Raw genomic sequence first — 114,510 nt, forward strand, 5'->3', positions numbered from 1 at the left:
GATCCTTTGCTTTCTTTTAATGTGTTATGACTTATTTACGAAATTCAGCATGAAGTATGAAAATCTTCAAAGACGGGCAGCCATTTGTGCAATTTCTAACACCTTTTCAACCTTTCAGTCTATTAATAAAAACAAACCTCAAACAAACAAAAATAACAATGCCAAAACAAAGCATTTATCAGTTAGATTTAGATTTTTCGGCTCTACTTTATGAAATTTGCAAGTACAGTTTCGTTTGTCAGCACAAAATGTGCAGATCATCGCCATTATGATAGTTACTTTTCTGGTCATTGTTAAATGATCTGAACCAATCTGGACAACACATTTAAAGGATCCCATCCCAAATCTCACAATAATATAATAAATTTATACTTAATACACATTATGTGACATATTTGGTGTTTGTTGAGGTTCCATGCAGAGTACTGAATCAAAATTAACTAACCCAATACTGCGAATTCTGTTTCTTGAAGTTATAATAACTTGTTTTCAGAATAATTACACAACTAGTGATTACTGAGGTACCATTATACTGTAACAAAATTAGCTAAATGTCTAAGAAATTAAATTAATGTCTTGAGTTTTATTTGTCAGATAGTTTAAAGATACTATTCTATACTATTTTGAACAGTCATGAGTGCTTCGCAAGGCTGGTTGAACGGGTCCATGACAAATTAATGGTTATCTGGGAAACATTACCCATGTCAGCATGCTTCACAGTGTCTTATTGTGACATGGTATACAGTACAACCGCTTGAAATCTGTACTCACAGAGAAAATGTACCTTTTTGCAAGCATTCACCCCAAAACTGGCTACAATGTACATTCAAGTTATTAAATGCAAAACCCCAGAAAACAGCATATGCTATTTTTCACAATTTCTTTTTGTAAAGACAGTTTTTTTTAAAATCCTAATTTAGATACAAACCCCTGATCTCACTTCCTGCATATTAATACTTGCACTATTGAATTACAAGGGTTTAGGTTTAGGAATATCACAACAGTGGAAAATATCTAGAGGGTCCAAGATAAATTCAGCACCTGTGCAGAGACCATTCTGTCAGAAATAAGAAATTACTTCAAGTTAGTGATGACTAAGTTATTTGAACAGAGGGTCTGCTCTTGTCCAATCAATAAACTTGCACTGAATTAACTACTAATGGAAATTATATCTCCTAAGTATAAAACTTTTATCACATTGCAATAATTATTGCCTCTAAGTTAATAATAATATTTGTTTTCTTGGACTAGAGACAATATCCCTAGAAGACATAATACTAATGAAGATATAATTATTTTAAGAGATTAACAAACCACTGAACTTATTAGATTTTTTAAAAATAATACATTCCATGTATGCTCCAAAAATACTGGTGTAAACAAACTTCTTCAGTCAACTTCCTCAAAATCTGGTTAATTATCTTCTATAAAGTATTGCATCAAATCTGCCTAAAACACATTTTAATACTTATCCTAGTTATTAAAGAAAACCAACTGAGAAGTATCTAATTCATTCTGTTAGAGACCTGAATAATGCTTGTCCAGGGTGTGACAAAAATGTAGCCTTTTTGACTGAATTTTTTAAAATTACCTGGTAAGTTTAAAGTTAAATATTTGTTTTGTGTGTGTTATCAGTCTCATGATAAACATATTATTTATATTGAAAGATGTCTTAAAGCAAGAGCCAACAAACTAAGTTCATATCAAGTAGTTATAAACCATTTTAGTCTTTGTATGCCAAGTCATTCATTTAAATCATATTAATCTGAAACCTCCTCAATTAAATACTTGATAGGAATAATTATAACTTCAGTTTCAACCAGATATGCAAATATGGGCTATGCTAATACGTTGATAAAATACAGTGCTCACATAATAATATAACTCTTGTTTTTGCATGGAAACCACCCAAACATGTGATGTACAGCACAAGATGACAGTCAAAAGTAGCAATCATGACTTACCAAACTTTGTAGACAGAACTGTTGCAGCTCATCATGACACATGCTTGCTTGTTAACTCGGAATTGTTGCCATTTATGGCGAAATACCTAAGTTTAATGACAATGACATGTTGTGTCCAGTATGTTGTATGCTTTTCATAAGACTCTCACCCCTTTTTTCCCGACAGCTCTTGACCTGGTGATAAGGTTCCCTTTGAACTTCGACATCTGGGCCCCTCCTCGCCAAGTGGGTGTCTTAGGGATTCAGTAATTTTATATCATTGTAAACCTGAAATTGTGTGTCTTGTGTTTCGTGTGTGTACCTAATTAACCATTGCATCTGTTACAAACATCTCTTACCAATAATATAAACAGTAATATCTATGTGGAGTAATAACCATATGTCTTAAAGACTTATATTCTCCTAACATCCTGACTACGACTAGTTACTCAATCCATTTGGAACTGCTTACCGCCTTTCTCTACTTTTACCTTCTGTCACTCTCAACATGTCCTTATCTCCCTCCCTGTCAGCGTCCTACTGGGAGATACATGACCATCCTAGAGCCCCTGTCAGAGCTGCCCGTCCCTCCCACCTCTATCCCCAACCCTGCTTCTCTCTCTACCCCCGTCCTGTGTGATGCCCCTCACTTCGTCGATATTAACCTCGATGATGACGACACCCCGATCCAGTCCCCAGTTCGACTCTTCTTGACACGTGTGTCTGGGTTCTTGAGGAGAGTGTTCCGAGTCAAGATGGACGCTTAGAGTGACATCTTTCTGTCTTTTGATTCTTGAGGAGTGTGTTTGTGTCAAGATGGACGCTTAGAGTGCCATCTTTCAGTCTTTTGATTCTTGAGGAGTGTGTTTGTGACAAGATGAACGCTTAGAGTGACATCTTTCTGTCTTTTGATTCTTGAGGAGTGTGTTTGTGTCAAGATGAACGCTTAGAGTGACATCTTTCTGCCATTTGATTCTTGAAGAGTGTGTTTGTGACAAGATGAACGCTTAGAGTGACATCTTGCTATCGTTTGATTCTTGAGGAGTGTGTTTGTGACAAGATGAACGCTTAGAGTGACATCTTTCTGCCGTTTGATTCTTGAAGAGTGTGTGTCAAGATGGACGCTTAGAGTGACATCTTTCTGCCGTTTGAGTCATGAGAGGGAATGTTTGTGTCAAGATGGACGCTTAGAGTGACATCTTTCTGCCGTTTGATTCTTGAAGAGTGTGTTTGTGACAAGATGAACGCTTAGAGTGACATCTTCCTGCCGTTTGATTCTTGAGGAGTGTGTTTGTGACAAGATGAACGCTTAGAGTGACATCTTGCTGCCGTTTGATTCTTGAGGAGTTTGTTTGTGTCAAGATGGACGCTTAGAGTGACATCTTTCTGCCGTTTGAGTCATGAGGAGGAATGTTTGTGTCAAGATGGACGCTTAGAGTGACACATCGTTTGATTCTTGAGGAGTGTGTTTGTGTCAAGATCGCTTTGACATCTTGCTATCGTTTGATTCTTGAGGAGTGTGTTTGTGTCAAGATGGACGCTTAGAGTGACATCTACTTTTTGGACGTTGTGTCTTGTAATATTTACTTTTTTTTACCTTTCGGACGTTTTTATACTTTTCGGATTTTTTGTGGTTTGGGACTTTTCGGAAATGTAGGCTGTGAGTTTTATACGTTTTGGCTTTATTTTTCGGACAAGATTTAACTTCAATTTTACCTTAAATTGATAATGACTAATAATTAAAATTGTCTTGATTTTCTAAGTATTTGTGTTTTCTTTTGTTATGCAGCGCATGACTTAAGTTTGTGAGGTGAGGTGAAATTGTGTTTAACGTCGTGCTGGAGAATATTTCTCTCATATGACGACGTGCACGCGTGTGTATGTGTATGTGCGGCTGCTTGTACTAGCCCAGACTGAAGCTGGTTATATAGTGCTAGCCCACTGAGATACCCCACTCAGACACATTATACTGACTCCGAGCCGACCAGTCCTTGTTCTACCCATTAATGCCGAGCACCAGGCAGGGACCAACAAGTATCATAATTGAAATTCTTTTTGGTATGACGCGGTCGGGGATCGAACCCGCGACCTTCCGCTCTCCGGGTGGACGCTCTAACCACTACACCACGGAGGTGGTCCTTAAGTTTGTTATCAGACCTCTTGAAAAAGATGTACAGAAATAACTTGATGTTTTAACCATTACCCAAGGTTCATTTATACTCTACACAACCGAGAATTGTCACCGTGGATTCTAATTGCATATGATCGGGAACAAAGCCCACTTGCAGACAGTCATATTCTTTCACATATACTAATATGTTTGTGCTTACAGTCTCAGGATAATGTACTCACTACTGAATATCAATTTTGAAGTTACATTTCCCCAATTCACTCCGAGATAAGTTCTAAGCTAGTACAGATGAACATGATTATATTAAGTGCGTATAGAAAGGACAAACATTGTTTAAAGACCACAAGAGTACCTCCTTTGGTCGTCACATGACGTGATTAACGCCGCTTACTGTAAAGGGGAAGTCCTGAGTCGTCGACCTTTACCATTTCTGGTGCCCATGAGCACCAGCAAGGGTATGGCCCATCTATCTGGAACACCAACTGTGATACTACGTCTACGTAAAGTAGGCCGACACTCAATTCAATATATATCTTCTTTCAGTCAAGATATCTTTAAAAAATTAAGATATCAGTAATTTGTGAATAAATGTAAAACCGGCTTGCCATAAATCCACGTCACCTCTAGTAATAGTGATTCCTGAACACATGCTTATATTAGGGTCAAGATCGTATAATGGACGATCTCTTTGTGATTTCTCATGATGATGTTTCCTTCTGTTTACGGGTAGAATATACGTGTCTCTCCTCTCGCTACAGATGCATCAGAGCAGCCATGGTCGAAGAGAACCTCTCCAGCTGACGTGTAACGCGCCTGTTATTTAGATGTAACAGTGGAAATATTGTAATAAAATTATATACTGTGAAAGCTGACCTAGTGTGTATTTCTTTATAGCTCAGTTCAAAACACTTGGGTGTTCATGAGTGAGTGAGTGAGTTTTACGCCGCAGTCAGCAATATTCCAGCTGTATGGAAGCGGTCTGTAAATAATCGAGTCGGGACCAGACAATCCAGTGATTATCAGTATGAGCATCGATCTACACGTAATTGGGGTGCGACGACATGTGTCAAGCAAGTCAGCGAGCCTGACCACCCGATCCCGTTAGTCGCCTCACACGACAAGCATGGGTTGCAGATCAATTCTAACCCAGATCTTCACGGGTACACGAGTGAGTGAATTGGATCTAATCCGCTTTCAACCGCAGTGAGAGTGATGCAGTTATTGACACGACACTGACAACCTAATCACTCAGGCGACTCTGAGAGTCCGGCACGTCGAAGGTTCACTAAGGCATGTGGGCGCGTTGTATCCTTGGTGATTTTATATTTACCAGAGGAAAGAAGGTGCCTGCAATCTTTTCCACCCCTTCATCGCGCTTCATACATAACCTTCGAGTGACCTGTTCACCAAATGGCAGATACGTGAGATAGATGAAACTTGTGATGGCTGCCGACCGATAGCTCATGTCGATTGATAACCGTGTGGTTAATGTTCAAGTCAGCACCGATGTGGCCACATCACTGTGTCATGCATGTCAGGCGCGTAGCAAGCCAATTGTTTTCGTGTAAGCCCGATAGGTTGTAAAGCTTTATATTTAGATAGTATTGAGGCTTGCCCAACCTTTTAGCAACGATCACGTGTAAGCCCGGGCTTTTTTCTATAATGGTAGCTACGCCCCTGCATGTGAAGAACTTGCCATCGTGTATTTTCTGAAAGTCTATGTATTGCCATGTCAAGAAAAGTTACTTTTAGTACTGTCATATTTGAAGCAGTGCATAAAACTGTTGTGTAGTTTACGCTATTTCTCAATAAAACGGTACATTGATATTACAGTAAGGAGAAAAAATAAATTTCGCAGACATGTTAAAATTCTAGTTCCCTGAAAGCTACAACAGGCAGAGAACAACTTCTAAGAATTGTTTCAAGTTAACTAAAACAGTGAAAAATTAAAGGGACATTTATTCAACTTCGTCTGATCTGATTTTTCAGGCCTTGTAACATATACGTTGTTTCCATGTTCTATAGGTGTCAATGTATCTATTTTGATATCAACTTGGAAATAGAAAATACGTTATGTTATGTGTAGGTATCTTCAGTAAAATTAGTAAACGATATACGTTGGTTAGCGTGTTATCTTAAACATTGTTACTAACTGCATACCAAAAGGCCTCCATCTTGAGAAATCTAAATGAACGATATTTTCGTGGATTGCAATGAAACCATTTCTTGTTAACTAAGCTCGGTAAAGAGAAAGGACTTGCGATACCATAATAGTTAGCTTATTTACCATGGTGAAAACTGGACAACATGTTACAAAGATCATTCTTTTCACGTCAGAGTGGTAGCTATAATTATGAGGGGTATGATGTAACGTATGTTAACATATTTTTCATATTTCAAAAGAACACTGAAAAATTACTTAAAAATATGAGGATGGCCCCATGGATTAATTTATTCACCGTTTGTTTTCAAGAATTATAGTCGATTTAGTAAACCGACAATGTATGCAGAGCACATTTTTTATCATTTTAATGATCAACCTACCAATGTTTTGCTATACTTAAACACACAAACAGGAAATATGCGGGGGGACGTGTGCTTAGGGTAGATTTTACATCACTAAGCTTATGAGTTAATGAACTTTTGTATGTTCAGTATGAACATCTTGGTAGCCTAATGTTTGCAACAAATGGCAATGGTTAATTCAGTATTTGTTTATTTTAAACCGACCGACCCAACAATAGATCACTGTGGCTACGTGAAACACATAAAAATGTTATTGGAAGCGCCTAGCGCAAAGGTTTGCCCAATGGCAGCCATGTATTTTGCCGTTTTCCTGTACATTTTGTTTGCCCTACAGCTTGGAGATTCACCACAGATCTTCAGCATCGTGCTTGCATTTACTTCGGATGGTGCCTACTACTTTTGGAACCAATTTGCTTCGCGTTCACCTTAAAAAGACAGTATTTTGATGTATTTATATCCTGATTATTTTAAACAATAGTTTTATGATTATCATTATCAATGTTATATATTGATGCTTTATGACAAAAATAACAGGAGAACTGCATATGATGCAAAACAAATTTTCCAAAGAAATTATCTTTTCTTATCTTGCCTTATAACGAAGGTCGAGTGTTACAGGAGACTAAAGCGATTATTTCGAATTAATTTGCTGTGTTACAAACATTTTCAAAATCATATTATAGTGGTGACTGTTTGCTCCACGATCTTGATGCTTTATTTTCTTGTCTGGCATGAAGACATTCTTTCTACAATCCACGATCTCTCTTTTCAAATGAACCTCGCTACAACAAGAAACAAGACTGGGATCCTGACTTGCGTAGAAACACGAAGAAACCAGTCATACTGTTAACGTCACGCGAGGTTCTGACGATCCCCCGAGATTTATGACGTCGCCATGACGACAATTTCACTGCTGATACCGCCATTTTGTCGCTATCATACATTGCTGTTATACTGCCAGTTTTTTCCACCTGTTTGCCTCACAGTTTGCTTATTTCCAGTTGATATCACCATGACGTCGTACACTCAAGGTATTTCGTTATACCTACCTAAGTTAGGGTTGATCCTTTGCTTTCTGTTAATGTGTTATGACTTATTTACGAAATTCAGGGTGAAGTAATCTGAAAATCTTCAAAGACGGACAGCCATTTGTGCAATTTCTAACACCTTTTCAACCCTTCAGTCTATTAATAAGAAAAACCCTCAAACAAACTAAAATAACAATGCCAAAACAAAGCATTTATCAGTTAGATTTTGATTTTTCGGATCTACTTTATGAAATTTGCAAGTACAGTTTCGTTTGTCAACACAAAATGTGCAGATCATCGCCATTTTGATACAGTTACTTTTCTGGTCATTGTTAAATGATCTGAACCAATCTGGACAACACATTTAAAGGATCCCATCCCAAATCTCACAATGATATAATAAATTGGCCCAATAAATTGGCCCAATAAATTTACTTAGAAAAGCTTAATGCACATATTTGGTGTTTGTTGAGGTTCCATGCAGAGTACTGAACCAAAATTAACTAACCCAATACTGCCGATTCTGTTTCTCGCAGTTATAATAACTTGTTTTCAGAATAATTACACAACTAGAGGTACCAATATACTGTAACAAAATTAGCTGAATGTCTAATAAATTAAATTAATGTCTTGAGTCTTAATGTCAGATAGTTTACAGATACTATTCTATACTATTTTGAATAGTCATCAAATGCTCTGAAACCCTGTATTCCAGCTGTTTCAGCTTCTGGACAGTGGTCACATGATGCTTTACGATTGCTACGCTAGGCTGGTTGAACGGGTCCATGAAAAATTAATGGTTATCTGGGAAACATTACTCATGTCAGCATGCTTCACAGTGTCTTATTTTGACATGGTATACAGTACAACCGCTTGAAATCTGTACTCAGAGAAAATGTACCTTTTTGCAAGCATTCACCCCAAAACTGGCTACAATGTACATTCAAGTTATTAAACCATTAAATGCAAAACCCCAGAAAACAGCATATGCTATTTTTCACAATTTCTTTTTGTAAAGACAGTTTTTTTAAAAATCCTTATTTAGATACAAACCCCTGATCTCACTTCCTGCATATTAAGACTTACACTATTGAATTACAAGGGTTTAGGTTTAGGAATATCACAACAGTGGAAAATATCTAGAGGGTCCAAGATAAATTCAGCACCTGTGCAGAGACCATTCTGTCAGAAATAGGAAATTCCATCAAATTAGTGATGACTAAGTTATTTGAACATAGGGTCTGCTCTTGTCAAATCAATAAACTTAACTACTAATGGAAATTATATCTCCTAAGTGTAAAACTTTTATCACCTTGGAATAATTATTGCCTCTAAGTTAATAATAATATTTGTTTCTTGGACCAGAGACAGTATCCCTAGAAGACATAATACTAATGAAGATATAATTATTTTAAGAGATTAACAAACCACTGAACTCATTAGATTTAAAAAAAATAATACATTCCATGTATGCTCCAAAAATACTGGTATAAACAAACTTCTTCAGTCAACTTCCTCAAAATCTGGTTAATCATCTTCTATAAAGTATTGCATCAAATCTGCCTTTAAACACATTTTAATACTTATCCTAGTTATATAGAAAACGAACTGAGAAGTATCTAATTCATTCTGTTCGAGACCTGAATAATGCTTGTCCAGGGTGTGACAAAAATGTAGCCTTTGGTTGTCTTTACAAATTATCTGGTAAGTTTAAAGTTAAATATTTGTTTTGTGTGTGTTATCAGTCTCATGATTCTGGCAATCACTTTTTGCACTATCTTTTAAATAACATATTATTTATATTGAAAGATGTCTTAAAGCAAGAGCCAACAAACTAAGTTCATATCAAGTAGTTATTGTACCATAAACCATTTAGTCTTTGTATGCCAAGTCATTCATTTAAATCATATTAATCTGAAACCTCCTTAATTAAATACTTGATAGGAATTATTATAACTTCAGTTTCAACCAGATATGCAAATATGGGCTAGGCTAATCCGTTGATAAAATACAGTGCTCACATAATAATATAACTCTTGTTTTGCATGGAAACCACCCAAACATATGATGTGCAGCACAAGATGACAGTCAAAAGTTGCAATCATGACTTACCAAACTTTGTAGACAGAACTGTTGCAGCTTATCATGACACATGCTTGCTTGTTAACTCGGAATTGTTGCCATTTATGGCGAACTAACCAATTTAATGACATGCTTGTTAATGACAATGACATGTTGTGTCCAGTATGTTGTATGTTTTTCATAAGACTCTCACTCCTTTTTTCCCGACAGCTCTTGACCTGGTGATAAGGTTCCCTTTGAACTTCGACATCTGGGCCCCTCCTCGCCAAGTGGGTGTCTTAGGGATTCAATAATTTTATATCATTGTAAACCTGAAATTGTGTGTCTTGTGTTTCGTGTGTGTACCTAATTAACCATTGTATCTGTTACAAACATCACTCTTACCAATAATATAAACAGTAATATCTATGTGGAGTAATAACCATATGTCTTAAAGACTTATATTCTTCTAATATCCTGATTGCGACTAGTTACTCAATCCATTTGGAACAGCTTACCGCCTTTCTCTACTTTTACCTTCTGTCACTCTCAACATGTCCTTATCTCCCTCCCTGTCAGCGTCCTACTGGGAGATACATGACCATCCTAGAGCCCCTGTCAGAGCTGCCCGTCCCTCCCACCTCTATCCCCAACCCTGCTACTCTCTCTACCCCCGTCCTGCGTGATGCCCCTCACTTCGTCGATATTAACCTCGATGATGACGATACCCCGATCCAGTCCCCAGTTCGACTGTTCTTAACACGTGTGTCTGGGTTCTTGAGGAGAGTGTTCCGAGTCAAGATGGACGCTTAGAGTGACATCTTTCTGTCTTTTGATTCTTGAGGAGTGTGTTTGTGTCAAGATGGACGCTTAGAGTGACATCTTTCTGTCTTTTGATTCTTGAGGAGTGTGTTTGTGTCAAGATGAACGCTTAGAGTGACATCTTTCTGTCTTTTGATTCTTGAGGAGTGTGTTTGTGACAAGATGAACGCTTAGAGTGACATCTTGCTATCGTTTGGATTCTTGAGAGTGTTTGTGTCAAGGTGGACGCTTAGAGTGACATCTTGCAATCGTTTGGATTCTTGAGGAGTGTGTTTGTGTCAAGATGGACGCTTAGAGTGACATCTTGCTATCGTTTGATTCTTGAGGAGTGTGTTTGTGTCAAGATGGACGCTTAGAGTGACATCTACTTTTTGGACGTTGTGTCTTGTAATATTTACTTTTTTTTACCTTTCGGACGTTTTTATACTTTTCGGACTTTTTGTGGTTTGGGACTTTTCGGAAATCTAGGCTGTGAGTTTTGGCTTTTTTTTTCGGACAAGATTTAACTTCAATTTTAACTTAAATTGATAATGACTAATAATTAAAATTGTCTTGATTTTCTAAGTATTTGTGTTTTCTTTTGTTATGCAGCGCATGACCTAAGTTTGTGAGGTGAGGTGAAATTGTGTTTAACGTCGTGCTGGAGAATATTTCTCTCATATGACGACGTGCACGCGTGTGTATGTGTATGTGCGGCTGCTTGTACTAGCCCAGACTGAAGCTGGTTTTATAGTGCTAGCCCACTGAGATACCCCACTCAGACACATTATACTGACTCCGTGCCGACCAGTCCTTGTTGTACCCATTAATGCCGAGCACCAGGCAGGGACCAACAAGTATCATATTTGAACGTCTTTTGGTATGACGCGGTCGGGGATCGAACCCGCGACCTTCTGCTCTCCGGGCGAACGCTCTAACCACTACACATCACGGAGGTGGTCCTTAAGTTTGTTATCAGACCTCTTGAAAAAGATGTACAGAAATAACTTGATGTTTTAACCATTACCAAAGATTCATTTATACTCAACACAACCGAGAATTGTCGCCGTGGATTCTAAGTGCATATGATCGGGAACAAAGCCCACTTGCAGACAGTCATATTCTTTCACATATACTAATATGTCTGTGCTTACAGTCTCAGGATAATGTACTCACTACTGAATATCAATTTTGAAGTTACATTACTCCAATTCACTCCGAGATAAGTTCTAAGCTAGTACAGATGAACATGATTATATTAAGTGCGTATTGAAAGGACAAGCATTGTTTAAGACCACAAGAGTACCTCCTTTGGTCGTCACATGACGTGATTAACGCCGCTTACTGTAAAGGGGAAGTCCTGAGTCGTCGACCTTTACCATTTCTGGTGCCCATGAGCATCTATCTGGAACACCAACTGTGATACTACGTCTACGTGAAGTAGGCCGACACTCAATTCAATATATATCTTCTTTCAGTCAAGATATCTTTAAAAAATTAAGATATCAGTAATTTGTGAATAAATGTAAAACCGGCTTGCCATAAATCCACGTCACCTCTAGTAATAGTGATTCCTGAACACATGCTTATATTAGGGTCAAGATCGTATAATGGACGATCTCTTTGTGATTTCTCATGATGATGTTTCCTTCTGTTTACGGGTAGAATATACGTGTCTCTCCTCTCGCTACAGATGCATCAGAGCAGCCATGGTCGAAGAGAACCTCTCCAGCTGACGTGTAACGCGCCTGTTATTTAGATGTAACCGTGGAAATATTGTAATAAAATTATACTGTGAAAGCTGACCTAGTGTGTATTTCTTTATAGCTCAGTTCAAAACACTTGGGTGTTCATATGAGTGAGTGAGTGAGTTTTACGCCGCAGTCAGCAATATTCCAGCTGTATGGAAGCGGTCTGTAAATAATCGAGTCGGGACCAGACAATCCAGTGATTATCAGTATGAGCATCGATCTACACGTAATTGGGGTGCGACGACATGTGTCAAGCAAGTCAGCGAGCCTGACCACCCGATCCCGTTAGTCGCCTCACACGACAAGCATGGGTTGCAGATCAATTCTAACCCAGATCTTCACGGGTACACGAGTGAGTGAATTGGATCTAATCCGCTTTCAACCGCAGTGAGAGTGATGCAGTTATTGACACGACACTGACAACCTAATCACTCAGGCGACTCTGAGAGTCCGGCACGTCGAAGGTTCACTAAGGCATGTGGGCGCGTTGTATCCTTGGTGATTTTATATTTACCAGTGGAAAGAAGGTGCCTGCAATCTTTTCCACCCCTTCATCGCGCTTCATACATAACCTTCGAGTGACCTGTTCACCAAATGGCAGATACGTGAGATAGATGAAACTTGTGATGGCTGCCGACCGATAGCTCATGTCGATTGATAACCGTGTGGTTAATGTTCAAGTCAGCACCGATGTGGCCACATCACTGTGTCATGCATGTCAGGCGCGTAGCAAGCCAATTGTTTTCGTGTAAGCCCGATAGGTTGTAAAGCTTTATATTTAGATAGTATTGAGGCTTGCCCAACCTTTTTAGCAACGATCACGTGTAAGCCCGGGCTTTTTTCTATAATGGTAGCTACGCCCCTGCATGTGAAGAACTTGCCATCGTGTATTTTCTGAAAGTCTATGTATTGCCATGTCAAGAAAAGTTACTTTTAGTACTGTCATTTTTGAAGCAGTGCATAAAACTGTTGTGTAGTTTACGCTATTTCTCAATAAAACGGTACATTGATATTACAGTAAGGAGAAAAAATAAATTTCGCAGACATGTTAAAATTCTAGTTCCCTGAAAGCTACAACATGCAGAGAACAACTTCTAAGAATTGTTTCAAGTTAACTAAAACAGTGAAAAATTAAAGGGACATTTATTCAACTTAGTCTGATCTGATTTTTCAGGCCTTGTAACATATACGTTGTTTCCATGTTCTATAGGTGTCAATGTATCTATTTTGATATCAACTTGGAAATAGAAAATACGTTATGTTATGTGTAGGTATCTTCAGTAAAGTTAGTAAACGATATACGTTGGTTAGCGTGTTATCTTAAACATTGTTACTAACTGCATACCAAAAGGCCTTCATCTTAAGAAATCTAAATGAACGATATTTTCGTGGATTGCAATGAAACCATTTCTTGTTAAACTAAACTCGGTAAAGAGAAAGGACTTGCGATACCATAATAGTTAGCTTATTTACCATGGTGAAAACTGGACAACATTTTACAAAGATCATTCTTTTCACGTCAGAGTGGTAGCTATAATTATGAGGGGTGTGATGTAACGTATGTTAACATATTTTTCATATTTCAAAAGAACACTGAAAAATTACTTAAAAATATGAGGATGGCCCCATGGATTAATTTATTCACCGTTTGTTTTCAAGAATTATAGTCGATTTAGTAAACCGACAATGTATGCAGAGCACATTTTTTATCATTTTAATGATCAACCTACCAATGTTTTGCTATACTTAAACACACAAACAGGAAATATGCGGGGGACGTGTGCTTAGGGTAGATTTTACATCACTAAGCTTATGAGTTAATGAACTTTTGTATGTTCAGTATGAGCATCTTGGTAGCCTAATGTTTGCAACAAATGGCAATGGTTAATAAGATCTTCGTTTTATAAGTATGGGGCAGTAACGAATGTTTCATTCTTAACCATAACGTTTACAAAATTAAACATGGAACACATTTGACCAACGTTGACGTTCATTTCTATTAGGAGTATTTTGTTTATGAAACAAATTACAAACCTGATTACAAAGTTAGCATCATTTTCATATGGTTTTATCTCTTGATTACACACTTATGCTACAAGTAACATACTGGGTAGGTATGTTTTACTGACATTTACAATTTTGGCGACAACCAAACAACTATTGATTACAGAAGATTTCAGCAATGTTTCACTGGGTTGTGCAATGAAATACACAGACGAGCTTAGGAGTCAGGTATTTTTTCGAACTTCTTATAGATTTCCTTTTGACAAGCTATTGATATTAATTCTAAAACCATCAGAGGCTTTACGAGCGACAGTAACGTGTGTTTCAGTTTGATATATGTTTAATATTTGTTTTAGAAAAGTGAAATGTTTTTATATGTTTTCTTCTATACCTTGTTTCTGCCAGTCAGATCAAGGACAGCAATGGCACGAACATTGATAACAATGCTGTGTTGCCTGTGGCAGACAATTTCGACCAATATGTACAGTTTATAATATTGAGAAAGTCCGTATTTAGTGTGAAGCATTTGCTTGACATTCTAGAATTTTAGGCCATGATCGCCTGTTCGGACCAAAATCATAAAAATTGCCCTTGGATTCAGGTGATACTTAAACAATGCTCGTCTGTATATTTGTATAAATCCCCTTCAGGCGAAACAAAAACATTAATAGAAGTCACGTTTTCTTGAAACAAAAACTTTTCTCGTTTCACCTAAGCCCAGTTCACCGTATGAATTAAAGTGTAGAACAATTGAGAGAAATACAGAAACGGTTGAAAGTTTGGCAAGAGACATCAATTTCATCCAGTGACTTTATGACTAATGTTTCGGAAATGTCTGTTGAAAGTGATGTCCAGCCTACTGATATAATTGAATATCAAGATTATTATACAATGTATATGATTGAAGAAAGACAAGATATGAACTGCATAAACCATGATCTATTATACACTCTGAGCATACAACAAAAACAAGTGTATATATACTACAATATTTATATATGAAAATATGCATTAAGGGTATATAGAAATAATTGGCATATATATGATATATGCAATACATATAAAGTAAAAATTACCTGTATATAAAGTATGTATCACTGGTCTATGGAACGTATACAATAATTTTGGATGGAAGTATACTAGCCACACAAAGAAACTGTACATTGTCAAAATATTATCCCAGTTGATAAGTACGATAACAATGTCAAAGGTACATATAAACTTTAATGGAGGGATCATGAGACCATAACAAGTCGGGAGAATTTCAATTGAAAAGTCAATCACAATGACGTCACGAGTCCACAAGCGGGACAGGGGTCAAACGACCATGTCACAAGTTCAATAACGGGTATGTCCACCATCGGCATTGAGAACAGCAGTGCATCGACGACGCATAGAGCCTATCAAACGTGCAAGGAAGGCTTGTGGGATGTCACGCCAGATTTCTGATGCAAGGTCAAGGACGTTATCTGGCGGATGAGGAAGACGTTGTAGACGTCGATCCATCTCGTCCCAAACATGCTCTATCGGGGAGAGATCCGGTGAATTTGCAGGCCAAGGCAGTAAGTCAACGTTGTGGTGTTGCAAGAAATCCATAGCAACCCTTGCCGTATGAGGGCGGGCATTGTCCTTTTGGAATGTTAACCCAGGGCCATGACGTTGAAGAAAAGGAATTGCCACAGGTCGAAGAATCTGATCCCTGTAGCCCACACCAGTTAAGTTGCCCTGAACAATCACCAAAGGAGTTCTTTGGCGTGCTGTTATTCCGCCCCAAATCATCACGGAACCACCACCAAAGCGATTCCTCTCCAAGACACAGGCCTGTGCATAACGTTCTCCCACGCGTCTATAGGCACGTTGACGTCCATCACTATGGGAAATGTTAAACCTGGACTCATCTGTAAAAACAACATTTCTCCACCAAAAACAAGGGTCTGCGGACATGATTACGGCACCACATTCGGCGAGCTTGTCGATGACGTTGTGTCAGGATAGGCCGTATGGCGGGACGTCGTGGTCTGATCCCGTGATGACGTAAACGTTGTCGAACTGTGTTGGGGCTGATACGGCGAAGTCCTGGGATGGTTCGGGCAGTCATCACTGCAGTCTGAAACCTGTGGCGAAGAAGGGTCACCCTTATCCATCTGTCCTGTCTTGGCGTTGTTACACGTGGACGTCCAGAACGTGGCCGATCGATGACGTCATTTGTGTTCTGGTAGCGTCTCACCAGTGCAGAAATGGTGTTCCGGTGGCAGTGGAAATGTGCAGCCACTTGTCGTTGAGACATTCCCCCACGGACCATCCCAATGTGTAGACGTGAGCCTTGGCATGCTATGCGTTTCAATAGCCGTTTAATTTTTTGAACGATCGCAAGGGCAGGGGTTGAGCTTTCCAAAGTGACAGTATTGTGTGGCATTCATTTGCTCTGTTTCTCTTTCCCGGAATGCACGTGCAACAACGTATTGCACGTCTCAAGGACGAACCCACTGACGTCACGGAACGTGGCACGTGCATGCATGTTGGATACATGTCACTAATCTCTGAGCTTAAATCCTTATGTGTCTACACAGGATTGATAAATTTAGATTTTAAATTTTTGTATGCACAGTTTTGTATGCACAGCCAGGTGTGCGAGAAACACGTGCACAAGTGCCCACCAAGTTATTGCTTCATTAGCCTGTGCTGTGCCGTCTCCATCCTTTCTCGCACACCTGGCTGTCCCTTTCTCTGCACTCCTCCCTCGTAACAAATAGTGAACTGTGATAGTGATAGTTTCTTAAAGAACTGTTTTGGTGGAGTCCGGAAAATTTTCAAATATAAGAAAGCTGTTGGGTATTAGTAAATGATAAACATGTGTACTATTTATATTTATGTGGCACTTTTGTACAATGATAAAATTTGCAATTCATCGGTCCGTTTCTGACTCAAACGGACTGTAGTCGTTGATCTAACATCAGAGTGAGTGAGTTTGGTTTTACGCCGCTTTTAGCAATATTCCAGCAACATCACGGCGGGGACCACCAGAAATAGGCTTCACACATTGTACCCATGTGGGGATTCGAACCCGGGTCTTCGGCGTGACGAGCCAACGCTTTAACCACTAGGCTACCCCACCGCCCCTCTAACAACAGAAACTACAGGAGTCTGGAAGCATAAAATAGATTTAAATGTGATTGAGTATGAGGCATATGTCAACAAGTTGCTGATTTGATTTTTGGAACATTTGGAACGTGTACATCAACAAAAGCACCTCGGTGTCATCTTTTCAGACAATACAATCATGTATTTGCTGTAATAGAAACGGCCTAAAAAATTGTTTCCTCATTACGGACGCTAAAGTACGTATTACCTAGATATATCCTTTCTAGTAGTCCGCCTCCGTGGCGTAGTGGTTAGAGCGTCCGCCCGGAGAGCGGAAGGTCGCGGGTTCGATCCCTGACCGCGTTATACCAAAAGACGTTAAAATATGGTACTTGTTGGTCCCTGCCTGGCGCTCGGCATTAATGGGTACAACAAGGACTGGTCGGCTCGGAGTCAGTATAATGTGTCTGAGTGGGGTATTCATGCTTCACTGCGGCATGGTATCTCAGTGGGCTAGCACTATAAAACCAGCTTCAGTCTGGGCTAGTACAAGCAGCCGCACGCATGCACGTCGTCATATGCGCGAAATATTCGCCAGCGTTAAACCCAATTTCACATCACCTTTCTAGTATGTATATGAAATGTATAATAGGCCTATTTTAGAATATGCATCTGAGGTCTGGGATAATAGCCCTAACTTTATTTGTGATAAACTTGAAATGTTAGAACTTGAAGCCTAACTTCGCTTCAAGATATAGTTTATACAGTGAAAATTGTTGCAAGCTCCTGATTACCTCATAGATTTACTTCCACCTTTTACTAAAACCATTTCCGGATACAACCTGTGTAACAAATTAGATTTGGCTATTACCAAATTTCGCACCTCAATTCTCCAAAAGTCATGTATTTATGCACATGTCTAAAGATACTCATTAATAGTATTTGGCAGAGCAGGGTTGTCGTAAAGAATGGTATCAATGTCTAAGTGAACTTTCGATAGTTCAAAGTCTTGCTTCAGATCAAAACGGCAGCTGACACATTTTTGGACATTTTAAAAAGAAATGGTTAGGATCTTCCACCGGATCACCACATACTGCAAGCTTTACTCTCTGATAGATTAACACGAAAAAGATCTGCATGTAATGAACTACACGAATGTCTTAACTTCGTGTGTAGTATATTTGTCTTTCTTCCACCAAATAGAAAATTCAGATAACTTTGATTTAAACGATGAATTTGTACATTTTGTTGTAGAGGAGAGAGCATTCCATAAACTTCATTACGTCCGTTGATTATTATTTATGTTTCTGATGGGAGCTGTAATAAGTTACATAACGTTTGCCCAATCCCTTTCAACATTGAATAAAATATGTTTAAACAAACAAGCATATATGCATTTATCCGTTCAGGATGAAACGACCATTCACATCGCCATGTCATAAGTAAGTGCTAACGTGTGGCAAGTATGATAGCAATATTTCAGGTATATGGTTGCGGTCTGTAAATAATCGAATCTGGACCAGACAATCCGGTGATCAACTGCACGAGCATCGATCTGTGCATTTGGGATACGATGACATGTGTTAAACAAATCAGCGAGCTTGACCACCCGATCCCGTTAGTCTCTTACGACAAGCATGGGTTGCTGAAGACCAATTCTCACCCGGATCTTCACGGGTTTGTTTGAACGTATGGCTATCATCCCATTGGAAAAGTTTTAGAATTGTGAGAATGTTACAGATCAACTAAGCAGAGGAGGTATCAGCAGGTTCCCGAATCCCCACACAGTGTCATTTATAACATATATCATATATTATAGTTCAGGGCAGGACTGGGCTGGACATAGTACAATATCAAAGATGAAGAGTGCAAGTCGTACATCAATGTTTACTGCGCCACATCTGTTACCAGGTCACGTTTTCTGATACAGCTACCAGGGCCCCGTCTTCATGTAACACGAAGAGACGTGATCCCACATGCATCGCGACGGCTTAAAAAGCGGTGACCCATTTACTTCCACTTACGCCAGTAAACTATATTATTCTCAATTCTACTGCGCAGAAAGAATACTTAAAGGTCACATGCAACCAAAAATTCAAACATAATTAAAACCCAATTATCACTTATTCATGACATATAGTATACATTGCTGATTATGAAAAAACATATAAACGAAATTATAAGTGTACAATCGCAAATCAAAAGTGCAATATTTTGTACTTGGGTTTACTTCCCTAGAAACGAAGCAGCCGGGATACCGAACCCAGTCAGACCGGGTGGGTGTGCACTCAAGTGTAACGGCTGGTTCATTTGCCGATGCCCTCACAGCTCATTGTGTGTGTATATTTAGAGATGTTGGGTTTTGTAAATACATGCTCATTTTTTTGTGTATAACATTTTGCAATCAACAGACATCATAACATGTCATGTGTACAAGTATCACACCTGCCTGTCTGTGTAATTACATAACGTGACAGAGACCGAACTCGGTCCATAAATCAATGCGTTTTGTTTATGGTGTATAGCCTGATAGGTGTTAAGTTCAAATTGCATGTGGTCAGTGATCGAAGTTGTGTATTGAATATTGTCATTAGCAGACGGGCAGGCAGACACATAGGTGTCAATAAAACAGACATTGAGTTTTGTCTGTGACAACGACATATCTATATCACAGTTAGAAATTCTGTCAACGCTAAATAATGACATTGCTTTTAAGTATCGAACTGAGAAAGTGACTCGGTAAGAAGAACGTGTGGTGAAATAGACAAATGAAATTATATAAACAGTTAAATCGGTAATCTACTGTCATAACATATAAAAAGCTCGCGCCTGTGAAATATCAACAAAACATTAGAAAAATAGCTCACATCAAAGCCTTCACCGAGTATTCACCGGACAAACCGCTTCCAAGCTGCGCGAACCTATTTCACTGCGCATGTGCTATGAGCGCAGCCCAGCTGTTGAAACCACTTCAATTCCCCCAAGCGCTGGGGGAAAATTAGTGAATCGTTTGAACTCCGATTTCGCGCGGTTTTTTCATCGCGTTATTTTTCAACTTTATAAGTTGAATTTGCATTTTTGATGATTTGTTTCGGTAAGTCCATACCGAAAGGTGTCAGAATCTGCAAAGTTGTGTTTTACGTTGCATGTGACCTTTAACATAATTGGGATACGATGACATGTGTCAACCAAGTCAGCGAGCCTGACCATCCGATCCCGTTAGTCTTACGACAAGCATGGGTTACTGAAGATCAATTCTAACCCGGATGTTCTCGGGTATACAAGATGGCTGCCAAGAGAAGATGCAACAGAACAGTCAGATCTATTGCTGAATCTAACACATAACTATAAGAGAGTGAAAAGAGTTTATTGCATGGCAAAACTAGAATTGTACCTTCTATTAAAAATATCGACAAAAAACGTTCAAAATATGACGTAAAACCTTAAGCAGAAATTGTGATTGGTTCTAGAGTACTTAGATGAACAATCTGAAGTTAAATTTATTTCCCTGACGCATATAATGCATATATACATAATACGATCAAAATTAGTTAACTATATTCATTTAAGCGCTCATAATCATGATTGAATGACTATCTTTAAAATTGGTTTTAAGATGACTTCTTTTGGTGTGACTGAAGTACCGCACTCCTGGGGTTCTGTGGATATTGACAATTCAGGGCTATCTACGTATGGCGCAAATCAGTTTACATGTGCTAATGTTGGTCAACAATGGTTATTGGTTAACCTAGGTTTTGCAATGGTCAACACGTGTTCACCAACAGCTTTAACCATCCACATATAATATAACACAGGTGTAGATGGTAAATCCATAAATAAAACAACCACATGAAATTTTTATTTGAGTAACGACATTGGACCATTAAGTTCACAACGCTATGATGAATCTGCAATTATAGCGATTATAATAGTGGTACTTATTTATGACAGGAACGGTAGTATACTATAACCGCAGTCGTGAACAATGCACGGTCACTCAACGTTTTACAAGATAACGTGATAACTGTGTATGGTGTAGGATTCAGAATGGTACGTACAATCTTTGCATGTAGTTCACAGAAACTATCTTTTAATAGCTTGTGGTGGTGTGTCGCACAACTGTTCTTGTGCACTCACGGCGGCTGCGTGTGATTGACTGAGACGTTGCTCGTTCGGTATCACATGGAGCCGTGCTCACGACCCTACACTGATAGGGTGAAGTGACATTCGTGTGACACACTTCGAGCTGCATTGTACACGATTCAACTCACTGAAACCAGTAGTTGAAATTTCAGTTACATTAAGTGTATGGTGGTATCCCCATATGTATTTCTGTAACAATAATCTGTGTGCACAATGTGAGATATGATAATACATGTACTACATGCTTTCTAATATACAGTGAGTGAGTGAGTGAATGAACATGGTTTTACGCCGCTTTTAGCAATATTCCAGCAATATGGGGGCGCGGTGGGCGAACTGGCTAAAGCGCCAGGCTAGTGATCAAGCGAGGTTGAGGTGACGGGATCGAGCCCACCTGTGACCGGGTGTAAAACCTTGGAGTCAACTTTGTGTGCAGACTCTTTCAGTGTTGTCACAACCCCTAGTGTACAGTACACAACCCTGTGCACTTTAAAGAACCCACGAATCCGTTGGTATATGACCAGATGGTGGCCACATGAATACGTGCAAACACCCAGTTGCGGGTTACAGCAACGTGCAGTAAACTTGGACAAAGTACTGTGACAACGTGTCCCAGTCCACCCAGCTGTGAATGGGTACCTGGTAAGGATGGGAATGCCACAATAACTCGGTGCGCCTAGTGGCTGCAAGAGTTGTATGCTCCCCAGGGAGTTGAGATTGACAATACGATGTGCCGTTGAGATTGACATCCAGTGAACGAGGGAAAATCAAAGCGCCTTTGAGCAGCTGAGCTGAGCTGGATATCGGCGCTATACAAATGTTAGTATGTATGTATGTATGTATGTATGTATGTATGTATGTATGTATGTATGTATGTATGTATGTATGTATGTATGTATGTATGTATGTATGTATGTATGTATGTATGTATGTATGTATGTATGTATGTATGTATGTATGTATGTATGTATATGTATGTATGTATGTATGTATGTATGTATGTATGTATGTATGTATGTATGTATGTATGTATGTATGTATGTATGTATGTATGTATGTATGTATGTATGTATGTATGTATGTATGTATGTATGTATGTATGTATGTATGTATGTATGTATGTATGTATGTATGTATGTATGTATGTATGTATGTATGTATGTATGTATCACGTCGGGGGACGCCAGAAATGGGCTCTTATATACATACAAGGTATGTACATTGTATAGGGAGAATTCTTTGATCATGGGTTTCATTTTCATTCTAGGTTTGTCAGCACCATTGTCAATGATTCATCTGATTGGTAGGCGCCTGTGTTTTGCATCGCTTTTAGCAATATTTCAGGAATATCACGGTGGGGGACACCAAAAGTGGGCTTCACAGATTGTGCCCATGTGGGGAATCGAACCCGGGTCTTCGACGTGACGAGCGAACGCTTTAATCACTAGGCTACCCTACCACCCCTGATATGTCTAAGACACACACATATGACTCAAGGCCACAGGGACCCTGTGATCTGAAGCGCTGCAATTCACTGTGCAGAGTTGTGTCCCTTGGACATGCCAGAAACCTATGTTCTTAGGTTTGAATCCCAGTTCGCCCTGATTATGTTTCTAGGTTTGTCAGCACCAGACCTGAGCTCGTGCATGTCACGTGCTAAACATCTGAGACCTGCATATCACTTTCCGCTTCCTCCGATGTCAAGTAGACATCATACCTGACCACCCGATCCCATTAGTTGCCTCTTACGACAAGCATGGGTTGCTGTAGACCAGTTCTAACCCGCAACTTCACGGGTTCATATGAAGCAGACGTGCCGTGATAGATCGGGAATACTGTTAAAAGTGGAGTTAAACCTGACTGGGTCACATGCTCCTGTGACCCAAATACAATCCAGAACGGTTTCAATCCTAAACTTTTTCAATTTTTCAGGTTTGTTGCATGTGTTCCCGATCGGTCCAAATATTGTCCCGACAACTGAAACTTTCCCAGCTCCGTGTATTTCACATCACAAACAAAGATGCAGTCCCTCCTAAAGCATCGGGCGTCCGCAGCGTCAGCAGTTTCCTCTTTGACAAGGCTTTTGTTGATGGGCAGTGGGTCACAGCTAAGTCAGGCTCGGTGTACCAAAGTAAGATCATTCTTATCAAGTTATCGTTGGTAATAGTAAAGGACAAGGCGTTGCAGTGATCCTTCCCCCCTTCCCCCTCAGATGTCTATTATTCAAGAATTTAGCAAAATGTGTTGGAAAAATATTAATCAGATGTGTTAATGTGAATAAAAAGTTGGCTTTGGTCTTGTTATTCGTTTATCTAGAAGCACATCAATACATTTAAATTTTTTCAGGAAGTGTTTATCTAACCTTTGAACACAAGCAAGTCCTTAACCCAATGTGATTTTGTGGAATGTAGGTGAAGAAATACCTTTTGTTAGGTACACAAAAGTATAACATAATACTTCAAAAGGGACTGGTAAGGACAAACGTCCTCACAATACTCAGTGCAATGCTTTCATGATACTATTGCTGATTGTCTATAACCTGTAATTGACATTTCCTCTTGTCCATGAAATGTTGACTTTGAGACAGCAAGTTGCAGAGCTTCATCCCTTTAAAGACATGAAAGGATCCTGTGATTGTGGGCTTGAACCTGACTTTTGTCCAATTACAATTTTTGATTTGTCCACAAAACACCGATGTCGGTGGATTTCAAGAACTTCATAAACATGAAAACAGGCATCACCGATGTCTCTCTAATATTCCACCCCCTGTTTCCCTCCAGTCACCAACCCGTCAACAGGCAAGACGATTGGTTCTGTCCCTGACATGAATGCAGATGACACACAACAGGCCATAGAGAAAGCTAATGCTGCATTCCTCAGGTGGAGGGAGACCACAGCAAAGGTAGGTACCATGTGCAGATGGTAAAGAAAAATATCCTGAAATCATTCATATCTGCCTGTGGGTTAAATTGGTCAAGTTTTCTAAGTATTTGGCAGTTTTCACATGGTTTCTGCTTGTAAGAACATATTTCTCGATTTGGAGAAGATAACAGACTCAATATATGTTACCGAAACTTTACTTTGGAATATATTTTGCAGGAACGGAGCTTGATTCTCAGGAAGTGGTTTGATCTGACCAATCAGAACAAGCTGGAGTTGGCTAAACTACTGACCACTGAAAACGTGAGCAAATATAACTCCTTTGGATGCTTTGTTGGATATGACACACCGGTGTGCAGAATGTGTGGATAATACATGGAGCTTGGGGCATTGACAACTTAAGAGCCGAAAATATCTTCCAAATTTAAACAAAGTCAGCGTTTAAAAACTACTTATATACCAGTAAGTTTGACTGTGGCATGATTGACATCATAATGGCATAGGTAATATGTGCCTAGTGCTGATTTTATACAAATATACCTTGTAATGTTTTAATTGGAAACCAGATGTGATAAAGTGTAAAAAGAACATTCAAGCACACTTATTACAGTAGGTGGGTGAATTAAACCTGCGGATTCAGACTTTGAAAAAAGTTTTAGTCTTTTAAACAAGAAAGCGGTAAACATTTTAAATTTCAACAGATTATTACTCGATCAAGAAGTATACACCAAGTCCAAAGATGTTCCAAAACAATTATTCTTGTCGGTACACTTGAATAGCAATTAAAGGGTACACCTTTACATCTTTATGAATGCCCAGTGGCACCATTGAAAAACAATTCTTTCCCTGAATGCAGGATCTCTGACCTATGATGTTCACATGTACAGTTAAAGGTATCAGGTGAAAGTATTGTCTTTGATAATAAATTCTGCAATGATCAATGATACTGCCAGTATCAAAATACCTTTAATAGTTCCTATTCTACAGGGCAAACCTTTGAAAGACGCCTTGTTTGAGATCAACAACGCTGGTGAGTTTATCGAGTGGTATTCGGAGGAAGCCCGGCGCGTGTATGGTGACGTCATTCCATCAACAGCTGCCAGCAAGAGGATGCTGGTCTTGAAACAACCCATTGGTGTTGCCGGCATGATCACTCCTGTAAGTCAGACATGACAGTGGATTCTACCAAGATTGTCTCATATGAGTGAGCATGGTGTGATCCACAACTAAGGTCTTTCTTGAAACCAAAGAGCTAGCGTATGATGGATTTGAACCCACAAATGAACTTATTTCACACAAAGTATATGTGGACGTCCTATTTCAGCCTGGTTCCCTGGGTCTGTTGCCTCAAGTCAGAATATCCTTTCGCGAATCTTGAGTGAGTGAGTGAGTGGAGTGGAGTTTACGCCGCTTTTAGCAATATTCCAGCACACTCGCGGCGGGGGACACCAGAAATAGGCTTCACACACTACCCATGTGGTGAATCGAACCCGGTTCTTCGGCGTGACGAGCGAACGCTTTAACCATTTGGCCACCGCCGCCTTGATTGACTAACGGCAGGTTGAGATTTGCCAATCAGAAAACAGCGTTCTTTTACTTAATGACACTTGTTTCAAAATGACGATTTTTGTTTCAGACTACTCTTTGAAAAAAAATTTGTAATTGTTTTCTGTTAATTTGTCAAAATTTTTCAGTTAATTTGAAAACTGGACACTTTGAAGTGTAAACGCATTCTGGAATGTCTTATAGATGGGCAAACTTGTGTGGCAGTACTTTCACTTTTGGTATCTCATGTGCGAATCTGATTGGTCAGATTAAAGGTTTTTCTGACATGACGTGTAATCTAAAGTCTTCAGATGTATGCATAGTGGAAGCTATCCCTGTGATTTGTTCTTATTGAGATTAATAACAATGATCTGTAAACCCCAAAATCTTAACTTCATAAAACAGTTTCTGAATTGACGAATGCTAACAATACACAGCTCGGCATTGAATATATTTGTGTTCTAGTGGAACTTCCCCAGTGCAATGCTCACAAGGAAGGCATGTGCGGCCATTGCTGCCGGCTGTTCCGTTGTCTTGAAACCAGCAGAAGACACCCCGTTCTCAGCTCTGGCCATGTGTCAGGTTAGTAGCGGGTAACAAGGACACTTTCTGTTCTCCCGGGAAAATACGGAGGAGCGCTCTGAACAGATTGTTCCGTTTGTTGATGTTTGAACTTACTTTGAGTGCACATTCTTGTCATATTTCATTTTGTCATTTTTCAACTGTAATTCCGTCCAACTGAATCCCCTCTTCCACACAACTTACAAACGTCACATTAGAGCAAAGTAAATACGAATGTGAAGATATTCATGTTGAACAATTTTCAATGCCTTCACTATCGTAATACGTTACAGGTTAATATAAACTGCAACTTGATTTACAAAAAAGGAGATGCTCACAGTAGCAAGAAAATGTTGATATTCAGACGTTGGCCTCTATTTGAAACCTAAGTCCGGTATTGTTTGGTTAAGTAAGTTCAACTAATGAAAGCCCTACACTACATTCCTCTGAAAATGATCCTTTGTGCCATGTTCGCGATGGTAGTATCAAAACGTTTTGACACAGAATCTAACCTCTTAATAGTTCATTATCTCTACCATGTAAAAAGTTGCAGCAATTAAATTATTCAATAAGATGACAATTATTCAGTAGCCTCTCTCCTTCTCCCAGCTGGCGAAGGAGGCAGGACTTCCGGACGGAGTGTTGAATGTGGTGACCAGTTCACGGGACAATGCGCCCTCTGTTGGCAACACACTGTGCACCAGCCCCATCATCAAGAAGATATCGTTCACAGGCTCCACGGCAACAGGGAAGGTGAGAGAAGTCCTTGAAAGGCATTTAGAAGTTGGACAAACATCAGTACATGACAAGTTGTGTGGATAACAAATTCTGTTTACTCTTTATGGGACGTTTCAGAACTAATTCTACATTCAGTTGATGGAGGAGCAAGAATTAGCCCTGAAACGTTGGGATACTGTGCAATTTTGCAACTTTGCTTGTCTGGACCTTGTTTATGGGTGCTTCTATGCTAATTAGTTTAGAGGTATTTACAAACATTCACATGACATCAAACCGTAACAATAATATTTTTCCGGGAAATATTTTATCGTGGAAAATTTTACAGCGCTTTCCATATTAATTAAATTTCATTGTATTCATGCTGCTCTTGTTGAGACCGTTCCCATGGTTACATGCGCTGATATATGCATATATACGGTCGACTGCACCCAAGTTCCTGAAACATTTGTAATTTGTATGTTTGGACAGTGGGAATAACGCTAATGTGGTTTGTGTTTTTAAATAAAATTACTGCCAGAAGCAAATTTCTTATATAGGCAGTGACGATGAATGCTAATGTCACCAAATTGCCCCATCATTTGGGAACAGTTGTGTCAGTACTCAAATAAAAAAAAACCCGCAAATGTTGAATAATATACGCATTAATTATTATGTTTACACTTTATTTACTAGCATAAATGAGCACAGCCGATCTAAAAGATTCCTTTGGCAGTTCATATCAAACGTTTTATACACGAAAGAATCGTGTGTAATTATGATCTCAGTGGCGTAGCGAAATCGGATCAAGCGCGCTATGGGGTAACCCAGTGATAGAACGCTCGTCGCGCCGAAGACCCGGGTTCGATTCCCCACATGAGTACAATGTGTGAAGCCCATTTCTGGTGTCCCCCGCCGTGACTTTGCTGGAATATTGCTAAAAGCGGCGTAAAGCCCAACTCACTCACTCTGTTAAATGATGGTGCATTAATAAACAGGCTCCAAGACGAAAATTCTTTTACACTGTAGCTTGAATTTGTTTTAAACAGATGTGGTTACAAATACATTCAAATGAAGACCGACGAAACATTCAGCTGGCTAGGATGGAGAGTCAGAGTAATGTTCTGAATTATTCAACAGTTGACTGGTGAAAGATATTGACGACATTATCCAGGATTGCTGTGTGTCGGAATATATTGTCACTCAAACTGTAGATGATTGTCTTTGTTTGTTTGTTGTTTGACTGTCTTTGTTTGTTGTATAACGTCGCAATCAGCAACATTACAGCTATATGGCGAGGTTGGACCAGACAATCGTTTTACGCAACAGGGATACAATGACAAGTGTCAACCAAGTCAGCAAGCCTGACCACCTGGTCCTGTCAGTCACCTTATCTGACAAGCATGGGTGGCTGAAGACCAATCCTAACCTGGATCTATATCGATCTTTATTACGGCTATAATAGCTGGAAAGGCAAATATCCGTGACTAATGACTAATTTTGTAATGCTTGTCTGTCGGTAATCGGTAATGAAAATAATGACATCTACCTGAAATTGGAAATACTCAGTTAAATTGAAAACCAAGGATATAATATGGACTCATGTGTGTAGTTCTATGCATGTGTGTGTATAGTAATTTTGTTTGTCATCTAACACTGAACTCAGCAATATACCAGCTGTGTAATCCAATCCAACATCAGCAACAACCCATGGTGTTGTGGGAACACTGGGGTAGCCAAGTGGTTAAAATATTTGCTCGTTACGCTGAAGGCCTGGGTTCAGTTCTCCAGGCGGATGCCATGTGTTTCTTTTTTTGCCTCTTCAGTCCTTCCCCGCCATGCAGTTCATAGACCACACGTGGCATTACCGTAGCTAAGTGACTTTGTTCATAATATGCCTCTGTTCACACAGCAGTGAATGGGTACCCGGTGGGATGAGATTGTTATATGATTATTAACTTTCTAGCTCCTAACGGGCAGCTTGGGTTGTAGCCGATCCACTGACCGGAGTAATAATGCTTTTTAAGTATTGTTTATTAATGTGTTCAGACCATTTCTGGTGCTGCCTGCCGCGCTATTGCTGGAATATTGCAAACTCGTCGTAAACCATACTCTCTCAAACATGCAAGTGTAATAAAATGTAATAAACCACCTCGCCGAGCCTGACCACCTGATACATTTGGCCGAATGTCTTACCCTGCATTGCCAAGGATGGTATTAATGAGATCTTCACTAAGAGTTGTCTCCCATTACAGATTCTCCTCCAGCAGTCAGCTTCTACAGTGAAGAAAGTCTCCCTGGAGCTGGGCGGCAACGCGCCGTTCATTGTGTTCGACAGTGCCGATATTGAGGCAGCGGTCAGAGGTACCATGGTCAGCAGGTTTCGATGTAGTGGACAAGTAAGGCCATCAATGGTTTTTGTTTGTTTTGTATTTTGTTAAACACCCAACCCTGTAATATTCCCAGAAACCTTCGTTCAGTTGACAGACTCCTGCTTTCTGTACCTCTCTACAACTGGAAAAGGACATTTGGTGCCAGATCCTTCAAACACTCTGTTGCTGTGCTATGGGACCCTCTTCCCCTTCGCACCAGATGCGCTCTTTCCTTGACTGCCTTTAAATCTGGACTAAAGACTCACCCGCTCCTCAATTACTGACATTTGCTCGTCTTTTTAGTTGGATGCGCTAACAGCAATCCCGTGACCGTGTTCAGCTTCCGTATGAATGTCCGTATTATTAGCAGAGTGATTAGTAGTACCATAGATTGTAACAATATGATTCAGTATTCATATTTATTACTCATGATATTTCGAAAATATTGAATCCAACTTTCATTTTCAAAGCAGCAAGGATGCATGGATTATTACTCCTATTACTATGAAAATACAATGTAGTTGCAACAGGACAGCTAAACAAATGTAACTGGTGGATTTGGCCACCTGTGCACACGAGCATGCATCAGTTCTTGACACGAACAGTGAATCAAACATTCAGTTTCCATCAGGTGAACAGCACAATTGATCACTGTCTCCTGTTTTCCACAGACGTGTGTGTGTGCCAACAGAATGTTGGTTCAGGAAGGAGTGTATGACCAATATGTTGCACGCCTTGCTGAAGTCATGAAGCAAGAACTGAAGGTCGGGGACGGCCTTGACGACGGCACTACTCAGGGACCTCTCATCAACAGCAAGGCTGTGGACAAGGTAAGGTGTTCTACGGCAAAAAGATTATTCTGTTATGGGAAACTGTGTGTTTGATAGAAGTGAAAATAACTCTCAAGGCAGGATATTTTATGGATGACAACTTCTTCATGTTGTAGATTCTTAAACCATTGTTAAGCAATAGTGTTTGACATTGACCTTTGGCATCGAAAAGAAAGTTGATAAACAACAATGACTAAACACACAGACAGGTATTTGGTAAGTTCTCGGGGTTCATGAGTTCAAAATTTAACTTCACATAGGAAATATTTCAGCCATGGCCTGATGGGTTGTCAGAATGAACTATTTTTCATTATGAGTATTTCGCCTTGGGCATCAGTAAAACGTGTGAGTGCACACCCCTACACTTGCTTAGAAACTCAGTTTCCATGTGATACAGAGGTATGACATTCTATTAACAGATAGACCACTTGTTGACAGGTAGAAAGCATAGTGGAGGATGCCAAGAGACTAGGCGCAGGGCTGGTATATGGAGGCAAGCGATCAGACAAGGGAGATAACTTCTTCGAGCCGACTCTTCTCACCAATGTCACTGTGGAAATGAGATGTGCTAAAGAGGAAATATTTGGACCAGTTGCTCCAGTTATCAAGTAAATATGTACTCGGCATCATAGGCCTTAACCATTTCTTACATATGTGTATTCAAATACCAGCTGGACATACCTCACCAACTTAATGTAATATCGTGGCATTGCGATACTCTTGTTGTAACGGCCATCTGTTGACAAATCTACTCAAAGACGTTAAACAACACAAGATCCTTTCATCTTAGTCAATATCTTTTGTCATGACAAAAATAAACTACAGTTAAATGATTTGCAGGTTCAAGACAGAGGAGGAGGCAGTTGCCATGGCAAACACGTCAAATTCTGGCTTGGCAGGTAAGGCAACACTTCTGTTCTCTAGGCAGTTCAGTTCTTTAACTCAAATACAACAGTCAGAGTATTGCTGAGAGATTCATCAATGTATCATATAATGACGATGACGTAAATATCCCTATACTTTATGATTTAATGTGGAATAGATTCTTTCAGTTATCACACGTGAAGATCCGGGTTAGAATGAGCCTTCAGTAACCCATGCTTGTCGTAAGAGGCGACTAACGGGATCGGGTGGTCAGGCTCGCTGACTTGGCTGACACGTGTCATCGGTTCCCAATTGCACAGATCGATGCTCATGCTGTTGATCACTGGATTGTCTAGTCCAGACTCGATTATTTACAGACCGCCGCCATATAGCTGGAATATTGCTGAGTGCGGCGTAAAACTAAACTCACTCACTCTTTCAGTTAACATTGCTGTCCCTTGCAGAACCCTTTTCACAAATCATTACAAAGATGGTGTCTTGCTGAGCTGGTTAGACTATTGTTCTCTTCTTGAAGCATGAAACTGATACAGTCTATAACTTGGCACAAAAGTTTCAAATGATTTGAACACATTTTACTATTATTGTGTGAGTTAAAACTTAATTGAGATAACTGAAACTTTGGTGAAGGATAATGAAACTGTTGTTCTGTTTGTGTTGACACTCTACGTTGATGCATGTCGCCAAAATGGAAACTTAAGTCTTGAAACTCATACGATTTGAAAATTTAGTTTCCTTAAAAGTTGAGGAGAGAAATGATTATTGTGTTATTCTATTCCCAGAAAGCACATATTTGGTTAAGATTTAGAAACTAAGCGTTGATTTCTTCAAAGTATCTTTTCATTTTATCTTTAACTTTCAATAAAAGTTTTACATGACACTTTTCATCACTGAAAACGTGTAGCTAACTGGTGCTAGGTTTGTTTTTTGTGACTTTCAAAAGGTTAATATATCTCAACATATAAGAAGCATGACTTGTCATGTAATCTTTCAGGATATTTCTACTCACAAAACTTTAGCCAGATATGGCGGGTGGCAGAGAAGTTGGAGGTTGGCCTCTGTGGAGTAAATGATGGTCTCATCAATGCCCCAGAGGCGCCATTTGGTGGAGTGAAGGAGTCAGGGCTTGGCAGAGAGGGCAGCAAATACGGAATTGATGATTATCTTGAGATCAAATATGTCTGTCTTGGGGGCATATAGATGTCATATTATTTTAAAACCTGTTCAAGAAACATGTCATTGGTGCTCTGCATATAAATCCTTTGGATTATATACATGAATGGTGCATAACTTCATTATTCCAAGATTCGCAAGGTCTTTTCCTTTGCTAACATATTTACTCAAGGTCCCAAACCTTTAGAGGTTTGTAATTCTTTGAACTTAATTTTTACACTGAGGTCCAAAACTAGAGATCTTCTGGACCCCTAATAACTACCTTTAAAGGTCCTTACATGATGTGTTGGGTCCTGTGAAGTGAAAACATGGTGTAATGGTATTTCTTTAAGATTACATACAATAACATCATGATTCTTCTAAAAAAATTGCTCCAATTGAAATTTTTGTACATCCCTCTTGACCCGAAACATTTTGGAAATATATTGGATGCACATTTCTGCATGTAAATTCCTGTGTGTCTCACCATTTTTAGCGTCAAAATGAAACAACTGAAATAACAAATATATTATTAGTTTTTAGTTCCACATGGATTTACATGAGAAGTAACTTTAATGGTGTGCAATGTATACGTTTTATTGCATGTAATCAGGGTAATATTGATAATCAAGTGTGCCAAACCAGATAAACAGCAGCATGATACAAGCCCCTTTTTATACATGAAAAGTATATTGATTGTGATATGAATCAACCTTCAGTATATAGTAGTGAAGTATGTGCATTCCTGTCGTATCTGAATAGAGAAATAACAGCCCCTTGTAATTGACTTATGAACCATAATTGTCATAATTGGACAAATTGTCATATTGAAAAATCTGATGGTCTGTTGGTCATATTCCTCCCTTACCTACGTTTCCCTTAGTGCAACTGAGGATTGCAGTAAGGGTCACCTTGGTGGACAAATGCTAGTGTTGATTATGTCAACATGTTGTGCATATTGGCTCAGACTACACATTGTTGGAAAAAAACTTTATAGCCTCTTGAATAGTACAACTATTCGTTGCTAGCTATGGGGTTGAGTGGTAATCAGAATATTTTCTTTACTGGCACAGTGAACACGGCAATAAAACGATTTAGCAATGTATTTGTTTGTGATTTCTCTTCTTGTCGGTACAAAATACAACACAATTGAAGCTGGATTCAGTGAAAAATGCCACCAATTATTTCAACATATCTTCTAATGAGGAGCAAGATATCTCTTCAACATGATATAAAAGCAGCTGCAGAATGGAAACAATAACATAACACATCAAAGATTGAACGAGGAAATTCAGCTACCCAGTGTCATACCAACAAGGAATACATCAAGCAGGCTCGATTGTAAGGGATGAATGAATGTCTGGCATCACAACGGAACAAGGCAATCCAACGCCACGTGAACTTGGGAAGGAGTCTTGCAACTGTTGCCATCCTCGTTAGTTACATTGTTGCCTATATTTATTGACAGTGATGGATACAGAGGATGTTCAGAGGAAGGTCCTGTCAATAGCTGTGTGCATAGTGCCGCTTGGTCAGAAGGTTACATCACCTCTCCATCTTGGACTGGCAGTACAATGGCAACATAGTTGAAGAAACATCACATTCGTAACTACTCGCCTCTTTCCGTGACCTACAAGATGCCGGAATGACTCGAGTAGTAACGAATGGAAACATCATTGACGCTTTCCATGAATATGACTTTTGTCTGAGCTATGATGTCCGTCGTTTTCTTACAAGTGTTTCTGAAAACGAACTTAAAGAAGTTGAAGATGGCGTGTACATTACCAGTACTCTTCCAGTTAACTCTGGTGGGTGTTTAATACTCGATGGGGAAGACATTATTCACATCAACTTTGAGACTATCGATGGTAGAAACACGTTCCTTTCAATGTCGTTTTTCTGCAACAGTAAATACTTGAAACTGTAAAAATTGTATATTTGTAAGAATAAAAATAGAAACATTTATTTAATTTGAATTTCCTTCGTGTTTTTGTTTTGTGTTTATTACTTGCATTTCATTATTGGCTACTTGACTGAAAACAAATCCCAAGAGCTCACTCATCCCTCTCTTTACAAAAATACAGAATAAATTCATCAATACATACAGTTCAGAGTATTTTTACAAACTAAATTTGTGTCAGTCTTTCAGTTGAAGCTAAATACTGAATTAATACTTCTTTGTGTTTGACCACGTCCACAGACTCACCGCTGACTGGGGTAGGGGACCTTGATGGTGATTCCGGAATGGGGGATAGGACCTGTGTCCCTGCCCTCATAGCAATCCTGTGTAGATACCGACCCATGTGGGGAATAGATTTTGAAAGGATTTAAATACTCGCCAGAGCACGTTTACTTTTAAAGTAAAATAATTCTAAACGTTTTAGGGTTTCGTTTTGGGTATATCCAAACTGCAGGTTAACATACAACTTGTGGTTTTGTTCTCATGTGAACGACACAATTGTTAACGTTCATGTCTGTTTACACAAGTGCAATATGTAAGAAGCAAGACATTTTAAATGTTATTATTTTTTGCATCCTCATCGTATTAAGTAAAAGCAATAAAAACGATAAACGATAAAACAAATCAGTGGGTAATCCATGTAAATATACTATATATATATTGGTGTTTGAGATAGGAGTAACGATTCAGCTTTTACTTACAGCAGAAGTAAGAAAGGATGAGTGAGTGAGTTTAGTTTTACGCCGCACTCAGCAATATTCCAGCTATATGTCGGCGGTTTGTAAATAATCGAGTCTGGACAAGACAATCCAGGGATCAACAGCATGAACATCGATCTACGCAATTGGGATACGATGGCGTGTGTGAATCCAGTCAGCGAGCCTGACCACCCGATCAGGCTCCCTCTTACGACAAGCATGGGTTACTGAAGATCAGTTTTAACCCGGGTCAAATTTGGATTTAATTCTTTGGTGTTAATATTAAATATGCTCCTAAAGTTTGTGTATTCCATGTTCATATCAGCCACTGGATTGTGTGGTCAAGACTCGTTTTTTACTGACGAAAAATAGGAAAGTAGGCTTTAAGCAAGGATATCAACGTCATTGTCTGTTTCAAACAAGATGAATGCACGACTTCATTTTCAAGGTAAGTACCCACGCCTCGTCGTACTTCAGTAGTCAACTACCGGATATAATATTGTCTTTGTTGAATCCTGCTAACCCGAATCATGCGTCTGTCTCACATGTAATCATTTTCTGTCACGAAGGCATGACTGACATGGTGCGAAGGTATGGCCGTCTCGGGCTCAGGAATTTGGCTCTGAATGTTTCCGACCCGCATTGTATAGTTGAAGGGGTAGTTGTCGGCACGGGTACTACAGATGTGTACCCCACGTACTCTAGCCAAAATCTGAATACAGAACCGTATCCTAAGACGGGTCCATTCCGCACTGTGTCGTTTTCTTGATCGGAATTAATTGCATTAGATGTATTTTATTGCGTTAGATAAGAGACGACCATACATACTTATCGAATATTTCGTGATGCACAATGCCACTCGCAATCAGTTGAACGGGAACAACTTCAAACGGGTCGGGTATTTGGTTGCGGAATATGGGTACGTTTCTGTATTTGTCTACTAAGTGACATTTCTCTATACAGGAATGTACCTGGGGTACATATCGCTGAAGATTATCCCTGGTAGTACCTGTGCCGACATCGACCCCTTCAGTCATTGTATACATTCCTTCTACCTCGTGTAGGTAACATAGGCTGTCTTATCTTATCAACATTTGTATTCAGCGCGCGGTGTACATTTCCATTCACGTGACATTGTTTTCATCCCACAATGCATTACGAATTTCAAGATGGCGTCGCCCTATGTGAGCACGTTGTTCGGCCAGTCGGTTAAAAGTGTGCTCGACGGGTGGACAGCACTTCAGGTTAGATGGACCTTATTTACACGCTGAGCTGATATATACAATCTGATAACACACACGCGATCGTACACACAAAGGGTTAACTGACATTTCAAGGAATGTCAGTCAGGATCTATCTGCATATTGGGTTTAGGGTATCTTTACTTCGTGTGTCTTCTAAGTTCGTGACATCTTGAAAGGCTTACCATGTATTTTTGTGTGTGTTTTGGCTAAGTTTCTACAAAAGTAATTCACTGCAGTTAACTACCCACACAAGTTCATGAAAAATAATATTAAATCTTTGGAAATAATTTCAGTGTGTTATTTTTAGAAGGAAACAACATTCTAATTTTGAAGGTATTGTGGTATGGATCTGCATTTTCTTTGCGGATTCAAAATGTTCTTATTGTGGGCTATAATCTTAACTGCTTAGACTTGTTTCCAATGCTGTTCTTGCTGTGCTATGGGTAGTGGCATTTATTTAGTGTGGCTTTGGGTGGTGGTGTCATTTATCAGTGTATGAAATAAGCCAAAAACCCAGTCAGACATCAGGGCTGGTAACTTCAAAATGTTACCAGCCCAGAATGGATTTAACCAGACCAGACACCAAGCAAGATATGGTGAATTTACTCAGATGTATAGAACATCTAAAACATTTACCAGACCATTGGACTGGCTAGCTGTAAATCTAGACTGTCCGTCAGAAATCTAGCCCGTCTTGGGCGGTCGGACGGGCCTTATTTCATACACTGCATTTATTGCGATGCAATAAAGAGCAGAAGCCATTCTAGTGAATGATGATGGATACACAGGAGTGAGGTGTAAAAATGGACGAGATGAATGAAGTAATAATTGTTGTGTTAAATGAAATTTGCACCAAAGATATGGGTTGTCACTGTTTGGAGTTTTTGAAATGAACGTTGAACTTCAACGTTGGAAAAATATTATGTACACATATTGCTGTACACTAAGCTGCACAATTGTAATACACCCTTACACATGCAGATGGATTTGCAAGGTGAAAAGTTTCAGTAGACATCATTCAACCAAATCTAAAGATTCAAACGGATTCCTCCTTGTCAACGAGGTCGGTCATAGCTGGTCCAAAGCCCAGTTTGTTAGGTCTCTGAGACTAATTGGTGATTACATGGGATGATTAAAATGGCGCCTGCTAGATCACTGAGAGTGTAGCCATTAAACATGTTAAAAACTGAGTAGTGTATGGAATGTGTAGGGTATTTATTCAAAGTATGGACCCGTTTTTACTCCGAGAGAATTTTATTAAAAAACGGTTAAAGGTCACATGCAACCAAAAAATCAAACATAATTAAGTTAAAACACAATTATCACTTCTTCATGACATATAATATGCATTGCTGATTATGAAAAAACAAATAAACAAAATTATAAGCGTATAATCGCAAATCAAAAGTGCAATATTTTGTACTTGGGTTTACCGCCCTAGAAACGAAGCAGCCGGGATACCGAACCCAGTCACAGCGGGTGGGTGTGCACTCAAGTGTAATGGCTGGTTCATTAGCAGATGCCGCCTTCACGGCTCATTGTGTGTGTATATATAGAGATGTTGGGTTTTGTAAATACATGCTCATTTTTTGTGTATAACATTTTGCAATCAACAGACATCATAACATGTCATGTGTTCAAGTATCACACCTGCCTGTCTGTGTAATTACATAATGTGACAGAGACCGAACTTCGGGCCATAAATCAACGCGTTTTGTTTATGGTGTATAGCCTGATTGGTGTTAAGTTCAAAATGCATGTGGTCAGTGATCGCAGTTGTGTATTGAATATTGTCATTAGCAGACAGGCAGGCAGACACACAGGTGTCAATAAAACAAGACATTGAGTTTTGTCTGTGACGGCGACATATCTATATCACAGTTAGAAATTGTGTCAACGCTAAATAATGACATTGCTTTTAAGTATCGAACTGAGAAAGTGACTCGGTAAGAAGAACGTGTGGTGAAATAGACAAATGAAATTATTAACAGTTTATTTACTGTCATAACATATAAAAGCTTCAGCCTGTGAGATATCAACAAAACATTAGGAAAATAGCTCACACCAAAGCCTTCACCGAGTATTCACCAGACAGCCCGGCCCAAGCGCGTGAACCTATTTCACTCTTTGCGTGCTATGGCGCCAGCCCATCTGTTGAAACCCCTTATTCCCCAGAAAAGTCTGGGGAAAATTAGTGAAAACGTTTGAACTCCGATTTCGCGCGTTTTTTTTCATCGCGTATTTTCAACTTTATAAGTTGAATTTGCATTTTTGACGCTTTGTTTCGGTATGTCCATACCGAAAGGTATCAGAATCTGCAAAGTTGTGTTTTACGTTGCATGTGACCTTTAATGAGTTTTGAGTAATGAAAAATGTTTTTGTTTTCAGCTGGCTGTAAGTCATGGGTTTGGTGGACCTGACAGTCAGGAAAAGGCAGAGTGGATGGTTTATGCAATTGAAACATGGTTTAAGGAAAATGGTAACTGTCATTGTCTGTATACATGGTATTAATCAGTTCTTCAGGTCGCACACAAAACTATAACACAGTTCTCTTCTGCTTTTCATTGTATTAAGTTTCACCTTGAAACCCACTTCTGGTGTCAAGATGAAATAATTCTTACAAATATCCAATGTTTGTTTGCAGCAAATATACAGAGTGACGAGTTAGAGGACTTCTTGACAGATGTGATGAATGCTGAGTTTGATATGGTCATAGACGACAACAGCTTACCACAGGTATGTAGCATGTAGGTCGTATCTATTACCATGGTGATGATACATGTGAAGATCCGAGTTAGAATTGATCTTCAGCAACCCATGCTTGTTGTAAAAGGCGACCAACAGGATAGGGTGGTCAGGCTCGCTGATTGGGTTGACACATGTCATCTTATCCCAGCTGTATAGATCAATGCTCATGCTGTTGATCTGTGGACTGCCTGTTCCTGATTCGATTATTTACAGACCACACCATATAGCTGAAATATTGCTGAGTGCGACATTAAACAACAAACAAACCATGGTGCCACGGGCTGTGTACTGGCCACAAAATGTTATCGCTAAATATTGAGATTCGGGTATCTGATACATTGGGATCCAGTGATACTGATTGTACATGCAAATTTCATGCATCCAAGTTTGCATCCAAAATCCAGAAAGGGGATCCAGAAAGGGGTGCAGGGGTGTGTGCAACCCCCCCTCACTCACTCACTCTTAAGAGTGTGCATCCCCTTTCTCAAAAAGCTGTATCCGCCCCTGCGGCTCGATAATGTGCATCCATATTGGACTGTGATATCAAAATTATTGGACTGATTTATCAGGTGCTTCTTGCATTGATAACACTATGCATCATATGTTGAATAAACACTTGCTCAAGTTTTTGTTTTAATCGCAGTGTGTTTGTGTGTGATCAGGTGGCTCAGATGATCTGCAAGTACTATCGACTATGCAGGGAGGGACTGGAGGCTGAGGTGCGTCAGAGTATAGCCAGCCAGCCCAAAGCCGCCTTACAAGGCTGCACCCAGGGAGACAGCAACCAGGAGGTGGATGGGGAGGAGGCAGAGGTCAGTACCACCAGGGGGGTCACCAACCATTTACACTTTACCAGACAATCCAGTGATGATCAACAGCATGAGTATCGGTCTATGCAATTGGGATACAAGGACGTGTCAACCAAGTTGGCTAGTCTGACCACCCACTTCCTGTTATGACAAGCATGGGTTACTGAAGATTAATCTAAACTGGATCTTCATGGGTCATGACAGCAGAGGGGCGGTGGGGTAGCCTAGTGGTTAAAGCGTTGGCTCGTCACGCCGAAGACCCGGGTTCGATTCCCCACATGGGCACAATGTGTTAAGCCCATTTCTGGTGTCCCCCGCCGTGATATTGCTGGAATATTGCTAAAAGCGGCATAAAACCAAACTCAGTCAGTCAGTCAGTCATGACAGTAGAAAACTTGGTAATAAGCAGGCTTTGTAAGATGTGTATTAACTATTTCACAAGTTTTGAACAATATGGATTTACTGTGTGATTTGAGTGATAGATTTAGAAATATTCGCTTGTGTGTTCATTCAGTTTTCTCTTGTCAGAATGGTGAGGCGATGGCATGCTGCAGTGGTGGTAATGCTGTGAGGGCTGCAGGGTCTCAGTCGGCCCCTGCACACCCTGTACAACCTGCACAGCAGAATAACACAGGTAGGTGCAGAGACATGAAGTGGTGTGGTTGGATTCTAACGTATATGAAAGAAAATTGTCTCATTTAAGTCATTGTGTGTCCTGAAAGTATAATTTTGTCAGCTAGAGGTGAACTAGTGTTTGTTGTGTTCAAGATTATTGCATTTACATAGCAACATAGATGCACTTGTGTGTCTGTTGTGTACCGTGCCGAAATGTGTTAGGTGCGTGAATATTGATTACGCGAGGTTATAACTTGGGTTCGAGTCCCCACATGGGTATTATGTGTGAAGCTCATTGTTTTTCCAATATATATCATGAATATTGATAAAGTGGTGTATAACCATGCTCACTCATTACACTAAGCTATGGGACTGAGCTGGTCAGTGGATAGTAACCCCCGACTCATGTACTGACCTGTTTACAGATGGGGAAGATATGGAGGTGGAGGATGGCTGGGAGGTGGTCAAGAGGGGCAGGAAGAAATAACCCAAGCCACCATCACATCACACAACACAAATCATCTCCCATCCCTCGGGAAACCATCCTCTGGTCCAGACTCTGGAATCCACTCCGAACTCCTCTCGGGGGAAAGCGGCGCTGGAATCCACTCCTAACTGCTCTCGGGGGAAAGCGGCGCTGGAATCAACTCCTAACTCCTCTCGGGGAAGCGGCGCTGGAATCAACTCCGAACTCTTCTCGGGGGAAAGCGGCGTTGGAATCCACTTCGAACTCCTCTCGGGGGAAAGCGGCGCTTCCGTTCAAGCATCCAGAGACTCATAACTAGAACACTCATTTCACTTGCAGGATCCTTTCTGGTCCACAAGAAAATTAATCACTTTCTTTAAAATACATACCACTGCTGAAATAGACGATAGATAAAAGTTTATTCAGTTTGGCCAGTGTAACCCCCACTTAAAGGGTTGTAGCCCCAGTATATGAAGGGCACATTCAAAAGCTGTTATGTATGTGAAGCCAGTCATAAATGCACTGGGGCAGTGGGGTAGCCTAGTGGTTAAAGTGTTTGCTCATCATGCAGAAGACCTGGATTCGAAAGAAGAAAAATAAAACAAATTAGAGGGTAAATGGAACTGAAAAAAATGAAGTAATACCCGATTTATGTTGCAGGACCAAGAGTTTGTTGGTGTGAACAGTCTTTTTATGGGGATGCTTCTAAATTGTTGGGGTTGGATGTATTGACTTCCTACAAGCCTATTGGATAGGGAGATGTCAAGAAAATAAGAAAAATGAATGTTTCGGTTCATCTGATACAGTATTTTGTAGACAGAGTGTAGAGGAAGATCACTTGTGATATTTCGCCGGTCTAGGTTGAGGATGAGTGGCACAAGTTTATCACAACCACATACATGAGAGAAAAAACACACCATGGTGTTGATCATGATTTTGTCATCACTATTTGGCTGAAATAATGTCGATGCAAGGTAAAATCTTCACTCACTTGGTTGTGATTCAATCCAACATATGACCGGTATGAGACTGGTAGTCTTTCATGTCCTGTTCGTTCAGGGAAATAGTATTATCAGCTACATCCAGAAAATACTCGTCTCTTGCAAAAACTTTGACAAATCTCAGCAGTCACCCTTCTTTTACTTGCTGGCATTGAATAACATGAAATTAAGAAACTGACTGGCCCCCCAAAATCCCAGTTTTTCATGTCTTTCAATGCCACGTGATCGGCTAAAAAATGTCAGTAATTATTCATAATTTATAGTTGCTTTCAGCACTGCTGAGATTGAGTGCATAGCAATTATCACACAAAAAAGCACCAATAGAAACAAGTTGGGGAATAAAGATATTGTATATTAACAAGTGTTCCAGCATTTACTGAAGGAAATACAAATAAAACGACTTCCTATTGAAAAGAACCTGTATTTCAAACCAATCAAGAATAAAATGATTTTATCTAGAACTTGAGTAATATTTGTTACATTTATCACCACCTGTGGTCCCCTTGGAATGTTCTAATGTGGTGGACCTATGTACCAAGTGTAATCCCAAATTATCGGACGGTTGATGACATGGACATCTTGCTAGAAGTTTTGGAGATTAATCTGTGATTTAAAATTTGAGGTAGTCCGACTGTCAATTTGATACCTCTTATAATTTTGACCAATGGGGATTCCAGATTAGAGTTTGTCCTTTGCAACCTGGTTGTCAATGAGACTGATTTAATCAGGGATTCAGGCTTGGTGATGGCTTGTCACTGTACCTATACAGCACATGATGTTGTTCATGTTCAATCACTGGATTGTCAGGTCCAGACTGGAGGATCTACAGGCTGATTTGATAAATGAAATAATGTGTTGATTCATAGCATGGCATTAATGACCATTGGCTCTAGGCATAGCCTTGCAAGTCCCTGTCCAAGCTGCTGCCCATGTGTGTGAATGTTTTCTGTTTAACAGTACAATTCTGATCAATAAATCTATGTACAGATGGTATGGATCCCTGCAGTGGCTGTGCTCATCACTGGTCTCAGGCTTGCTTACTGACTCCATCTGCTGGTACCATCTGATCCTGAATGATCAATCGCTGTTTATACAGAGCACATGATCTGTAACATGTAGTGAAATGATCCCAGTGAGGATTCTGTGTAAGAAGTTTCACTCTCACCAACCTGTGCTTGACGTGTGAGGTGATCACGGATCAGTGACTTAGTCGACTGCATGCCATGTCATGTGGGTCATTGGTAATAACAACTCGTGAAGGTTCGGGTTAGAATATTGATCTTCAGTAACCCATGCTTGTAAGAGGTGACTAATGGGATCGGGTGGTCAGGCTCGCTGACTTGGTTGGCACGTCACCGGTTCCCAATAGCGCAGATCGATGCTCATGCTGTTGATCACTGGATTGACTGGTCTAGACTCAAATTATTTACAGACTGCCGCCATATAGCTGGAATATTGCTGACTGCGGCTAAAACTAAACTCACATGCGCCATTGGGAACCGATAACATTTGTCAACCAAGTCAGCGAGCCTGACCACCCGATTCCCGCAGCTATTAAAGAGCCTGAAACTACTTCAACTTGTTTTTATTTCATGTAAACTATACATTCAGTTGGGAAATGACTTCAAAGAGAAAAAAACTATTGCAATAGCTGGTCGCAATAGACTATCACTATCGCAATGGTTCTTTCCCCCTCAATAGTCACCACTAAATTGTATATGTCTGAGGCCTGCATCACTAAGGCTTTCCTCCCAAGCCAGGCTGACATGCCATGATAAAACTTGAATATTGTTAATTAATCCCAGCTCATATTTCATGATCGTGTTGATTGGCACAATCATCTTCAAATATCCTATTGAAACTGCATAGGGTTATGTCCCCTTCTTGCCTATAGGACATGCATAATTCTAAGAAATAAAAGCTTGTCGTAAGAGGCTACTATCAGGAGGTCAGTATTCAAGCTATCTGATGACAGTCTGTAAATAATCAAATCTGGACCAGACAATCCAGTGATTGACATCATGAGCATTGATCTACGTAATTGGGATATGATGACATGGGTCAACAAGTCTGACAACCCGATCCCGTTAGTCACTTCTTACAGCAAGCATGGGTTGCTGAAGACCAGTTCTCACATGTTATATAAACAACAAGACACAACAGCATTTATTGGACATTTTATTCCTGTTTCCACACTCCACTACACTGTAACAGGGTTTAGGGAAGTTGCATAGATACTTTAGACCTACATGACCCAGTGTGTGTACAACTGTCAGTCAGCATGAGCACAATCGTACACTGTCACATCGAGGATGGTCCCTGTAGCTCTCCACCGTGAAGGTGCAAATACACTTAGAGCATGAGCAGAGAAGCGGCACGACTACAACAAACACACATCCAAAGAAACAATGTGCTGTACTGTACATATATTACAAGGAACCTGAAACATTAACATGGAGAATGCTGTTGAAGGTAGTCATCAACCACTAATTCGAATTGCTGCATATTCCCGATCAAGGCTTATGCTGTCAAGCTACCCTTCAGCATCTGTTTTCTTGACACATCACGTCTAGTGGTGTCGTGCAGAAATGAATTTCACTGCAACATAATTAGACAACTCCAAAAAGTTTAAAAGACCAGCAATCTTTTTTATGACTAGTTCATTTGTTACAGGATAATACATTAATGATGGTGATATTGAAGAAACAGGTGCTATTCAACTCTTTTGAGGGATATATATACTACTCACACTTTGGTAAGGATCACAAAAATTAATAACTTTACTTAAACGTAGATTTATAATTTGAAATTGTAACCATTTCAAACTGGATAAATAATAATATGGTAACCCCTCTTTAGGCAAACAGTCACTTTAATCTAACTTTATGCACTTGATACATGAGTAACCATAAAAATGGTTTTCATGGCACCCATCAACCAGCCCACAACACCTGTCAATAGCAAGTACGGGATCCACAAGATGCAGTGAGATACTGAAACCTAGAATCCATGCTTACAATAGCTTAGATATTTAAACCAAATTTGACATCATAGTTTTCTGTTGAATCCATGATTTGATCCTTAGCAAAGTGTGACTAGTATATATAGATCACATTACTTTAAGGTTTTCCAGCCTGTGATGGCTACCTTTAACTGATGAATTCTGGAGTCCTTGCCAAAATATAATATTGGACGTCAAATCGTCTTAAACATGGACAAAGATTTGGCCTGTCTGCTCTCCTTGCAAGTTGGACACTAGTCAATCCAAGACGATTTGTGCTGCTAAAACAAAAAATTCTCAAGTAAAATCTTCATCACAAAAGTTAATGTATTGACTGAATGAACAGAAGAAACTTCTGTGATCTTTCTGCATTTCTGTGATAAACCTTTGCAAACATGGAATTGCAGATTTTCTCTGAGACGGGCAAGTCCAAAGATGCAATATCTCCATGTCAAAAAGTAATTCATTTGCTGGTGTAATTTACCATTTGAAAAAGCACATTTAAGTTAATATTAATTGATTATTCAGAATTCAACGCCTGAGCCCTGCTCAGCAGTGCAGTCAGTTGGACAGTGAAAGTATAGCTGTTGGTGTAACTGTGGCACTAAGATCCATGTATACACCATTCAACACACTGAAGAATAGAACCTTTATCCCTGATGAATCTCAAGACTATAGAAAGCTATAATGTTAAATCCTACGGCTAGACAGTTTGACAAGAAGGTAATACTTTCAGAAATACATGTTATTCAGATTGTAGCAATAGCCAACAATGTAACAACTGCAAATGTATATATACTTCCGATATTGCACAAATATGTACACCTTATATATAACACAATGTCCTCAACACGGCTTGTGCTGAACACAAAGACACAAACACCAAGGCTGCTCAATGCCCATCCTCGATAATCTCAGGGTATACGTTCCGATAAATCTCCACTATACCCTGGATGCATCTAAGGCTCGAGCCGATGATGCATCCAGGGTATAGTGGAGATTTATCGAAACGTATACCCTGGAGATTATCGAGGATGCTCAATGCCTGACCACAGGGGCTGTCTGATGGTGTCTCAAATCAACAAGCTTCTTGGGACTTCCATACCTAGATCTGGCTTGATGTCATGATCCCAGTTAAGCTTCCAACCTATGTATTGTAGAAGCTAAACTAGCGAGCAAAAAATATAACAACTTTCTTTTGCTTGCTAGTATCGTATTGTGTAATTCAATATCAACAACTGCACTGAATCTGTGGACATGATGTTTTAATGTATTAGCTACTTTAAACTTTTACATAAGTTGTAATGAACTATTCTTGATTTGAACTTATTGAAACATGGTAAGTACAAAGTTGGATGTGATTTTGGCAAGACATCAGCCAAATAAAACACTCTAGTTGGGGGGAAACCAAACTGGGCCAATAGCATCCACTGAACTGTAACTGTATAACAGTAATATTACCCTTAGGCTAGACCAATTTTATTTTTTGTTTTATGGATTTTGGTCCTCAGAAAACCTAAAGGCAGGAGGAAAAAAAAAAAAATAAAATAAAGTCACCAGTCAAAGTACTATTCCTTCTAAATACTCAAAGTATTTTACTTTTGGCAATTTATGAAGTGTATATGGGGCAAAAAACAATCTAAAATTGTTTTTATTGAATGTTTACAGTTTTGCCTAATAAAATCATTAGGATTTATTCTTTTGAGCGGGGAAAATCAATTTTTTTTTTTTTTCTTATTCTTTAAAAAATATTACAGGCGGATCCGTAAAACAAGATATAAAATTGGTCTGTAATATCCTCCATGTAACGTAATATACTCCAGTGAATCCATTCAGTGGTGCAGCCTTTTCTAATTCAGATTCTCACTCTGATTAGAGACAGAGGCAGCAGCTTTGCTTACAGATCTCGGAAACACTTCCGCCCGTATCCCCCTTTCAATTTCATTCTAGTCAAATCATATCACCTGAATATATATTCCTCATCTGATAAGGATGAGTTTTAACATGTTTCTTTAGTTGTATCTGAACACACTGAAAGACATATCCAACTTCTAAAAATGCCACTCAAAGACACGTTTCCTCATCATTAAAATTTAGGGGGGATACGGGCGGATGTCTTACCCAGATCTCGTCCATCTTGCACAAAGTGATCTTTGCAGTCAACATAACACTAACAGCTAAGACAGCTTTGTACACATGGCCCCTGATGTTAATTATACATGTATATAGCCCACCGTCTACCGGCTTGGGTAACACTGCTACAAAGAGGCGTACACCAGACCATATTACCCTCGAGAGAAGCATACAGCATACCCTGTATATAGCGAGGGTTGAGTTAAAAAAACCAGCTCTCCCTGCTGGTAGGAAAGGTTACGTCTGGACCCACAAACCCATCGTTGAACACTGATGTCAACAAACAGACACAGCATCAAGACAGCCTGGATTTGATCATGCATGACAGCATGGTTGAACACTGATGTCAACCAACAGCCACAGCATCAAGACAGCCTGGATTTGATCATGCAAGACAGCCTGGATCTGATGGAACATACAAACAACACACACTGTTACCGTGGTTGCAATGGAATCAAATCCTTTAAACACGTTTAAGTAGCACATGTATACAAATGGTATATTCTAAAAGTGTACAGGAGAAAGCACTAGGAAACAACATGGCTATAAAGGGTGTGCTGTGTATCCATCAAAACAGTCAGAGTGGGTGAGTATGAGTTTACGCCACATTTAGTAATATTCCAGCAATGTCATGGGACACCAAAAATGGGCTTCACACATTGTACCCATGTAGGGACTTGAACCCAGGTCTTCGGCGCGACTCCTTCAATAAACACATCTCTTTTCCATCTTGCCATCAGGACGAGTGAAACCTCTAACCACTAGGCTACCCCACTGCCCCACCTCACAGACATAAGTAACTGGGAACGGACCATATGCAAACGGGGTGTTCACATTAAATGATTCCTGAAATTACTGGAATCTCAGGTGTAATACCCTCGATAGCACAAAAATCCACTGGAACTGCTGGATGCCAGAAACAAATTGTGAGGGGGAAAAAATGTTATAATTGAAGAAGTGGTTGAAATATTTATGTTTTATGGCAAGATTGAAAAAATGCACTTATTGAAAAAGTTCCTGAAAAACATTTCACAAAGATTCATCCCAAGATAATTCCAAATACTTAATATCGGAACATGCCTTGCATTTTCAATGACTGAAATCTATTTATTTCAACATTTTGTAAATAGACATGTTACACGCATCTTAAGTAAGAGCAATAGCTGAAACAGAAGAACATGCAGTATTTAATGACCTAATAACTGACTGAATAGAATGTCACTTTATCTTTTACAAATTTGTTTTTGGAAGTGTGCCTTTAAACAGCACATACACTCACTCCTTGAAGACAAAATGCTAGATTCAAGGAGTGACTATTCATCACTGCATTAATGAGATTCAAGCCCATATGTTTTACATTTAGTACAGAAACAATGTGTTCAACATTCATTGATAAGTGTCACAATAATTGTTAGTATTATTACAATGTCTGTTATTGTGATGTTAGAATGCCCCTTCGAACAGTACAAAACATTCACCATAAAAATAATACATCAGTCACACTCTCCATAAAAAATAAACACTTTCCAGATGATTATCACAATGGTTGAGAGTGAACAATCAGTGAACAATCAGTGTACAATCAGTGAACAATCGGTGTACAATCAGTGAACACGTCAAGGAGAAGCCAGTACAAAATTAACACACGTTTGTATGGACAATGAAATCTTTCTCACAGTCGACTTCTAACTTTACAAATGTATCGCAAATACTTCAAGGGTTTGTGTTTCCTGTCTCTTCATCACCCCTGAATACAAATGGATGCTTTGAGATGGAGTCGATACTTTGAACCTACCAACGACCCTGACCTGGCTCCAGCAAGAGAGCTCTGATAACAGGAACAACATTTACTGGAGAGAATTATGGTGAGTAAAGGTTGCTTTTTGCTGCACCAGCAATATTTCACCTATTTGCTAGAAAATCAAATTATTCTTTTAGAATTTAAAGTTGCCATCTTTATTATGAGGTACACAGCATTTTGGAGTATATGCTTACTCATTCTTCAGGAAAACGATAAAGAAGTAAACACTTACTCTGAAACGTATTCCTCACAATATAGATAGGATCTGTAAATTCTCTCCCTCACGCATACCGCATATAATTGACATTCAGAGGCTGGACAATATCTGTGTCATGTGCCATGAACATGTGACCTCCAATCTGCACATGGTTTAGAAATGGTCGTGTTCACGTAAAGACCACGTACAGACAACGGTTCTTTTGAGATAATCATGGCTTCATTTCTTCGCCTCATTACAACCAAAACATGTCACAATTCAATCAATCAATCAAACTAGTCATTAATATAGTGCCTGTTTCCAGTCCGTGAAGTCTGCTCAATTATACCACATTTTGGTATTCAAAGGTGATGGAGGGATGTGGTGTATACGAACTCGTGAATTACTGGCGATGTTACAAATCTCGCGGCCAATGCTGCTGTCACATCTTGTGTAATGGACTGCGTAGTCACAATCATCATGATCATCCTCATCAACACACAACAGAAACCTACACAAGATAACTACCATGAACACAAGCAAGAAACTCAGAAAAAGTTAAAAAAGAGCAAAAGGTCACATTCACATGCAAAAGGAACTCAACTTAAAAATGAACACAAACTTGGCGTGTTCTTTCCATCCATGATGGTTACCATGGTTACAGTTGTGAAAAGATACACGTGGCCTCATTCCACAGAAGATGCATCAGTACTAAGATCACCATAGCGTAAAAATCACCATAGCGTTAAGATCACCACGACAAATGGATCTTTGTGGAATGAGATCCTATAACAGCAGACAACAGAATTACATTAGAAGACTAGATTTAACTGACAGCTTCCCAGAATATCAAGAGATATATGAGCAATAATCTAACTTCAAACAAGCTTCAAAAAGAGGAAAATTCATCTGGTTCAAATTCACAAATGAACGTCCCAAAACAAACTGTTCATCAAACCAAATGTCGATATACACAACAAAGCATACCATCATCCGTAGCACTATTTCATATTTCACCATAATATAAGCATATGCATAAAATATGAGAAAAAGCAGATTTTAAGCCACATATGTATTGCCATCGTGAAAATGTCTTTCTCTCCATGAAACCTAGTGTAATATTGTCTTGAGCTCACATTAACCGGTTTATTGAAACTGTTGACACTCTTGTGTGTAGCCATGCACATATTCTTCAAAGAGTGCCAGCTTTACAATACTTATCCCAATAAACTGTTTTTCCATACTCTTAAATATTTTTATTACATCAACCACAGAATCATAAGGTCATATTATTTTGAAAAAGGAATTTTGATGTATTGATATACCAAATCAAACTAAAAGTTAGTGTGCAGTCACCTGTAGCGCTGTCATTAATACAGTTTGTGATAATTCTCTGTCATGTCAACAGAGAAACCCTGTTAATCTGGATGGTATAGTTCCCTACTAATCTGGATTAACATATCACCAGAAACTGTTAATCATTGGTGTGACGTTAGTTTAAACTTTTATAGGTGCTTCTATCATTAATCATCCAGAATGCAAAATTTCTGGATAAAAAGGTGTCCACATTAATGGGATCTTGACTAATAAAGTTTCTCTATATACTGTGATACAACTGACTGTGGACAAATTAAATTACCAGTTTACAATAAAATAATATATCATGAATTTGTTGATTGTCCAGAAAGACTAGCTCAGTCAGTACTTAGTAGTTACTGTATTAATAAGAAATTACAGAAATGTGGAATGTTAACCTTTCTTTAATACACCATACTCAACATATCAAACACCTGTCCTATATGGGCCCTAATGTTCTGACAACTACATCTCAATGTGTCCATTATCATGATGATACCTAATGTCTGTCATGAATAATTGTAATCATTTCTTAGTTAAAACAAAGTGGAACAGGTTTTCTTATATAAGGGTGTTACCTTGGAAATTTTTTATATTTTTGTGCCTTCTGACCCATAAAACACAGCAGCATCTACCATTGTGAGCTGCATCAGTTTATACTTCCCACCTACGTGAAAGTGCAATGCCACACAATAATTTTAATATTTACGTTTATGGTGTCACAATTACCTTGTTTGTATCCATAAAAATGTTAAAAAATTGTGCAGCTCAATCTTGTTATATGAATTGGCATGAAGTTGTTTGGGCTGGCCAGATTAATAGAAAATATCGATGTTTCTGTTCACTCTAATTCTGCACAGTTTCTTGCAGTTAAATAGTTCCATTTTTCTACTGAATTATGTTGGAGCCATGAAGCTCATGAAAAAAAATAATATATGAATAATTATGCTTTTATTGAATGGTCTTATGTCTGGATAGATGATCACAAAAAAAACCATAACAAGCTTTTATTGAATATCAACAAATATGGTTTAAACAAGTGTGAAGTAACAATTAATATGGTTTAAATAAACACTCGCCTGTGTGACTCTGTGAATGAGTGAGTTGGATTTTATGCCGCTTTTAGCAATATTCAAGCAATATCATTGATGGGGACAGCAGAAATTGGCTTCTCACCTTGTACTCATGTAGGGAATTGAACCTGCACCTTCTGCATGACTAGCTAACACTTTAACCACTAGGCTACCCCACTGCCCTCATTACACCAAGTTTTGATTCTATCTACTGAACATTATGCATGCTATGTTGTGTGTAAGGTACCACTAACACCATCCTAACATCACCTGTACAGAACACTAGCCATCATCACATTGTCATACATCATTGAGCTCTGGTAGTTCAACTTGATTCCTCTATGCATAAAGATGCATATTACATATTACAGTGGAAGTTGTCTAAACCGGCACTCGTTGGCACTGAAAAAATAATCCGGATTAGACAGCGTGCCGGATTGTAGAGGTGACACGGTTACCTACGACTAGAACTGAACCAGGAGATACAATTTGTATGTGACTTTAAATACCTGAATCATACCTTGGTCAAGAGGTTGTAACACTTGAGTGTAACATTGCTGGGTGACACTCCGTGGGCGTGGCTTTGAGTGCTATCCATAAACAACAAGATCTTCAAACTAATAACTCACTAATAACATGTACAAGTAAACCCATACTGAACTAAGATTAAATTATCTTTGTCGGCAACCATTTAGTTTCAATGCAGGAATTATTGGTGACAATACACATCCGGACGACTCCTCGCCACGAGCGGATTACTGCATAAACACATCTTCGGGCGGCTCATTTTGTGCCGAGATCTGGAATTGACAGATGCCGGATTGCAGAGCTTTTAAATGATGATAAATGTACTAGCCACAGACGGAACTAAGATTTTATGCTGATGTTGACAATCTGCTGGATTGGACAGCTGCCGGTTTGGACAGCTTCCCCTGTAGTTCTGTTTCAACTCATCCCTTTCAATGAATACCCTGTATCTCATTAACAAATAACATATATACTGTTGGAAAGATTATGGCAAAATAAGGCTCAGCAGATGAACAAATCTTAAAAATATCTTTTCATACATTTTTCCGCATGTTCAATAATATTACCATTAGCCATGTGAAGTATTTGAAGTCATCTGATAATCAGTGATATCTGTTATTGATACAATAGTTATAACATGAACATATACCAACCTTTCCTTCAGAATTGAAATAAGTAGAATGTGTGCAGTCGTTGTGGTTACTCTTACCATGTCCAAATATTTTACAAACAAAACAATATCACAAATATTTAACAAATCGCCACCTGTCAATCAAACCACATGACTGATCAGTCAGAAAAACTGTATTGATTCATAAACTGCCATATTGTTTAACAACCGGAAAAATGTATTACAGTCATACTACGGTAATAGATATGATTTCTGTAAAATGCCCGAACAATTTGGTTGTATATATTTTCTTGACGGAAAAATACATTCATATTCTATAGATCTAAAATAAGCAAACAATTAGAAAACAAGAAGTTGGAGATAACTTGTCTGAAGATTAAAAACTTTACAAAAACCTATTGATTCATTATGTTCAGATGAAATGTAAAACATACATTCAGTGTGGTCACTCCTGATGCATATTACATCAGTATCTCTGGGAAATTTGTTCTGTGTCATGTATCATGATACATGTTGGCTCCAAAAAATTAGATGTGTATGTCAATATTTCTCCCCGATATTTATGTGTGTGGTTAATTTAGCTCTAGTGATAGATTAATTTGTGATCTTACGAAACAACAGTTTCAAATGTTATGTCAATGATTATGCTAAGATGTATAATAATCATATATACACAGCACTATTCACTTGTATAGAGCTAAGATGTATAATAATCATACATACACAGCACTATTCACTTGTATCAAGCAAAGATGTTTGCAGGTTACACATAAAGAAAACATTCTTCAACATAATATTGGGTCAAAATCATCATCACCATCATCATTATGATTATCATCATCTGACTGACATTTCCTGCAAAAGCAGACCCACTTTAACATGCTTTAATTCAAACTCCAAGTGTCTGGTCCTTTTTTCATTTCAACTCTTCACAAAGTGTTTGAATCAAGTCAGACAAGTTGAGACAACAGAGTTTTTATAACTCCACCAAAACAAATCAGTGGTTTCAAACTCCTGTGACACTCATATGAGTTTTTGACTAGATAGATTAACAGTTCATCTTACAATTCCATATCCTTACTCCAATCCACGAGTTTCCAAGAAAACACATAATTCAAATATTAACCATGTCCACAAATTATACTGTTATGATGGAGAAAGACAGTGTTTTGGTATATATGCCTACTCCTTCAGGTGAAATGAGAAGTAAGGACATACTCTTAAACATTGTGTTCATTATAAAAAATAAACTGACATCCATGAGTTATCTCCCTTATGTGTATCACTTCTGAATGCCATTCAAAGACCATGCTGTCATATTGTAAATAGCATGTCATAAGAATACTGTAAAATCAATGATAACTCCTGCATTATCACACATACTGCCATAGATACAGAAGGGAGATAATCAATGACACATCAATGTTCAGGTCTTATTGATAAGGCTGACAATACTAGTATTAATTCCAAAATAAGAGCCTGTTATTATTATGATTGATTGTTTAGTACAATCAATCTAAACTGTTAGGCATGTGTAATACTAGCTGTGTATTTTGTGAGAATGTAGATATGTACAACTTAGATCCAGAAGGACCTTTCCATCACGAACAGTAGCGATAAAATATGGTCACGGTACAATATGCTAAGCCTCTTTCATAATAACTTGGCCAGTAGAACATTTTTACAACATCCCAAAATAATATAAAAAAAAAGAAGAAGAAAAAAGTAAACAGACTTTTCTAATGACAACTGAAAGGTTTAAATCCCTTCCATATTAACAACTTTTCAATAAAACCAAAATTGGAACTTATGATTAAGTTATCCCCTCTATTCCATTATTGCAATTTTGGGGAACCTGAAATGAAAACTAAGTACTTGAACAAAATACAACTGATTGATTTATGTGTAAACACATATAGCTAAACCAATTAAAACAAAGCATGGAAGGTAGTAATTAGTAGGCCCAGCCTTTGTAACAAGAAATAGAGCACCATTATTAGATTATAGTTATAATACAACATTGTAACTGATCGAGAGAGCCCTTAGACTTAAGGAAAACCATGACAGTTGATTTCAGCCAAAGTATCAGTTACATCACAGAGAAAAGGTTAATAAATCTAACAGTTTTACATACAAAAATATGTTTATTACTTTCTTAAATTATGTAGACCTAATGAAATATGTGTCAACCATACACATAAGTCCAGCATAACAAACCTGTCACTCAAAATAACATGATAATAACTTTAGAAACAGATTCAAAATTGAACCATTCATTCATATCGCAAGCTTATATTTGTAAGCTTTCTTGCAAATAGTAGACTTCAAAAGCTTAAGAAGTATGACCATAAATATTTGATGTACAAAATATTTTTTGACAACTTGTTCCAATGCCAGCGACAATGTATCCATGGATGCTGACGGTCTAGGAGCCTGCTTCCTGTTCCTGTCCGAGCCCTTCCAAGATTATGCCCATCGGCGTGCGCTTCAAGCCAACAAACTCCATCTTGTTGGTGATTTTGTTTTTAAAGCTCCTCATTCTTAAAGATGCATGAAGGATTATCACTGAAATGTGGAGGAAATTACTATTTTGAATTGTTGACATTTTATAGCAATATGCAGAATGTTTGTTTTGTTTTGTTGTTTGTCATGTGTTATGTTTTACTGTTTGTTATGTGTTTGAAAGTGCTTTAAATACACATGGTGTTAATGTTTTTACTAAGATGCCAAATTTAATACTTTCTAAAGATAATGTGTTAAGAATCCTCGGTGACAGGGCTAACTACTGTTCTTGTAACGCTACCAAAAAACCAAATGATGTTTGATACGGTTTACGTTCGGATTAAATATCTTCTCTGAATTATTTTAAATACATCTGTCATTAACGTAAACCATATGGGGCAATATTACGTTGCATTTCTACTACCAGCGTTAAGTTTAGATCAGTACATCCAGAGGAAGTTGAGTAGTCAGCGACATTCCACAATTGCATTGTGGGAATGTAAACATTATAACGCTATGGTCGCTGAAAACTTGTGAGTCGAAATGACACATTTTAACCGTAGTAAAACATAAACGTAATGTTTCCAACAGTGATGTTAGCTGCCTGAAGCAACAGCAAACCAAGAAACTGGATGCAACAGTGTAGCTTACTGTAGTAGGCCGTACGAGGCGATGACAACTGACATGCATCGTGACGTCGCTTACATTGTGAGTAATGTAAAATGGTTCGATTACAAGGGGGCACACTAGAATGGCGCAGTGACGGGATAACGTCATTCAATTGTTACGTCATCAAAAAACTATACCTTTATTGTCTGATAACGTATTTTTTTTCCGATTGTTCTAACCGCTAGGCATCTTAGAATATGTTTTACTGTTTGTTATGTGCTATGGTTTACTGTTTGCTATGGGTTATGTTTTACTGTTTGTTATGTGCTATGGTTTACTGTTTGCTATGTGCTATGGTTTACTGTTTGTCATGTGCTATGGTTTACTGTTTGTCATGTGTTATGTTTTACTGTTTGTTATGTGTTATGGTTTACTGTTTGTTATGTGTTATGGTTTACTGTTTGTTATGGGTTATGGTTTACTGTTTGCTATGTGTTATGGTTTACTGTTTGTTATGTGTTATGGTTTTCTGTTTGTCATGTGTTATGGTTTACTGTTTGCTATGTGCTATGGTTTACTGTTTGTTATGTGTTAATACACTGTTATGTTTTACTGTTTGTTATGTGTTATGTTTTACTGTTTGCTATGTGTTACATTTTACTTTTTGTTATGTGTTATGTTTTACTGTTTGTTATGTGCTATGGTTTACTGTTTGTTATGGGTTATGTTTTACTGTTTGCTATGTGCTATGGTTTACTGTTTGTTATGTGTTACATTTTACTGTTTGTTATGTGTTATGTTTTACTGTTTGCTATGTGCTATGGTTTACTGTTTGTTATGTGTTACATTTTACTGTTTGTTTTATGTTATGTGTTATGGTTTACTGTTTGCTATGTGTTATGGTTTACTGTTTGTTATGTGCTATGGTTTACTGTTTGTTATGTGTTAATACACTGTTATGTTTTACTGTTTGTTACGTGTTATGGTTTACTGTTTGTTATGTGTTATGGTTTACTGTTTGTTATGTGTTATGGTTTACTGTTTGTTATGTGTTAATACACTGTTATGTTTTACTGTTTGTTATGTGTTATGGTTTACTGTTTGTTATGTGTTAATACATTGTTATGTTTTACTGTTTGTTATGTGCTATGGTTTACTGTTTGTTATGTGTTACATTTTACTGTTTGTTATTTATTATGTGTTATGTTTTACTGTTTTTGTTATGTTTTACTGTTTGTTATGTGTTTATGGTTTACTGTTTGTTATGTGTTACATTTTACTGTTTGTTATGTTATGTTATGGTTTACTGTTTGTTATATTTATGGTTTACTGTTTGTTATGTGTTTAATTTGGTTTACTGTTTGTTATGTGTTATGTTTTACTGTTTGTTATGTGTTATGGTTTACTGTTTGTTATGTGTTATGGTTTACTGTTTGTTATGTGTTATGGTTTACTGTTTGTTATGTGTTATGGTTTTACTGTTTGTTATGTTATTTACTGTTTGTTATGTGTTATGGTTTACTGTTTGTTATGTGTTAATACATTGTTATGTTTTACTGTTTGTTATGTGTTATGTTTTACTGTTTGCTATGTGTTATGGTTTACTGTTTGTTATGGGTTATGTTTTACTGTTTGTTATGTGTTATGGTTTACTGTTTGTTATGTGTTATGGTTTTACTGTTTGCTATGTGTTATGGTTTACTGTTTGTTATGTGTTATGGTTTACTGTTTGTTATGTGTTATGGTTTACTGTTTGTTATGTGTTATGGTTTACTGTTTGTTATGTGTTATGGTTTACTGTTTGTTATGTGTTATGGTTTACTGTTTGCTATGTGTTATGGTTTACTGTTTGTTATGGGTTATGTTTTACTGTTTGTTATGTGCTATGGTTTACTGTTTGTTATGTGTTATGTTTATGTTTTACTGTTTGTCATGTGTTATGTTTGACTGTTTGTTATGTGTTATGTTTGACTGTTTGTTATGTTTGACTGTTTGTTATGTGTTAATACACTGTTATGTTTTACTGATTGTTATGTGCTATGTTTTACTGTTTGCTATGTGTTACATTTAACTTTTTATTATGGGTTATGGTTTACTGTTTGATAGGTTTACTGTCATGTAAAAGTCATTGCTTAAAACTTTCATATAGAAGTTACACCATGTACACATCCTGTAAATTTACACTGGAATTATTTCTTCAAATTACATCAAATCTCATTTTTGTATCATCCTATTTTCCAATCTGGTCTGATTTTCAATATACACGTTACAGTTTCAATCAACCACATGTGGCCTCTAACCAACAGCTATTCCACTCTGTACCTGACCTCTTACTCAGACTGAATGAACATGACAATCCACATCTTCCTATGTATATTTCCAATGCTTATAACTGTTTGTTGGGACTCAACCCAACAAAAGCACTAGAACCTGTACTTGACTGAGAAAGTGTTATCACAAATATGACATGTGTCACCAGCAGATTTAGTTTTTAGAAGCAGACTACTTCACATAGCAAAGGGAAAGCTATTCCGAACATGAAGACGATGACAGCGCCGAGCATGTAGACAGACGAGGTAGCCTGCAGACAGGATGATGAGAACGCTCAGCAGGGGATGGTCGCGCTTGAACCTCTTGGTTCTCCACTGGTTGTTGGTGCAGTACACAAACCCTCCAAACGCAACAGCTATAGCCACAAAACCAAACACCATCTTCACAGGATGGATGATTCTGCAGGATAAAAACAACCATAAACAGTTCAGTAAGAAATAGTAATAATTACAGCAGGACCCTTGTTATCAGTGTCATAGCCCCAATGTCATGATTTAAGAGGTGTGGGGAACTGAGGGGAGCAAAATGACCCCTTAACTTTCTGTATTAGGCCATATGGTGAAACTTAACCAGTGCCATATCACTTTTGCCTAGCAAACCATTGTTTCTGTATTTCGTCGTCTGTGACATCATTAAACAATTGAACGTGACATCAGTAAACAGGGCCGTCCCATTTGCTTACTGTGTTTTACTGCACAAATGTATATGAAATGGATAATAAAGAAATTATCACACTCAAGCTTGGGCAATACAAAATTTCACACTCGTTTCAGTATAAGTCGTATGACACACTTGCTCGTGTAATAATCTCTATTTATAACTATGAATATAGGTTTTCAAAATATACTTTAGTGTAGGAAATTGGCTTCTAGTTCAATCTCTGTTTAAATAAAATTCCATGCAAATATTATGAAAGTGAAGCATAGGCATGATACCCTATCCATCTTTACCCTACATTGTTAATATGTCATTTTTAAAGTAAAATTTATATTTTATACTTATCCTGACTCATGATCTTTTGCTTATCTCCCTCTCCTATGCGAATGGTAGTGGAACATTTGAATCCTTTGAAGTTCCCAAAGCGGACGTAAAAGTACACTCACCCACTAGTTACCTCCCTTTTGCCCTTTCCCGCGCAAACAGTCATGTGACCAGCCTTACTTGTCACATTTTTCTGCCCATACACTCGTATCTACTGTGAAATCCGAAGTGTTTCCAGCGGGGGAGGTTGGGAGGGCTCAACCTCATGAGTCAAGATAAGTATAAAATATCAATTTTACTTAAAAATTACATATTTTTCCTTATCCTGACTCATGATCTCTTGCTTATAGAATCCTTCGGATTGGTGGTGGGTCAAGCAACTTCCTGGATTCATCAGCTGTCCTTAGATACGTCCTGTATCCCCCCCATGGGAACTGCGTAACAGCATTTCCGAGATCCTATTCTTCCAACTTCCGTTATAACTCGGGGGGACCACTTTCTTGTCTTACTTCAATCACAGACAAGTTGAACCATGTTGATTCATGTGGCTTAAGATATACTAGTATCTTCTTTTTACTAGATATCTATAACAACCCATAGATTATGATAAGATCTTTATCATAAATGAGTTGTGACCCCTTTACGTACAGGTAAGATCTTTACCCGTACAGGGTCTTAATCACTCATGCTAGTCTGTCCTAGACTGTGCGCATGGACTTTCAAACTAATACTTTTCCTTAGTAAAAGTTATCAACAAGTCAACGTGATAAAGGGTGAGATTTCCAACTCAGCGCCTTTGTGGAACCGTTAGTTGCTGTGCTACAACGAGAGGCCCAAACTGGTGAACGTCTTCAGTGGCTATGTCTCGGAGGTAGTGGTTGGCAAACACTGTGTCCGATTTAAAAAAGCAGCCCTCCATAATTGCTGATATAGAGCAATTTCCATGCAGAGCTAGTGTTGACGCCAGTGCTCTGACTTCGTGTGGGTTGGAAGCTCTTGGAAGTTCTAGTCCTGCTGCTTTATAGACTCTCAATATGACGGCTCTCATCCAGAACGATATTGTCGTTCTTGAGACTTCTGCTGATGTCTCTGTAGATAACGGGATGAACATGTGCTTGAATTTTCGTCTCCTTGTTTTAGTCTTTTGAAGATATATCTTCAGGGCTCTGACCGGACACAAGGATAGGTCCTACGTATCCTCTGGTCTAAGGATTGTAGAAAGCGCTGGTACGTGGAACTGTCTATCTGGTTGACCAGGTAGTTGGTTCTTGGCAATAAAGTCCCATCTAAGTCCTAGATGTACTGCAGCATGTTGCCCAGCGTCGTATCTCCGACATTCAAGCTGCCGTGGCTAGTGCAAGCAGGAACAGAGTCTTCTGTGTGAGCAGCTCGAAGGTAGTCTGTTCTAGGTGAGGTGAAATTGGCTTTTACGTCGTGCTTGAGAATATTTTGCTCATATGACGTGCACGTGCATCATTATGTGTATGTGCGGCTGCTTCGACTAGCCCAGACTTAAGCTGGTTTTAAAGTGCTAGCCCACTGAGATACCATGCCGCAGTGAAGCATGAATACCCCACTCAGACACATTATACTGACTCCGAGCCGACCAGTCCTTGTTGTACCCATTAATGCGAACGCCAGGCAGGGACCAACAAGTACCATATTTTAACGTCTTTTGGTTTGACGCGGTCGGGGATCGAACCCGCGACCTTCCGCTCTCCGGGCGGACGCTCTAACCACTACACCACGGAGGCGGTCAGTCTGTTCTAGAGGTTCGTAGGCATCACTCATGAGATGACGTAGAATTACATTCAGATCGCAGGCCGGAGCTCTAAATTTCTTTTGCTGGTCCTCCAGTTTAAAAGATCTCAGCAGAGCAAGTAATTCTGGTACTTTCGTCAACTTGATGCCTGTCTTCATGGTGATCACTGTACTGATGGCAGCCAGATACATGGATAATGTCGAACCTTTCAGAAGTCTAGTATGTCTAGGTATTCCGCCACTTGAGGATGAGTAGCTTTCATAGCAATGAAGCCTTTCCGCCTTGCATATGTCTCAAACTTCAGCCACTTGTCATCATACAGGTTACGAGTGGATCTGCGTAACGCTAAGGTTACTGCCTTGGCTGCTCTGGCGGAGTATCCTCTTTTCTTCAAACATGTTTTGATACGGTCCACACGTGTAGCTGGAACAGTGCTGGGTTCCCATGGACTTGCTTAGTGTGTGGATGTATGAGTAGGTTCGGACATTCTGGTAACTTGAGTGTTGGACTTTCGAGATCTTCTATTAGGTCTAGGAACCATACTCTCGCTGGCCAATAGGGAGCGACCAAAGTCAGTTGTAGCTTGCGTCTGTTTGATCTTCAACAGTACTTTCGGTAGTAATATGGGGGTGAAAACATGTAAGCGTTTAGTCCTTCCCATGATATGCTCAGTGCATCTGTTGCCCAGGCTTGAGGATCTGGAACTGGTGAGACAATCGTCTGTAGTTGAACCTCGTGGCAAACAGGTCTATGCAAGGGGATCCTATTTCCCTTATGATGAGCTGGAACGCTTCTGGATGGAGCATCCATTCCGTAGGTGACGGGTGCAGTGGTCGGGAGAGAGCGTCTGCAAGCACGTTCTTGGCTCCGGGTATGTGACACGCCTTTATCCAGATGTTTGCTTCCTCCGTGATGTGGAACAACTGGAATGTGAGCTGTAGAAGGCTTGGAGACCTTGTAGATCCTTGCCGATTTATGGAGAATGCCACTGTAGAGTTGTCTGTGTGGACCATTAGCATTCTGTTGTTCAGCGAGCTCGACCATAGTTGTAAAGCGTTGATCACGGCTTTCATCTCCAGCAGATTGATGTGAAGATGCTGCTCTGTTTTGGACCACCTCCCTGATGCAACTTGATTGTTGTGATGAGATGCGCACCCCAGAGATGTGTGTCGAAGGCTGGCTCTTGTAAATAGGTCCCTCCGCAGACGTTCGACCTGTGAGTCCACCAAAGTAGGTACCTCTTGAGATTGTCTGGCAGCAAGATAGGGTCGATGCTTAGTTGTAACCTTCCTGTGAGAGTCAAGTCCTGCGCCGAGGTTAGTAGACAGAGTAGACATTGCCATGTTTGTAGTGTTAATGGAGAGATGACTGCTTGAGGAATAATGGCTTGTATCTTGACCCAACGATCTTCTGGGACAACAATACGATTCTGTGTTGTGATAAATCTTATCCCCAGAAATTGAAGATCTTGTTTTGGTTCCAAGTCTGACTTCATAAGGTTCACCAGCCATCCTAGTTGATAGAGCAACTTAATTGTTCAGCTGTAGTCTGAGTTGACTGGCACTTTGGTGAACCTGAATGCCGTCGTCCAGGTAAAAGGCATTGCGTAGACCTCGATGATGTAGGTATGCGACTATAGGCTTGGTTACTCGTGTGAATAGCCACGGAGCCGAAGATATTCCAAACGGTAGGACGTTCCACTGGAAGTGCTGCCCATCTGAATAGGAATCGCAGATACTTTCTTGATTCCGGATGTATGGGGATGTGTAGATATGCATCCTGAAGGTCTATGCTGGTCATGTAATCTGAGTAGTCTGAGTTGATGTAGGTGGATCATTCTGAACCTGTCTGGTTTCAGTAGATAGTCTTTGTTGAATTTGCGCATGTTGTAAATCAACCTGAACTTCTCTATGGAGTTCTTCTTGGGTACTAGAAAAATTGGGGAGAAGCCTGGCGTGAGATGATGTTGATCTATTTTTTCTACCGCATCCTTCATAAGAAGTGAGTTGATGGCTTCTTGTAACTTGACTGCCTGCTCGTCTGCATAATCGAAGACCATTGGGCTGAGAGTTAACGGTGGTGTCGCCTTGAGCTGCACTCTGTATCCTTCTCGCAGTACTTGTGAGACGTAGTCATACTCTAGTATTCCCCAATTTGTCCAGTACCTTTGTAGACGTCCACCCACTGTCGATGGTTTTACAGGAACGGCTGGGGGTGGAAGACTCCAGTCGTTCCGAACCCCAAGATCAACGTCTAGTTCCTCTGGATGCTCTGGGAGTGCAGCCTCTTCCTGAGTTCCCTCTGTAAATTCTGGATGGGCAACGAAAGGAACCTTTCCCACTTCTGAAGCTGGAGTACTTCTTCTCCTTAGCCTTCTGGATGCTGGAATATTTGGACTTGCTGTTGTACTTCTGGGAAGTATGACGAATGACGTTGGCTAGAGTATCTATAGACTTTATCATCATGACTTCTCTTGAATCGTGAGTAGCTTCCTTAGCTGCATTATCTATATCGCCTCCGAAAATAGTAGGCCCCTCCCATGGAGCTCTAAGCAGCGGCTTGGTGAATCTGTCACTCCACGAACAAGATGCCGATATTGATGCCAGATAGTCTGATAAAAAGTATTGGTCCTTCTTCTGAGTGAGCAGAGCTGATAGTATCATTCTATCTTCTTCCGAACTGGGGTTCTGGAACTTGTTAATCAATGCTTCATTGATTGCTCTAGATCTGGCTAAGCCGAAGAAGGATCTCCTTGTAGCAGTATCAAGTTGGGATAACTTTTTATCTTCCACTTTGTATATCTTGTTCCGAGAGTCGTTGACTAACTTCATGTTAGCATCTAATTCTGGCGCCTTTATAAAGGGATCGATGTGGTGTAAAGGGAATTTCTTCACATTAAAGGATGGCAGATGCTGATTCTGGAACTTTCTCTCGAAAGCTGTGCGTAGGTTGGAAGGTACCTTGGATATAGGTTCAATCTGAGGGATAGTCACCGAGTCAAAGAATAGGATCTAAATAAAAATGATATAAAGCTGTATACGGGACTCCAGTGCGAAGAGGGACAGAGTGACAAGTAAGGCTGGTCACATGACTGTTTGCGTGGGAAAGGGCAAAAGGGAGGTAACTCGTGGGTGAGTGTACTTTTACGTCTGCTTTGGGAACTTCAAAGGATTCAAGTGTTCCACTACCATTCGCATAGGAAAGGGAGATAAGCAAAAGATCACGAGTCAGGATAAGGAAAAATTGTTAATTTCGTGTGTCAGCAGCTTTCTGGCTATAAGACATCAGCCTATAAGTCAAGTCAGGACTAGAATAAGTTCTTTTAGTGGCATTTAGATGAATATTTTACAAAGGACTAGAATATCTAGCAACCGATATAATTAATAAACAATGATCCATGCCATTTTCTTGATTAGGGTACACTGACATGTTAACAATACTGACAACCCAACCAGAATTTTGCCATGTTTCCAAAACACAAAAATCTGTGTCCTTATATGCAAAACAAAACCCATAGACAGTGGACAAAAATAGTTTGCACTGTGACTGTGAGTCTTATTAAATTAAAAAAAGTATGTTTGTCATATTTATTCGAACATACTTTATTGCACCTCATTACATTTTAGACTCTAATCAATGCTAATTCAGTTTTACATTCTGTAGGATCCAAGGTCTGATTTCAATCAATTAATTTTGTTTAAAACAAAGCAAATAGATCCACAATCGAGTTTAATTGCGTTACTTGTTGCTAGAGAGGTCAATAAGGACCCCACATTGAAGAATAACTGAAAGTCCAACCACTCACAGGTAAACATAGATAAATCTGATTGAGGCAATACTAGCGATATTTTAGTTCTCACAGTTATTCACAGAAACATACATATTACTTGAATTTTTGCAGTTGTATCTAAAGTAACCAGATGTGGACTTAAAGTGACCTTTTACTTTGTGGTGTTTATTTATTTATTTATTTATATATATTTACATAGCCAATATCAAGATCACCTGCTCAAAGGCGCTTTGTTTTTCCCTCGATCATTGGATGTCAGTCTCCCTGGGGATCATACAACCCTCAAAAGCTAACTTTAACTTGCAGCCACCTAAAGCATGTCGATTAATTTAATGTGGCTTTCCCATCCCCTTGCATGCCAGGTACCCATTCACAGCTGGGTGGACTGGGACATGTTGTCACAGTATTTTATCCAAGTTTACTGCACGTTGCTGTACCCGCAACTAGGTGTTTGCACGTTTTCATGTGGCCACCATCTGGTCATATACCAACGGATTCGTGGGTTCTAAGTGCACAGGGTTGTGTACTGTACACTAGGGGTTGTGACAACACTGAGAGAGTCTGCACGCAAAGTTGACTCCAAGGTTTTACACCTGGTCACGGGTGGGCTCGATCCCGACACCTCAAGCTCGCTGGATCACTAGCCTGGCGCCTTAGCCAGCTCACCCACCACGCCAACAGGAAAATAAATTCTACATTTTTGGTTTAACATATTTATGAAATATGACAAAACTGTTAAAATGTTTATAGCATTCTATTCAAGTAATGCCATGTGTTCTGTTATATCAATTAATATCCCTTACAGCTGAGCATACAATGATTGATTTATGGGTATTGATCATGTGTCTCACTCTCAGTCACACAGGGAAACAATTTTTTATTCTTTATTTCGGAAGATTCTTTAGAAAGCTATCTGTGAACAACAAATGTCAACTGATGTTCTTTTCCACATTCCTGATTATTATTTGTTTGTGTGTTGTTTAACGAGGCACTCAACAATTCCCAGCTTTTTAATAAAGTCATCGAATCTGTAACCAAAAGCAAAAACAACTCAACTCTCTTTATTCCATTACTGAAGAGGCCACAGGCCTATAGTTCAAACAACTCAAGAACATGTCGTGCTCTGACTCTGAGCATGATGAGATTTGTAAATTGTACGACTTAACCATGTTAGGAGTTTAAAACATTATCCATTTGTATCCTTGTTCAGCAGAATACCAACTGGAATACTCTTGGTGAGATACATCACAGTCATGTTTCTAATAAGTACACATTAACCCTTGAGCACAAAATCAGAGTCACGTACTGTTTCAGTTGCAGAAGGTTCACGTCTGAGTTCAGTTTATACTCTGCTGTTTGCATTGTTAAATGGTGTATTATCCCATTATGAACATGATGAATAAGCCATAAACAGTGGAATGCCACTGTTTGTTATGGTTTATGCCAGTAGGATAGGATTAATAGTAGTTAAGAATTAGAGCTTGTTTTTAGCTAATCATTCTAATAAAAATGGATTATTGTATCATAGCAGTTACCAAAACATTAGTCTATTTGCATTAAGATGAAAAGTTCAGCTGAGAATGTTTGTGGTGATGTGCAGTTTCTCTTATTACCATAAACATTATGACAATTATTAACCAGACATATCAACAAAGCTATATTTGACGAATACACATATTAGAATTGCAGGTCACTTTGGTTGACCTAATCAGCAGTATTTCAACTGATGAACATCAGAGTATTGCATAGTAATATCAGTGTCTATAGCCATTTAACTTTGTAACCTAAGACGTGTCTTCATACTCATATGTTGATTATTGGGTAACCTATAGAATTATAAATATTAAATGTTATCCAGTCTGGGACTTTTGCCACTAATCTGAAGAATGAATCTAATACATTTCTGTTTGATCTTGTAATCTCAGCTAATAATAGTACAGATAATTCTAGTTAAAATGATACTAAGAGCCTGGTTTGTGCTAGTGATCTCAAACGTTTCAAAGACAGACTGACTTGTCAAACATAAGTTTGAATGTTAGTTGTGTTAGCTTTATAGCATAGGACAGATATAGCATTTGCATGCACTAATTATCATGTTTTGGTCCCTAACACAGAGCTTAGACACATGTCGTCATTACGGCCAATTACTAGTAGGGGAATAAACATTCCGATAATATTCCACACTCCGAGCTCTGACAGAGTATTTGAATACCAGTGCAAAATAAGCATCAACACCTCTCAGAACGTATGAAAGCGTCGTGCAATGTATCAGCGACCTGTGGATGTCGAATGATAAAAGCGGAGAAGTATAAAGCTTTGATTTCACAGCTATCCACGTCACTGATCACGTCAGATATACAAATGAAAAGGTGCTCACCCAATGAGTAGAAAAACTATTAGCGCCGTTAGGAAGTAGTTTGTCTGATAATAGAGCAGATTGTTCAAGACCCTGTTTGCCCACTTATCGGCATCTTTTATATTCGGGATCTGGAATCGTGCCGATTCCAAGATAAAATCTCCCAAAGAACGGAGAGGGGCCACCTGCACTTGTTCGCCCATGTTGTCAATTTACAATCCCTTGTGTCCTGAACAAATGCCCAAACGTTTGCATATAAATTATCCATATTTTTTTGCGGTATTCCGAGTTAAAATGAAACAATTTAAATCATGTGGATAAAATCTATTTAATTACAAGAAAACCTAAATAAACTTTGGTTTGTGCAATGCAGAAATATATTTGTATATGTTATAAGGTATATGTCGTTAAATATACTTTTCCTAACAATCATTTCATAAACAAAATCCATAATCTTGTATTTGATTTCTACATCCAATTTTGTCCATGTATTTAATCGGAAAAATTATGTTCTAATTCTTATAAAGATATTCAAGAATTTCTTGAAATATTAACAGCTCATACGTGAAAAATATGTTTGTACAGATATTCATATGTTTAATAGCGTAGGTGAAGTAGTACCAAATGTATTTCCTTTAAGGAACGATAACTCTGTTATAATTTGCACCTCAAGCAAACTATCGAGAAAAGGTGATTCTTTGTATGTATTAAAGTGCGGTATATATTATTGTCTGTTTATCATACAAACACTGAATTTATCACACGCATTTACGCTTTCTGTATCACTAGTTCGCAAATCTTATGATGTCATGTCCGAGAGCTGCTATGGCGCTGAACAGTCAGTCAAGACGCGATTTTAGGACGAGTCATGTCGTGAATGTCGGTCCGATCGCGTCTCTCGGCTATTGAACTGATATTGTTTTCAGATTCCCGTAAGTTTTTTAAGTCTTTCATGGCCAATATCTGTATCTGATGCAATCAAATACAGGAGCATGTACAATGTATGTGATGGTGTTTTTTTAAATAATCGATGAAATCCAGTGGTTGACATAATGAGCATCAGTATTAGACTTGGCGAACGATATAGGTGATAGAGGTCGATACTCGTTAACTGAATATCGATCAATTGTCGACTAAATGTTGTATCAGTAACCTTGAGCTCAAATGCCCCCAATTTCTGAAGGAAATCAACATATTTTTCATCACTAGTGTGTGGTAACATATTTATGCATGGATTAACAAAACAGCATCCTGCATATAATACAAAAGAAGCCCATCAATAAATACCTAACTTTGTGTATCGTGTGTGTAAATGGAAACTTTATTTAATCACAATAGTTTATGTTACTTCATGGCGCCTTGAGCATGTATCAGTGGGTGGAAAATGGCGCGCTAAAAATATGCATTATTATTATTATCATTATTACTTGTACCACATTGTACCACATTATCAGCCCTAATCAATATAGTCGTTTGTGATGACAAGTGTCAGCCAAGTCAGTGAGCCTGACCACCTAAACTCATTAGTTTCCTTTTAATTATCTTATGATAAGCATGGGTTGCTGAAGACCAATTCTAACTCGGATCTTCACATCTACTCATGCAATAGTGTTCTTTTTGCTCCTGGAATTCGCTTAACTTAAACACTATCTTTGTAAGATGATAAATGTCAGCAGGTACAATTCCAATCTTTACTTATTGTCATTCACGAATGTAGAGTGTAGTCTCTTCTATTTCTGTCCTAAATCTACACAATTCAACAAGTTCAAAAGACTAGTATTTCAGTGTCACTTGACATGTTTCACATCCGTCATTCATTTCCTAAATAATAATTTAAGCTTTAAGCTTTATTTTATAAAGATTCAACTCCTGGACCAGCAACAACTTTGGATATGGAAAGTGACTGGCCTGGGCGCTGGAACCATGTCAAGAAATTCTTGGAAAGAGGTGGACCTTTTGCTCATCCGGATTTTGAACCAAGTTCAGAGGTACTTAGTCCTACAGACTTTTTGCTGCTATGATGATGTTACTCAGTTGGAAATGAGACATGCTACTGTTACTGTCTTCATATCCCCAATGTCATGTCCTGTTGCAAATGTGTCTTAAAAAAACATTAAAAAATTCCATCCATTGTGCAACATTTCTATAAATCATGATTAGTCGGAAGTAAGTACATGTAATATTATAAACACACAGAAAGTTACCTTTTGATTTTTTAGTCTCTAGTACTACAATGAAATTTGTTTGGGGTTTTGGTTGGCATAATGTTGGACATTTCTATTTATGGGTTTTATATATAATCATGAATATATTAAAAAATCATATATAAATACTAACATAACTATACTATTATAGGCTGGTCTTACAAGGCAGGAATGGTTTTTGTCGTGTTTTTTGGACTTTGGCTTTGGACTTGTGGCTGAAGTAGCAGACTGATTCATTCATGCATTGATATGAGTGCTCATGTTCAGAAGCTTTAAGCCTGTAACAGATGGGGATGTCAATGTTAAAGTGAAGAAAGTGACACTCTGAACTTTGAAATTTGAGTGGACACCTTGTCATGCCTATAACATATGCAACATACACAAAAATAGACATATCAGTTTTCTGTAACCATGTTAAGCTGCTATGTACAAGTTTGAATTGTTTTTAATGATTCAGACAGCCATTCATTTTGTGTCCACTGGGCTTGTAATGTTAGTTAGTTTGATCCTTTTTCAATCTGGATCCAGTAAAATCCCAAACATCAAAGAAACCCTGCTAAATATGGCAAATGGTTGTTTCTATGATCATAGTAATATGTTTGCTTTTTGCTGTTACTTTTTGGAAAAAAATTTAAAATGTACTTGTATTATGTACACCTAACCTCACAAAACGTTGCTGTTATTTTAAAAAGTGTTCATTGAACTGAAGGAATTATGGTACTGTGACTGGGAATAAAGTCCATCAATCTGTTTGTCAAGTTTTTTGATAATTGGCTGATCACCTTGTTTAGCTTGTTCAGGTTCTTGATGATTTTATCTGAACCTGGGGCACCCACACTGACCAAGGTCACATTTGTTGAGGGGCGGTGGTTAAAGTGGTTGAAGTGTTTGCTCGTGACGCAGAAGACCCTGGTTCGATTCCCCATATGGGTACAATGTGTTAAGCCCATTTCTGGTCTCCCTCGCCATGATATTGATGGAATATTGCCAAAAGCAGTGTAAAACCAAACTCACTCACTCACATTTGTTGAGGATATTTTAGACGTTCATGTCATCATGATACCTTTTAGAAATCAAGCTGTAATGTATGTGTCTTTTTATCGAGTTCAGGAATGAGAGCTGGCATGTTAAGTTTGTCTTGTCTTCAAATCAATTTTGAGATGTTTGAGGTACATTATTTAGTTCTGTTATAACAGTAGTTTATTAAATGGTATGTCTATGTTTTAGTGTTTACATTGCATTTTATTACTGCAGTCATAAAATTCACTATCTAATTCTTTGCAGACGCTGCAGTTCATGCAAGAAGTATGTAAGATCCTTGTCATTGGAGCAGGAGGCCTTGGGTGTGAGTTGCTGAAAAATCTGGTATGTCTACCTCAGATTTACCCCATAGGGGATCATGTATAGGAACCCAGAAACCTTTGCTGGCAGGGCACGATTTAAAAGATGTTAACCCACTTGCACCAGGTGCAACCTAAGATAAAACCTAGTTGCACCAGTCAAATTCCAGTTGCACTGTTTTTATTGCAATATGTAATATCAGAAATATGCTATTGAATTATTTAGATGATTTATTCAGAAGTTTACCCACTCAAAAATTGACTTGCACCTGGTGCAAGTTAGACTAATAACTAGGTTACTCTTTGTAATATTGGGTTGCACCATGCAAGTAACAAAGCACTAAATCGAGCCCTGGCTGGTCATAAGAGAAAATCAAATCAGATGGATAGTATTATGAAATCAGGTATTATATGGCTGAAATAATGTTGATGTGAAGTTAAATTTGAACTCACTCACTCACTCAGGCAACGCGTGACTTGGCTGATTGCATGCCCTCAATGGCTCATACCTGATGATGCATCGGTCATTGCTCAAAATATCGATCAATGGATTGATTGGTCTAGGTTTGGCGATTTACGGGCAGCTGTCATATAACTTGTATATTGCTGAGTGTAGTTTTAGACAAAAAACAACAGACTCTGATTTAATTTGACTGATACAGTGATGAATGATATAGCAAAACATTACTCAATACTGGTTATGCTAGAATCTTGACCGTTTAAGTAATGTTTAATGTTTTCCATCAGTCTGTTAAGATGATTCATTTTGTTGCTAGGCAACTGTTGGTGAGTTAACTTGTGAGCCTCTTGTGGTGTAACGATACAGCAATACAGTATTGTATTGCAAATTGAAACTATCGATACATATCATCAATTTACAACCCTTGTATTGCGATACATATGATACATTTCATCATAGTTATGTTGATGTCAGAACTTGAATAATAACGGAAACTGTTCAAGAATCAGTTTCAGTTGATCAACTCACACTTGGGTTGTTAAGAAATCAGTTGTGAATAACATATGCCCTGGATACAATACATCCGGTAAATAATAATATATGTAAAAAAATATACAGCCTCGCAGTAAGGTATTCTTGTGTTAAAACTTCATTTAAGAAGATCATGTATTTGAGAAAAATTGAATACAAAATGAACTAGGAGCTCATCAGTGTATGAAATGGATGTGGATGCTTTTTATTTGTCTCTGCAATGGATGCAGACGTGTTAGTCATCTGGAAGAGTTATATAATAATACAGAATGTTGAGAAGTATGTCTCACTGTTGTCTCTTATTGTCCGAGACAAATATTAGGAGACGGAGTTGTTTTAAAAAGCTGTTTATTTGCCTGTAATTGGAAAAGACAACATCATAAAATGTTGATATCTGTCTACCGTCGTCCGAGGCTGACAGGTGACAATAGAAGGTGAATTCAAATTGTCCTGACGTCACAGGCAAAAGCCCTGTGAATTACCTGTGCATCAGATACAGGTAGCACGTACAACTTATTATTTGATACTTGCTGAGCGGCAGCCGCAGGAGGGAAGAAAGGAGAAATACAGCTGCCGGCGACACTGTTATGAAGTCCAAGGCTCATGATTTGTTCTTGTAGACATAATATATCTTTGTCTGCTTCAGTCTGGCTTGATGTAATGATTGATGCATACAAGAAGATAGCGTACCATTTGAGATTTCAAGGAAGGTGTGTTTCCATTTTAGGCGCTGCTTGGTTTTCGCAACATCGATGTGATTGACATGGACACCATTGATGTGTCCAACCTCAACAGGCAGTTTCTGTTCAGGTGGGTAACAGTCAGCAGGGTTCAGAATATTAGATGTTATAGGAGGCTGGGTCGCAGTGACCTAACGTGCTGGTGTTAGCTGCTGTGAGATACTCCCTTTACTCAGCCTGTGGAGATCTGGAATTGCTCTTCAGCAACCCTTGCTTGTCGTAAGAGGTGACTGACAAGATCGGGTTGTCAGAGATTGATGTTCATGATGTCAGTCACTGGATTGTCTGGTCCACTTAATTGTGTATGGACCATTATCATATGGCTGGAAAATTGCAGAGTGTGATGTCTGGAGTTGGTTTGAATAAAAATAGTGATAATAATTCTTGGATTGTCAGCACCATACCTGATATTTTGATAACCCAAATTTGTGAATGACAGTACCCTTTGGGCCACCTGCCCACATTCAACAGAACTACTGTGGTACAACTCTTCAGTGAGACACTAAACACAGCTCACTCACTCGTTTACATAGTAAGAAAAATGCCACACTGACAAAAGAATAAAGTCAGTATGGTATCTGTTACGTAGATCATGTTTGCAAAACAAAATAGTGTCATTTATCAAAATGTAAATGGTTTGTTTAAAACAAATTTGAAGAAATAAGTAAACATGAATCATTGAAAAGTTAGTCAGGACACCGGTTTTGTTACAAGACAACCTTGATTTACCATACCAATCACTGATGATAGTCTTCCATGACTGATAGTATTATATAACTGCTCAGATGCATAGTACTGTGATGATGATGATAGATGATGATGATGATTATATAACTGCTCAGATGTTTCTTTTTGAATGATGTTGATGGTTGATGATGATGATGATGATGATGATGATGATAGCAGCAATTGTGATGATGGGGTGGTGGTGATGATGATGATGATGATGATGATGATGAGCAGCAATTGTGATGATGGGGTGGTGGTGATGATGATGGTGATGGTGATGATGATGATGATGATGATGATGATGACAATGGTGATGATGATGATGATGGATGATGATGATGATGATGGTGACAATGGTGATGATGATGGGGTGGTGGTGGTGATGGGATGATGATGATGGTGACAATGGTAGATGGGGATGATGATGGTGATGATGACAATGGTAGTGATGGATGATGATGGTGATGATGATGATGACAATGGTAGTGATGGGGATGATGATGGTGCAGCATGATAGTGATGATGATGATGATGATGATGATGATGGGGATGATGATGATGGGGATGATGATGATGATGATGATGATGATGATGATGGGATGATGATGATGATGATGATGGTGACAATGGTAGTGATGGGGATGATGATGATGATGGTGGTGATGATGATGATGATGATGATGATGATGATGATGAGGTTTGATACAATGATGATGATGATGGTGGTGGTGAAGAAGACATCTGGAGTTTGTTACAATGGTTTCCAGGTGATGGAGAGCATTGAGTTGTAACTTGTAAATCTTTCATTACTGGATGTATTAAATCCACTGTTTATAAGTGTGTTTAGTCGTCTGATTTTGTCTTTCAGACCAAAGGATGTTGGGAAAGCTAAAGCTGAAGTAGCAGCTGATTTCATCAACAACAGAGTCCCAGGATGCAAAGTCAAAGCGTATCCTTCTCAAAGACCTATACCATGAGGACTCAAGGTCAGAGTAGATTCCCAGTACACCATTTCTGTTTCACGTCCCTTTCTGGATCCTGGAGTTGTAGCCATCCCCTGTCTGCACTTTTTAATCTGAGTGCCAATTTATGAATTTTTCCGTGGCACAGGTCCCTGTACACCCTAGAATCTAAAACAGAAATTGTGTGTGTTTGAATGTGTGACCTGATTTTTATTAGCCATCATATTATTATTATTATAGGATATTTATATAGCGCACATATCCAGGCAACTAGTGCATGCTCAAGGTGCTGGTACTTTTTTCCCTCGATCATTGGATGCCGAACTCAAAGGCACATATCCCACCCATTCTACTGGATTGGATCATCTCATGATTTCACACCGCTGGGTTTGAATGGTTAGAAGTGTTTGTTTAAAGGCTGCAGTGAGATGGCCGCAATATTGCTGACTTTCGAAAAAACACTTTCAGTAACTTTGGACTTGAGTGTTCTTCACGCAGCATGGAGCCCACTAACTTGGGCACCAGTAGCCCAGAAAATGGCTTCCAGGAATGGACAGCATTGTGATGGGTGACTACAGCAATTCAGTAGGGTGCCTTTTCTATGTCAACTGAGTATCACATGGTTCTGAGGTACAACTTGCATATTGCTGATTCGGCACAAACCCCCCTTTCAGTACGTCACTCAAGGTTCTGGAGATGGCATATTCAAGGGGATACCACCTATGGATTGTCTGCAGCCTCTGTGTTGGTTATGTAGATATCAACATTAGTATTGGGCACTAGAATGGTCTGTTGTTTCAAGTCTCAGGGAGTGTTCTTAGTTTCTGGAACCATTGGTCAAGGTCAAGAAGGAATGACAAAAGCAGATTATCATCTGCGTCACTCTGGGTAAGGGATGAGTGCAAGAGAAAAAATATGGTTCATGGACTGTGATCTTATTCATGATCTACACTGACAGTGTGGACTGACATGAAACTTGAGATTCCCCTTGAATTAAGAGAGGTTCAATTGTGATTTTTCTTAACACATCCAACAGACATTTTGCAAAGATTCAAGACTACGATGAGTCATTTTACAGAGGTAAGGAGAGTTCTCTGAGGTTGCCATGGTTACCATGAAAGCAGCTACCTGATTCCCAGTGAAAGGAATATCTTTATAAATATATATCAATATTACATAAAATGTCATTTGTGTATGTGTTATATGATTAAAAACATTGAATCTAGCTGGCCTTGGGTAAATTTCCTGACTGGGAGCCAAGTAGTTGTTCCTGGAACCACCCTTCCATATATGATTATCTGGTGTCTGCGAAAATGATTAAAGATTGTGTAAAACTTTGAACAATGGAGAGTGCCATTGCCATGATAGCACTCATAACAACTATATCATCACACGCAACTGAATATACAAGCAGTTTGAAGATAAGGAAGTAAATGAACCGTCTTAATTAGAAGTGTTTTTTACCTTGCTCGTGGTGAAGTGACATTGACTAAGTTTGGACATGTTGATGATGGATCAAAGGATTATTATGTTTTTTCACACTTAATTTGCGAAGAGTACAAATGTATACCTTATTCATTGTTGATGCGTGCCATATGGCATACCTAGAAGTATAAATTCAGTACTGCAGCCTCTTGGAAAGTGAAAACAAGTTCTGTTCTTGTTCCAGGTTTCCACATCATTGTGTGTGGCCTGGACTCCATCATTGCACGGCGCTGGATCAACGGCATGCTGGTACTTCATGGAAAATAGCCCTGCACTTTATAGCTCCATTGATTTACAGTCGTGTGGGGCGATGGGGTAGTCTAGTGGTTAAAGTGTTCGCTCATAACACCGAAGCCCCGGGTTGATTCCCCACATGGGTACAATGTGTGAAGCCCATTGCATCCTGCCGTGATATTGCTGGAATATTGCTCAAAGAGGCGTAAAACAAAACTCAAACACTATTGTCGTGTGTGCTTTAGCCTTATGTTTACATTTTTAACTTCCTCGTTGAAACTATGGAAGTGAAACTTTGTATGAATGATTCCTAAACACACAGTCTAACACAGACATCCTTAGTTCTTAGTTCTGTACTGAAAGTGTAAATGTCTAGGTAGCCCAGTGGTTAAAGCATTCACCCATCACCAGTTCACATGTTTGAATCTCCACTAATGTATAGTAAATGAAGATCATAGGCGGTGTTGCTGGTGTTAAGCCTAACTCAACCATTCTCTGCCAGTGTTTGCTGAGTTATGGTTCCCACTTTCAGAATTATCTGTTTTTGAAAGGACAAGTTGTCACAAGGACCCTTTTGGTCCTCAAGGTCACCATAATTTTGGAAGTGAAGGAATCTTTTACTGATCAAAATGAATGTTATTAGATGTTTGCAAATACATTTAAATGAGAATTAGAATCAACTCAGGCAACACCAAGCCTTTGACCCAAGATGACTTTAGTGATTTTCACAGAAGATGTGGACAATTACAGTACAAGCATGCTTCATAAATGACCTTGGGTTAAAGGCTTGCTCATGGTCAGACTCAGAAATATTATCCTTTTTCCATTCAAGATGTCAGTTTGTACACAGAGCATCATGATAGTGTCTTGAAGAACTTTTTCCAGTCACAGTTATAAATCTAACTAACAGTGGATATGGTTGGGTACAGGGTATTCATTGCCATGTACCATATTGACATTTAGAGGACTATTCCTGGGTTTGAATGTAGTTGCAATTCATTGTTCTCATTTGGAGACAAACAGACTATAACCATTCTATTGATCATGTTTCAAGACCAAACATGCAAGTGTGTGAACACTAAAAGGCCATTTGACAATTCTGTTAGTCATTACTTCACACTTCAACATTTCCAGTGGGCTGAAAACGTCCTTCTTCCTCCATGCAGTTTATAGGAAAACCACTTGATATTTGCTGAAATTGTATTATAAGGACACATTGTGTCTGGCTATCTGAAGCAGTATTGTAATGATTTGCTGATGTCTACAGGTAAGCTTGTTGAACTATGAGGATGGAGAGCTGGACCAATCTTCTATTATCCCAATGGTGGACGGAGGGACAGAAGGGTTCAAGGGGAATGCCCGTGTTGTTCTCCCAGGGATGACCGCTTGTATAGAGTGTACACTGGACTTGTATCCCCCTCAGGTGGGTTCATATATGTGGTGGGCGGTGGGGTAGCCTAGTGGTTAAAGCGTGAGCTTGCCACTCTGAAGACCTGGGTTCGATTCCCCTCATGGATGCAATGTTTGAAGGCCATTTCTGGTATCCCCCGCTGTGATATTGCTGGAATATTGCTAAAAGCAGAGTGAAACTAAACTCACTCACTCATTCATGTATGTGGTGGGGTAGGGAGGTAGTGGAATGTACCATGTGGGGTTGTGCAGTGCAGTTGCAGTGCAGTGCAGTGCAGTGTGCAGTTTGGTGCAGTTTGGTGTCTTGTTTATGTTATAATGCTGCGTTCAGTAGTATGCAAGCTATAAGACCGTGATCTGTAGCTAATCAAATCTGAACCAGACAACTGAGTGATAAACATCATGAACATTGATCTATATCATTGGAATGTGATAACATGTACTACCAAGCAAGTAAGCGAGTCTGATCATAATCCTGAAATCTTGTGATTCTCCAGGTAAACTTCCCCCTCTGCACAATAGCCCACACGCCGAGGCTGCCGGAGCACTGTATAGAGTATGTCAGGATCCTTCTGTGGCCCAAGGAACAGCCATTTGGAGGTGAGCAGAACCTCTGTGTACTGTACTCATCTCACCATTGTAAGACAGTCTCATACTTCATCTCTGTTACTGATGGAGTCTTGCTGATTTGTCATTGGATGGTGATTGGTGTTGTTGTTGTGTTACAGTTTTGTCACAGGAGCCTGTCAGTTATAGTATTGAGTTATTAAAGTAAAACATGGGGACGCACACTTTGTGAAAGTGACTGGTCATTCATTATAGGAGTAAAATGCTTGTGAGATATTTAAGGACTGGTAAAATATTATAGGGAACAGTGTTGTAATGAAAAAAATTAACTTGTATTTGGTGGCCATGAAAATAATTACATAAATTGGAGGGTTCAGCACATGATGACACAGTCCCATAGCCAGTCTCTCAGCCCTGTCAAATAATAAATTTTAAACTAACCCTGCACTACTTACTTCCTGCACTTATTGCTTACGACTCGAAACGTGGCTGTGCCAGACGATTGATGTTGAAAGCGTAGACTGTGATCACTTCCTGGTCTCGGGTAAACAGCCGTCTGCGCACGCATCACCGGAAGGTGACGTCAGCCACCTCAGATTATTGCTTTTCGCACGCCTCGCAAGACGTTTGGTTTGCCAGCTCGACTGTTTTGTATCCTATGAATTTGTGTTTATTGATAATAAACTGTCTTTTGGGTACTTTCCTTTGTTCTTCAGAGAGTGTAGGTATTACCTTTCTGTTTCGTTTTTCGTAGTACTGTTGTAGTGATGGTGTTTGTGATAAACACGGTAGTTTCATCACTATTATCGGTCACTTCGCCATTCAGAACACGTGGCTTCGATGTATTCGTAGTGGCTTGTTCTTGGCTCATGCTTATATGTTATACTTTCATCGTGATATATTATTATTAAGCCTTAATTCTGGTCTCCAGTTTATGTCAGTATTTTGTGAGACGTTGTTCTCATTTATGCTGTTCTCCCCCGTTACTATTATATTGTTTCACCGTGTGTTTTCCCATTACTACTGTAATGTTTTTCACCGTGTGTTTGCTGGGGTTTTCTGCTATGTTGCAGGTTCTATACGGCACACGCTGTATAGTTTGTAAGGCGGGGTATCTCATAAGTGCCCTCATTCACACTGTGTGAATTGCACTTTTCTGTGTTTTTCCCCGCTTTTCACACAAGTAATGTGCTAGTTGGGCGCTTTACTTAATTAATATAACACGCTTTTTTATTGAAAGCCCAGGTCCAACACCGACGCTGCCTGTGACAAGCATCCAGATACTTGCCACAACACTGATGTCCTCTAGCTCTAGGGCGCCTGGCGCCCGCCTCCTTTCTCAAGGTTGCTGTTTCCAGCGTGTCCTTGGCAGATGTCTTACTCCTGACGCCGAGATGCACGCGCCGCGACTCAGCAGTCACTGGATGTTTCGATCTCCCATTTGACATGACCTAGTTAGCAGGGCAGTCTGGTACAACAGCCTCTGCTGTTCATCACTGCAGGGCTTATACGGGCGCTTCTACCACATCGACTACGACCTCGGCGTTCTGCAGTCGGTGTTAGCGCCTCCGTCGCAACACCAACCTGTTCCAGCGTCGTTCCTGTCTTCAGGGAATGTATGATGCATCTGCCTGATCCAGCGCCTGTACGGAGCTTGTAAATCCATACTTACTCCCTCCAGCGCCCATATGGCGTTTCTACCAGATCCAGCGTTTGTATTACGCCTATAACCCATACTCCCTCCAGCGCCTGTCCGGCGTTTCTACCAGATTCAGCGCTTGTATGGCATTTATAACACCATACTCACTTGCTCACTCCAGCGCCTGTCCAGCGCTTTCTACCTAAAACAATCCTCAGATCCAGTGCCTCTACGGCATTTCTACCAGATCCATCATACCATCCTCACTCACTCAAACGCCTGTCCGTTTTTATACCAGATACAGCGTTCTACCAGATCCAGCCTGTACGGGCGGCTCTACTTGATCTAGCTTCTATAACATCATAGTGAGTGGCCTATAAAATCATACTCACTCCTCCAGCCTATACCAGATTGAGTATCTATATGAAGTAACATACGCGCCAGCTTCCACATCTTCAATAGTTCGGCAGCTGTTGGTTGCGCCACTGTCTCAGCTGACCTCTACGCCGGCAGACGGACACATCTTGCCCTCAAGACTTCAACTAATATGGTACCTATCCCGGCGCATGCCTACACACTCCCTTGTCTTGAATTCATCAATAGGGCAGCCCAGGTGGATGAGGAAATTAAGCGCGTGACAGTGTTTCTTCTTACAAGGCACGAGGCTCAAGGGATGACGGCCCTTGATTTGGAATCCACACGGATGCTCCTTCCTATCTCAACTTCTCTTCAGCTATTAACACTGTCTCTCAAGACCTGACAGAGTGGAATCCGTACAGGATCGTCACCTTTCTTCTATATGCATGAAGGCTTGGCAGTGGATTGTCCTCACTATCCTTGGCGAACACTTACAGGCAGTTCTCGCCAACGCAGGTGTTATTTGAGGTCAAGGATTTTCCGGCTAGGATTCAAAGCTTCTGAGGAATCTATTTCACCAATCCTAGTCCTCGACTGCCATCTTTAATAACGAGTTCAAGGACGTCTATCAAACAGTGTGTGACTTTACTCACAGGGAGATAGCGTTGACGTCCTTCAAGCAAGTCAAACATCCCTCATCACATGAATCCATGCCAGTACCTACTATAGCCTCGACGCCACACTGTTAGGTGGGCTTGGAATCAGGCGCCTGTGCGTGGTAGGAGACGTGGTGACAAGTCTCACATCAACAAGAGAGGATATGAACGTAGCTGCGTCCCCTTCAAGGGTGACGGAAGCTGTGGCAAAAAAAACAACAACAAAAAACAACAACAAAAGTTCAAGATCCACATGACTGGACACTCCCTCATCCACTAGGCCCTTGTATTATCCAAACACTTGTACATTGGTGACGAGTGCGTTCTGACGTAATTGGTTATTTCTTGGGTGTCCATACGTCACAACATACGGACACATGGGTTCCGGCTCTTCATAGCTGCCTCTACGATGTTCCGGGTTCCAAGGTTTACCTTCGACCGGGAGTACCTGCTTAGCGCAGCAACAGTGATAATTTGCTGATTTCACATGGGCTGTCCGCCATATTGCGTACTTTGCATGTGTCCACCCGGGAATGACAGGCGGATGTTTCAACGCGGTCGGCCTCCTGCCTCACTTACTCTCAGTTTTTTTTTCCTTTTAGTGGACTCGCCCTTAGATGTCATAGGTGGAGTCACCTTGACTGAGCGAAGTTCAACTACATACGCTTTTTAGTCGGCGCCTCCATGCAGAATTGAGGCTCCCATGCGCTTACTAGATCTGATAACCTCAGGTTTTCGGCCGTGAGATCAATAAGCAGTTTGGAGCTCAAGGCAGTGTTCCTCGCCATCCGTCACTGGGCGCTACAGCACACGGGCAACACGATTGTTGTGGAGCTTAACGAGTTTGACTGGTTACTGTTTCCAGACGCTCCGCCTGTTTCCAGTAATAGCTGACACCCATATCCATCTGAGCACTCAGCATATTCCTGGGTGCGGGTACATCTTAGCGGACGCTATATTGGGATCTGACAGAGTCGCTTTCATAGAATGAATGCTACACAAAGAGCTACCGGCTTATGTGTCTCCGTCTCCGAATGGTCAGCCTGGGCAGTGGGTGGCTTCAGTCTTTCCTGGGGCTTACACGAAAATACGCTTCCTCCGGGTCTTGTTTCCAAATGTTTTAGTCACAGTCAAGACTTAAAAACTTGACTTCGACTAAATTTAGTTGGTCCAAGATGACCAACCAGAGGTTGGTTTCAAGCGTCAAGAGCTCCTCTTCAACTAGCCAGATGTGGAAACATCCCAGTGCATCCTCATCCCACTCCAGAACGGTTCAATTAACACACTGCATCTTCAGGCGGCATTCTGCGCCAATTGCTTTTCAGCCAGAGCATTGTTACTGCTTTGCTAATGAACATTGGACTTCCATTAGGCACATGTATAACAAGGCAGTCGCTCGAAAGCAGTTGTGTTGCCGCCAAGCAGGATCCGCTGAATGTATCCCCCTGTTTTAGCAGTCTCCTGCTGTATTTGTACAGGGAAGGCGCTTCAAGAGGGGCATGGCTGCCACTTCTGTTAGTGGCAATTCCCTTCGCTTTGGCAGTCCCCATTGACAGGAGCTACCGTCCATGCTTCGCTTGTTTAGCTATGTGTACCCAGGCTGCAGTTTTGACCACCCGCCAGGAATCTCAACACGGTCTTGGACCGCCTCCGTTGTGTCTTGCAAGCCACTCAACGAACACTTCCCTTGCAGACTTGCACAGCGATAGCTTACAAGGGTCATGCGCTTGGTGTTAATTGGGTCAAGTTTGAACGACACCGTCATGGTTCTGTGCCTCTGGGTATTTGATTGGGATTTCATCACTATAACCCATGGCAGTTGCCAGCGCGAAATGATCGATAGTTCTCTCTTTCGCCTTTATCGTCTGTTGTCGGCGTTGATGACGTTCCTGTGTTACTTTTGTGTTCAGCTGATGTACTCGGTTTGTACATTAAGCGAACCCAAGCCATCAGAGACATGTAAGCAAAACCATGAGTGTTTTGTGGATACGGACTACCATTATTCTTGCGTATAATGTGGCTGGTTTGGTTCCCCCTACATCTACGCCATCCTCATGTACTTCGTACACTTGCCTGGACTATGGCACTTCACAGTAACAGTACAGTGGCATTGATGATGCATGAGTGTTTCTAGACGTCGGACACAGTCTTCGCCAATCAGTATCCACACCACATGTGTCCAACGCTTCGGACCATTGGTGCCAGACCAGCACCTCACCAATCCCCGACGGATATCACCTCATTGTTGTTCGCCACGAAGCACGACGATGTCATGTGGGGAATGAGTTGTTTTGAGAAAACAACTGGGTATGTCAGTTAAGGAGTCACACTTGAATAGATTCAAGTCCATGCTTTTTACTGCATTCCCTAAAGCTAATAACGCTTTAAAACCGTGTGGTCTCTTTTCCATTTAAGCGTTCATGGCTTACATGCGAATTGCCACTGAGATATAATCCCTCTCTTCCGACCATTCTTCCAGATTCCACGAAGGTGCCTTCCTTCATGATATTTCTTCCCACGAAGCACGATGACGCCGTGTGGGAAAAGAGTTGTTCCGAGGGAAACAACTGGGTATGTCAGTTAAGGAGTAACACTTGGAAAAACTCAAGTCAATACTTTTTACTGCATTTCCCTAAAGCTAATAATGCTTTAAAAATCGTGTGGCCTTTCCCATTTAAGCGTGCATGGCTTATATGCGAATGACCACTGAGATGTAATCCCTCTCTGTCGACCAGTCTTCCAGATCCCACGATCGAAGGAGTCTTCGTTCATGAGTCACTGCTTTTTACTACATATCCCTAAAGCTAATAACGCTTTAAAAATCGTCTGGTATATTCCATTTAAGACTACGTGTCTTATATGCTTATTACCACTGCCTGATCGTCACTCGCTGTCCGATCTAGGTGCGACGACGGTTTTCCACCACCGAGGCGCACTTGATAACATTGACCGAGCTGTCTTTGTTTACCTTGCGAGGCGATCCCCACAGATGACACGCCCTCCATCCTGCCTGTCGGATAAATGTGCAGGAAGTAAGTAGTGCAGGATTAGTTAAAAATTTAGTAAAATCTAAATATTTTTTATATTTGTATACTTATCCTGCACTACTTATGATATGGGCCCACACTGCACTTTCAGCTACCTCCCCTCTTTGTTTTCATCTGTGGGATTTACGGCAATAATCAGAGGTGGCTGACGTCACCTTCCGGTGATGCGTGCGCAGACGGTTGTTTACCCGAGACCAGGAAATGATCACAGTCTACGCTTTCAACATCAATTGTCTGGCACAGCCACGTTTCGAGTCGTAAGCAATAAGTGCAGGAAGTAAGTAGTGCAGGATAAGTATACAAATATAAAAAATATTTAGATTTTACTAAAACTCAATGTATCAGGGAAATGCATGTGGATATTCTATATATCCTATAACCTTGCAGTGGTATTTGTGCATCTGGTAAATACTGTTGATGGAACCTGATTGTTGTTTCAGAGGGTATAGTTATAGATGGAGACGACCCAAAACACATCAACTGGATCCTTGATAAGTCCCAGGAGAGAGCTAATGAATACAGGATATTAGGTGTAACGTACAGACTCACTCAGGGTGAGTGATATATCATGCCTATTGTACAGATTGGGTTGTGGGTATTTATCATAATGGAGTAGTATAGGAAAAAGTGAGAAAAAGACGTATAGGTACACCTTGCTTAGAAGCTTGCATACGGGCTAATTCTGCTACCAGCCTAGAAAAAATGAGTGTTTGCCCAAAAACTTCGACAAGACCACTTTTTGTCTCTCCCAAAGCAAGTGCACTCCCAATTAGAACTATGTGGGTGCATGGATATAGAAACATGCCAGGAGCCAAGCTCTCGCGCGAAGCTTATACCGAGATCCGATCGGGTCGTTTGTCCCTTCGGGAAGCGAAGAGGAAGTACCACATATCGCAAGCCCGATACACGCGAATCCGAGGTGGTATAGACCCCGAGCCCCAGACGCCGAAAGTACTCCCCGACATATCCGAAGACTTTGAGGCCCTGCTGCAGAAGTGTCGCCTCTATGTTGCTTTCCTCCGACCGAGAGAAACAAATCCTGGAGCAATCGGGGCACACCTCACGAAGCGCTACCAGATCCCTCGTCAGTTTCTCGAACTCTATTTGCTGTGTTTTCGCCCACTAGTCGAAGCCGGCAAAATAGTTGATTTCATCTACATCTACCCACCCCACCAATTTCGACCCTCGGCGGGCAAACTCCGAATCATTCTCGCCGACGACTGCTATCCGGGACCTAAGGACAAACACAACCGATGCACCGACTGCCTCGCCGCTCTATCAGGAGTGCCTGCTCTCTTCGCACCCGACAACTCTACGTGCAAGTGTGGTGCCATCGACCACTGCGTCGACAGCAAGAAAGGTAGGATCAACCTTTGGGCCGATTCCACCATCTGCCCTACCTTCTGTATATGGAAATGGGTCTCTTCTTGTTCCTCCTCCTCTATTTCCTCGTCCTCGTTGCCGTCGTTGATGTCCAGCCTAGACAAGACGTCGACCAACATATTCGTGGTTTGCCTCGCACGAGTCTCGATGTTCCCCAGGCGGTTGTAGAAGTCCTGGATGGTTGGCAACATACTATCGGGTATTGCTACTTTCAATCTATCCCGAGTCACCTTTTGTGGTAATAGTTCGGTGACCGGCAACGATACTTCGGGGGGTACTTCTTCTTCGACTGGCGGCGGTGGTATGGTTTCCTCGATCGGATCTCGCCATATGTCGTAGAGTCTTGTGGACCCAATACCGAAGCGCTTTTTGACCTCGCTTGCTTCTGGTAGCAGAATTAGCCCGTATGCAAGCTTCTAAGCAAGGTGTACCTATACGTCTTTTTCTCACTATTCCCTATACTACTTAATGGAATGAAGATATAATAATAATATTAATATTGGATATTTGTATAGCGCACATATCCAGGCAACTAGTGCATGCTCAAGGCGCTGGTATTTTTCCCCTCCATCACTGGATGTCAATCTCAACAGCACATCTTTTTATCAATCTCAACTCCCTGGGAACATGCAACTCTTGCAGCCACTAGGCGCACTGAGTTATTGCCGCTTTCCCATCCTTGCGAAGTACCCATTCACGGCTGGGTGGACTGGGACACATAGTCACAGTACTTTGTCCAAGTTTACTGCATGTTGCTGTACCCGCAACTAGGTGTTTGCACGTATTCATGTGGCCACCATCTGGTCATATACCAACGGATTCGTGGGTTCTTTTAAGTGCACAAGGTTGTGTATTGTACACTAGGGGTTGTGACAACACTGACAGAGTCTGCACACAAAGTTGACTCCAAGGTTTTTACACCCGGTCACAGGTGGGCTCAATCCCTGCACCTTACGCTCGTTGGATCATTAGCCTGGCGCCTTAGACAGCTCGCCCACCACGCCCCAGATATGATACGTGTAATAATAGTTGATGCATGTGTTGGGACAACATACTGTGGGCATTGTATTGTTCACAATTCTTGCATTCTTCCTTCTGTGCAGGTGTTGTGAAGAGAATCATCCCAGCTGTGGCATCAACTAATGCAGTCATAGCAGGTATGACACACACAATGGAGCTTTCAGAGAACCATTCAGGGAAATATGTCATATTATTTGTGGTAATGAAAGTATTAGAGAGGCAAGATTTTGTCAATATCAATATATGAGAACATGCATATTATAGCAGTATTCCTGGCATGGTGCCTGACTTCAGGAATCACATAATACAAGGTTGTTCCCCATTGCTTCTCACTACATATCCTTTGTCACTTGTGGTTGCCCACTGTGACCTTGACCAGTTACTTTAAAACCACTTTATCTTCATTTTTTTGTGGATTTCTTTACATATGTACAACTGTACGCTTCTGACCTTGACCCTTACCTTGCGCTAATGATTGCAGGTGATTTCAATGTTAAAACCAAACTCCGTGATTGAGTGAAGGAAGGCATTCAGTAGAAATCAGGGTCCACAACAATATGCCCTTTGAATGATTTTGAAATGACTGTTTTTACTGATTCCAGCGGCCTGTGCTACAGAGGTGTTCAAGGTGGCAACAAGGTAAGGGGCTTTCTAGCTGATGTTTTCATGTTTGTGAAGTTATTACTGGGAGGTCGGTGCTTTGATCCAAGGCCTGTGTCATACCAAGACATTAAAAGACAATACTTGTTATTACCCTGCCTCGGTCAGCATTAAGGGATAAAACATAGACTGGTTGGCTCAAAGTCAGCATAATGTGTCCGAGTGGCGTATTCATTCATGGTATCCCAGTAAGCAAGTGCTATAAAAGGGCATACATCCAGACAAGTACACACATTTGCTATGAACATACCCTTGAAGTTCTGGGCTAGAATTGGTCTTCAGCAACCCTTGCTTGTTGTAAGAGGCAACAAACAGGGTCACCGACTTGGTTGACACATGTCATCGTATCCCAATTGTGTAGATCGATGCTCATGATGTTGATCACTGTATTGTCTGTACATGCTTTGATCTTGATCCTAAATTCCATGCCATGTCACCTCACATTTTTCATACTGCTAAACTGCATCTGTCATGTCATGTCCTGACCATTCTGGGAGGACTGTATACTACTCAAAATATAGTTTAGACCACTTGTCTTTCTTGTTACTTTAAATTAAAACAGACACTGACTATTCATGAAAATCACACCCGTCAAGAGTAACTTAACACAGACGTTAGAAAGGAATGTATTGAAAATCATTTTCTGAGAGTAGGAGGACAACCTAGTAATTACTTTGCTGTGGTTTCATGAAGCTTTGTGTATTTGCCTCACGTGGAACATATTTGTTCCAGCTGTTCACATCCTCTCAACAACTACATGAACTTCAACGACACAGAAGGCGTGTACACATTCACATTCGAGGCACAGAAGAGGGTAAGTTTTCCTTGACATACATGTCTGTATATGCCTCACTGAAATGAATAAAAATATTTTAAAAAAAGGAAAGTTTTCCTTGTTAATCAAGACACAATATGTATCAATGGTAGGTACTGTGTGACAGTGTATGACATCCGTAGTGTATGTGTGACAGTGACATGTGTATCATATGTATGACATGTAACAATGACATCTGGAGCGTAAGTACGACATGTCTGACTTGCGTGACTTGACTGATTGGTTTCACCAATATGCCCAAACGAATTTCATGGAGCAATTTGAACAGCCACGATTGTGTGTTTTATTGAAGACAGGTAACAATAATGCTTCCTGTTTATGAATATACAGTGTCTCCCCAGGCTGTTTATCGTTACAGTATGCAGTGGTTTCTGTCAGTTGCTTCCAAAGAAAGTTGGTTCAGGATATTGATGACTGTGCTGCTTCCAGAAAGCAATTTTGATATTGTTAGTACACAGCTACCAGCTGAAGATCTAATTCGATTCCCCATATGGGTACAATGTGTGAAGCCCATTTGTATTGTCCTAGCTGAAGATCTAATTTCGATTCCCCAAAGGGGTACAATGTGTGAAGCCCATTGTGTTGTCCTAGGTTATTGCTGGAATATTGTTAAAAGCGACATGAAACTAAACTCACCCACTCGTCACTCTGAGTATTGGATATGATATCTAGCATCCTGTTGCATCAAACTGACTCCTTCCCTTCTCTATCAGGATGACTGTATGGGCTGCAGCCAGATCCCTCAAGCCCTGTCCTTCTCCGAGAACGACAAGCTGCAGGACGTCATCACACACCTCATTGAGAGTAATACATAGTGAGTACTTTTCAAGAATAATGTGGATAAGATGACCAGATTAAGAGTTTGGTTTGTAAGTCACATAAGTTTGAAATATGTGAGAATACTGATTATATTTACCTGTGTCACTGTACACATTGAACAAAGCAGACTAGCAATCAGACTAGCGGACCGGTTTTAGATTTCAGTCACATCAGTCTATTGTCTTCCATCATGAATGCTGGGAACTTTGTCTGATTCCAACATAAAATCTAGAGTTTATTCAGGGATCAACACAGGTTTTCAAAGATGAAAGTTTCAGATCCTTGTTTATGTTATTATTAGTAATTCATTATTCAATTAATTCAGTATTGGAAGGCTTGAAGAGTCTTCTTAAAGGTTTCCCATATAAAAAACTGTGGCATTATCTGACTGTAGGCTGGCTCCAGAAACAGTGCAGGTCAGAACAGGTACAAGCGGCCATCTTCGTCCATGTTGCTATAGTATGTCGTGATACAGGTCTCTAGGTATCATGTATAATTTCAAGCTCATGTGTTCAGGTGCATGTAGGCCATTGATGGGTGATTACTATTCTGTGCCATGGTACATATTGTATCATAATCTTCTGTATCATTCAGTCCCGTAACCCACTGTTTATGTACCATTATTAATTTGCAAGCTGTTTTGCTACACACAGATTGAATGGTTGTTTGTTTTTCACAGTCAGATGAAATCCCCTGGTATCACAACCTGTGTAGATGGTAAAAACAAAACTCTGTACATGCAGACTGTGAAATCTATAGAAGCAAAAACAAAAGAAAATTTAAAGAAAACTCTTAAAGGTGAGTAATATCATGTAACATATATGCTGGTTTAGAAAGTATCCTTTGTCAGGGATATAAGTGATGATACCAAACATCTCCAAATTGAGGGTTAATCGAACTGACTAGATTTGTGGATTCTTTGAGATTTGTCTGAATTTGATCACTGCTGTCACACAAACCATGCAGGTCTTGAACATTTCCAGGATATCTTGGAATTATTTTCTCAAACATTGTGTAGTGTTAAGGTCAAGGTCACCCTCGAGGCCAGAGCCTGACAAAAAGAGCCTATGTGTAAGATCAAGATCATTCTTGAAGTATGTTTACAATTTTCACTATAATGAGACTTTCTGCAGACTATTTTGAAGTCTCTTTACATGTAGTGGGTAATGTATTTGACTGATCATGTGTAAAGCAGTACGAAAATGAAGTCATTGTTTGCCTTACCCTGTCTTTGTGTTTGGTGCAGCTGGTGGGGTAAAATATTGTCAGCTTTTTGCAAACACCTGTTATCATCACTATGTGACACTGATTTCTGTCATCTAATGATATAGTCAGAATCATATCTGTTTTTAACAGATTATTGTTTGATCATGGAGATAGTGGTTTCTGACTGTTTGGTGTGTTGCTTCAGATCTAGGACTACGTAATGGCCAGGAGATCTACGTAGCTGATGTCACCACGCCCACCTCCGTCACCTTCAGACTCCAGTTGGGGACCAGTATGGATGACAGCTAGACAGTCATGTGTGGAAGGAATTGAAATAATATTGAACTGACTACATGCCCGGACACAAAGATCAGGGATGAGAAATTTCTGCGGATTTGATCACGCTGGGGTCATACTTGTGAATCGTCTAAACCTGCAGCCCCCAAGACCCCCGGCTCATTTTCCTGCTTTTTCACTCATGCCCATTCTCATCCCTGAAAGATTGGATCTTTCAATGCATCAACAAGTGCTATTTCCATTTCAACACTGAAGTTCTTTAAGAGAGCAGATTAGGAGAAGTGTTGTGGACAGAGCATGCTGACTATCAGTACCACCCCCTGTGCACATGCCTCCAATCCAAACATTCACGGGTCTCTCCACTACCAGGTTCACCCAGCTTTGAAAAGGTCTTAAATTTGAAACTCTGGCCATGAAAATGCCGTAAATTTGACAGTCTGGCCACCAAAAGGACTAAGATTACCAACTGGGTTATTTGCAGATGACTTTCAATTTGATTTTCAGGACATGAAATCGGCCCAATTTGAAATTCTGGTGAAAAAGAAGGCCTTCAGTTTGACATTTTGACCATGAAAAAGCCTTAACTTTGAAAGTGTCTTGAAACAGGTTTGACCTTAAAGAAATGCATTGATTTGTCAAGGAAGGTTAGTTTACAGTTGAAACGTTTTGCAGTCACAGTTGTATGTAGATATTATGAAGCTAAAGATTGGTTGGTAAATCACTGGATAAATAATTTTTCGTATAGACTTAAAACATGATAGTCATGGGTAGGCGCCATTGGTCATTTCCAACCATTCCACAACTCATTTTTGACTTGTAGCTACAGAAAATCAGTAATTTTGGAGAATAGTTCTTCAAAGGTTTGGATGAACAGATTATTGGCCTTGTCTATACCCTGATCGTGTATAAGAATTTACAGTGAGATCTATTCTGACAGCAAAAACCCTAAGATTATCCAAGTAATCTGCTTGAAAGCAGACCTTTTCGCCTTAAAAGTGTGATCATTGCCTTTTAAAACCCAAAAAGTTTTTTGAATTGAAGGCTAATGTTTTCAATGAACCATGTGCTAGGCTGCGGAGGTAACCCAGCAACAGCCTGATGTCACAGGGCATTGTTTTGCTACTATATTTGGTGAGACAGTTTCAGAAATTACATAATAACGTATTGAGACATACTGGTAAAGTTTGTGGTGCTGCAGGGTCCCGATCCACAAACCGTTTGTAGCGCTACAACTTTCGTAAGCCTATGATAAACTATAGAGTTATGATGGCTTTGTGGATCTATGGCTTTGTGGATCTGGACCTAGACTTGTAGAGGTAGGCCTGGAGGTTACCTAAGATTTGTGTTTGATCACCATTTTCTACTTGAGTAGAAATAGACAAAGATGACCAAGTCACGTGACTGTCAGTTTCTGTTCTTTTGAAATTTTAGGGTGTCTTCATACTCTGCAACACGGATCAGATCGTTGCCCTGTATCAGTTTCTGGATTTTCTGGCCCGGCTGGAATTTTTACAAGCCATCATTGTGTAGCTAGAATGTCAAAATGTGTCGTTAAACGAACAACTGTTCCCTTAAATTAGTATTCCCAACTTATTGATCCATGAGTGTTGTTTTTGTCTTGGATTACTGAAGGAATATTTGTTTACAATATAATATTTGTCTGCAAGAAGTGAAATGAATAATTTGTTAGTCGAAACTGGACAGCAGTACCTCTGTCCCTACTAAGCATTGTATGACAGCATTTGGTGCTGCAAGGAGTTCTTCTTACAAAGACCGAAGACTGGTTCTGGATTACTTTGAGCTGCATCATCTTTTTATGTAAAGACAAGATTCTTTTCCCCCACACCTTTTACTATACATATCATTCATAAAGTTTCTCAATTGCATTTGTTAATAACTGCTCCAGCTAAACTATATTACTGTGAAACTAAATGAATAATCTGATTGCATAGTATGATTAGAAAATCCTAAAATGTTAAACCCAGGAAAAGATTTCTGATAGAAAAGGTCTAGTACTTGGTGTAAAAATACTAATTAAACTGCACCCAAAAGGTGTAAAACGTTACTCAGTACCAGAAAACGTAAATGATGTGTGAGTAAATGCTCAACTCAAAAAGAATTGATGGTCACTACAAAGTGCTGAGCTGATTGTAACTCTGATACTGTGAAGCTGACTGTAATCGTTAGGGATGGAATCGATACGTATCAGGATACCCATGTCATTATTGAGTAAATTTAGTTACATTCATATTTAATAATTGCCCATGAAACATTTTTTTATTCTCAGAGATTATAAAAGTCTAATTTCCCATTTTTGTGCATGAAAAATAATCATTTATAACTCTCATAACATCAAAAAACATGATACAATTGCAAAATGTAAACGATACATAAACATATTTAAACCGATACTTTCAAAACTAAATATCGATACACTTTGAATGTATCGATAATTGTATGTTTTAGAAAAAGTGTGGATGTATTGATGTATCGTGGCATCCATAGTAATCGTGCTGAGATCAGCTGACACCTGACTGAGGGAGGGAGGCAGCCATCCTCTGTATCTTCAGGGCTTGCATGTAGTGTGTCTTACACTGCAGTATCCATTAAGATTTCCAGTAGCATTAAACCGGCATGTTTGTTGTACATTTCCAGTGAAATATATGTGTATGAATTGTATTTCAAAAGTAAATATTTATAGAAAATGCCTGGATTGTCATGTACTTGATGAAATGTTCCAAGCCTGCTGTATGGACTCCTTTAGAAGACTGTCATACATAAACGATGTTATTCAGTGTTATCAGTGATACAAATGTGAAGTCTGCTGATAGGCTGCAGTGCAAGATACCTTGAGTAATTAACATTGGAATTCCATGAAACTTTATTCACGTGACTAAATCTCCAAGATTCAAGGTAGGAACTTTGGGTGACCTAATAACGTCAGGTCATTAAAGTGAGTTAGTGGGTTTAATTTTATGCAGCTTTAAGCAATATTCCAGCAATATCATGGCTTCACACATTGTACCATTGTGGAGAATGGAGCCCGGGTCTTCTGCGTGACGAGCGAACGCTTTAACCACTGGGCTACCCCAGTGTCAGTTAGGTCACTAGAAGTCAAGAGGCGGTGAGGTAGCTAAGTATTTGATCAATATGCAGACACCCAGGTTTTGATGACCAGCCTGTACTAGGTAGATGCCCATTCTGGTGCTCCATTATGTTACTGGAATGATGCTAAAACCAGCTCAAAAAACCAAAGTGGAAACACATGGAGTTTTCCACCCCAGACTCAGTTTGTAAAACACCAGGGCCCGTTCCACAAAGCGACCGTAGCAGTACGACTATCGTAAGTCTATGTGGGACGGGGCCCTGGCTTCCAGACAGCAACACAACAGGATAGGGCAAATACCCCCTGAAACTCATCATTTGTTAAATAGTTTATTCTGTATAATATTTTCAAGATATCTTCAAACAAGAAATCTTCAGCTGCCTCTCCTGTCTCGTTACTGTCATGTAGTCGTTACCACAGGGGCTTGTCGCAAAAAACTGACATCAGGGTGTTGACAAAAATATACCTTGATGGAGACAAGGTGTAGACAATATATACCTTGATACCCTGATGCCATTTTTTGCGTTACAAGCCCCTGTGGTCCTTATTACATCTAAGAAAGGAAGAAAAACAGACTTGTCGTTGTTTTTTTTGTTTGGACTCAGTCAAGAAAAGAATGGCATGTGCCAAAAGCAAGCGTCTGAATGGGGGCCAAAATGAAGCCCTGAAACAGTTCTCCGAATAGGACAGAAATATGCTTGGATGGTTAGCCTAAAGGCTTTTTACTTTTTAATACAAATGTGACCCGTGATGGTCCGGGTTAGAATATTGGCCTTCAGTAACCCATGCTTGTCGTAAGAGGTGACTAACGGGATCGGGTGGTCAGGCACGCTGACTTGGTTGACACATGTCATCGTATCCCACTTGCGTAGATCGATACTCATGCTGTTGATAACTGGATTGTTTGGTCCAGACTCGATTATTTATTACTGAATGCGGCGTAAAACTAAACTCACTCAATCACTCATGTTGTCAATCATTGGATTGTGTGGTCCTAACTCAATTTTCAACAGACGGCGTTAGACAACTATAGACCGACAAGATAAGATATGTATCACATGAGCCACTTTATTATTAGCTTCAAGTATACAATCACTACACACTACTACAAAGAACATTTATAAAATTATCGTATTTACACAATGCTCATATATGCTTGTCTTACATTCATTAGATATGCTATATATAGAGCGCTACTGAGCAGGACCTTTGGACTGGAATTGGCGCCATATAAATGTTTTCATCATGATGATGATGAGATATGCATAAATAACATTTTAAATAAAAAGAGTTCATATAAACAACTACAATAATGGAAAACAAGGATTCCCAAAATTCTAACACTTCCAGTCAATCATGTTTTCTTCATCTCCTGTTTCTCTCGGCCTGTTGCTTTTTTCTTTTTGTTCCTGCTTTCAGCATATGTTTTTGATAAATGTGTATCATGCGCAGTTCTCTGCATCATAAACTGGCTCTCTGCAGTCTACTTCACCACTGCCTCCCTCTTCGCCGCCCGCTCTTCCTCCAGCTTCTTCAGTTTCTCCTCCCTCATCTGGAGCTGATGTTCCGCCCTCATTTTCTTCAGGAACTGGCGACGTTTCTTTTCGTCCTTGACAGCTTTGTGCTTGATTTCTCTGTCCAGTTGTTTCCTCTGGACTTGCTCCACAAACCTGCATGACAATACACATGCAGTGGGGAATTAGATTAACATAAACTCAACACTAAGGCCTCTGGACTTGCTGGAGAAACCTGAATCAAAATAAACATGATATATAAAACTAGATCAACATTTTACACTTTTTGAAGACTCCTCTTTCAAATTGTACCTGTCCAGCCGAAATAGATCAGCCTTCTGTCTCCTCCTCTCCGCCGTATAGAAGCATCGCACTGGGATTTGCTCCAGACGTCTGGGAGCTTTGCCACGGGGAACAACCTCCTCCACGGCGGGGACAGAGAAGGCCACTCCCCCGCTGGACTGACGGTCGGGGACCAAGCCCTCATCTCGAAGCTGTTGGAGAATCTCCGCCCCTGACAGGCGGGGTGTGGGCCGTGTCACCTGACACTTGGCGTAGTACAGCTTGTGAGGGCAGTTGATCTTGCCCGTCAGAGCCTCCTCAGCAGATGTCTGTTTGAAAGGTATAACCTTGGTCTGTCTGCAGCCCATTTTAGAGAGATATTTGGCATCCGTATACAAACCCAACCTGTCTCCTCGAAATATGGCCGAGACAATGACGTGACGACACAATAACATGACGTCATAATGTAGTGACGTCAGTGACTGCCATTCCCACTATTAGCTGGGTCCCGTCTCTCATATCGCAATATAGATCTATACGCAAACTGACGACGTACAAAGGGATCTGGGAATCAGTATAATTTCTACTCGGAACACAATCAGCCATTGGAATTACAGGTTACAGAAAGAGGGGGGCGAGGTTTGCCAGAAGGCAGATGTACCCATAAAAGATGACTAAGGGATATCCAAACACACAGTTGCCGTTAACAAGCATTCATTGTGTAGGATCTCAGGACCACTTATAGCATATCACCCGTGATTAAAGATAGCTATTGACTATTGACACAAACGACGTCAAAACAGGGTTGAAGCGTAGTATATTTCACGCAGGTGTTCGCCACCAGTGTCACGTGATGTAATGATTACCAGCAGAACCAATCAGGACTCACTTCCGTTGCACGAGTTTCTCGAGTGCGTTGAATGAAAGCAAAGGTGGCCATTATTCTGAGTTTTAGATGTCTGTCAAATCCTTCTTTACAAAAAAAAAATGTCAAATCCACACAAACAGGTGAGAATAAAATCAAACTGGCATTAATATGAGATCAGTAATATGAACGATTTAACCGCTTATATTGAACTTTCCTTTGGAAATGTTCACCTGTGATTTGCCCTGGGAAGCCTTTTCCAAACGGAAATGTTTTTATCTGATTTGTTCCCTTCTTAGATTTTGAATGAAATGTTGTAGTTACCAGTACAGTATGTGCGGGAATAGGCTGTTAAACACTATGTGTGTGAAGATGAAATTAATGTGTAACACACTAGGAAATTCCCCATTTCTAACATTTACATTGTATTGGTGGGTGACTTTAGTTTCATTATAACGCCGCCTTCAACCGTATCTCAGGGTTAAGTGGGTGAATTTGTAGCTCCATGGTAAAGCCTAGGGTACTTTGTTAGTTTTACACGTGGAGGAGTGTTCGAAACCATGGTGAATTCAACGAACATTCAACGTTACTGTTGTTCGTTAGTATATCTACCACTTGCAAGACGTTAAAGACCCGATTTGTCACATAAATACATTTATCTGCAATGAGATCTTCATTAACTCGACTTTAGTTCTTTGACTATAATATTATAGCTATCGCGAGAGAATCTTTCCCACAAATGGTTTAAAACTGGCAGTACCTTATCTCTATTTTACAGTTATGGGGGCTTCGGTGTAATGTAAATAAGTCATTGCAAAATTACGCTATATACCTAGACAACCAAGGTACCCTACAACTGTCCGTGGTCATTGTAGTCAAAAGGGCCAATATTATATTAATATTTATTATTATTATTTATATTTGTATCAATATGTAAATAGTAACAAAAGTAAGAATTTTTAGTGTGATCATCATACACTCGACAGTTGAGTGGTTCAAATGTTCAAATGGTGGTTCAAGTGGTTCAAATGTTCACAATTCACTAATCTTTAGAGTTCACCGCAGACATCGTCACTAGACACATCATCATACACATTCCACTGACGTGGTAGGGCCATAGATTCGTGAGCACCGAGGCACTCTGATGTATTTAGGATGTTTAGGATTAGAGCTACTGCAACAACATGTAATGAATTTCTTTTAATCTTACTATTTTCTAAAAGTTTGGCCCTTTTGACTTAAGTCTATGGCCCTTTTGACTTTCTGTTGGCCCTTTTGACTTTCTGTTGGCCCTTTTGACTTTCCTTTGGCCCTTTTGTCCTTTGGCCCTTTTGACCTGTTCCCGGTTTACGCCCCAGACTCCGTTTGTGAAACACCTGGCTAGCAGACAGCAACACCGCAATAGGGCAAATATCCCTTTATATCTTTATTTGTTAAACAGTTTACTAAGTATAATATTTTCAAGACATTTTCAAACCAGACACCATTCCTCTCAGGTGTTGCTCTCATGTAGCCGTTATTAGATGTAAGAAAGGAAGGAAAATACACTCATAATCTTGAAATTGCATTCAAAACCCATTTCACCTTATAACCCTTGGGCAGCTCAAACCTTATTAATAAGTACATTTATAATGCGCCAAATCCAGACACAAAGTGTATGCTCATAGCGCTACATAAGAGATTCTGACATCACCAGGTTAAGAGATAGCGGCTAGAAATGATTAGAGTCTATAGAACTGAGTGAAGAGAAATGTTTTGAGACTGTCTTTGAACATTTGCAGAGTAGGGATTCCTTTAAGATAATCTGTGAGTTTATTCCAGAGAGTGGTGGCATTGTAAGTAAATGATCTCTGACCAAATCGTCTCAGACGTGGGGTTGGATCAAAGAAGAGATGTTGTTGGGCAGATCGGAGGACTCTAGATGGGTGGTAGACTTGTGTGAGTTCAGACAGGTAGGAAGGTGCTGATTGGTAAAAACACTGATAAGCCAGTGCAAGCACTTTATACTGAACACGTGCATCAACAGGTAGCCAGTGCAGTTTCATCAGTATGGGCGTGATGTGCACAGATTTCTTTGATCGTGTAACTATCCTTGCGGCAGAATTCTGAATGCGCTGAAGCCTGGACATTTGTTCATTGGTGATGTTACATAAAAGACCATTACAGTAGTCCAGCTTGGATAGCACTAAACTCCTGACAAGCATATGGGCAGTATCAGTAGACAGCAGGTGCCGGATGTTGCCGATGTTCCGGAGATGATAGTGACAAGCTCTGCAGGTCATAGTGATGTGCTCATCCATTGACAGGTCATTGTCCAGGATAACTCCCAGATTTCTAACACAGTCAGTGAAAAGAACCTGGGACTGTCCAACACTAAGAGATGAAACATTTGCCTTGTTCCGCTTATCACATGTACCAATCAACATGGCTTCTGTCTTGTCTGTGTTTATTTTCAACATGTTTGTGTTCATCCAACACTGAATGTTGCTGGTGCAGATACCAATATGAGAGACAGCAGTTTGGGCGTTCTGATGCAGGAAGGAATCAAGTAACTGAGTGTCATCAGCATAGAAATGGTGAAAGGTATTGGATTACGATCACCCAGCTTAGATCACTTTGTACAATGCATGATCATTCATATACATTTACACAGAATGTGTTCTGGGATTTTGTATCAATTGTTACAGCAGTACTTTCAACACAAGTCACTAATTGAAATTGACACCTTTGAATGTCTACATGGGTGTCCTGATGGGGTAAAGCATGATCAAACATATATCATTAACAACTGATATAATATATCCATACAAACTTATTGAGAGTATATTAAAACTTTATCTGTTTATTGTAGCATTGCAGTTGAGCTATTATCTCATAAAAGCATATATTACTTGATGTAATGACACAACAAAACACTTCAGTGTTTGATTCTTGCAATATCCATACAGTAACAGAACAAAAGCAGAACCAGCTGTCCCAATGTTTTCCAACAGAGTGACAATCTCAACTTGCAGAGATATGTGTCTGCATTTTGTTCAAAACTTGTCTGCTATTCACTTTTCTTTTATCAAATGCATTGTTATCATATTTACTGCTATGGGCTGAGCTTACTAGACTGAACAGAATTTCATAGACTTGGACACTGACTGACCCAAGTCTAAGACCCTCATACATGCATAATAAGTCCATGTTGGCATTCGACAATTCAATCATACTTGCTTATCAAATCTTGCAAACTCTTTAAAACATTCCAGGCCCACCCCCAAACCCACCCATCCATCCTCGTCCCCTCCCCAAACCTCCCCGGCCACCACCCCCTCTCCTTCCTCTTCCTGGTCCTGGGAATATGTTGTGGTCAGGCAGAGGTCCAAAGGGGTCAAATCTTGGTTGGGGAAGTAGAGGCTGCAGTGGGTTGCGTCCTCGTCTCCCAAGTGGATCGGGAACACCTGTTGAGTGGAACACAGTTATAGTAGTTGTTTTGCTACATGTATAGTATATTGATGTATATCGATGCAATATTCCAATCCTGTAACCATGGTATCATACCTTTTTAAAGTGTAATTCAATGTTATTCATTGTAGAAACATACTGTATTTGTATTACATTGTTCTGTAGAGGGCAGTGATGTCCTAGTTGCTATATTTAGAGTTGGCAAAATGGTCTGGAACCTTCTAGAGCAGCCGGAATATTCCAGCAGAGTCTCACTCAGCATTGTACAGAATGTTCAGAAGGCAAACTTCTGGGAGCTGACTACATGTATATATAAAAAGTCACACTTTTGCCTCTGTCGCCTCACATTACATCGAGACCAACAGTAGTGCGAAGATCATTCTTTCACCCTGGATTCCCAGCCTAGGCCTACAATGGTATCTTGACCACTGTTGTAGCTAAATATTGTCATCAGTGTCTCTGCTGCTATAGTTACAGTTTTCATATCATATTGCCTTTGTAGTTGTACTGCCCCTGAATCTGTACGGCCATTGCGACTCCCTTGCACAGATGTAAATTGATGTGTAAACTTAGCTAATTTTAGAACACAATTGTTAATTGTATAACATTTGTATTGTTTGTTGCTTTCACCCAAACATCGATACAATGTATATTTCATCAATACATTATTGGTATCCTAAAGTTTAGTTTCCACCAAAAGTGGTCGTTTCCTAAGACTGCATAAAAATATTTATTTTCATCGTCTTAACATTTAAGTTGCTTTGTCAGCAGTTTGCAGGAACGTATTGGTTGCGCCTCTCAGAAGCATCCTACCTTGGAACTGAGGGTTGAGGTCATAGTCCCCACCCAAAATTCCCCCGTTGTAGGGAGCCAGGGGGGCAAATGGGGGTTGGGGGTGCTGTTGCATCCACACTTGTCCTGGGGTCAAACACGTCATTTCTCTCATAGCTTTCTGTGCCTCTTTACGACTGCGGTACTGTGCTTTGTACAGCTGAAAAATCATCACATAAGAAGATGGGACTAAAATATGGCTGAATCCGATAGAGATACAGAACCTGTGATTTTGCAAAAAACAAAAATAAAGATATTCTCATGATTTTATCAATATTTTATTCTGATACATATTTAAGGACGGTGGGGTAGCCTCATGGTTGAAGCTTAACCTTTAGACTAATCAACAAGTAATCACCCACTGAAGTAAAGCCCTAAAGTTATCATGACAGTCTGCATTTTCTTGAACATGACAACTTCTGTTTCACAGAAAATACAGGGCTGCAGGAGGGATGTAATGGCTCTGGTACATCGCTCACGATACACCTTACATGAAACATTATCTACCTTACATCGCTCACGATACACCTTACATGACACATTATCTACCTTACATCGCTCACGATACACCTTACATGACATATGACGTTTCTCACATGATATCTAGCTTACCTTATACCAGTTCAAGGACAATGAATTGTTCCCTCGGCCTGTAATGAGAGAATTGTAGCCATAAACGAATATGACAAATAGTTCTCTCATGCCAGTAGATGACACGTGTAGCCAGTCAGTACTAGACATGACATCAATACTGATATGGAAATAACTACTTACACTTAAAGATTTTCTACTCTGTTACTCCTTGCTATGCCTACATTCTCACAATGCCTACACTACTGCTCCCTCTCTGCCTACACTGCTGCTATGCCTACATCCCCACTCTGCCTACATTCTCACAATGCCAACACTACTGCTCCCTCTCTGCCTACACTGCTGCTATGCCTACATTCCCACAATGCCTACACTACTGCTCCCTCTCTGCCTACACTGCTGCTATGCCTACATCCACACTCTGCCTACATTCTCACAATGCCTACACTACTGCTCCCTCTCTGCCTACACTGCTGTTATGCCTACATCCCCACTCTGCCTACATTCCCACAATGCCTACACTACTGCTCCCTCCCTGCCTACACTGCTGCTATGCCTACATCCCCACTCTGCCTACATTCTCACAATGCCTACACTACTGCTCCCTCCCTGCCTACACTGCTGCTATGCCTACATCCCCACTCTGCCTACATTCTCACAATGCCTACACTACCGCTCCCTCTCTGCCAATGCAACCAAACTTCCTATGCTCCTGGGGGGGTGAGACAGCCTAGTGGTTAAAGTGTTTGCTCGTCATGCCAAAGACCTGGGTTCGATTCCCCACATAGGTACAATATGTGAAGCCCATTTCTGGTGTCCACCACTGTGATACTGCTAAAAGTGGCATAAAACTAAACTCACTCCTATGCTCCTACTCTGCCTACACCAATGATGCCTAAATTCCAATGACACCTGCTCTGCCTACATAAGATGTTAAAAAAATGTTTAGTTACTGTTACTATCAATATGAATAAACAACAATGAAAAATAATGAATTACATGCAAACATATAAAAACGTCAACTAAAATTTGGATTTTGTTTACATTTTTGGCCAAACTGAATTCTTGCTCAAATTATGCCCCAAAACGGAAGTATAGTCTGGCCTAACCTTAATGACTGTCCTAGTGCTAGAACAGCTCTGCTGAACAGAGACCAGTACTAAGATCTATAAAATGTTGGTAAAATCTATGATTGGGTATAGCCCTGAAATATTTGAATATTGTTGTGAATCAAATTTTTCTTTTCCAGGTCTTGCATATTATCAGAAACCTTTCATATAAGCCCTAAGGTTTGGATCCACCAACAAAGGAAATCTGATAATTACTTCCAAAGTCGAGGAGGTAGCGCCGCCGCCAGACAGCCCTGTCTCTTGCCAGAGAGTGAAAGTGCTGACAAGTTCTGTCCATTTTCAGGAGACTCGCACAGTCAAGGAAGCCAAGAATCCTCAACTAGATCAGGAGACAAAGCAAACCACATTTTGATTTCATATTGTGGAATGAAATGCTGTTGAGAGTTCATCCAAAACATCATTAACTGCAGTAAAACTTAATCAACCAGGAAAAATAGTAGAGTTTTAAACTGATGCCAAACCAGAGCTCAATGATAATTCATGATGGCATGTGATACACAATCATATTGCCGTGCTTTATCAGAATCCCAACTGGCTGCTTTCAAAAATCATCACGACACTGAATCCTTGACGAACAGCAAGCCTCTACCACATAAGACACAGAAACTGTGCATTTTTCTGTTTATATTAGTTAATACACAATAGGTTGGTAATTGGGATCACCAAGTATCCATGAGTTACCAATATCAGAATTATTACCATGGTATAACTACCTCATTTCTGACCACTGAATATTTCAGTCAAAAGTTTATCGAGGGCAAGTACATTCTACATGGATCAAAGTACAGAGCATAACTTATATACTTGAGGTTTCAATTTGAGGTAGCAAGTGTTCGTTTTCAAAAGTTGAAATATGCTTTGACCCCAACAAATCATCACATAACAGGATGACCTTGACCCTCACCTTCAGTTCATGTGTCAAGGACAGGAGGTTAATCCCCTCAGGATACCCCAACACTGCAAAATACATTATGACTTATAGTAAACACTGATCCATTTCGAGAATAGGACATTTTCCAATGGCACCTCTAATAATTTTCAAGCCAGTGTTAGATTGATTAAATGTGTGTGTGTCAAGCTTTATTTGTGCAGTGGTTTCTGAGGGGGTTATTGTTACTGTATTAGGAAATACATTTTGACCAAACTCAGTAGCATGGTCAAATATTGGTCAAATCTAAATTATTACCAAAGAAAAAGAAACACATTTTGATTCCCATTCATAAAAATACATTTAATAACATTCTAAACTAAAATGGTTCCCGATGTGCCATAGATGTATATTTCTCTACAGCTGGCAGATGATGGTTTACACAAATAAAATGACAGACAAACAGGACATTAGCTTGACTTGACTTTCAATCAGAATTGCTACAAATTTGTTCCCGTAAAGATCCTGGTCAGAATTAAATCTTCAGCAACCCATGCTTGTCATACTAATGAGATTGGGCGGTCAGGCTCGCTGACTTGGCTGACACGACATCGTGTCCCAATTGCATACATCGATGCTCATGCTGTCTCATCCATTATTTATAGACATAGCTGGAATGTTACTGTGTGTGCTTGAATTATCAATACACTTTTCAGATAAATATAGTATTTCATCACTAAACATATTAAATACAATTACAAAAATATCCAACATGACCTAAATATATAAAGTTTATCGACTGTAAGGTACAACATGATACAATCACCTGTCCTCATGTCTTTGAGCAGCGGCAGCCCGACATGGTTCTTTACATTACGAGAGATTTTCTTCAGGTTCTTGTAGCACTTGGCTGGCCCTGCATCCAGAAGCACAACATAACAAAATCTATAAAGAAAGTTAATATCCATGATGCACACATCTGTGAATCTGTGCTGGTGTGTGGTTCTGAGCGTAGAGCTCAGGTCACAAATCAGTTGAAGTTAAGCAACGTTGGGAGTGGAGAGTCTTTGGATCGGTGACCGTGTATGGCAGCTTGACTCCTGTGAGTTTCTAGGACTTCAGTCATGCCCCACAACGAAGCACATGTGATACATGTGGTCTCACCTTAGGCAAGTGAGTTTGTTCAAAATTGCCTCTGGTACCCAGTGAGATAAGTCATGTGACTATTAACCTTCTGGCGCCTCACAGGCAGCTTGGGTTATCCGGGGTAATAATAATCAGATTCTGATTACAGCGTCCAGTGAGCAACTAATCAGATGGATACTAGGCGCTATATAAATGAATTATTACTATTATCATTATTATTATTATTAATCTTCAAACACAGAGTACAGTCTATGGCCTTTTTTATTCATCAGTTGTTTTACAGATTTATTTTTCTGTATGATTATCAGTTTAATGATTTTTTTGGTATCTTTTCCTGGTCAGCAACAAAGTCATAATTTAATCCACACTAATCACATTCATAATAAGAGGTGTCAGATGAAACTAAAACATTTTTTATATTAGTTCGGCCAGACCAATTTCATTTGTTGTTTTACAGATTTTTGTCCTCAGAAATCCTAAAGGCAGGAGGGAAATTTTTTTTTAAAAATCACCAGTCAAAGTAATATTCCTTCTAAATACTTGAAGTATTTTACTTTTGGCAATTTATGAAGTGTATATGGGGCAAAAAACATCTAAAAAACATTTTTCTTGTAAGTTTACATTTTTGGCCAATAAAAACATTAGGATTTTATTTTTTGAGCAGGGAAAGTTGATTTTTATTTTTTTCTTATTCTTGAAAAAATATGACAGGTGTATACGTAAAACAAGAAATAAAATTGGTCTGGCCTTACATGGCAATGACACTATATTTTAAAGACAATACTGAAACCAGGCACCTGAAAATGGAATTTTTTTATTGTATCTAGATCATGAGAGTTGAAACATATTTACCACTTTTCGTGTCTCCAGTCAAATAATCGCTGGGCTTGAGAATCACTTTGTATGTACAGGAATCCATCTCATTGCCAACAATGTAACCTACAAAATGAATCGTGAGTGAGTGAGTATTTTTACACCACTTTTAGCAATATTCCAGCAATATCACTGTGGGTTACACCAGAAATGAGCTTCACACATTATACCCATGTGGGCTACCGGGTCGAACCCGGGTCTTTGGCCTGATGAGCAAACACTTTAACCACAAGGCTACCCTACCGTCTCGATTCAAGAGAGAACAAACAGTAAATGTCTGTGACAAATAATAGGACTGCATGGAATTACTGGTATACCTCCATATGCCTCTCAAACGATACTTATTGCAATGTTGTTTTAATGAAAACACATACTGGGTCCAAATAATGTTGGAAGTTTTGTGATTATCTCTCGGTTAAAGTTAAATTCTACATACTTTTCATTCACAACTGATGTTTCCCTTTGTAATTAGTTGAAAAGGGCATAATTTTCATGCCTAACTATCCAACCTAATTTTGAGATTGCTGTCATCAGAACTGTAGCCTATATTTTTAGGGCTTTAGTATGCAGGAAATAGGACCAGCTTGTACCTGCAGTGTCACTTGTCAAACACTTCAGCTCCCAATATATGGCAATAGATAACGCAATATGGGTCCCTGAATCTTCATATGTTTCAATTTAATTTATTTGCCAATACACAGCCCTTGTAAATAATGAAATATGATTTTACACTTTCTAGCAGTACACACGAGAAATGCCAGACATGCCCCATGACCACAGTCAATAGGAAAAATCTGCTCCAATCCAACTATTGCGATAGCGATAGTCTATTGCAAAATACTATTGCGACCTACTATTGCGATAGTTATTTCTCTCCTTGAATTGTATCATCTAAAAGTCGTTTCCAAAATGAATGTATAATTTATATGAAATAAAAACAAGTTGAAGTAGTGTCAGTCTCTTTTAATAACTGACAGGAAACTTGAAACCCAGATCCAGCGCTGTTATTCACAATTTCAAACTCTGAGTCACATGCTGTGTTTGTCACCATGTTTGTTTAAGGGGCAACAGGGGCGGATAACTTTACATCAAAGTGAACGAATCTGGTACTTCCTGTATTTTGCGCTGCGCATTTATCAACGGAAGTCAATTACTAAACTATCGATAGTAACACATACTATTGATGCATCGATAGTTTTTCATTTCTACCATCAATTGCTATTGGAGACTCAACAATTGCAATCCATCGATAGTTTGATGCATTGTTATAGCCCTAATGTTTACAATTGAACCAGTGGGCTTTTGTGTAACAAGTGAACACTTTTAACAACAAAACCATGTCACCTGCCAGTATCATCACTACACTTACGGTTTGCATGGATTTTCTTAAACTTGTCTTTTTTAAGCTATAATGACAAGATTGACCTCAGATGCGTATCCAGTGTGTGTGTGTGTGTGTGTGCGTGTGTGGTTTGCAGGGGTGTGCACACCGCTTTTGTCCTGAAAGTTTATTAAATGACTACTGGAATTCTTGTGGTCTCTCTTCAACTTACATGTTTAAGGTATAGATATTTCACTTGTAAGTGAGTTTACATACCGTGTACAATGAGGAACGATCCCATCACTACTCCGGTCACTGAACTGACCACTCCATCCGACTCCGGGAGACGATACCTGGTGTTGTAGACCGTTGGCTGCTTCCAGTGGTCTGGCATTGAACTTCCACTGTCATCTCCCTGGAATGTCACAAACTGGACTTGTTGTAATGATTAACAATGCATTAAAAATGCATGTTATATTTAAAAACCAACACTTTAAGATATATTAAAGGATCACGTATGATACAGGCCAATTTAGGACTACTGAAAGAATGGTGTCCAGTTTCTGTCCTTGCAGAAATCGGCTGGAATTTTGGAGTTATGTTGTGGCTGGAGAAACAAGTTTTTGTATAGACCGGTACCAGGCAAAATTGTACAACAAACTGACATCCAGTTTGTGCAGTTATGGGCAGATTACATCACTTGCAAAATGTGTGCTGTCAAATGGACATAGTTAGATATTTTCTGAAGGAGCAAAGTATGCATTTTGTGGGTTAAGACCCATTTTGTTTGATGTAAATCCAAGTACTTTGAAAGGTGCTAGGTTAATTGGAGGGATATAGAAGGAACACAACTAAAAATATCCACTGACGCTACTGTGATATGGCAGCGATATGGCAGCGAAATACCAGTTTAGTTCGAGTGTGGAAACTGGATTTATTTATCAGTCAGCTCCCTTGCTTTGGGAAAATGGTGTACACTTACTGTGGAGGAAGTGATGCATGTGTAAAACATTAAACACCATGGTGAAACTCCTCACTAGGGTATGGTGCTTACAAACCCAGAAACATTAATATGGCAAATCAGAGTTTGAACCCATTATCATAGGTTTGAGCCAGGCATGCTGAAAGGGATGCATCTGGTTCCAAGAAACAAGACATTGCTATATTAAACCAAACAGTCATGTTGACTGTTTTGTTACCTGAGTGGGCTTGAATCCTGCCTCCAACATTAAATTGTGTATCACAACCCACAACAAGTCATTCTGATCTTCACATTGAACAGATTCATACAACTGGGCCAGTAAGACAGGAACAATGTCAGTTGTTGACTCACAACATTGTAGTGGCTCTTGTAAGCACCGATTCACAACAGGATCGTTATTGCTGTTTCCATCCATATTGCTGGTTCCTTCCATGGGATCATCTTCAACTGGAGCATCCAGAACTTCAGAGCTATGGCTTATGCTTGTAGATGTAGCATATGTGTCTGATGCTGACACCACACTGGAGGCACTGGTGAGTATTGTACTGGTGTCACTAGAGTGAGGAGTAGCCTCCCTTTGAATTGGCTGACTGGTAGGTGTAACCTCCCTTGGTTGACCTACTGTGGTTCCTCCATGAACCAGGACATGGATGAGGTCCCCTGACACAATACCAAAGTCATCTAGCACCGTTTCATCGCCTTCCAGAATGTCTTTCTTGTTCAAACTTAGGTCAAAAGATCTGTGGATAAAAAACATGTAGCTATTTTGTCTTCTTCAAGAAATTCGAGGTTGGCGCAATAATTCAAGTGAGTCAGTGAGTTAATATTTAACGTCACATCGGCAATATTTAATAATTCAAGATAAGATATACAATCGAGTCCAGTAATTCCGCGCGTCCGGTAATTCTGCGCAGCTGCAATAGTGTACTTCGAAGGTAAAATCGTCTGCTACCACATTTACACTTGAAATCGGGACATTTCTACAAGGGACTAGCTTTTAATCACAAAAGGTAAGTAAATAACAGGGTTGACAGATAAATTGACAGTTTTATGAAAATTCGTTTTCTTCAGATTTTTAAACCTTTTTTTGCATTATTCATAATTCCATGGATTTAATATGAAACACTCTTCCTTACATTGATGAAGTGATTTTTGAAAATAATCTGGCTTCCATACTTCGGATCTCCAGCTGGATGTTATGCGCATCAGTTGCTGCGCAGAAATACCGGACAGCACGCAATGTCGTCAGAACGCCGGTGAGGTCAACCGTATGGCATAATGCAACGTTAGAATCTTATAGTCGTCCACAAAAAATAAGAGACATTAGTTGCCGTGTTGCGATCGATGTGCTTAGGTGCGCGGAATTACCGGATGGCAATGTATGGATAACAACTTCTTCAGATTGAATCTTACACCCCACCTCATACTTGTATTTATGAACTTCTTGTGGTGTGTATCTACAAAATTTTCATGTAAAAAGTCAAGATGAATACATGTATCTTGCTATATTTTATTGCTTAGAAATTAACCTATAGCATACAGAATCATCTACATGATTACAATCATCTCAGTGTCTTAAACAAAAACTCGTCATTCACCATATCATTAATAATCATATTTATAAAATAATATCCCCAAATTAATTAATTATTAGCTGGTGTATACTGATGGTCGGTGCTCAAGAGGTATATGTATCTTGTTTTAACTTTCAATGACAATGAGAAGTAATATTTCTACCCAAAGATAACTCTTACTCGTGATTTAAACCAAGCTCTGTTGTGACATTCTGCTTCAGTACGGCAAATGAAATGTCCTTCGCACCACCGTCTCCCAAACTGACTGTCTTCGTCGCACCCTGTATCCGAACCCGCACTTTCATTTTGTTTCTGTTCTGCTGTCATGTGGGTTTGTTTGCAAATTTACAAAACTTCCGGTGTATTTTAACTGGTTCCTCTTTCACAGTGCGCATCCTTTTAATAGACAGGAGCCCAGTCATATAACATAACAAACTCACAAATATAAGAGTAATCAAGGGGAAATAAGCGTGTAGCATTTGCCGTATACTTCTTTTAGGTATCATTAATTCGTTTATGTCCACTTGAGTCAATACGTTACATGCAATACAGTAGCTAATTTTTAATAACTATTTTGCATTAATTTCAGATTACAAAGCAGTCATCTTCACTGCTGTATCAATAATATCTCATTTCAGACTGCATAAGATATTTCAGCAGGTGTAAGAAAAGTAACATAATCAAAGCTCTTCTCTTTGGTTAAGCGATTCACATTGGGTAAGTCCACCTAGGCCTCAGTGTAGCTTGATCATCTATCAGTCAATTTGAAGCTTAGGTGTATTAATGATTGGCTGGGTTTGAACTGGGTGTCCTACATTTAAACCCTTTGTGTTCACATCTGCATTTTCTCACTGGCATCCCACACTGCAGTGGTAGACAGGTACAGGATTAGCAATTGAAGGGGTTGGAGCGACATTGTCATTTGCACGGACCACAACTACCCCCGTCTTATTCACAGGGGTGTCAGTTAGTCTGTCTGCAAAGCCCCTAAACCACAGTCCCTTAACCACATTATTTACCCCATGCCTAGTCCTCCCTGCAATGCTAAAGCCCTAAACCAAGCAACCAGGGTTTCTTTTCAATTTAAATTGGTCTATTTGTTACTATCGAAATTATATGTATTCAGGGACTAAACGTTAGTCTCGGGTGTCAGTTTGTCTGTAGATTTGCCATGGCTGCTTCCTTCACCTGGAAAGTATAAGAACAATTACAATTACAATAAACACAGAGATTAAACAATTAAGTGATCAATTACCGCTTAATTAGTTAACGAGGCACTTCTTAATTAAGGTTACACAATGTTTGTAATCACGTTTTGATTAGTATTTAACGAGCCAATTAAAGGATAAGTGGTAAATTTTACCATCTTACCTTCATCTTCACTTGTGCCTCCTGAAGTTTACCAGGCACTATGGGATGGGCGTGTGGTGAAGAGCCCTTAGTAAAGGTGTCCTTGATAAATATTACATGATACGTTATAATGTTTACATTATATTTACAACATCACATTACAAAGTATATATTCAGTAATAATAACAATGAATTACTATTATTTACTATAATAATAGATATTATCATTACTTATTGTCATGTTATCAAAACACTACCCAATGATCAAAGGGTCTTGAAATAACATCTAAAAGTATTAATTAAGAAATCATTGCGAGAGTAATTAAACAGCTCAAAGTATTACATAAGAAAACATCTCAAAGTACAGGATAAAAAAACCCATCTCAAAATATTAAATAAGTAACAATCTCAGATGTAAGTATCAATTAAGAAAGCATTTAAAAAACAACACTCATTAATATGAAAAAAAGTAATGTATGGCCATTTTGACTTTTTCTATGCCCATTTTGACTTTTTGGTATGGCCATTTTGATTAGGGGATGTGGCCATTTTGACTTTTTGTGTGGTCATTTTTTCGTGTGGCCATTTTGACCTGTTCCCCAGTTTGTCAATACTGAAAACAGCACAGTAATAAACAGACCTTACACCCTAGCCAGTGTCATCGTGGTTACTACACCATCACACATTGATTTCAGTGAGGCCACACTTTATTATTACATGGTTTACGGACCAGCCGACCGTAATTTTTGCTAAAGTGGGGAAAAAAATAATCAAATTTACATTTTTTATTTTTTAAATACCGCCGATGAATAAAATCAAAACAAATAATTTAAAAATCTACTTTATTGAAATCGACCTTCTGTTACGAATTTACGACCTTCTGTTTTTGCAAAACAAAATTTTAAATAATGAAACAAATGAAATCGCCGAATTAACGTTACCGAGTGAAAATGCTGAAACAAAACGATAGGTAAAGGGAGGCTACTCTCTCTTTTGACTGACATCTAGAAAAAAATAATCTGAAATAGCCTTTTTTTCACCACCTACCGATAGGGATATTGCAGTACAAATTCCGTAAACCAGCTAGTGAAAACGTGTGACCTTATATTCGTATGTTTAGGTTATGAGTCAGTTATCACAGTCGCAGATTTACAAAACAAACCACGAACACAACACCTGTTAAAATCAGTGATATGTATATCACTGATTTTAACAGGTGTTGTGTTCGTGGTTTGTTTTGTAAAATTGCGACTGTAATAACTGACTCATAACCAATTCGATGCCATAGCTTGACTTTAATTCCGTTCACCTTGGCTCAGTTTGGAATATGAGGCAGCGTCCTGACACGCTGGGTTGTTTTGTTTAAACATAAGGCGGTTCCATAAAAGCTGGGGTAAGAAAATTATTTGCAAGACCGCAAACCATGTTCGGAATGTTGTACATTTGTGCAAAAAGCCCTAATTGTCTGATTCTTAATGTCTAATACACCGTCTGTTGTACATTATGCGAATTTTGTCAATTACTAAACATTTCAGATAAAACTATATTATACGAAATACACAGTAAGAAGTATTTTATGCGACATTCGATAGAAACTGCAGCCAATTTTTTTACGTGTAGATAACGTTGGATGCTTCAACTGGCAATAGACTAAAATGAATATTGGGATAGAAATCCATAAATGAAGTATTTCCGTGTTACCGGTACTGTGACCTTGAACTTCATTGATAACAAGCATCATGGCACTGAACAAGCTCAGCATCGACAAAATCGAGTTGAAAGGCAAACGTGTGTTGATACGAGTTGATTTTAATGTGCCGCTCAAGGATGGCAACATCACCAACAACCAGAGAATCACTGCGGCGCTACCTACGATCAATGCAGCACTGCAAAGTGGGGCGAAATCCGTCGTACTCATGAGTCACCTTGGGCGACCTGACGGTCAACGGAACGAGAAGTATTCGCTGGCACCTGTCGCCAAAGAGCTGGAAAGGCTTCTTGCGAAGCCCATAACATTCCTTAGCGACTGTGTTGGTAAGGAAGTGGAGGATGCATGTGCAAATCCGGCAGATGGATCTGTCATTTTGTTGGAAAACTTACGGTTCCATATCGAAGAAGAAGGAAAGGGAAGCGACTCGGAAGGCAAAAAGGTGAAGGCCGAAAAAGCCGCGGTAGATGCTTTCAGGGCATCACTTTCCAAACTCGGCGATGTCTATGTAAACGATGCATTTGGTACTGCTCACAGAGCTCACAGTTCCATGGTTGGTTGTCAACTCCCGCAACGAGCAGCTGGTTTCTTGCTCAAGAAGGAACTAACCTATTTTGCCAAAGCTTTGGACAACCCCGTAAAACCATTCCTTGCCATCCTTGGTGGTGCCAAAGTTGCAGACAAGATCCAGCTGATTGAAAACATGCTTGACAAGGTACAAGAGATGATCATTGGTGGTGGAATGGCATTCACGTTCCTCAAGGTCCTCAAGGGTATGGATATTGGAAGCTCATTGTATGACGAAGAGGGTGCAAAGATCATTAACAATCTAATGGAAAAAGCAGCAAAAAATGGCGTTCAAATCCATCTTCCTATAGATTTTGTTACAGCTGACAAGTTTGCAGAAGATGCAAATGTTGGTTCTGCTACAGTGTCATCTGGTATTCCAGCTGGAAGTTTGGGTTTGGATGTGGGAAAAGAATCATCCAAAAACTTTCTTGAAGTCATTAGCAGGGCTAAAACGATTGTATGGAATGGCCCACCCGGTGTTTTCGAATTCCCAAATTTTGCTGAAGGTACCAAGTCTATGATGAATGCAGTTGTCAAGGCAACAGAATCTGGTGCAACAACAATTATCGGGGGAGGTGACACGGCAACATGTGCGGCGAAGTACAACACAGAGAGCAAGGTGAGCCACGTCAGCACAGGTGGCGGAGCCAGTCTTGAGCTGTTGGAAGGAAAAACTCTCCCTGGTGTAGCAGCCCTCTCAGATGATGTCTAAAGACTGATGTCACTAGAACTTCTATTCAGATTAGATTTTCTTTGTGAGACCTCACTCAGATGTGTTCTTCATACATGATCTGAAATATTTGTCATGTTGGTCAGGCCTGGACTGGACTGAGGACACGTTTCATCGTCTATGTGACCGGTGAACATGTGAAGGAGAACTGTAAAGCATTTCATTTCTATTGAAAAGGAAATATTGGAATTGTAACTTAACCTTTTAACATCCTATATGCTTGCTTCATGAGTGATGACAAGGCTGATGTCAGTAACTAATTTTTTGTTTTCAGATAGGAGTGTTAGGATTGTAAATGTTACTTATTGTTATGCCCTACTTGTTGAATGTATAACTACGCACTCTACTGAAGCCTTACTCCTGTTTGTTGGGTCATTTAGGTTGATTAAATATTGACTAAATTAAAAGCATATTTGTTATAATTTACCTTGTTTCAACTTGAAATATCTTTGTTTTAAAAATCAAAATGTTGTATAAGCAACAACAAATTATGTTTTCATGGAAACTTGAAGATCCTTTAGAAATGCAAGTAGTTCATAGCAGTTGTTTGATTGGCATTCTAGTCAATGATGAAACATAGAACATTATGGATAGCAACTACACTGGAACGTCTCTCTATGCAATAAACAAGAAGTTGTTATCAATAAAGTCATATGCTTCGTTATTTCAGATCAGGTTAACAAGGAAAAGATAGCTGTAGACATATTTGCAGAGATGCCAACCCGATTTTATCGTATTCATTTTGAAAAAAACAACACAAAATACGAGACTACGATAGCAGTAAAAATATACAAATTTAAAAAAATAAAACATTGAATTAAATTATCAAATAGCATACGTACCATACACAGTAAGTTTGAACCACATTTTATTCAGTATCAAGCTTTTTTTTGTAGTTGACACATACACAGTGCTACAGATGATGTCTTGAGCAGAGATGCATATTTATTCATTTGTTAGGCATCTATATGGGATATTAATAATTTTCTTCTTGTAGTCAACCAGTTTTTCCTTGGATCTGTGTGTGTGTACAATGTCAAAAGCAAGGCCTTGGACAATATATTTACATATTATATTTTATATGAAAATTCTTTGGAAAAGTTAATACTAATTTTGGCCAAAAATTACTAATTTTTGCATCACTTTTTGGCCAAAATACTTATTGGGCTAACTTAGGGTTGGCATCTCTGTATTTGTATAGGCTATTAATAGTGGATTGGTTGTTGTTTTAATGCTGCACTCTGTAATAGTCCAGCTATGTGTCATAATTTAGTAGTGAATCTGAAGTACTAATTACAAACATTTTGCAATAATTGACAGACAAAAACACTAGAACATCAAACGAGTAAGAAGTGATTTAGTTGAGAGAACTTCCTATGTACTGGTGCACCAAAGTATAGTTTCACCCCATTCTACCACCTCGACACTGAGGTCACTGATTTAGTAACCTGTAATCTGAATTAGTCCTCATACAGGCTGGAGACCCATTCACGGCTTCACCATACCGCCACAACTACGTCGATTGATGCTCATTATGTTGATCACAGGCTTGTTTGGTCAAGAATCAATTATTTACAGACCGCCACCATATAACTGGAATAACGCTGAGGACGTTTAACAACAATCAAACGAACAAACCATACCTCCCTACTGATTAAACCATGTAATTTGATAGTCATATAACTCATTACCCATGAGGGGTGATGGGATAGCTGAGTGGTTAAAGCATTCACTCTTCACGCGGAAGAGCCTGGGTCAATTCCTCTATGGGTACAATGTGTGAAGTTTAATTCTGGTGTCCCCGACTAGATATTGCTGGAATAGTGCTAAAAGCGAAGTAAAACTAAACTCACTCGTTACCCAGGAATCAAGTCATAACGTGTTAGGGCTGCAACAAATCCACAGTGAAGCGAATGTGATAGTTGTCAGAACTATCATGACTATTGGGGACCTGTGAAGGTCCGGGTTAGAATATTGATCTTCAGTAACTCATGCTTGTCATAAGAGGCGACTAAAGGGATCGGGTGGTCAGGCTCGCTGGC

General features: G+C 39.6%; 7 protein-coding genes and 2 long non-coding RNA genes across 13 annotated transcripts in view; 6 read left to right on the plus strand and 3 right to left on the minus strand.

Annotated features, from left to right (window-relative positions):
* Positions 1–4,921, plus strand: part of LOC124277504 — a 5,079-nt gene extending 158 nt beyond the window's left edge. The window contains exons 2-3 of the long non-coding RNA XR_006898841.1: positions 2,131–2,189; positions 4,833–4,921. This is a non-coding gene — a long non-coding RNA (uncharacterized LOC124277504). The remainder of the gene's footprint in view (positions 1–2,130; positions 2,190–4,832) is intronic.
* A 2,584-nt stretch (positions 4,922–7,505) lies between these two features.
* LOC124277503 lies at positions 7,506–12,289 on the plus strand. The gene is made up of 3 exons (XR_006898840.1): positions 7,506–7,631; positions 9,921–9,979; positions 12,184–12,289. It is a non-coding gene; the product is annotated as an uncharacterized LOC124277503 (long non-coding RNA).
* Positions 12,290–21,291: 9,002 nt separating this feature from the next.
* On the plus strand, positions 21,292–33,510 carry LOC124277501 (succinate-semialdehyde dehydrogenase, mitochondrial-like). Its single transcript, XM_046713209.1, has 12 exons — positions 21,292–21,376; positions 23,402–23,600; positions 24,250–24,371; positions 24,569–24,652; positions 25,337–25,507; positions 26,360–26,476; positions 27,065–27,208; positions 29,425–29,568; positions 30,213–30,371; positions 30,810–30,979; positions 31,212–31,270; positions 32,248–33,510. Exons 1-12 carry the CDS (start codon positions 21,374–21,376, stop codon positions 32,451–32,453), a joined length of 1,578 nt encoding a protein of 525 aa, XP_046569165.1. The 5' UTR covers positions 21,292–21,373; the 3' UTR covers positions 32,454–33,510.
* A 2,692-nt stretch (positions 33,511–36,202) lies between these two features.
* LOC124277505 (pre-rRNA-processing protein TSR2 homolog) lies at positions 36,203–42,407 on the plus strand. 2 transcript variants are annotated; one of them, XR_006898842.1, is made up of 7 exons: positions 36,203–36,307; positions 38,696–38,786; positions 38,952–39,043; positions 39,718–39,867; positions 40,393–40,498; positions 40,905–41,051; positions 41,206–42,407. XR_006898842.1 is itself a non-coding variant. In XM_046713211.1 (6 exons), exons 1-6 carry the CDS (start codon positions 36,233–36,235, stop codon positions 40,964–40,966), a joined length of 576 nt encoding a protein of 191 aa, XP_046569167.1. In that variant the 5' UTR covers positions 36,203–36,232; the 3' UTR covers positions 40,967–41,150. The 2 variants fall into 2 exon arrangements, 1 of the variants encoding a protein (XP_046569167.1); XM_046713211.1 differs by lacking the exon at positions 41,206–42,407 and having other exon boundaries at positions 40,905–41,150.
* Positions 42,408–53,994: 11,587 nt separating this feature from the next.
* Positions 53,995–67,200, minus strand: LOC124277506 (PRA1 family protein 3-like). Its single transcript, XM_046713212.1, is given in 4 exon segments — positions 53,995–55,230; positions 58,288–58,345; positions 58,347–58,506; positions 67,018–67,200. Coding segments are annotated over 4 exon segments (540 nt in total). The 5' UTR covers position 67,200; the 3' UTR covers positions 53,995–55,090.
* Positions 67,201–67,642: 442 nt separating this feature from the next.
* Positions 67,643–92,285, plus strand: LOC124277507 (NEDD8-activating enzyme E1 catalytic subunit-like). 4 transcript variants are annotated; one of them, XM_046713215.1, is made up of 16 exons: positions 67,643–67,696; positions 68,857–68,984; positions 70,485–70,565; positions 72,259–72,341; positions 73,869–73,949; positions 74,999–75,042; positions 75,632–75,696; positions 76,949–77,104; positions 77,589–77,691; positions 83,798–83,911; positions 85,844–85,897; positions 86,363–86,399; positions 87,153–87,234; positions 87,969–88,069; positions 88,754–88,872; positions 89,486–92,285. In XM_046713215.1, the coding sequence occupies exons 2-16, from the start codon at positions 68,889–68,891 to the stop codon at positions 89,587–89,589; spliced, it is 1,320 nt and encodes a 439-aa protein (XP_046569171.1). In that variant the 5' UTR covers positions 67,643–67,696; positions 68,857–68,888; the 3' UTR covers positions 89,590–92,285. The 4 variants fall into 4 exon arrangements, with proteins under 4 accessions (XP_046569171.1, XP_046569172.1, XP_046569170.1 ...); XM_046713216.1 differs by having other exon boundaries at positions 67,647–67,686; XM_046713214.1 differs by lacking the exon at positions 67,643–67,696 and adding an exon at positions 67,733–67,928.
* Positions 92,286–93,752: 1,467 nt separating this feature from the next.
* Positions 93,753–94,893, minus strand: LOC124277472. Its single transcript, XM_046713167.1, has 2 exons — positions 94,510–94,893; positions 93,753–94,353 (listed from the first exon to the last, which is right to left on the minus strand). The coding sequence occupies exons 1-2, from the start codon at positions 94,845–94,847 to the stop codon at positions 94,167–94,169; spliced, it is 525 nt and encodes a 174-aa protein (XP_046569123.1). The 5' UTR covers positions 94,848–94,893; the 3' UTR covers positions 93,753–94,166.
* Positions 94,894–97,065: 2,172 nt separating this feature from the next.
* On the minus strand, positions 97,066–109,075 carry LOC124277518 (F-box only protein 7-like). Its single transcript, XM_046713229.1, has 11 exons — positions 108,291–109,075; positions 106,754–107,276; positions 105,831–105,969; positions 104,213–104,299; positions 103,041–103,130; positions 102,251–102,303; positions 101,542–101,665; positions 100,238–100,275; positions 99,608–99,785; positions 98,617–98,790; positions 97,066–97,784 (listed from the first exon to the last, which is right to left on the minus strand). The coding sequence occupies exons 1-11, from the start codon at positions 108,413–108,415 to the stop codon at positions 97,066–97,068; spliced, it is 2,250 nt and encodes a 749-aa protein (XP_046569185.1). The 5' UTR covers positions 108,416–109,075.
* A 2,091-nt stretch (positions 109,076–111,166) lies between these two features.
* On the plus strand, positions 111,167–112,875 carry LOC124277508 (probable phosphoglycerate kinase). The gene has a single exon (XM_046713218.1). It carries the CDS (start codon positions 111,200–111,202, stop codon positions 112,448–112,450), a length of 1,251 nt encoding a protein of 416 aa, XP_046569174.1. The 5' UTR covers positions 111,167–111,199; the 3' UTR covers positions 112,451–112,875.
* The last annotated feature ends 1,635 nt before the right edge of the window (positions 112,876–114,510 follow it).

This window comes from Haliotis rubra, unplaced genomic scaffold (genome assembly GCF_003918875.1).
Source record: "Haliotis rubra isolate DU_JTF1 unplaced genomic scaffold, ASM391887v1 Scf222, whole genome shotgun sequence".
NCBI classification, from domain to species: domain Eukaryota; kingdom Metazoa; phylum Mollusca; class Gastropoda; order Lepetellida; family Haliotidae; genus Haliotis; species Haliotis rubra.

Bases quoted from the DNA above. Each gene is read 5' to 3' on its own strand.
- LOC124277508 (XM_046713218.1), top strand. From the start codon at position 111,200: ATGGCACTGAACAAGCTCAGCATCGACAAAATCGAGTTGAAAGGCAAA.
- LOC124277472 (XM_046713167.1), bottom strand. From the start codon at position 94,847: ATGGGCTGCAGACAGACCAAGGTTATACCTTTCAAACAGACATCTGCT. The intron at 94,354-94,509 runs GTACAATTTGAA...ATTGTCATGCAG, and splicing joins GATCTATTTCGGCTGGACAG to GTTTGTGGAGCAAGTCCAGA.
- LOC124277505 (XM_046713211.1), top strand. From the start codon at position 36,233: ATGGCGTCGCCCTATGTGAGCACGTTGTTCGGCCAGTCGGTTAAAAGT. The intron at 38,787-38,951 runs GTAACTGTCATT...GTTTGTTTGCAG, and splicing joins AACATGGTTTAAGGAAAATG to CAAATATACAGAGTGACGAG. The intron at 39,044-39,717 runs GTATGTAGCATG...GTGTGTGATCAG, and splicing joins ACGACAACAGCTTACCACAG to GTGGCTCAGATGATCTGCAA.
- LOC124277507 (XM_046713214.1), top strand. From the start codon at position 67,874: ATGTCGGTCCGATCGCGTCTCTCGGCTATTGAACTGATATTGTTTTCA. The intron at 70,566-72,258 runs GTATGTCTACCT...TTTCCATTTTAG, and splicing joins GTGAGTTGCTGAAAAATCTG to GCGCTGCTTGGTTTTCGCAA. The intron at 73,950-74,998 runs GTATCCTTCTCA...CACATCCAACAG, and splicing joins CCAGGATGCAAAGTCAAAGC to ACATTTTGCAAAGATTCAAG.
- LOC124277501 (XM_046713209.1), top strand. The intron at 27,209-29,424 runs GTGAGAGAAGTC...CTCCCATTACAG, and splicing joins GCTCCACGGCAACAGGGAAG to ATTCTCCTCCAGCAGTCAGC. The intron at 29,569-30,212 runs GTAAGGCCATCA...TGTTTTCCACAG, and splicing joins GGTTTCGATGTAGTGGACAA to ACGTGTGTGTGTGCCAACAG.
- LOC124277518 (XM_046713229.1), bottom strand. From the start codon at position 108,415: ATGAAAGTGCGGGTTCGGATACAGGGTGCGACGAAGACAGTCAGTTTG. The intron at 99,786-100,237 runs GTAAGCTAGATA...ATGATTTTTCAG, and splicing joins TGTCCTTGAACTGGTATAAG to CTGTACAAAGCACAGTACCG. The intron at 98,791-99,607 runs GTAGGATGCTTC...TCCACTCAACAG, and splicing joins CCTCAACCCTCAGTTCCAAG to GTGTTCCCGATCCACTTGGG.